Source organism: Heptranchias perlo, chromosome 21 (genome assembly GCF_035084215.1).
Source record: "Heptranchias perlo isolate sHepPer1 chromosome 21, sHepPer1.hap1, whole genome shotgun sequence".
Classification (NCBI taxonomy): domain Eukaryota; kingdom Metazoa; phylum Chordata; class Chondrichthyes; order Hexanchiformes; family Hexanchidae; genus Heptranchias; species Heptranchias perlo.
In genome coordinates, this window is record NC_090345.1 from 8,435,279 (window position 1) to 8,540,604 (window position 105,326).

At 43.2% G+C, this 105,326-nt stretch overlaps 1 protein-coding gene and 1 long non-coding RNA gene across 2 annotated transcripts; one reads left to right on the forward strand and one right to left on the reverse strand.

Annotated features, from left to right (window-relative positions):
- Positions 1-23,450: 23,450 nt before the first annotated feature.
- LOC137340277 (uncharacterized) lies at positions 23,451-55,047 on the reverse strand. Its single transcript, XR_010966748.1, has 3 exons — positions 54,940-55,047; positions 24,049-24,334; positions 23,451-23,617 (listed from the first exon to the last, which is right to left on the reverse strand). It is a non-coding gene; the product is annotated as an uncharacterized lncRNA (long non-coding RNA).
- Positions 55,048-55,232: 185 nt separating this feature from the next.
- On the forward strand, positions 55,233-99,132 carry got1 (glutamic-oxaloacetic transaminase 1, soluble). The gene is made up of 9 exons (XM_068002059.1): positions 55,233-55,608; positions 66,707-66,888; positions 67,556-67,679; positions 69,501-69,613; positions 73,385-73,489; positions 75,361-75,511; positions 83,174-83,339; positions 85,431-85,573; positions 96,222-99,132. The coding sequence occupies exons 1-9, from the start codon at positions 55,488-55,490 to the stop codon at positions 96,365-96,367; spliced, it is 1,251 nt and encodes a 416-aa protein (XP_067858160.1). The 5' UTR covers positions 55,233-55,487; the 3' UTR covers positions 96,368-99,132.
- The last annotated feature ends 6,194 nt before the right edge of the window (positions 99,133-105,326 follow it).

Genomic DNA, 105,326 nt, shown 5'->3' on the forward strand with positions numbered 1-105,326 from the left:
AATGTCCAGAGGTGATCTGGAATGGGCTGTCTGAAAGGGTGGTGGAAGCAGATTCAATAGTAACTTTCAAAAGGGAATTGGATATATAATTGAAAAGGAAACAATTGCAGGGCTGTGGGGAAAGAGCAGGGGAGTGGTACTAATCGGAAAGCTCTTTCAAAGAACCAGCACAGGCATGATGGGCCAAATGGCCTCCTTCTGCGCTGTATGATTCCATGATTCTAGGTGCTTTACAAAAGGGGAGAAAAAAAAGAGACAAAAGGGAAAGTGTGAGTTAGAAAAGATGGCTGAAAGTCTGGTCGAAAAGATGGGTTTTCAGAAGTTGTTTAAAATGGAGAGAGAAGTGGAAGAGTTTAAGAAGCCACCAAATGATGGGGCAAAGAGAGAGAGAACGATACAGTAAAGGCTAAATTCGGAAGACCAAAGTGGGGGAGGTTGCAGAGATAGGGTGGGTGAGTTGCAGCATTCGGTAGAAGATTGTGAGCAATGTAGTGAGTGAAATAAGCGGATAGTGGTGCTGTGTTTTTGATCAGCATCTAACAAAATTTGAGTCAATCGGGATAAATAGACAGTAAGAAAGAATGGACTTCCATTCATACAGCGCCTTTCACTTCTTCAAGCTAGTTTAGAGGTGTATCTCTTCTGGCAGTATCAACACTGGGTGGTTTCCTATCAGAGATGGAGGCAGCTAAGTGACGTCCAACCACCTCCACTCAGGCCATTGAAATGGTTTCCTATCACTGATCAGTAATGACCTTTTCCAACCTAATGGTTGAAAGCATTAGCACCCAACAAAAAGAGTGACAGCTTGGACCTTTAGAAAAATTGCACATGCATGTGACCCTGTCACTGCAGAAACCACTCTGCTGGAAAAAAAGGGACAGTTCCAGTATGACTGAAAGCTATTTTTAAAAATTCGTTCATGGGTTGTGGGCATCGCTGGCAAGGCCAGCATTTATTGCCCATCCCTAATTGCCCTTGAGAAGGTGGTAGTGAGCCGCCTTCTTGAACCGCTGCAGTCCATGTGATGAAGGTTCTCCCACAGTGCTGTTAGGTAGGGAGTTCCAGGATTTTGACCCAGCGACGATGAAGGAACGGCGATATATTTCCAAGTCGGGATGGTGTGTGACGTGGAGGGGAACGTGCAGATGGTGTTGTTCCCATGTGCCTGCTGCCCTTGTCCTTCTACGTGGTAGAGGTTGTGGGTTTGGGAGGTGCTGTCGAAGAAGCCTTGGCGATTTACTGCAGTGCATCCTGTGGATTGTACACACTGCAGCCACGGTGCGCCAATGGTGAAGGGAGAGAATGTTTAGGGTGGTGGATGGGATGCCAATCAAGCGGGCTGCTTGGTCCTGGATGGTGTCGAGCTTCTTGAGTGTTGTTGGAGCTGCACTCATCCAGGCAAGTGGAGAGTATTTCATCACATTCCTGTCTTGTGCCTTGTAGATGGTGGAAAGGCTTTGGGGAGTCAGGAGGTGAGTCGCTTGCTGTAGAATACCCAGCCTCTGACTTGCTCAAAAAAGCCAGAGGGGAGATGAGATTTTTTTTTAGAAAGTGAGTTACGATCTGGAATGCACTGCCTCAAAGCAGATTCAATGGTAACTTTCAAAACGGAATTGGGTATATCCTTAAAAAGGAAAAAAAACTACAGGGCTATGGGGAAAGAGCAGGGGAGTGGGACTAATTGGATAGCTCTTTCAGAGTGCTGGCATAGGCCAAATGACCTCCTTCTGTGCTGTATGATTCTATGAATTTCCAAACTGCCATAGTGGGATTTGACTTCTCCTTCTCTGGATTATTGGTCCAGTAACATAACCACTACACAACGGTACCCCATGTACTAAATAGGGAGAGTCTTTTCTGTGTACGGCTGTCTTTTACTTTTCAATCAGGTGTTGGCTGCTTTAGGCTCTGCTCCCCTCCCTCCTCTTGCTGGGGTCTTTAGAAATGCATATTGATGTTGATGGTCATCAAATTGCAAATGTGTGACATTTAAAGTGTTTATACTTCACAGAAACTGTTGGCCTTAACTTGACAGCTGATTTGAATGCGGTCAGTGCAGCCAATGGAGGGAGAACGGGGTACCTACTTTCAGCAGAACTTCTGCAATATAAAAGGAGCCAGTGATTGTGTACGTTGTCTGAGTGTATAGGTTTGCGTTCTGTTAGATCATTTGTAAGGTAAGAGGCTTCGGTGATATCAGATTACAAGGTGTAGCCACTAGCTTTGAGGTCGCATGGGTTCCTTCACCGTGTGAGTAATGGAAGTGTGTACGTATCTGTGTGCGTGTGAATCTGTGTTTTTTTTTATTCGTTCATGGGATGTGGGCGTCGCTGGCAAGGCCAGCATTTATTGCCCATCCCTAATTGCCCTTGAGAAGGTGGTGGTGAGCTGCCTTCTTGAACCGCTGCAGTCCGTGTGGTGAAGGTTCTCCCACAGTGCTGTTCATGATGTGGAGATGCCGGTGATGGACTGGGGTTGACAATTGTAAACAATTTTACAACACCAAGTTATAGTCCAGCAATTTTATTTTAAATTCACAAGCTTTCGGAGGCTTCCTCCTTTCACATCGTTCACCTGACGAAGGAGGAAGCCTCCGAAAGCTTGTGAATTTAAAATAAAATTGCTGGACTATAACTTGGTGTTGTAAAATTGTTTACAGTGCTATTAGGTAGGGATGTATCTGTGAGTGTGTGAATCTGTGTATCTGTCTGTGTGTGTGTATCTGTGTGTGTGAACCTGTGTATGTATCTGTGTGTGTGCATTTGTGGGTGTGTGTCTATGGGAGTGTGAATCTGTGTGTTTGTGAATCTGTGTGTGTATCTGTGTGTGTGAACCTGTGTATGTATCTGTGTGTATGTATCTGTGTGTGTGCGTCTGTGGGTGTGTGTCTGTGGGAGTGTGAATATGTGCTGAAGGAGACGTGCTGTTTTTCTGTCATACTGTCAGTTTCCAACGATGCTAAATTATATGAGGCAGAAGATAGGTTCGGATGAAGTAGACACTTCATCCTATTTTATACCCACCCCATAGTTTTAAACACCCATCTGAGAGGCAGGCAGACCTCAGTGTAATGCCTCTTTCAAGGGACAGCATACTTGACCATGCACAATCCCTCAGTATGCCACAGAACAGTAGGCCTTGTTAAAGTGCAGAACTCTAACTCACAGCCTTCGGACCCAAGTAGGCACTCAGTATACAGGAAAATTGTTACACCAAGAACTTATAATGTGGAGGAACTGAGAGTTGCAACTTAAGTTAGTGCTTGCATGGCAAGTTCACCATTAGTGAATACATTTGGCCCTTGCATCTGTATGCGATGCCTCACTGTGTCCAACCGGCCATGGGAATATGGCTTGATTACTGTTGTTTAGAGGTACTTTTAGAAATATTTTTCCATGACTGGAGTTTGTTTGACAGAGCCCTTAAACTTTGTTTTATTCCCCGTTAGACTCGTTGTGTATCTACAGTAAACATTGATAAATGCTTTATTTGGAAGCTCACTCTCCTAAAACAAAAATTTGGGATAGAACTAAATTCTGCAGCAGGGGTTGACATGCACACACCATCTGCAGCTGATGGGAGGGCTGGACAATAGAGCTGTGCTTTTCACCTTGGGACACAAGCTAAAAATTGGGCATGGAAATCAGGTGGATCTTTTACAACGAGAAGGGCAACTCGCCATATAGAATCATAGAATAATACAGCACAGAAGGAGGCCATTTGGCCCATCGTGCCTGTGGTGGCTCTCTTTGAAAGAGCTATCCAATGAGTCCCACTCCCCTGCTCTTTCCCATAGCCCTGCCAATTTTCCTCCTTCAAGTATTTATCCAATTCCCTTTTGAAAGTTATTATTGAATCTGCTTTCACTATCCTTTCAGGCAGTGTATTCCAGATCATAACAAACTTGCTGCATAAAAAAAATCTGCAGGATATTTGCCAGTGGTGGATTTTTCAGTGTAAGCCTTGTATTCTTCGTCATCAGGGAATCCATTAGCATGGATGATAAAAAATGGTTTCAAAGGTCAATTAGGAGTGTTTCTGGAGAGGAGAGATTGGAGAATATGGTCGGAAGGCAGCTAGGTGGAGTTGAGCAGGGGAGTTCTCCCCGTGGTCAGGGTCAACATTTATCCCTCAACCAACATCACTAAAACAGATGATCTGTTCGCTTATCTCAATGCAGTTTGTTGGACCTTGCTGTGCGCAAAATTGGCTGCTATGTTTCTTTACATTACAACAGAGACTACACTCCAAAAGTACTTAATTGGTTATAGAAGGCTTTGGGACGTCCTGCGGTCGTGAAAGGTGCGATATAAGTGCAAGTTCTTTATTTTTCTTTTGAAATCTTTTTTAAGGTAATGGCTTCATCTTCCTACCAATTCCGATGTCTGTATTTCTATCGCGATTAAATAACCTGTGCCCTTCCTTGTCCTTACATTGTTGAAATGAAGACTCATTGCACTGTCTCCGCTTTGATTTTTTTTCCTGACCCTACGCTATAGGACTCCTCATCTCCCTCTATATATTCTACAGACTTTAAAAAAAAAACAAGCTTAGTGTTATCCAAATTACTGCTTCTACATTTACCCCCTTTTTAACTTTTTCTTTCAACCTTGTTGGGAGTCCTGCGCTATGGAGCTTGACCTTTTCACCCATATTTTAAAAAATCATGATCCAGCAAGCTTTATAATAAAACCCTAAAATAAACATTTCAGGCATCAAGTCCTGAAAACCACGTATGCAATTTCACCAGTAATTTAGCAAAGTGCAATAAATTGGTTCATTTGCATAAATATGAATTACACGTGCTTAGCTATGCCTCCTCCCACCACCACGCCTCAGGGCCACAGATGGGAAAACAAACACCAAGGGCCCCTTAGAAAACAATCTATAGCCCAACTCAGTTAGACGTTCAGCTGCATAATACTACCGGCGTTCTAACAATTGGCTGTTTGATTAATCAGTTTAACCTGTGAATGTTTACAGAGACTATAACTGCAAGCGGAACAAAGTCACGTCATGAAATACATAAATCTAGTTTTGGGTTTACTCCAACAAATAAATGTTTTCATTTCTCTCTCTCTCCCCAACCTTCCCGGTTTTAAAATAGTTATGGGAATCTATTTGTTTTTGCGGGTCTAATCGCCGGCTGTTCTGGATTTCTAATAAATGTGCCCGAGTGCCGAGCTTCGGTGAGTGAAGTGGGGATTGCGAGGTATGTGTCGCCATTCCACGCCACCACGAACAGTGGCCCCTGCAATTGACGCGTAATAATTACAGGTAAACAAACAAACAGATTAACTACCTGAAACCTCACTCTGCATTATCTCCAGGCTTTCCTGTACTTTAAGGGAACAGTATCCGAAACGTCTGGATTGTGTCAAGATGCTTCAAGGTGGTGAGACTTTTAGTCCCCTAATTACTGTTTTGTAATTAAAAATTACATATTAAATAGAAAGATGTATAAAATATATAAATGCTCAATTTGTCAGGGGTCAATTTCCCGCACGCTGGGACTAGCAGCCGAAGCAAATGTTTCCTCAGGGTTTTAAAAGCCGGAATGATTAATGTAGCCCATTAGAACTGTATTATTGAATATTTTAATTAAGTTATGTATAACGTTGCACTCCAAACGGTGGTGGCAATACCCATTGACTACATCAAATTGTAAATTAAAATCAATGATCTCGGTTCTCAGATTTAAGTTATAAATTATATTCTGATGCATAAACCTTGTACACATTTTCTCATTATAAATATAATACATCGATTTGTATCTAGCCTTTATCATATGCCATTGGGTGGAGTCAATCTATAATTGAAAAAAACACACTGATTTAAAGATAGGGTGTTCAGGTGTTTTTCGATGCAAGGTGTAAATAATACAACAAGCTGGCTAGGTACAAGTTGCTTTTATATATTTGTACGGGCTTGTGAGTGTGAAGGCGCCAAAACGCGGAGGGCAACACCGAAGTAAACTTATCCGATTCTACTTATGGGGCCACCAGCCTTGGCAAAAAGGGAAGGCTAAGGGTTGATCTAATCGAGGTCTTTAAAATTATGAAGGCGTTTGCTAGGGTAGACGTAGAATTTTTTTTCCCACTTGTGGGGGCATCTAAAATTAGATGTCATAAATATAAGATAGTCACTAATAAATCCAATATGGAATCCAGGAGAATCATCTTTACCCAGTGTGGAACTCGTTACCACATGGAATAGTTGAGGTGAATAGCATAGATGCATTTAAGAGGAAGCTAGATAAGTACATGAGAGAGAAAGGGATAGAAGATCATGCTGATAGGGTTAGATGAAATAGGGTGGGAGGAGGCTCTGTGGAGCATAAACACCGGCATAGACCAGTTGAGCTGAATGGCCTGTTTCTGTGCTGTAAAAAAAAATTGGGCAAACCTACTTTGAGGGTTGGGAGCTGGACAAGAGCTGCACATGGGGAGACGGTGGCACTAATGTAGCAGGTCATTAATACAAAAGCAGCTATATGTAAGGGGTATGGTTGCATGGTGGTTATGATACTGTAGGAGTAATCTAGTGACTGTGGATTCAAATCTCACCATGAAGTTAGAGAATTTGAATTAAGTTTTTTAAAAAACTAGTATCACTTTTGTTGTGGAATTGTCCTAAAAATCCAACTGGTTCACTAATCCCACAGCGTCACAGTCACTTTTAAAAAAAAATTCAAATTCTCAAACTGTCATGCTCAGATTTGAACTCACCATCTCTTGATTACTAGTCTAGTAATTGTCTTTACCCAGTCTGGCCTATTGTGACTCCAGTCCCACACCAACATGGTTGACACTTATCTGTCTTTTGAAGTATCTGTGGTGTGGTTCTCTGTGAAGCCTCGCTCCGGATAGGTGCAATGATGTGTGAGATTTAATTTTCCTTTGATAGCTCAGAAGTACTGGATGCAAAATAAGGCAAGGTGTTTTAAGAAAATGTGCATAGGGAGTCGAAGCTGAACTGAGAGCTAGCAATCCACTTAGTTGTATTGGGGATAGGCAATAAATGCCAGCCATGCCAGTGACGCCGGCATCCCAAGACTTAAGCTTTTTTTAAAAAAAGGCCAGAGAAGAGAAGATAATGTGGCAGAGTGGAATCCCCAAAACAATTGCAAAATCCTATCTAATGAAAATGAAATCTGACTTAGTCACCTTAAAAGAGTGACCGTGACTATCATTTTAGAAGTGCTATGGGGTATCCCGTGGCAGTGAAAAAGTGTCCTATTGATGCAGGTTATTTTCTAAAAGGGCACTAGAAAATATCTGAAACAAAAAACAGAAAATATTGGAAACACTTAGCAGGTCAGGCAGCATTTGTGGAAACAGATAAGTTAATATTTTGGGTTGCATTTGGGTTTCAAATTTTGTTTAATAACACTCCTGTGAAGCGCCTTGGGATGTTTTTAGAATCATAGAAAGGTTACAGCACGGAAGGAGGCCATTCGGCCCATTGAGTCCACACCGGCTCTATGCAAGAGCAACCCAGCTAGTCCCACTCCCCTGCCCCCATAGCCCTGCAAATTCTTTTCTTTCAAGTACTTATCCAGTTCCCTTATAGATTATTAAATAAATATAGATTTCTGTTGGCACATTGCAACCTATAGATATTGAGATGACCACGATGTCTTACAAGGCTCCTAAACTCTTAATTAAACATTAAAGGCGCTATATAAATGCAAGTTGTTGTTGCATAATTTTAAGACTATTTTATGATATGTAATGTGTATCAATAGTGGCCACACTGACTCTAATAGATGTTGCACCGTTATTGCCATTACAACTCCTTGCATCTAACACACCTGTAGAAACAATCTTGAGCAGTACTTCATCCATCTGCTAGTAAAGGTACAACTGTCTTGTGTTGGCTTTTTTTGCGGTACTCAGATAGACGCCGCATTGGAATTTTGGCCAACTGGAAAACTCCAAAAGCTCTTGGTTCTTCTTCGACTTCCTACACACATTTTCTGCATCCTGTACTTCCGAGCTTTCGAAGGAAAATAAAATGTCACATATCGTTGCACCTACCTGGAGCCAGGCTTCACAGAGGGACATATCAGACCAGACGAGTAAATGGCTCCATGTGAAATGACTTTTCCAAGTGTTGGACGATAAGGGCGGTGAATGGCTGTCACAATCAACCCTTCTGTTTAAAAGGGACAGTGAAGTAACATCACCAAGACTTATGTACAAGCGAGTAGGAGCATGTTGCTTATTTTAAGTAGTGCCAATAATAATGCTGTCCGATGGGAGGGATAAATTATTGAATTGGATGTAATATACACATTATTGACCTTAGAATTGCTCTGTTGTGTAAATATGGTACATGCATTTGTAACATTTTCCTCTGATTCCTAAATAGAAAGAAAGAAAGACTCGCATTTATAGAACGTCTTTCATGACCTCAGGACATCCCAAAGCACTTTACAGCCAACAAAGTATTACTGAAGTGTAATCACTGCTGTAATGTAGGAAACGCGGCAGCCGATTTGCACACAGCAAGGTCCCACAAACAGCAATGAGGTAATGTCCAGATAATCTGTTTGTGATGTTGGTTGAGGTATAAATGTTCCCTCTTCTTTGTTCTTCTTTGAATTGAATCATGGGATCTTTTACATCCACCTGAGAGGCCTTGGTTTAGTGTCTCATCCGAAAGATGGCACTTCCGAAAGTGCAGCACTCCCTCAGTACAACATTGAAGTGTCAGCCGAGATTATGTGCTCAAGTCTCTGGAGTAGGACTTGAACCCACAACCTTCTAACTCAGAGACGAGAGTGTTATCCACTGAGAGGACTGATTACCAGAGCAATTCCTACAGCCTTGGTTTGATCCCATTTAATGAATAAACTGTTTTTTAGTGTCAGCTTGCCTCAGTACCACTTTCATCTCTGAGTCAGAAGGTTGTAGTTTAAACCCCCCTAACATGAGTCTACGGTCTTAATCTAAGATGACACTGCTGTACAGTGCTGAGGGAGTGCTGCATTGTCTGTAATGCCATCCTTCGCAGTAAAACATTTGTAGGGAGTTTCTGGTACACAATTTATTACTTTGAAGTCTAATAAAGGTGCAATTGTAATAAGAATGATCCAATCTCGATCCAATTTGCAACCCCTCAGATAATGAAGCAGTCCGTGCCTGCATGCAGCAAGACCTGGACAACATCCAGGCTTGGGCTGATAAGTGGCAAGTAACATTCGCGCCAGACAAGTGCCAGGCAATGACCATCTCCAACAAGAGAGTGTCTAACCACCTCCCCTAGACATTCAATGATGTGGAGATGCCGGTGATGGACTGGGGTTGACAATTGTAAACAATTTTACAACACCAAGTTATAGTCCAGCAATTTTATTTTAAATTCACAAGCTTTCGGAGGCTTCCTCCTTCGTCGGGTGAACGATATTTTTCACATCGTTCACCTGACGAAGGAGGAAGCCTCCGAAAGCTTGTGAATTTAAAATAAAATTGCTGGACTATAACTTGGTGTTGTAAAATTGTTTACAATTGACATTCAATGGCATTACCATCGCCGAATCCCCCACAATCAACATCCTGGGGGTCACCATTGACCAGAAATTTAACTGGACCAGCCATACACTGTGGCTACAGCAGCAGGTCAGAGGTTGGGTATTCTGCAGCTAGTGACTCACCTCCTGACTCCCCAAAACCTTTCCACCATCTACAAGGCACAAGTCAGGAGTGTGATGGAATACTCTCCACTTGCCTGGATGAGTGCAGCTCCAACAACACTCAAGAAGCTCGACACCATCCAGGACAAAGCAGCCCGCTTGTTTGGCACCCCATCCACCACCCTAAACATTCACTTCCTTCACCATCGGTGCACTGTGGCTGCAGTGTGTACCATCCACAGGATGCACTGCAGCAACTCGCCAAGGCTTCTTCGACAGCATCTCCCAAACCCGTGAACTCTACCACCTAGAAGGACAAGAGCAGCAGGTACATGGGAACAACACCACCTGCACATTCCCCTCCAAGTCACACACCATCCCGACTTGGAAATATATTGCCGTTCCTTCATCGTCGCTGGGTCAAAATCCTGGAACTCCCTACCTAACATCTCTGTGGGAGAACCTTCACCACATGGACTGCAGCGGTTCAAGAAGGCGGCTCACCACCACCTTCTCGGGCAATTAGGGATGCGCAATAAATGCTGGCCTTGCCAGCGACGTCCACATCCCATGAACGAATTTTAAAAAAGATCTGCTTATAAGTATTGATTTGCTGCAATTTGGTCAATTTTTTAAAAATGGGTGAAGTACAGGTCACTGTGTAAATATTGACTGTGTATTCTTGAAAATTTAGTTTGTATATAAATTTAGTGAGGGGGTATGCACAGAGAAGATAGGCACTTCTCAGATATTCACCTAGAGGCACCGACTGTATGATATATTGTAATCCACCAATATAATACCTCTGTTCGTAGTTTATTAAACCTATTAACTGCCTCTCTGTGACAGAAATCAGGATTCCTGACTCTTAGACTTTGACATTTTGTCATCTCCCACCCCTCACCACATCCTGTGTTCAGTCCGATAAAACAGCAATTTTCAATTTTTTCTGCTTTTGGGACTCCCTGCAAATATTGACTCACTCTCAAGGACTCCATGAAGATATTGACACTGTCTCAGGGACCCCGTGCAAATATTGACACGCTCTCAGGGACCCCCTGCAAATATTGACACACACTCAGTGAATCCCCTGCAAATATTGACACACTCTCAGCAAATCCCCTGCAAATATTGATGCACTCTCAAGGATACCCTGTAAATATTGACAGACTCCTGGGGACCCCCTGCAAATATTGACACATTCTGGAGACTTTCCTGCTGACTTCTAAAAGACAGCGTCAGCTACCCAAATGATTTTTTTTATTAGTATGTAGCAATATTAATAATATGCTGGTAAATCAAAAAATATAGAAGTCTGACGACAGACAAAAATCTGATGACCTCACGATCTCCTGGGAAGAACTCTCCGACCATCTCCCCCCCCCCCCCCTCCCCCCACCTTGAAGGTCCAGTGACTCCAGTATGAAAATCTACACTATAAAAGAGACTTATTTATCTTTTAATCTCCAGTTCTGATGAAGTGAGTATACGCTCTAACCTGCCTTTTCTCTTTACAGAAAACCTGCTGTGTTTTTCCAGCGTTTTCTGTTTTTATATCAGATTTCCAGCATTTGCAGTTTTTTGCTCTTATTCAGTTATTGTGTGTATTTATGCCTATGCTGTTAATCCCAGTCCTTCCCATTTTTGTATGAGAAAAGGATATTTCCTGAAACCAAAAAGTCCAAATTGTGTAAAAAATAATCATATTCAAAAATTTATCTTTTTAAACTATTCTGAAGGAGGTAATAAATCAATAATTGCTTCACTTAATGTCCAAAAACAGGTTGAACAGATTGCATGTGAAGCAACTTTATACAAAATGGGGTTGTAAAATTAAACGAGAGCGATAATGTCAAACCAGTTCACACCGGCTGACAGCTCTAGAAACTATTGTTATGGATGGTGAGGGATAAATTGGGGAAAAAATTATTTAATATAATTCTGGTTACTTATCCTAGTAAGTAGATTTATAAATATAGGTTGTGTGATGGTTCGGGAAAGAGGAACAGGGCCTGCTTGTCTTATAATGTATATCTTCTCCTGGCTGCAGACACTCTTATAGATGCTACAGAGTTGTTAGTCAGTAAAACAAATGACCCTAATATAAACACCATTATTCTGCAATTGCTATCCTGCCATCCATTAACAATGTGACATTTCCCTTCCTTCAAAAATAGTAATAAAAAAACTGCAAAAAAAAGATCACTTTACCCTTCCCTCACAACTAGAGATTTATTCTAATTATTTCTATATCATCCAATTTCATATTTTAAATATCACAGCCCAAAAATTACAGTTGGTGGTATTAGCGGTCAAAAGCTTAACCTTCATATAACATTCCTCTGTCCATTATTTAGATGGAGGCACTAACCTACTCTCTCCCCCAAAAGGCTGTGGATGCTGGCGGTCAATTGAAGCTTTCAAGACTGAGATCGATGGATTTTTATTGGGTAAGGGGGTAACAAGGGATATGGAGCACAGGGGGTAAATGGGGTTGAGGTACAGATCAGCCATGATCTAATTGAATGGCAGAACAGGCTCAAGAGGCTGAATGGCCTACTCCTGTTCGTGTGTTGCCATTTAAAATAGGTTTACTCATCCATTAAAATAACAGACAGAACAATATCATGAGCATTCATTAACTAATATCGCCGACGGTAATTTCTAGGCTCATATTTTATGTAACAAAATCAATTCTTGCTGTTTCCCCTCCCACCCTCAACCTTAAACCAATATTTGTGATGTAACCTTTTTAACAGTCAAAACTGACACTGTGGAAACAATAGGGTAGATTTTACAAATTAAAATTAATGGACAGAATATCATGCACCAACCATTGCACTTGAATTCCTGATATGCACTATGTTCTACACTGGGAGCACTAATTGGTTAAATCTATCCCACATTAAAACATATATTTATATAATTCAGTATCATTACTACATATGTACAAAATTAAATAACTATTAATGGCTTGGGCTTGCTTGTGGATAGTTCTGGATCAAGAGTACATTGTGACGTTTGGCTGCTAAACTAGCCTGTGCCTTTAAGACCACTGATCTAAAGAGGCAAATGTAGGTATTTGAAGCTACTTGTAAACTGCTGAGATCAATGACAGGGCAGTTGTAAATTTCAGGCTCAGGGTTAATGACTGGTTTTGTGGGTTTTTTTTTAAAGATTGTTTTGCATCTGTAATGAAGTGTAATGTCTTATGGATGGTATCAGGGGTGCAATGAATGGGTACCAGATGCTGTGGTGTTGCTAACAGTCAGTTGGATAATATGCTGTTTTTGAGGACTGAGTATTATACTACAGTGTATCATTCTGCTGCTAAGGCCATATAAACACCAGGTGAGATCAATCAGAGTTTAATTGCTATTCAGGTTGCAGGTCACAAAGCAGGATTGAATGGCTGGCTTTCTGTTTCTTTAAAGAATCAGCCAGAGATTACAGTCATTGTGACTCCCATGCCAATAGGTATTTTCAATTGCTGGGAGAGTACATTCGAAAATGGCTTTCTTTCTTCATGCTATTTAAGCGTGATACAGAAATCTGTATGTGTAATAGTGCAAGATCTGAAGTGTGACAGACACATGAGCCATTTTTATTGTGTTTCTAGCAGATGTCCTATATTGTTGCTTACAGTAAGTCAGATGATACCATTGTACTATGTAATGCTCTTTTAAGACACTCCTTAAAACTTACCTCTTTGACCAAGTTTTTGTTCACCTGTCCTAATATCTCCTTCTTTGGCTTGATATCAGATTTTGTCTGATTATGCTCCTGTGAAGTGCCTTGGGACATTTTACTATGTTAAAGGCACTTTATAAATGCAAATTGTTGTTGAATGTATTATTCTACTGCTAAGGAGAACCTGTGTCCCTTTAAGGTCACAAAGTCGTTTTCTTGTTATTGAGTAAACATTGAGTGAGTTCATATGAAGGCAATTTAAGAGACTTGAGATATTCTGGCTTTGATATTTTCTGTTGCTGGAGAGTTCTTCATACAGGCAAATTTACTTTATTTTTAAAATCCTTTTTATAAGTATGATTCAGAAATTTCACAGAGGCACTTGAAATTTGATGGACAATAGATGTACCTTTTTATTATGTTATAGAAAGATAAATGAGGAAGATTTTATCGTTCAGTATTTATAGAGGATTTGTAAATACAAACGTGCATTTGCAATTTTAACATAAATAGCAGCAAAAATTGGAACCCTTCACCCTAACGAGCAACATATTTTAAGCCGTACATCTCTCTGTGTTCATACAAAGACAGCAAATTATATAGTTATTAAATCTACAGTAATAAAAACAATTTTTTTAACCAAATGATTTTCTTTAGTGCAGCTTTGTAGTAATCCCACTCTCACGCTACGTTTTCCAAAAGGCAATCAGCCTGACAGCGCTGGTACAGTAAGAATTTATCAGCTTTTAATCACATAAACAAATGCTCTTTTCCTGTTGAATGGAGGGTACACTGTTCAATTTTTTTTCTTTTTGCTTAGAGTTAAAGACCATTAATAACCTTTCTGTCGCCCCCAAGTCCCGGCAGCACTGACAGGAGAGGAAGGCAATGAGAAATTTATTTTACACTCACGCATTCAGGCCTTTTACAATGCCCAGCAATGCCTCCACACAGCCCAGAGTGCACTAGAGACACAGAACGAGCCCAGCTCTGTGTAGATCACAACCCGTATCAAGATCTGCAGCTAATATTTTTCAAATCTTAAAAGGGCATTGAAAAACTTTTATAGTTTGCAAGTTCCACGTGTTGATGTATGTCACAAAGGAACACATGGGGGTAATAACCCACCTGGCAGGAAACCCACGGGATCAGGTGGAATGCTGATTTTAGACCCTGCCCAATATTGCACTTCATTGACTTCAGTTTCCCGATGGACGGGTTAGGTTAAATTTACCCTCATATAGTGTTTGACATAATCGTAATTAAATTAACATTCTGCTCCCTCAGTATTTCCACAGGATCACATTGATATGGTTTAATTTGAAGTAATGTTCTCATTTACCTTTTCTCTACTGCTTAGTGTCTTCAATACCTTTATGAAGTCTCCTCTCGGTCAGCTCACTTCAAGGTTGAAAAATCCAAGTTTCTCAGGTATTTCCTTACAACCTAATCTGATGCTAAGGATCAGTCTCATGCCTCTTGTCTGCACTGCTCCCAGGGCCTGAATGTCTTCCTAATGTCAGATTGACCAGAATCAACACAGTACTCAATGTGTGGTCTGACCAGAGCACTGTGTAGTTTAACCTTGACTTCCACTGATTTGGACTCTGTCCCAAAACGAAAATAAGAAAGTTTGCCAACTACTTTTTCCTGAAGGGAATGCACCTTTAAGATTCATTGTTTCTTTTTCTCCACAGTTATGCTGCCATTTTTCATCGCTCCAAAGTGCTTTCTACTTCACAATGACACAAAAGTGGCAGTATAATTCCAGAGACAGCAGTTCTGCCCTGTTGCATGTCACAGTGGGATAAGTGAAAGTCCTGGCAGTAGGGGGTTATATTACCTACTAGAGCTTGCCTGACACCTCTTGCTTTCAGTCTACTATGAGGTTATACCTGTATCTCACTCCTGAGTCACAGCATCATTTTCACGTCAAAAATTACTTTGCATCAATTCTAGAGTTATCAGGCCCGATGTTAGCAGGGCTGCAGGTCCTCGGCGGGGGGGGGGGGCGCGCCCGGTGAAATTAGTCAGCTTCCCGCGTGATTGCAGCAGACAATCCACTAATTAGATCCACTTATCTTGTCTTCCGGGTTCCCCACTGCTGATCTGCGCGTCGGGCGGGCTGCGCATGCGCAGTAAGATCTGTCAGCTGGAGGCGCTCTATTTAAAGGGGCAGTCCTCCACTGACAGATGCTGCAACAAATAGCAAAAATTACAGCATGGAGCAGCCCAGGGGGAAGGCTGCTCCCAGTTTAATGATGCCTCACTCCAGGTATCAATACATGGGGTGAGGAGGAGGGGGAGGACAGAGATCTTCCTCCCGGCGGGCGGGAGGAAGCGGCCTGCCTCTGCCACCAGGAAGGCCTGGCTCGAGGTGGCAGAGGAGGTCACCAGCACAACCAACATATCGCCCACCTGCATACAGTGCAGGAGGCGCTCCAATGACCTCAGTAGGTCAGCCAAAGTGAGTACACGTAGTCTTTCCCCTACATTCCGTCTGCCACATCACTGCCCCCACCCCACATCTCCTTCTGCACTGCCAACACTACTCTGTCACATCACCCCTCATACCCACTCAAACCTCATCCTCATCTTACCTGCACCTACTCACCTCGCCAGTACTCATCCCACCACTACCACTCAACCCAATCCTCATACAATCTCATGGCTCTATCTCATACTCACCCTCTCGTGCTTCTCTTTCACGGCCAGCCTCACTCAACCTGCCACTACCTGTGCTGCAGCCACAGGGCATGCATCACATATGTGCAGTAGGCAGCGTAAGGCAAACGTGTCGTGAGCATGAAGGGGATGCACAAGGGTGTTTGAGGGTTTGTCATGGGTGTTACTTTTATTGAATTTCTGAACAACTCACATTACATATTATATTGGCACCACTACTGCCATGTCTTCGTGAATCCTGTCTGGTTTGTGCAATAATGCCCGCTCCTGAGGATCACTATGAGGACCCACAACTGATGCCACCCATTGTGTCACTGCAGAGTGGGTGTAGGTGTATTTGCAGGGCTCTTCTGCGCAGACGACTGAGAGACATCGGCGATGTCCCCGGTTGCACCCTGGAAGGATGAGGAGGAGAAGTTGTTGAGGGCAGTGGTGACTTTGACAGCGACAGGTAAGAAGATGGTGCTCGGGCCAGCCAGGAGCAGCTCAGCATGAAAGAGGCTGCAGATGTCCACGACTACATGTCGAGTGACTCTGAGCCTCCGTGTGCACTGCTGCTCAGAGAGGTCCAGGAGGCTGAGCCTCGGTCTGTGGACCCTGTGGCGAGGGTAGTGCCCTCTGCGACGCATCTCTCTCTGCGGTAGCCCTCCCTCCTGCTGTACAGGTGGATGTGTCACAGCACTCTGTTGTGGAGCTCCACGTGTCAGAGGTGGACGGCGTGGATGGCGAGGCTGGTGATGCTGTTCGCCCTCCGAGGAGGTCATGACTGCAGCTACAGCGGCCCCCATCCGCAAGATGTACATCTGAGGGGGTCCGCAAGGTAGGTACATGTCTCCGGACCCTGGGGTAAGTGTGCAGGTTGGTGACTTTGACTGTCAGGAGGAGGGTGGTGGAGGCCAAACTTTGTCCCAAGTGACAGAGTGGCCTCCTGCAATGGGTGAGGGTCTCCCCGCCCCCCCCCCCCCCGCCACTGTCAAATGGACCTTTGCAACTGCCACAGGCTGACAGCTGCAGCACATCCATTTGACCTGGGAGTGTTTCCCCCAGTGTGGGAAACAGTCCCAGTTTGTTCTAAAATCCCACCCCTCCTCACATAATCCCTTAATCAGGTCAGTTAATGACCTGAAATACCTACATAAATACTTTCAAGTGGCATCCCGCTGGCTTTAATTGCCTGCGGGATTCCCACCAGCGGGGGCTGCGCGCGCACGCTGGTGCGTCAGCGGGGAACCCGGAAGTGCATGGGTTCGGGGCGGGCTCCGGTCCAGCTCCGGGATTCTCCGATTTTCGGAGCCCCCCGCCAGGAACGCACCCGATAGCGGGTGCTAAAATGACGCCCATCGTGTCACAGCTCTGTGAGCTTTAGGAAGAAGCATGAGGACACCAGGAAATCATCTCTCACCATTTGGGCTTCACACTCATTGTAATGAGAGAAGAAAGACTTGCATTTATATAGCGCCTTTCACAACCTCAGGACGTCCCAAAGTGCTTTACAGCCAATGAAGTACTTTTGAAGAGTAGTCGCACTTGTAATGTAGGAAATGCAGCAGCCAATTTGCTAGGTCCCACAAACAGCAATGTGATAATGACCAGATAATTTATGTTTGTTAGTGTTGGTTGATGGATAAATATTGGCCAGGACATCAGGGAGTAGTTCCCGGCCCTTCTTTGGATAGAACCATGGGATCTTTTACGTCCACCTGAAATGGCAGACGGGGCCTTGCTTTAACATCTCATGGCACCTCCGACAGTGCAACACTCCCTGAGGTGTTAGTCTATATTTTGTGCTTAAGTCTCAGGAGTGGGACTTGAACCCACAAACTTGTGACTTGGAGGCGAGAGTGCTACCACTGAGTCACTGCTAACACCTAGAATAACTGGTGCACTAGTATGACTGGTGCACATGGTATCTTTTTAAATTTAGGATTGTGCAATTTGGGCTGTGCAATACTAATAGCAAACGCATTCGTAGCAAATTCCTTTGCCTGCTGCTTTAATGAAATAGCTGAATGAGCAATTCCACCTGAATGCATTGACACATTCATTCACACAGCACAACTTCAACCTATGAAGGTTTGACTAGATGGCCTCTTAATATCAAATGTAAAGGCGGTCCAGTTCAGGGATTATTTTACATGCAAAGCTTTAAATTACTTCAGGCTGACTGCTTTTACATTTTAACCACTGGTAAAGAGCTGGCAGGACAGTCAACCTGAGTACAGAGTGGTGTAGACCGTCCGAGAACTCTTTGTTCCTCAAATTCTGGTCTCTCATGCATCTTTAATTTCCTTCATCCCACCATTGGCGGCCTTGCCTTTAGCTGCCTATGCCCTAAGCTCTGGAATTCCTTCCTTAAAATCTCTGTGCCTCTCCACCTCTCTCTCCTCCTTTAAGACACTCCTTAAAACCTACCTCTTTGTCACCTGTCCTAATATCTCCTTATGCGGCTCGGTGTTAAATTTTGTCTGATAACGCTCTTGTGAAAGGCCTTGGGATGTTTTACTACATTAAAAGCGCTGTATAAATGCAAGTTGTTGTTGCTACTGCAAAAGCTAGTGCTACCAACTTGCACCGTTCTGAAGAAAAAAACCAATATCTGGAGTATCACTTACTCGGATATGAATAACTCCAACCAGCAATGAGACCCACTGTACGCATGGCTTGATGAACGTGGAATGAAGAAAGGAGAAGATGCGATAAAGCTTTGATATTATTTGGTTTGATTGGTGTGAATATAAGGGTAAACATGTTGCATTTACACTTGCAGTGCATAGCGTCACGTGCCGGCAGCACATATGGGAATAACGACCACCAAGGATACCACACCCATTAAGCAGCTCACCTGATTGTCCATTCTTTTTAATCAATGGGCAGAGATCGAGTGGCCTGCAAAATGGACACAGTATCCTCTGGACCCAGTATCCTAATTTGCACTTCCAGCATGCAATGCTCTGCGTGTGAACACAAAAGCAGAGCATAACCACTTTAAACCCATTACATTTTAAAGCTGTATTTCAAAATCTATATTTTTCACACAAGTCATTCAGTAAGAATTCTTAGTGTATTTTCTGCTTCACGGTGATGCAAAAACTTCAGTTCAAGTCCAGAGTCAGTTCCCAAACTGACTCAGTAGGTGAGCAGTATGAGATCCTCTGGAGGAGAGCATCTCACACCACTTGGCTAAAGGTATGAGTAACACTTAATGCCCTCAGGGCAACTAAGGATGGGCACCACCTACATCCCAAGAACAAATAAAAAAAGGTTCTGCATGGGGCTGGTAAAGGGTGCAAAGATAATAGTTGAGGTGAATAGCATAGATACCTTCTAGAAGTCAAATTGTTTATTCTGGTCAAATAGAGTGAATTTCTTTGGTATAAAAATGTGTTGTCTGAACCAGGAAAGATTTAATAGGCTGGGGCTTTTTTCTCTAGAAAAGAGGAGGCTGAGGGTTGACCTGATAGAGGTCTTTAAGATTATGAAAGGGTTTGAAAGGGTAGATGTAGAGAAGATATTTCCACTTGTGGGGGAGACCAAACCTAGGGACCATAAATACAAGATAGTCACTAATAAATCCAATAGGGAATTCAGGAGAAACGTCTTTACCTAGAGAGTGGTTAGAATGTGAAACCCGCTACTACAAGGAGTAGTTGAGGCGAATAGCATAGATGCATTTAAGGGGAAGTTAGATAAATACTTGAGGGAGAAAGGAATAGAAGGTTATGCTGATAGGGTTAGATGAAGGGGGGTGTGAGGAGGCTCGTGTGCAGCCTAAACACCAGCAAAGACCAGTTGGCCTGTTTCTGTTCTGAACATTCTATGTAATGTAACCACAGAAGGGTTTAAGAGCACATTTTGCAAGGTTTCACTGCCAACACAGAACCTATTGTAACCAGAGTACAGGTTGGAGAATTGGGCACAGAGATTTGCGGCCATCCACAATTTTCCCATTTAGCTCTGCGCGTGTTTCTCTGATGCAAGCTCCAGTCAAACGAGCCTGCATGCTGGGAGCAGCATCTCGCAAAATTCACCCTGTAAATTAAACAAAGGTTGTAAAATTGCCCAAGCACAGGATGTTCACAAATGTATCAATGAACCAGTAAGGACGACAAAATTAAAAGTCAATGGCAATAAACAACTCTCCACCTCAAAACAAAGAAGCTGTGAAACAACAATAATATATCGCAGTTTGAAATCTTGCCATGCAATATTAATAATGAACATATTAATGCAATTGTATGAGTTTTCTCCATTTACTATTTTAACAAAACTATTAACCTGTTTAAAAATAAACAGGTTTAAAAGTAAAGTAGCCGACAACAGAAATACAGACAAGCATGTTAATGCGTTCGTTATTAATATAGGCGATTTTAGCTCTTTAGGTGGCCCAAACACATGACTTCAAGGAAGTCAAATGGGTAGATTTTACAAATTCACCTCCCCACCGTAGAGTTCTATGAAACGATATCAGAATCCGAGCTATTTGATTAGAGTCTCCTTAGCCTAGTGGTAGTACTCTTGCCTTTTCAGATTGTCGTGGGTTCAAGCTTCACTCCAGGGACATGAGCATATAATCCAGGCTGATACTTCAGTGCAGGAATGAGGAAGCACTGCATTGTCAGAAGTGCCATCCTTTGGATGTGATGTTAAACTGAGGTCCTGTTCAGATGGACATGAAATGAGCTGGGGAGGTGTCCTAGACAACACTTATCCTCAATTAACACCTCCAAATACAGATTAACTGGTTATATATCTCATTGCTGATGTGGGGTCTTGCTGTGCACAAATTGGCTGCTGTGTTTGCCTACGGAACAGTGACTACACTTGAAGAGTAATTAATTGGCTGTGAAGCACTTTGGGATGAGTGAAATACATTTTTAACGTAATTGCTCTTACAGTCAGTGGTGTAAAAACACTGTTCATCATATCCTTCTTAATCTGCTTGCTAGTATCAGGCAGATTCCACATGAAAAATGTCTTAATCCATATTTTTTTTGCTGCATTTTAACTGCATAAATTCATAGAATCATAGAATAACACGGCACAGGAGGCCATTCGGCCCATCATGTCCGTGCCAGCTCTTTGAAAGAGCTATCCAATTAGTCCCACACCCCCTTCTATCCCCAAAGCCCTGCAATATTTTCCTTTTCAAGTATTTATCCAATTCCCTTTTGAAAGTTACCATCATCCTTTCAGGCAGTGCATTCCAGATCATAACAACTCACTGCGTAAAAAAAATTCTCCTCATCTCCCCCTTTGGTTCTTTTGCCAAATATCTTAAATCTGTGTCCTCTGGCTTCTGCCAGTGGAAACAGCTTCTCCCTATTCTACTCTATCCTTTGCAAATTATTCGGTGCCTCTCTGGCAGCTGCAGCATTCTATCTGCTTGTGTAGTCCAAAGAAATTAAAGAAACAATATTCTTCTTGCCTACACAAATGAATCGTCCTCACCCAGGTCTGCCAAACACAATTCTGAAGCAATTACCATCTCAGAGAACATGAAGAAGGAAGTGAAATCATTAGGCAAGGGGTAAACAGCGACAGACATTGAAGCTGTACAATGCAAGCTGACACCAGGCAATAGATAGATTTTCATCTGTTGGTCAGATCTTCCACAGAGTAGTTTTGAAAATTACCACATAAGCAGAACAACAAACGAAGGGGGCACTTCAGTCACGAGACAGATGTTGCTTCTTCCACCACCCGCCCCCCCGAAAACTGCCATTATCCCAGAGCTTGCTACAAGGATCGGGTGCACCTGCTTCATCAGACCATTTTAAATGCCCATGACAGTGTGCAGTCCAGAAACACCTAGATGAACCCCAGAACTGTCACATTGCACAATAAGAAGCAATTGCACTTGACACAGATGGCAGAGCAGGTCGGGTCTTCAGTCAATATGCTGTACAATACTGGTATGCAATCAGTAACTCTCCTCCGCATTGCTCCCGGATGTTGCCATTCACATCTCTGTCAAGTTTCACTGAAGACCTTTTCATGGGGTTTTCATGGTGACTGAGTGAAGCAATTTTGTCTTTGTGCTGATGTTAAATTTGTTTAGTGTAAATCTGGTCTGACCTAACTCCAGAGCGAAGAACATTAAGACTTATTCCTTTGGGAGTCTTACTTTGCTTTCCTCTGGTATTAGGTCAGGGCCTGACTCTGCGTTCAGGCTTCATTTACAGTACAACTGTTGTGTTGGTGCAAAACAAAACCATGGTACAAATCTAGTGCAAATATACCCTTAGAGTATGAGGTTGTGATGAAGGATTTGAACGACATGCCCTCTGAAAGTTCAGCAGCTGGTATTTCTGGATCTGTGACTAGAACAATGTGACACATTTTTGGAACACAATCTTGACAATTTATCATGCACTGTAACCCAGTATTCTTGTTTTTTTAATTTGTTTACGGTGGCACATGTATTACCTCGAGTGTTCAAATCTACTGTGTCATTGCAAATATTGCACATAAAATATGTATTAACTATTACCTTTTAATTGTATTTTTCAGTTTATGTACAAATTATACTTACAGCTATAGTGAAGGTAATTATACTGATACATTGGTTCTGACCGTTGAAGTAAAAAGATTTATTTTTCTCACTTGTGTCTCCAGTGTCTTATTTTTGCATTTCATTGTTTTTAAAATCTAACTTTGAGCATCGATTTAAAGCTGGCAACATTTTGGCCGTTCTTTTCACTAGGTGCAGTTATGGAGGGTTAGGAAATCTTCCCTTTTATCAGTGGGTCCTGTTATCCTGAACACAATCATGTTAAGGTTGGCCTGATTGTGGCGGTACCATGGAAGTAACTATTTCCTCCATTTAAATATAGCACTTGCATCCATTTTCAATGTGCCCATTTAGAAAAAAAGAACCAGCATTTATATAGCGCCTTTCATGATCTCAGGACGTCCCAAAGCGCTTCACAGCTAATGAAGCTCTTTGGAAGTGTAGTCACTGTTATAATTTAGGGAAATGTATCACCCAATATGCGCACAGCAAGGTCCCACAAACAGCAATGAGATTTATGACGAGATAATCTGTTTTTACTGTTGTTGGTTGAGGGATAAACGTTGGCCCAGGACGTTCTTTGAATAATGCCTTGAGATCTTTTGCATCCACCTGAGAGAGCATTCAAGGCCTCAGTTTAACATCTCCTCTCATTCCATAAACCAGGCAAAACTGGGGCTACGAGAATGCCCTCGGTTTGCAGAAACTAGATTTAACAACACAGAGACTCCTGAAATCCCACTTAAAAGAAGACCAAGATTAAAAAGCACTGTAGGTACAAACACATACCCCACCACATCATGCTGGAACTTGCTGACCTTTTTTTACACAATGAATACTGATTTTCTTTTAAATATTAAAAAAAAACCACAGGGTTTTTCAGTTACAGTTATGTATTTATTTTTGTGAAGGGGAAAGTCTTGTTTGGCGACTTCTGCGTTCATCAACTGTTTGGGTTTTATCTGTTACTGTGCTGTTAAATGTAATGGTGATGCAACCTCCCTAAGAGGCCATTAAGTGCTCTGTGGTTTGTAGTCATTAAAAGCAATAACAATTCCATCTCCCAAGTGACAGAAACAAAACCATCCTACCTGTTTAAACAGATGAAAGAGAACAAAAATCACACATGCTGGAAATCTGAAATATAAATAAGATTTGCCTCTGTATAGTTCCTTATCACATCATCAAAACATCTCAAAACACTTCATGCAGGTTAATGACTCAGTGCCCTGGAAAAACACTATTATAAATATATTAATTAGGCTGATGCATGTAGAGATAGGGGCTGAAATTCTACATTGCCCTATTATAACTCCAGCAGGAGACTGGCAGAATCCCCAGGGAAATGGCAGAAATAACCATTTCACTGGGAGTTCTGCTGGATTCCTGCTGGAGTTATGGCAGGATATCAGTGGAACCTCTGTGGAATTTCAGCCCCACAGTTTAGCAACGTGGATTTAGTGTGTTTTATGTTGGTTAATGATAGCAGTTTATTTCCATTATATCTCAATCTGCTCCATACCCTTTGGCCTCCTTTCTTTCAATTCTTCAAAGAAGTAGTTCTTCATGTCTCTTGTCTAATGATCTACTGCCACTTTTTTGCTTTAATGGCTTCATCCTTGGTCCTTCTTCATCTGTTGACAAACTTGATCTATTTCCTCCCACAGCTCCTCCAAGAATTTTGGTTGCCTTGATTGTGTCCATTTCTTTTCACTTCAGCAACTCTTAAAGATTTGTAAAGCCCAAGGTTTGTCAAACACTTGAACACTGTTCCCACATCTGAGGTGGCTCTTCTAGAACTCCTGAACCTGATACAAGAAAAAACTTGTTGACTGATGGGTGATTGTTTTCGCTCTCACCTCTAACCTCCAGCCTCACTCTCTGTCACAATGTTTCTTGTTCTCTATTTCATCAATACAACTATGCTTCATGAACTTTCCTTCCTATTCCTCCAGTCCTTCTTCGACCTCCAACGTCACTATGTGAAATCAAGACTCATCATCCCATCTTCTACTCTAATTCATTCTTGCTCCGAAACTCAAAACTGTGGAACTCCTTATCTCCTTCAGTCTTCCCTAACTCCTACAATCTTCAGGGTTTTAGATTCCTAGCTTGGTGTCAACTAATCACTACTTCGTGACTTACCTCAACTTTTGTTTTATCCTTTATGATCTTGGTTGCATCTTGCACTATAAGCCTTGGGCTTCTATTTTGATTTCACAATTTAAAACCAGGTATTTGCTGTGGTGCATGGCATTTTAACTGCTACAGTTCCTTAACAGTGTTCTTAGATAGACAATATGGTTCAACAGTCTACTTATTGACTCCACTCTCTATTGGAAAAGAGCCCATTTGCAGTTCCATCTGTTTTAGGGGATCAATTGCACCCACCCTGGAGGGTGTCTTCATTAAGTCTGTGCTTGTGCCTGCATTATTAAATGGAGAATAGCCCAGAATCAACTCAAGGTTGAAGACATGTTTGCAATTGAGATGTGAACGTTCATCATATGGGTTATAGCCATGAACACACTGACGCTGTTTAGTCCATCTGTTCCTTGCTTGCATTTATTTTGGGTTTTAACTTTAATTATAGTCTCACTGTCAATATAAAATTATTAATTAATTCCATTTTATCCTTGGGATGACCTTCACAATCAGTGAATTTTCTTCCATTGTTTGCGTGGCCCTTGATACTGTGTGTGGGTTATCTTCTCAGGAAAGGCATGATTTGTGCTTTCTGTCGGGGTAAAACTAATTGCCCAATAGATAGAGATAAGTAAAAATGAAAGCAGAAAATCCTGGAAGCGCATCAGCATCGGAGAAAACATGGAAACACGCCATTCCACCCAACCAGTTCACGTCAGAATTTACCCTCCGTTAGCTGTGGCTCAGTGGTAGCACTCTTGCCTCTGAGTCAGAAGGATGTGGGCTCTAGTCCCACTCCAGAGTCTTGAGCACATAATCCAGGCTGACACTTCAGTGCAGTACTGAGGGAGTGCACTATCGAAGGTGCTATCTTTTGGATGAGACATTAAACCAAGGCCCTCTCAGGTGGATGTAAAAGATCCCACGGCACTATTTCAAAGTAGAGCTGGGGAGTTCTCCCCCAGTGTCCTAGTCAATATTTATCACTAAAACAGATTATATGTTCCTTATAACATTGCTGTTAGTGGGACCTTGCACTGTGCAAATTGGCTGCAGCGTTTCGTACATTACAACGGTGACTACACTTCAAAAATACCTCATTGGCTGTAAAGTGCTTTGGGACGTCATGAAAGGCGCTATATAAATGCAAGTTTTTCATTTTCCATGCGAGACTGCCAGGAAACAGGGATACAAACATTCATTTCTCCACCCATTCTCAATCACTAGAGTACCGAGGGCTGTTGCCCATGGGCAGTTGAGGAAACTCAATTCCCACCTCCAAAATAAAAATACAAAAAAAAAACAGGTATCTGCTTTGGCCACAGAAAAATTGGGAAATACACAAGAGCTCAGTCAGCATTTTAAACAGAAAGTCAAGTTAACCCTTCACCAGATCGTGATGAGGAAGAAAGACTTGCATTTCTATAGTACCTTTCACGACAACAGAGCATTCCAAAGTGCTTTTTTTTTATTCGTTCACGGGATGTGGGCGTCGCTGGCAAGGCCGGCATTTATTGCCCATCCCTAAGAGGGCAATTAAGAATCAACCACATTGCTGTGGGTCTGGAGTCACATATAGGCCAGACCGGGTAAGGACGGCAGGTTTCCTTCCCTAAAGGACATTAGTGAACCAGATGGGTTTTTATGACAATCCGGTTTTTACAATCAATGGAGTGCTTTTTGATGTGTAGTCACTGTTGTAGTGTAGGAAACGATGGCAGCCAATTTGCACACAGCAAGGCCCCACAAACAGCAATGAGATAATGACCAGATCATTATGTTTTTAGGTGCAGGTTAAATATTGGCCAGGATACCAGGAAGAACTCCCCTGCTCGTCTTCATGGATCTTTTACATCCACCCAAGAGGCCAGACAGGGCCTCATCTGAAAGATGGCACCTTGAACAGTGCAACACTCCTTCAGCACTGTGCTGGAGTGTTGGCCTGGATTATGTGCTCAAGTGGGAGCAGGACTTGAACCCACAACCTTCTGACTCAGAGGTGAGAGTGTTACCAACTGAGCCACAGCTGACACAACAGGGAGCCTATTGTGAAGCAATATTCACTTTCCAGCAGAGGCCAATAGATGGTAATCAAGAGCAGGAACCCCGGCTGATATTTTTCCCTTTCCTAAATCAAGGATGCTAATATTCTTTATTGCCCCCCCTCCCACCCCAGCAGAAATCAGCTACTTCGCTCAGCCTCGGGTTCAAGCCTCTGATCTTCCCGGTCTGTATGGCTTAGTTCCACACTGTGCATTGCACTTAACAACTGAGTGACTGGGGGAGTCTCAACGCTCATCTCTATCTTGTAATGATTTTACTTCCTTTTTGCCTTTCTATTGACTTTTCACTGCCTGACTGTGGTTACCAGTCAGATAGTGAAAAGGCTTTAGCAGGTATATCATGCAACAATATCCACCTCAGGGATGCTTCTGCGGTCCTGTGCTCCCGACAGAAAGTACCACCTACAGGGAGTGCACTACGGGAAGTCATGCATCCACATACTGTTATTTTATGTCCCATTAATTTTAATGTGCTGTTCCCTATGAAGAATGAGGGAGCGTGGAATCAGCCCTCTCTTTTCAACATCTTAAAACATCTTTTCACAGGCTGTTAAATCCATTAACTGTTTCTTTGTAGTGGTGGTTTGTATATCTGACTCTTGGAGGGTGAATTTCTGCGGGGGACTTTCTCCCTCTTGTCAGCTGTATCTTCAGTGGAAGAGCCGGGGCAACCCCTGGACAAATGGCATAAATGGTGCCACCAAAGTTACGGAGAATGTGCGGGAGAACCCTTTCTTGACTTCCTTTTATCAGTTCTAATGAGGGTTCTCACCCGAAGCATTAACCTGTCTTTCTCCATTGCTGATGGAGCCTCTGTGCAGTGCCAGCATTTTCAGCTTTTATTTTTACTTATCTCTATTGGGCAATTAGTTTTACTCCGACAGAAAGCAGAAGTCATGCCTTTCCTGAGATGATAACCCACACACGGTATAAAGGGCCATGTAAACAATGGAAGAAAATTCACTGATTGTAAAGCTCACCCCAGGACAAAACAGAATTTATTAATGTATGCACTTGTATGTACTTTTGAGGTCATATAAAATAAACAAAATAAAAGCTCACATTTTAAAAATGAAAATGAGCGATTACCATTCCTAATGATGGACCATATGTCAGGTGTATTATTGAAAAAATTAGGTGACTCTACCCAGATGGTTGGGGCAACTCACTCACTCACCCACCCACCCACCCTCACTCACTCACTCACTCACTCACTCACGCACCCACACACTCACTCACTCACTCACTCCATGGTGATGTAATGGGGGGAGTAAAAGCTCACTTTATAAATCTCTACAATCCTAGGCGCTAGACATCAGCAAGATTGAAAAAAGTAGGAGAGAAGATGAGGTAAATCAAGGAGTAATGGTTTGGTGACACCAAGCTTGGGTTTTAAGAGCCTGGAGACTGTAAGAGGAAGGGAAGACTGAGGGAGGGGAGGCATTCCACTGTGTTAAGATCCTGACGAAGAATGGGTTAGAGCAGGAAACAGTCTGATGGGTCTTGGTCTCCAGACAGCCAGGTTGCAGGGAGGAGAAAGAGTGTGTAGGGGGAACAAAAGAGGAAAAGTTGGAGTTTTGGATGGAACTATACAAGTGCAAGCTTAGTGAGAAAATATTCTCGGCCCTGGCGAAGGATCTCTTTTCAGGTGCTGACTGACCTGCTGGGTAATTTAGATTGAGATTTAATTTAGATTTTCAGCATTTGCACTTTTTTCCCCCAATCTTCATTGTACTACACACGCGAGCAGGCTACGAAACAGTTAAAAAGCTCGGGTGGAGTGGATGGGGCTCTAGAGGCAGTGGTTTAGCAAAACAAACCAGGCTCGGGAATGATGGTTTCCAGAAACCAACGAAACCACTTTCGAAAAATGCATTAACCCTTTGAGAACTGTTGTCAAATTTTGTACCCATGGAGGAATTGTCTCATTCAATAGTCAATTGATTCCCCCCCCCCAATTTCCCTACAGTGACCCAATGCTGCTTAATGATAGTGCAATAAACAATCCACTGTAACTGATGCCTAGTAACAGACATTTGTATGTTTAATAAAAATGCCAAATGGATTGCAAAGGAGTGTTGTCTATTGTTCGGGGCTGAGGCTAAGGCAGCAGGACTATAAACCGCAAAATTAATTCACTCCGATTCTTCCACATCATTTTAGGTCAATCCATACATCAATGCAAAACTCTCAAACCTCTTGAAACATATATTTGCATCAAATTCAGAATTGCGTATTAAAGGATTGAGACATGTGCTTTCAGTCTTGTTTTGCAAAAACAAAGTGAAGCTTTCTATTTTTTTTTCTCCCCACCCTCCTCCTCCAAGACTACCGCATCGGCAGTGGGACAGAAACACGAAATCAATCACCAGTATTTAAGGGCATCTTATAAATCCTCGTCAGGGAGGGAAGTGGAAAAGACAGCTGCTGTTTTTAAAAAAAAAGTAAACTCTGTTTTTAAATGACAAAGGAATCAGTGGCAATTTTACCCGAAGCCAAATATTCATTAAGCAAAGTGAGAGAGTTGGGAGAAAAGGAGTTAAAGGATGAAAAAAAAATTAAATCACCATTTTAACAAACTACCTATTTGTGAGCCGATGGTTTGATATTTATTCATTTTACAATTGTGCGCATTCTCTTACTGCCTGATGCTAATTAACCAACAGCCTTAATATTTGTAAGAGGGACATCCAGGAGCTGAAGTCAGAAAAAACAGGCAAGTCCTGGGCATTTTGTTTTGGGCTTGACATTGTCTCAGCCAAGGCTACACTGTGTAGAATGTGAGGCAGGCAGGATAAAGTGTCAGGGATTGATGAATGGAAGAGAAACTGGCCATAAACTGCAGGCCCTGTTGGTCATTGACCGCCTGTTCTGTTTATAAAAAGGAAGAAGCTGTTTCCGGGAGCTAACGAAACCCAGGCATGCAAGCAAGGGATATAGATCATATTTGTGGGAGTCTGAATGCAGATCTGCAGGTCAAGGTATCTCCCCAAAGTCCATTTGTATTGTTTATTCGCGTGAGAGTGGGGAGGTATCATGCTGTCATTCTAAACAGGAAAGTTTATATATTGCCCGTATCCTTTTTCCAGGAGCTAAGTCTACATTGAAATCTGCAGTGACATTTGTTGATCATCTTTCTTGTCAATTAATTTAACTGCTGTTCTATCAAACAACCTGTAAATGTGAGCTGACATGCATTTTTTTAATGTGCAGTGAGTCAGGGTATGTAGATAAAGCAACCAAGAAGATAGCCTAATGCACTTGTGAACTCTTCTAAGCTTTCATTTTGAAGTTGTTCATAAGAAAGAAAGACTTGCATTTATATAGCGCCTTTCACAACCTCAGGACATCTCAAATTGCTTTACAGCCAATGAAGTACTTTTGAAGTTAGTCACTGTTGTAATGTAGTAAACGCAGCAGCCAATTTGCACACAGCAAGGTCTCACAAACAGCAATGAGATAATGACCAGATAATCTGTTTTTGTTTAGTGATGCTGGTTCATAGTATCATAGTAGGTAGAACACAGGAGGCCATTCGGCCCATCGTGCCTGTGCCGGCTCTTTGAAGGAGCTATCCAATTAGTCCCGTTCCCCTGCTCTTTCCCCATAGCCCTGTACATTTTTTCCCTTTGAGTATTTATCTAATTCCCTTTTGAAAGTTACTATTGAATCTGCTTCTCCACTCTTTCAGGCAGTGCATTCCAAATCATTACAACTCGCTGCGTAAAAAAATGTTTCCACATGTCACTTCTGGCTCTTTTGCCGATCATCTTAAATCTGTGTCCTCTGTTTACTGACCCTTCCGCCACTGGAAACAGTTTCTTCTTATTTACTCTATCAAAACCCTTCATTATTTTGAACACCTCTATCAAACCTCCCCTCAACCATCTCTGTTCTAAGGAGAACAACCCCAACTTCTCCAATCTCTCCAATAACTGAAGTCTCTCATCCCTGGTACCATTCTAGTAAATGTCTTTTGCACCCTCTAAGGCCTTGACATCCTTCCTAAAGGGTGGTGCCCAGAATGGTTGAGGAATAAATATTGGCCTGGACACCAACTCTCTTCAAAATAGTGCCATGGAAATTTTTACGTCCACCTGAGGAAACAGACGGGGCCTTGGTTTAACAACTCATTCGTAAAATGGCAACTCCGACAGTGGAGCATTCTCTCAGTACCACACTGGACTGTCAGCATAGATTTTGTGCTCATGTTCCTGGAGTGGGACTTGAACCCATGACTTTCTAACTCAGCAAATGAGAGTGCTACCAACTGACCCACGGCTGACACCAGCAGGTTGGGGAGGGAAAACTCAGCCAGGATCCCTGCTCCTTGGCTGCTGACCAATGACCACTGCTAGACGAGTGTGTGAGTATGCACATGTGCGCATGTCCGTACAAGTTTGCGTGTGCGTGTGAACATGTGTGGATGTCAGGCGAGAATAATATGGAGTTAACTGTGATGCCCCTCCCCCAGCCATATACCCTGTTGGTGCTCGCTGTCAAGGCTCATACATGAACAATGGCCACTGGGGTGAGCTCCTGAAGGGCACCCATTGCCCATGAAGCCATATCGCAGCGTCCGGGGTGGAGTGGGGGGAGGGGGGAAAGAAAGTTGACAATTAATAAAATAGTATACTCTCTAACTTTGTGGACTTTCAGAGATATAGCAGGCACCAGTGTCCAGGCAGTGACACAGGGGACTGCATGAGAAGTGTCTTTGCAGGAAACCACACGTCAGTACCAGAAACCGCAAGAAGATACATGGAAACCCCATTGACTGGAGAAGCATCCTGTGGCTGGATGAACCCAACAAGAGCCTGTACTTCTCTGGTGTGCGTATGATCAGGACCATGCATAGGGACATAGGAATGTACAGGACTGGAATAGACAATCGCAGTTCATCTGACCAGCCCCGCACTTGACAAATAGAATACATACTTTGCTATCTCTTTCCCTTAATTGATTTTCTCACCAAATGCCTGATCAATTCCCTGTTAAAATTACTGATATAATCAGCGCCAATTCCACCCGCTCCCTGCCCCAATCCATCAAGGCAATCCTGATAAGTCCATCGATCTTCCCTATTCTGAGCTTCATTTAATGTCCCCTCATTGTCATTCTTGGGGTCATGGTAACCAATTTCTTAGGGTTCAACTTGTCGATACTTTTACGGATCCTGAATGTCTCAGTGTGATCCCCTCTCACCCTTCCCTTCTCCGGTGTTTACATGACGTCAGGGAATAAGCCCATCATCTGAGATTCTACGTGGCATTGGAGATCATCAATCTAATGCTGGTTATTGCGTAAAGACAACGAATAGGCCACAGTCAAGTTGGTGAATGTTACAATAGTGACTACGCTGCAAAAGTACCTCATTGGCTGTAAAGCGCTTAGGGACAACCTGAGGTCGTGAAAGGCATTATAGAAATGCAAGTTCTTTCTTTCCTTCTTTCTTTTACTGCCCAATGTGAAACCACGCCATACAGATCAGGAAAGTTTCAGGTACAATCCCCAATCTGTGTTAGGTTGGTATCAACTGGTCAGTAAGAGGGCTGGGAAGGGGGAAAAAGGATCAGCTTGGGATCCCACTGTTGATCAATATCCAGTGACTCCCGCTGCAAACTGCATTTATGTGGATGTCGGGTGGACAGAGGATCAGATGCAACCGTACTAAAAAGAAAGAAAGAACCTGCATTTATACAGCACCTTTCACAACCTCAGGACGTTCCAAAATGCTTTACAGTCAATGAAGTATTTTTGAAGCATAGTCACTGTTGTAATGTAGGAAACGCAGCTGCCAATGTTGTGCACAGCAAGGTCCCGCAAACAGCAATGCGATAATGACTATATAATCTGTTTTTAGTGACATTGGTTGAGAGATAAATATTGGTCAGGATGCCAGGGAGAATTCCCCTGCTCTTCTTCGAATAATGTCATGTGATCTTTTTTACGTCCACCTAAGAAAAAAGTGCAACAAATGTCGTTACATTTAATCTGTAATCTATACTGAAGCAGCCGTCCTAATATTTTCAGCAGTTGCAATTGTGTCTGCTGCTCGGTTTAATTTCTCATCCGAAAGACTGCACCTCTGAAAGTGCAGCGCTCCCTGAGTACTGGCAGTGGAATGTCAACCTGGATTATGGGCTCAAGTCTCTGGAGTGGGAGGCAAGAGCGTGATCAACTGAGCCACGACTAATGCCATTGCCCTCACAGTCAAGTAGTCTGCTGCTACTCACCTTTTAGACTCACGCATGAAGAATGGCCACTTCGGCAAGATGCAGGAGGGTGCCTTTTGTGTGTGAAACTATATCCTAGCATGAAGCAGCGCCTTCAGGTGGGGCAGGGAAAAATAAAGACATGAATATCTCAGCTTTGCAGCCATGCTGTTGGGAATGTGGTGCACAATCACACTTTGATAAATGACCCAAAGGGACATGTTGTTGCTGTGTGAAGGACTTCCTAAAGATGCAAGAGGTCAGTGTGATGGAATGGCACGTCCAGTTTCTAGATTCACACTTGATAAAAGTGGATGTGGCACTTCCTGAAGAACTGTGTGAAAGGCTGTGTGAATGGACGGAAGTCAACATCCCTCGTCCAGCGGCTCCCCCCCCCCCCCCCCCAATATCCACGGCAAGTGATTTGAAAATGAATGGAGGCATGCTAGGCCCTGGTTGATGTTGCTGATAGGTTGTCACCAAGGTCAAGGCTGTTACCATGACAATGGGACATTGGATGCTTGAGTAGCTCAGGACGTAATTGATAATATCTTGAATTTTTTTAAGCAAAATGGATCTCGTCGGAGACTTCCCATTTTAGATGAAGCATGCATCAAATGAAGCAGGGTGAAGCAGAATCGGCTTATACTAGGTTTATACTACAGGTGTGCACTGCAATATGAATGAGGTGGCAGTAGAGGCTTCAAAGTAAAGAAAGAATTTACATTTATATTGCGCCTTTCACAACCTCAGGATGTCTCAATGCGCTTTGCAACCAATGAAGTATTTTTTGAAGTGTAGTCACTGTTGTAATGTAGGAAATGTGGCAGCTGATTTGCGCACAGCAAGGTCTCACAAACAGCAATGTGATAATGACCAGATAATCTGTTTTAGTAATGTTAGTTAAGGGATAAATATTGGCCAGGACACTGGGGAGAACTCCCCTGCTCTTCTTCAAATAGTGCCATGGGATCTTTTATGCCCACCTGAGAGGGGAGAGGGGGCCTCGGTTTAATGTCTCATCTGAAAGACGGCACCTCCGACAGTGCAGCACTCCCTCAGTACCGCGCTGGAGTGTTAGCCTGGATTATGTGCTCAAATCTTTGGAGTGGGACTTGAACCCAGAACCTCCTGACTCAGAGGTGAGAGTGCTACCAAATGAACATTGCTATCGGCTTCACAAAGACTTGCAAGAGCCAACCCCGTTGCCAATTGTAAAACGGAATCCGCTGGGAACGGGATCAGGAAGCGTTCAGATTTCCAAACAGCTTGAACAAGACACTAGTAGCTTTGGCCACGTAATGGAACTAATCTCACGACATCATTTGTTTTTTTAACTGAATAAAATGGCCAAATACATCTGTGACTCCAGGACTGTATCAGTTAAAACCGTTGAAATGCTTCAGTTCTGTAATCTAATCGTTGCCCATCTCACATTTTAAGAACACCTACAAAGGAATGGTTAGAAGAGTTCAGTCGTAATAAAGAAATATTATTTTGTACGCCATGCAGCAACACACAGTATTTCACTGGTGAAGGCAGTCGATAGAATGAATGATCTGTTTATAACTTCTGTGAGTGTCATGTGCATTATTTTTGCTTCATAGTGATTACGGAGGGATTAAAATATGCATGCTTAAAGGTCAACTTCTCTGTAACAATGGCAGTTCAATTTTGTTTGTTCCAATTTTCTCCAGTCCTCTACTGCAGGGAGTGACTCATCCTTGGGTAATACACAGGCCCCAGCAGTCCTACTGTACCTCAGCCAAGTTGCCCTTCTTCATATGTGAGCTTAGACAGGGAATACTGGGAGAGTGTTTCACCATATAGAGGCTGGGTCATATAAAGCCATATAGGGCTGGGCGTCACTGCCAAGTCTGATCCCGTCCGTCACTTTCCAGAAAAGAAGGGGGAGGGGGCATAGGACTCACTGGAGACAATGTACAACAAAAATCCCATTCCTATCTGGAATGCCATCATCATGGTTTGTTTTGGAAGCAGCTTTCTAGAAGTCATGGTACTTTTAGATCTGTTCCATTGTAGGAATAACACAGATGTACCCAAAGCTTGGAGGATGGGTTAATTGATAACTGGACAGTCCCTGTAAAAGCATTGTGCCAATATTTATCTCTCGACCAACATCACTATAACAGATTATCTGGTCATTGTCACATTGCTGTTTGTGGGATCTTGCTGTGAGCAAATTGGCTGCTATGTTTCCCTACATTACAACAGTGATTACACTTCAAAAGTACTTCATTGGATGTAGAGCGCTTTGGGACATCGTGAGGTCATGAAAGGCGCTATATAAATGCGAGTCTTTCTTTCATTGCCACATTTTTATCAGAACAACTCATTGCCACACCGACACAAACTCAGCAGAAATACAACCAGCAGAAAAGGTGCCAAACAAGCTCTTCTCTTATCTCCTCTCTTCCCTTTCTCCACTTTTCAGGTTTCACAGTGCTGTTCCCTTCTGCAGGTCAACCAACTCAGATAGGAGATGTGCGACTGATTTCCAGATCCTCTCAAAGTTGCCATCTAGTGGAGACTAAAGGTACAAGCTATTAAAGCAATAGAGAGCGACAGAAGTATATAATGTTAATCCAAGGCATGTTTCATTGGGGTTAGCACTGTGATCAGAACGTGCTTCATGTTGGGCCTGCTCCGTGTCGGGTCTGCTCCATATGTGTCGGGCCTGCTCCATGTGTGTTGGGCCTGCTCCGTGTGTGTCGGGCCTACTCCAAGTCGGGCCTGTTCCATGTCGGGCCTGCTTCATATGTGTCAGGACTGCTCCATGTCGGACCTTCTACCTGTCAGGCCTGCTCCGTGTCAGGCCTGCTCCGTGTGCGTCGGGCCTGCTCCATGTCAGGCCTGCTCCACGTGTGTCGGGCTTGCTCCGTGTTGTGTCTGCTCGGTGTTGGGCCTGCTCCGCTGATGTTTTTCGAGCGTGGATGCGGCCGCCATCAAGAAGGTTCTTTTTTAAGCATTGATGTGGAGCCAGGAGGATCAGGACTGCATAGACAGGGGGCCTGAAAATTGTCCCCGGCCAATGTGGCGTTGGACATTTTTCAGGTGTCCTTGGGTCACAGGGCATAGCCCTATGAAATTGGTCACACTTGCCCCTGTTTTCTGCCTGGAAAATGGGCACAATGATGGCCAATTTCTACCCCATATGCTTGGTCTGGGAACTGTAGAAATATTTTTCATATTGATATCACAAAATAATTTGTTTAAAGAATTCATTGTTGGTGAATTGCCCTGTCACAGATACTTATCATATCCCCCTTGTATCAGTTTGGTTTGGTCAGTATTCTCACAACAGGTCAAAAGGATGCAAGTTTAAACCCCACACTAAGACTGGAGTGCATAAACTAGATCAACACTCCACTGCAGTGTCAGAGGTGCTGTCCTTGAGATGAGATGTTAAACTGAGCTCCAGTCTGATTGTTGAGGTGGATCCAATGGCACCACGCAAAGAGTGGGGAATTCTCTCAGTACCCTGGCCAGCATTGCTTCCTACATTAAATACCACCAATAAAAAACAAACAGATTAACGGTGCATTCATGTTTGTGGGAAGTTGCTGGTGCAGAAATGGCTGCCGTCGTTCCTACAAAGCAACAGTCATTGGACATCACATACTCTTTGAATCGCTTTGAGATGTTTTGATCATGTGATAAGGCACTATATAAATGCAAGTATTTCTTTGGCCTCTTTGACTTATATGTTATTGCTGCAGAAAATAATGCTGCAGATAATGTGCTTGAGCATGTCTCTTGCCAACTCTTACCTCATCCCAAGATCTTTCTGCAATTGTGAGGCACACCATCATAAGCCGAGATGAGAATTGGCAAAGTTCATTTAGACAGTCTGATCAGGTCTGAATATTGGTCAAGGCTAGTGTTTCAAGCCCTTAACAATGAACCTACCAGAACCTCTCGATGCCATAAACTCTTCGTAGACCATCTCTTTTATTAAAGACTGATATGTGACCTCTTCCTTCGATATGGTGATGTAGCTGTGTTGAGCCTTGACTGTCTCAGTCCCATACTCAATGGGCATGGAGCCCACTCTAGAAATCTGCTCCCTAATGTGACAATTGACAGTCTCATTGAGAGAGCCTACAGGATACAGGATAGAACGTATCACACTGGTGCAGTAGGAGGTGCTCTCCTGAGGATGGGGCAGAATTGGCGGAGCCTTACTCTGCATCTAACAACAACAACAACTTGCATTTATACAGTGTCTTTAACATAGTAAAATGACCCAAGGTGTTTCACAGGAGGGTTATCAAAGAAAATTTGACACCGAGCCACATGAGGAGATATTAGGACAGGTGACCAAAAGCTTGGTCAAAGAGGTAGGTTTTAAGGAGTGTCTTAGAGGAGGAGAGAGAGGTAACGAAGAGGAGCGGTTGATAGGATCTTGCATGCGTAGGGATGTTTCGGTGTAAAACCGGCTTAAATCAGATACCCATGACACTCCTAGCCTAAAATTCAAAACCTATCTCTTCAGCCATATACTTGGTCTATCTTCCCCCAATCCATCCTGTCTCCATGCCCCTTATAAACATTGGAACATAGGAATTGCTAGACGATAAAAGACCAAGTTCCATCTAGTTTGTCTTCTACCATCCTGGTAGTCGCCTGATACAATGATAATGGAGCTGTTGACTAATCATAGCAATCGATCTCTATCAATTATTCTACAACAAACCCAGTTGTAGACGAAAACCCCAGCGGTGGAGAGGTTTGGGAACCATAGGTCCAAAGTCACCTGCTCCTCCCAAGCATGTTACACTTACCACATGTTATGTCTCAAATTGCTCATGGACTGTATCCCAAAATATTATTTTCTGATAAAGTGTTTTAAGATATTCTTCCAAAGGAGGGGCATGGTATAAATGCAAATTGTTGACAAACACAAAATTAACCAGAGAGGGAATTAAAAAGAGCAACTTCCTGCCGTCAGGAATTTTCTATTGTAAACCCTTTCCTCCATAACGACAGCTGCCTCTCCCCACAAATACAGCAAGTAGCAGGGTCTTCCTTGCGAGTCTCACCATGTTTCACACACCTAGGCAGCAAAGGTATTGTAAGATAGAACAAGTTGTTGACTGGAACTGGAAGCTTGGCGGTGAATATCTAGAAGCTTGTGGCTGTTTTAGTATTTGAAGCTTTGAAAGGTCAGAGGCCCTCTGATTGCGACGATGTTATTGAAGGTTCTGTGCATTGTGTAAAGTGGCACTGGAGTTTTTCAAACGAGATTAAGTATATAATCCTTTACTGAAAACTTAACACCTTGCATCAGGCACCCAATTCAAGTCAAGGTGAGCGCTGAGGTCACATTTGCGGAATTCACATCTGTGCAGAATCCTTTGGCCCCGAGCGTTTGAGAACCTTTCAGTTGCCTGACAAGAAACTAGACGGGATTAAATGAGAAATCAAAAACTCGTTCAAACGTTGCCTTAAGTTTCACCCTATTAAAGAAGGACCATTTTCACTTTCAGAACACGAGAAAGCAGTTAACAGCAGAAAATTCCGGAAATACACAGTGGGTCTGTCAGTATCTGAAACGGGCAAAAGGTAAAAACCTGCTGCTTTCTGAAAATTCCATAAAACGCAAAGTGAGAGGAAGGCTTCCATTTGTACGATGCCTAGTCAATTCTCTCAGAACTGTCTTAAAACTTTTCAACATACAATGAATTACTTTGAAATGTAAGTGACTTTTGTTACCTACCTCCTCCAGTCCTACAACCCTCCGAGATCTCTGCACTCCTCCAATTCTGGCCTCCTGCGCATCCCTGATTTTCATCGCTCCACCATTGGAGGCTGTGCCTTCAGCTGCCTAGGCCCTAACCACTGGAATTCCCTACCTAAACCTCTCCGCCTCTCTCTCCTCCTTTAAGACGGTCCTTAAAACCTACCTCTTTGACCGAGCTTTTGGTCACCTGTCCTAATATCTCCTCATGTGGCTCGGTGTCAAATTTTGTTTGATAACCTTCCTGTGAAATGCCTTGGGATGTTTTCTATGTTAAAGGCACTATATAAATGCAAGTTGTTGTTGTGGTAGGCACATGTAGCAGCCAGTTTGTGCTGCCCAAGAACCCACAAACATCAATGAGATAAATTTGGTATTCATTTAAACTGAGTATCAGTCTTACCTTCGCTGATAAAAATCAATTACAAAGGATTATCATTAGTTTAAACATTCTTTAGTTTATTTCTGGGAGTTTTTCCTGCCCTAGAGTTAGATGTGTGTTGGAGCTTGTAACTTTTGTACACGTTAAGTGTATAATCCCAGTTTTGTTGTTGTGGGAGATGTTGGTTGCAGGTACTTCCCCACAGGATGAAAGAATGACCCAGTTAATCCAGGCCACTCTAACAGTCTGACTGATGGTTGGATGTGGATTGACACTGCTGGAGGCCTGAGAGCCAATATCTAGCTGTCCTCTTGTCTTGGGAAGGTGTGCGATACAAACAGATGGCAGGAGGGAGAAGGATGTTGATATGATTAGCTTGGAGGAGTTATTAATGCCCCTGTTTTATTAACCTGCTTGACACATTGAACAATGTTATGTCAGTCACACCAGCCAGGTTACATTAACCACACACAACTGGTCACTACAGTTCCTTTTGAACATGGAGCAATAGGTGTAGGCAACCAGCATAACCCTGTTTAACGCAAGTTGTACCTAAGAAAGAAAGACTTGCATTTATATAGTGCCTTTCACAATCTCAGGACGTCCTAAACCGCTTTGCAGCCAATGAAGTACTTTTGAAGTGCAGTCACTATTATAGTGTAGGAAACGCAGCAGCCAATTTGCACACAGCAAGGTCCCACAAACAGCAGCAATGTGATAATGACTAGATAATCTGTTTTAGTGATGTTGGTTGAAGGATAAATATTGGCCAGAACACCAGGCGAACTTCCCTGCTCTTCTTCAAAATAGTGCCATGGAGTCTTTTACAACCACCTGAGAGGGCAGACGGGGCCTCAGTTTAACGTCTCATCCGAAAGACAGCACCTCTGACAGTGCAGCACTCCCTCAATACTGCACTGGAGTGTCAGCCAAGGTTATGTGCTCAAAGCTCTGGAGTGGAACTTGAAACCACAACCTTCTGACTCAAGAGGTGAACTGCTTTCACTGAGCCACGGCTGACACTGACAACTACTTACCACCATATTGTCTGTTGACCCAAGGGCTCATAGTGGTAGCTGGATATAAGTGTTGGATCCAATATAATTACATACATTAGGTTATAGGTGCTGGGTGCAGTTCAGCAGTGCTTGAGACTGCCAGTGCTCTGCAATTCCCACCCTCCTTGCCCTCATTCCTCTTGTCATTTAATCACTCCTGCCCTCCATCCTATCACAGAGCTTCCCTTTTGTTTTTTCCTCCCCTCCCCTTCACTGCCCCGCTTTTCCCTGGCTCTGTACTTGCTTAAAAACTGTTTAATTTTCAACTTTTTCCAGTTCTGACTAAGGGTCATCGACCTGAAACGTTAACTCTGTTTCTTTCTCCACAGATGCTGCCTGACTTGCTGAGTATTTCCAGCATTTTCTGTTTTTATTTCAGATTTCCAGCATCCACAGTATTTTTGCTTTTGGTCCTGTGATACGAAAATCCTAGTATTGGCCTAAGAGTTTGATGAAGCTTAATTAAGACGTAGAGTTCAAGCTGAACCTCCCGAATCCAGTCAGTTACTGGGGTAAATTCTCGTCTTCACCCCATGGGTGGTGATCTGGCCAAACGGATCGCCCGTCCGGTTTCCATTCCTTGAAATGATAATTGGACGGGTTCTAGAGCAGAGGGTGATCCACTCCACCAGATTACTGCCCGTGAGGTGAAGACAAACATTTACCCCACTGAGTCTCTATAGATATTAAATTAGCTTCCTTTGCAAGCTTGTTGGCTCCTTTCACAAGATAAATATGAATTAAAAAAAATGTTCAGTCCTATCTTCGATCATCCTTCCAGTAAAAGTTACACTTCCCCCATCACACCATCTAACTGTCTCTTCATCCACTTATATACTGTCCCTTGTTTAGTTCAGATCCCATGAGCCATGAGCCAGCTCCCAACATTCACACTACTTGCTCCCTTATCTTGGTAACAGAACCGTAGAGAGTTTTTTTTTGCCCTCCTTCTTTTCTTCCTCTCTGCCAATTCCTGCAGCTGTTTTCTCATTATTATTTGTCCATTTAGACCTTACTATTACTAGTACCACCTCTACTATTGTTATTACTACTACTACTATTGTTATTGCTACTACTATCAATATTACTGCTACTATTATTATTACTAATACTATTACTACAACTATTACTATTACTACTACTACTGATAGGCCTTCCTGCACACAATTCCACCTTCTTAGCTTTGGCTTTCTATATGATCTTTTCTCAGCTAGGTCCCATTCCAACACCCTCCAATGGATGTCGTTCTTTGGCCATATGCCATGTGCGCTCTGCTTGTCACAATCCCTCCACTGTAGCATACTCATGTTACTGCACACAGATCACGCCTACATTACTTCAGGGTTGCTCACTGTGTCCTTCCTGCTGACTTTGAACATGTTCCTTTGATAACATGAAGCAGAGGCCAAGGGTCATACTACATGTTGAATACCTTCTTCACGGCTACATGCAGTTTGCCTTTTTCACGACATGCAATAAATATTTACATCTATTCCTCAGACAGTGCTTTATTTGAGTTGCTAAGTATACACAGTGCTAAATGCCATTTTGTGTTGACATACAGTTTGCAGTGTTGCAGTAGACCCAGATGTGAATGCTAGTATTTAATAAACAGGGTGACATTAGTATTAATTATCATATTATCATTTCTTTGACATTTAAAAAATTCTCATATATCTTTCAAATAAACTTAGTGTGTTTAACATTTTGTGCTCCATTTGTTTGCCTCAATGTATCAAAGAATGAGTTGCTTATCTTTGTTGTGATTTTGTGATGATTTATGTTGTGTTTACATGGCTGAAATGAGTGGAATGGGTTCTGTGATGTGCTGATGCTCCCAGTTCTATGGGATCCATCCTGATCGGAATGAGGGGTGCATTCCAGTGCCAGTGGCAACACGCATGTGTAGACATTGCTAAATTCATTCCCAGTTGTTGGGCCTTTCCTGATGATGAGGACTTGATGGACGAGTTGGTCTCATCCTGCCTGTTATTTTCGTACATGTTTGGATGTTGGATGGTTCTTACATCACTGTGAAAACCTGTCCCCAGGACACTATGACTGCATCATGTAGCTGACTGCCAGGAAGTAGCAGTCACAGATTGCCCAGGTACGGGTGAAGACCCGTTCACCCATCACCCCTGAGCTCGTTGACCTACATTGGCTCCCAGTCGGGCAGTGCCTCGATTTTAAAATTCTCATCCTTGTTTTCAAATCCCTCCATGGCTTCGCCCTCCCCCCATCTCTATAACCTCCTCTGGCCCTACAACCCTCCGAGATCTCTGCCCTCCTCCAATTCTGGCCTCTTGCGTATCCCCGATTTTCATTGTTCCACCATTGACGGCCATGCCTTCAGCTGTCTAGGCCCTAAGCTCTGGAATTCCCTCCCTAAACCTCTCTGCCTCTCTCTTCTCCTTTAAGATGCTCCTTAAAACCTACTTCTTTGACCCTGTCTTAATATCTCCTTTTGTGGTTTGGTGTTAAATTTTGTTTGATAATCGCTCCTGTGAAGCGCCTTGGGACGTTTTACTACGTTAAAGATGCTATAAAAATGCAAGTTGTTGTTATTGTTGTTGTATGCCTGTCCCTTCTGATTTTCCTACTCTTTTGTAAGGACACTGCATCCTTTTCTCAGCACAACATGGGATTGTCAACCTGCCAGGATTGTCCTGGAGTTTCCAAGAATTAAAGATTCATTTCCCGGACACTTGCTGCGAGCAACCAGGGAGAAAAATTATAGGGGAATTAAAATAAAATTGTGTTTATTTTCTCCATTTTCTTTGAACTCTTTTGTTTCTTAGATCTAAAAATATGGGAAGTGGGGGTGGATAAAGCTGTTTGACTGGACGGGGCAGTTAGAGGCAGGAGGTCATGCGATGTAACCTCCAGGAATACATCCCACCTGAGTTGGCAACACTAGCACAATGCCCAACCCCAGAATGGGGCTTGAAATTTAGGGCCATCACACCACCTAGATTCTCTTTTATTCTAACTTTACCAAGAAGCATCCTGCTTTATTGATGTCCCAGCATTAAGCAACACCATGAGAAAAGGATCAGGGAAGTGCAAGGTTCCAGCAAAACCCCTGCTTCCACCCCAAGCACTGACTGAGCTCCATCCTTTCAGCACTTTGCAGGCCGAGGGATGTCACGCAATGCTTCCTACCCGGAATTTGGCAAAAGAACCAGAAGCGGAGATGTGGAGAACTTTTCTTTACGTAGTGATTTATTAAGATCTGGAATGTACTGCCTGCAAGGGCGGTGGAAGCAGATTCAGTGCTAACTTTCAAAAGGGAATTGGATATATATTTGAGAGGGAAAATAACACAAGGCTATAGGGAAAGACCAGGAGGGGAGTGGGACTAATTAGATAGCTCTTTCAAGGAGCAGTCACAGGCACAATGGGCTGAATGGCCTCCTTCTTTGCTGTATGATTCTATGAATTTACTGGAAAGTTTTGGCGTAACAACATAATTTTTAATGCTACAGGCAGATCTCCAGTGGCATCGCTCACTGTAAGTTAGATGATACGCAGCTTTAAAATGGCGAGTATTGTACCATGTAACAGGCAAGGTATTATTTTTCTGCTAAGGTGCTGCTGTGTAAATCTGTTCTGCCCCTTTAAGGTCAGCAAGTACAATCACTGGAAATAGACACATCCAGGGGTCAGTTTGAGACTAACTACTGTTAGCCACATCCTGAGGCCAAGTAGCGGTTAATTGTTGCTACTGAGGAGGTTTGGCTCGATTATCCAATCAGAAGAAACAAGGAGAAAATGACTGGCCTTCTGTATCTTTCTAATGCCTTTATTAATTGGTGGATGATCCTATTTATCGATTGGTTGTTCTGAATACCAAATCTATCTGTTCACATGTGATCTGCCAATGATGACACTCTAATAGATGGATTAATGATTTTGTATCAACGAGAAGCTCTGAAGAAAGAAGACCCATGTTGCAGGAAAGCACCAATTTTGTGTAAGTGTAGAAGACAGCAAGAGGTAGTGGCTGGTTGACATCAAACTTGAGTTTGAATATTATGTGCACTTATGGGCACCGCATTATAGGAAGGACACCGTAGAAAAGGTACAGTGAGAATCAGTAGATTGATACCAAAAGAAAGAAAGACTTGTGTTTATATAGTGCCTTTCTCCATCTCAGGATGTCCCAAGCACTTTACAGCCAATGAAATACTTTTGAAGTGTAGTCACTGTTGTAATGTAGGAAACATAAACAGCAATGAGATAATGTGTTTAGTGATGTTGGTTGAGGAATAAATATTGGCCAGGACACCAGGGAGAACGCCCCTGTTCTTCTTCGAATAGTGCCATGAGATCTTTTACACCCATCTGAGAGGGCAGATGGGGTCTTGGTTTAACATCCGAGAGGGGGCACCTCTGACGGTGCAACACTGAAGTGCCAGCCTGGATTATGGGCTCAAGTCTCTGGAGTGGGACTTAAACCCACAACCTTCCGATTTAGAGGCGAGAGAGCTACCACTGAGCCAAGGCTGACTCCTTGAATACCAGGAATGAGAGATTATAGTTATGAAGAAAGGCTTGAAAAATTGGAATGGAGAAGGTTAAGTCTATTAGGGGCTTTCAAAATTAAGAAAGGTTTTCAGAGGGTAAATAATGAAAGATTGTTTCCACAGGTTGACAAATCAATAACAAGGGGGGATAGTCTCAGAGGAATGAAGGGGGAAGTTAAAAGAGCATTTTGTTTCACACAGAGGGTTATTAGAACATGGAATGCTTTCCTACAAGTGGCTACTGAGGAAGAAACTATCACTTAAATAGGAATTGGATAAGTATTGTGCTGCTAATGCTATGATTCAGTGAGTCATTCAGTGCCCTGTTATGTTTGGTAGTGGGTTGCGATGTTGGAATTTGGTTGCAAATTGGCATCAAAGTCCCTTCTCAGTGACCAAGAAAAGGTGATCCCAGGAACACAGTATCATCGAATTATTAAGTATTTCTATCAAGAGATAAGAGACTCGAGTGTCGAATCTGCTTTCGTAATCCAAGTTGGGACAGTGCTATTGACTTTTCCTGGCCCTGACGTTTTGCAGACCAGCCCCCTTTGCATGTGTCCAGACTGGCTTCCTTTTTACAGGGCCTATCAGTTAAACAGCGCTGACAAGTTGAGCAACTCAAGAGATGGGAGACCAATACTGGCATAGATGACATGCCATTTAGACAGCAGTGATAGCCTCGGGAGGGGGGGCATGGCTTTTTTGACCCTATTTATAGAACATTCTCAGCCAGCGCATGCAGGAAATATATAGAGGTCATATCAGTGCTGTTGTTCCTGGAGGCTTTGGTCTCTTGGGTTCAAAGCCATTTTATACTTTCAAATGAGACAGTTGGGGGTGTGGGGGAGGTAAGGGCTCAGATATTGTTAGCTGTAACATCTAACATAGTGAACTATAAAATAGATCGTATGTAAAATTATGTTTCATACTATCTGCTGTGTTCAGTAGGATTTTCTCACTGTTAGTTCAATCATTTGGGAAGTGCGATTATTTGGAGAGAAAAAAGCTGTTTTCATTTCTTGTGTGAATCCCACGTTTGTGATTTCTGACGCTTGCTGAGATATTTTTCTATTTTTTTTTGGAATAGCTCTGAAATTCCCTCCCTTTACTCCTCGCTATCCCTCTCTCCTCTTTGAGACACGCCTTAAAACCTACCTCTTTGACTGAGCTTTTGGTCCCCTGTCCTAATATCTCCTTATGTGGCTCGGTGTCAAGTTTTGTCTGATAATCGCTCCTGTGAAGCGCCTTGGGGACGGTTTTACCACGTTAAAGACGCTGTATAAATGCAAGTTGTTGTTGTTGAGTAACCCATCCTTTGAAGGCTGGATTGCCAGGGCTCCAGAGCAGCATGTGGCATTAGGGCAGCAGTTTGGTTTCCTGGTCTAAGTTCGCTTGTGGCAAGGTCCTCAGAACAAAGGTAACAGTGGGCGATCAGCGCCCTTGAACCAGTACAGCAGCACGAGTCAGCACCTTCAGTAAGGGAGAAGAGTAAACTGAGGGCAAAACAAAATCTTAAGAGCTTGCGCAGGTTGCCATTTCATGACATCGGCAGCTGTTCTGTTGACGTTGTTCAATATGTTCCTGGATTACATGAGGACTCTGTGGGGGTGTTGCATGAGACTCATCTTGGCTGATCCATTTTTGGCAAACGCGAGCAATGCTTAGTGTAAAATTGTGTCACATTCTGTATATAATATACTTTTACAAAGTTTGCGTGTTGTGGAAATTTGCTACGCACACAATGCACCGCCACCATCTGCGATGCTTCAGGATTTAACCTTTGACCTCAGTGCTTTGGCATTTTTGCCTCACGTCCAAGAATATTACAAGATTAGAATTTTCCATCTTTTTCTTTTCTTTACCGGAATGTTCCATGTATACAGAGACATTAAAAGTGGAGTGGGTGGTGCTGGAGCATGGAATCTTTTGTGTGTTTGTTTGTTTGTGTGTGTGGGTGTGGGTGGGCGGGGGGTTGGGAGAGGGGGAATGGAGCTTTTAAGATTTTGTTTTGCCCTCAGTTTACTCTTCTCCCTTACTGAAGGTGCTGACTCGTGCTGCTGTACTGGTTCAAGGGCGCTGATCGCCCACAAGTTACTTCTCCTCCTCCCCACAACTTATCTGGGAGTTTTTTGGGAAGTGGTTCAAAGTTCAGAAAAGGACATTTCGACGCCTTTTTTTGTTAAGGGGGTTGATGGGAAATATGCCGTCAAGCCATCCCAGAAAGGACTTTCTTTTCTCCGGAACATTGCCCTGCCTCAGCACATCTGCGGCTGAAACCCTCATCCATGCCTTTATCGCCTCCAGACTTGACTATCCAATGCTCTCCAGGCCAACCTCCCATCCTCCAGCCTCCATAAACTTCAGCTCTTCCAAAACTCAGCTGCCCGCATCCTAACTCGCACCAAGTTCCCGTTCACCCATCACCCCTGTGCTCGCTCACCTATATTTGGCTCCTGGTGCCCCAGTGCCTCAAATTTAAAATTCTCATCTTTGTGTTTAAATCCCTCCATGGTCTCGCCCCTCCCTATCTCTGTAACCTACTCCAGCCCTACAACCTGCTGAGATCTCTGCGTGCCTCCGTCTCTGGCCTCTTGTGCGCCACCCACTCCACCCCACCCCACCATTGGCGGCCGTGCCTTCAGCTGTCGAGACGCCACGCTCTGGAATTCCCTCCCAAAACCTCTCCACCTCCCTCTCCTCTTTTAAGACTCTCCTTAAAACCCACCCCTCCTAATATCTCCTTTGGCTCGATGTCCATTTTTGTCCGATTCACCACTGTGAAGCGCCTTGGGGCAGTTTTTTTCCACATTAAATGCGCTATATAAATGCAAGTTGTTGTTATACAGTCACAGCTCATGTCTTGTTCCTCTTCAGTTCCAAATACACCATCCTGCTTGCTCTTCCACCTCCTCGCATCCTCCCTGTATTGAAAACAAGACTTGTTATACTGTCCCCTCTTCTAACCCATTCTTTCCCAGGACCTCAAAGCTGTGAAACCCCTTACCACCCCCTCTTCGGTATTCACTTCCTTCTATAACCTGCGGCAGAAGAGTCCAAACTTTGGCCCACATCCCATTTCCGGCCCACAAAACCCAGAAAACTCAGTCCTATTTGCGCTGAAATTTCTCATTTGCTGCTTTGTCCCCGTTTGAATTTTGTGGTAGCTGGAGGTTTGGAAAGGGTTGTTCCTTGCTTCATTGCTGGATAAATCCTACCCAAGATTACCAAAGTCTGTTGCTAGTGACTGCTTGAGGTTAAATTAACGGGGGTATGGATTTAAACTTTGCATCTCGACCCCAAGGCTCCCTGCTACTCACCTAAGTTGCCCACAAAAACAAAAAAATTGGAGAATCCAGATTTACACATTTTTAAAACCCTTTCTTGATATGATCTAACCGCCATTCCTTGATTTATCTCATCTTCTCCCATCTTTTTGTAGCGTTGTTAGTATCCTTGATTCTTCTCCTGGATTTCGCAACAAAAGAAATACTTGCATTTAAACAGCGCCTTTCATGACCTCAGGATGTCCCAAAGTGCTTTACAGCCAATTAAGTACTTTTTGAAGCATAGTCACTGTTGTAATGTAGGAAATGTGGCAGCCAATTTGCGCACAGCAAGGTAAATAATGACCAGATCATCTGTTTCAATGATGTTGGTTATGGGATAAAAATTGAGAACTCCCCTGCTCTTCTTCGAAATAGTGTCATGGGATCTTTTACGTCCACCTGAGAAGGCAGAAGGGGCCTCGGTTTAACATTTCATCCGAAAGACAGCACCTCCAACAGTGCAGCACTCCACTAAGGTGTCAGCCTAGAGTTTTGTGCTCAAGTCTCTGGAGTGGGACGTGAGCCCATGACCTTCCAACTCAGAGGCGAGAATGCTACAACTGAGCCACGGCTGAGGTGCGCCCGCTGTACGTGCTGCTCCCCGTTGGAAGCACCTGATCGCAAAATCGCCCCTATCATCGGAAGAGTAAGGGAAGCAAACATCATGCACAAGTTATAAAGAATTATGCCAGTGTCGCGCAGGACGGGTTTTACCACATCAAACTGTGAGCAACATTGTTTTTTCAGATTACTGTAACGCAGTTATTTTCTGAGGAAGCCCCCATATTGTCTCAGAGGAGTTTTGATAGGCTCCAATTTTGGCCTCTTGCGCACCCCCCATTTTCATCGCTGCCCCATTGACTTCAACTGGCTAGGCCCTAAGCTCTGGAATTCCCTCCCTAATTCTTTACTCCTCTCTACCTCTCTCTCCTTCTTTAAGCCACGCCTTAAAACCTACCTCTTTGACCAAGCTTTTGGTCACCTGTCCTAATATCTCCTTATGTGGCTAGGTGTCAAATTTTGTTTGATAATTGCTCCAGTGAAGCACCTTGGGATGTTTTACTACATTAAAAGGTGCTATGTAAATGCACGTTGTTGTTGAATAGGGAAAGATTATTTCCTCTATTGGGGCGTCAGTATAATGAGGGGTCTTTAGTTTAAAATTGTCACTAAGAGACTTATGAGAAATTTTCTTTGCACTTTCCTTTTTACCTTCACCCATTGTCTGCAGATTTAAAATATACTTTCTTTCTTTATGGATTTGCATCTCACTTTGAAACTCCTAACATATGACTGTCCACATGGCAATTGCACACTGCAGTGGAGAGAGGCTCCTTTCCATTTGGTGGACTGCGCTGCCACCTTGTGGCCACCATGGATATTACTTTCAGGGTACATAGTCATCCTGTTAAAGTGGCTTGCTTGCCATTTTACCACCTTTATTCCCAGAAGAGCAAATTCATCAAGGATGTGGTCCTGAAGTGGAGCTTGAATAAACAGGAGCACAGGTCAGAGAATCAAACCTAGAATGTTGTAGCCCTATCCCTTATCTCTTTTCTCTGACTCATTCTTCCATTTAGCCACATCAGGGATCACAGCCTCACTAACTTTGCCCTAAAGTGACATGATTGGTAGGACAAGCGATTTGTTATCATATGGATCTGCTTGGAAACTGTGCATTTACTTTGCCGCCAGGACCTTTTTGGCAAAATGATGGGACTTAGGCAGGAAATTGTGCTGTTCATGGTAAGTGTAGAAATTTGCAGGATGTCACATCACAACAAATCAGTTACCCCGGTGATTTGTGGGGCAATTATTTAATTACATCACAGGCTCTGCCTTGCGCAAAAAAAAATCCCAATTATTAAGCATTTTGTACAATAAAACGGTTGCAATATTTCACAAAGATATGCCTTAAAAAGAGGGAGCCTCATTCTCAGCCAACTTGATTTTTCATTACATCCTTACAATCCAGGCTGGTGCTCCAATGCAGTGCTGAGGGATCGCTCCATTCACAGAGGTGTTGTCCTTCAGATGTGACTCAAACTAAGGCCCTGCCTATCTGTTCCAGTGGTTCTGGCGGATGTAGAAGATCCCTTTTACATCCGTTTTCTGAAGTAGGGCTTCTCGTCAACCTTCTTCCCTCAGCCAACACCACCGAGAACTGCCCATTCGCCTCATTTGTGGTATTTTGCTGTGTGCCAAATGTCACGTTTGCCTACATAGGAACATTAGGAACAGGAGTAGGCCATTCAACCCCTCGAGCCTGCTCCAGCATTCAATTAGATCACGGCTGATCTGCACCTCAATTCCATTCACCCGCCTTACCTCCATATCCCTCGATACCCTTACCTAACAAAAATTTATCGCTCTCAGTCTTGAAAGCTCTGATTGTCCCCCAGCAGCCACAGCCTTTTGGGGGAAGGGAATTCCAGTTTTTTATTACCTTTTGTGTGAAAAAGTGCTTCCTGATTTCCCTCCTAAACGGCCGAACTCTAATTTTAAGATCATGTCCTCTCTTTCTCGATTTCCCCCACCAGAGGAAATGGTTTCTCTGTATCTACCCTATTGAATTCTTTTAGCATTTTAAACACCTCAATCAGAATCGCCCCTCAATCTTCTATACTCAAAGGAATAGAAGTCAAGTTTATGCAATCTGTCCTCATAATTTAACCATTTTATGCCCCTGTATCATTCGGTGAATCTGCGACTTCAAAGTAATTTGTTGTACGTGAAGCCATGTGAGATGTTTCTGAGCGATGTGAGAAAGTGTAGATGCAAATATTACTTTCTTTTATTTTCTTTTCCTGCATCCCAGTCAAGATGATGCATGTGTGACTTGCTCTGAAGCTTCTGCCATTGCTGTTCTGAAGCCAGCCACTAAGGGGTACACTGCAGCATTCCAGAGAACTTGACTCCCCTCCTTATGGAGAAAGCTGGCGCCTCTGGTTCATCACCCCACAGCTAGGATTGGCGGTTGACTGTACGGAGGATCACAGCACGGCCCAGCGTCCTGCGACATTGTGGTGCTGCACCCTAAAGCTTCAAGGAGCCTCTGTGTACAATGTTATCATCAGAGTGGTGGGGCCAAGGTAAACCACTCTTAGTGTTGCCCTTTCCCCAGTTCCCCTGGCCCTCCTCCAGTCTCCTTGTGCAATGTGGCATCAGGCTATTTTCAGATGCATGGAATCCAGATAATGAATTTCTCAGCAGCTGCAAGTGAGGCTAGGAGTTTGAGTTCAGTTGGGTTCCGTTCAAATGAGAAGGATTTCCAACAGAGGTCTATAACCTAGCAATATTGCGAGTATGACAAATCCCACTCGAGAGACTTGAGCACATAATCCAGGCCAACACTCCAGTGCAGTACTGAGGCAGTGCTGCACTATCGGAGGTGTCGTCTTTCGAATGAGGTATTAAACCGAGGTCCCGTCTGCCCTCTCAGGTGGACGTAAAAGATCCCACTACATGATTTTGAAGAAAAGCAGGGGAGTTCTCCCGGTGTCCTGACCAATATTTATCCCTCAACCAACATCACTAAAATAGATTATTGGGTCATTATCACATTGCTGCTTGTGAGACCTTGCTGTGTGCAAACTGGCTGCCACATTTCCTACATTACAACAGTGACTACACTTCAAAAAGTAATTAATTGGCTGTAAAGCGCTTTGGGGTGTTTTGAGGTCCCAAAAGGCGTTATATAAATGCAAGTCTTTCTTTTCCTTTCTCATTTGAAATGAGAAGGATTTCCATAGGTAGCCTATAACCAAGCAGTATCGTGAGTAGGACAAGTGATCTGTTATCACTCAGAGCTGCTCAGAATCTGGCATTTTTCTCTGCCTGTGATACTGGGGCAGCGATCTGCACCACACACAGTAAGCGTAGGGATTTGTTGCAGGACTTAGCATGGCCCCCATTCACTTGCCCTAATGGTAAAGCTGTTTGTGGGACCTTGCTGTGTGGAAATTGGCTGCCACATTTCCTACATTACAATAGTGACTACACTTCAAAAGTACTTCGGGAAAGGCGTGCCCAACGTGGCCCTCATCCTGATGGCCAGCTTTGTGTGCGGCTGCATCAAGCTGTGCATAGACCCTCAGTACGCAAACACAAAGTGTCACTACTTGCTGAGGTTCTACCTGTCCCCGGTGTTGAGAAGGATGGGCCTGGCCACACTGCCACGGAACGCTCCGTCCAGTTGGACCGTTCCGCCCCACCTGTCCTTCGTGGAAAAGTTTGTGCAGAAAAACACCTTTGACCACAAGGCGATCAGCAAGTGGTCCGCACGTAACGTCCTCGAGACCCTGTGGGAAAAGGAGATGGTGGACTCTGTCGGTTGATTCCCCGAGCAAACTGTCAATGTCATTTGGCAGAATATTTCATCGCCAGAACTTTCAAACAAGCACCAAGACCTAGCTTGGCTGGTGGTGAGAAGGGCCCTTCCAGTCAGATCCTTCATGCACTCCCGGACTCTCAGCGCTACCGCGCGCTGTCCCCGAGGAGGCTGCGGTGGAGACGAGACCATCAGCCATCTCCTTCTGGAATGTGCCTTTGCAAAGAAGGTCTGGAGAGAGATGCAGTGGTATCTCTCCAGGTTCGTAACACAAGATTCTGTGCTGTACGGGCTGTTCCCGGGGACGCACACTGAGACAGACAACAACTGCTGCTGGAAGACCATAAACTTGGTGAAAGACGCCCTTTGGTGTGCCCGAAACTTGCTGGTCTTCCAGTGCAAGGAGCTGTCCTCGACCGAGTGTTGCAGACTGGCACATTCCAAGGTCCAGGACTACGTGCTCAGGGATGCACTGAGGATGGGTGCGGCCGCCGCAAAGGCTCTGTGGGGAAAGGCAACCGTTTAGAGCCTTCCTGCCATTGTATACCGAGAGGCTGCAATCAGGGAAAAACCGCCTCGGGCAGAATGTAAAATTCGAATTGATGTAATGTAACTGTAATGAATCTGTAATGCACCTGTAAAGAATCTGTAATGTACCTGTTATCGATAATCTGCATTGAGTGTAATGCAATGAGGCACCCCAGAGTGTCATGAACTGTGATTGTGTCCAGTGTGTTCATTGAACTGCACTTGATGTAACCTGCAAATTGTATGATCTGTGTTGTGTCCATTTGGAATGTGATAATGACAACTGTATTGTATGTACTGCTGCAAATTTTATGAATAAAGTATATTTTTTGGAAAAAAAAATCAGCAGTAAGGAGCTTTGGGATGTCCTGAGTTCGTGAAAGGTGTTATATAAAATGCAAGTCTTTCTTTCTACTGGAAGGGAAATCAATGGGCAGTCAATCTAGGCTGCTCTTGTGCATCACCTAGTGGTAGATTATAGACCAGCATTAGTACAAGCTGGACAGCAAGTTGCTTTCTCACCTAAAGCAATTGAAATAAGTTTCAACAAAATCCACATATATCTGGATTGGACTCCCTGCAAAGCAGATTCTAGTGTCTGGGATTTGGTTATTTAAGTCATTCCTCTAGGATTAAAAGTGGGAAAATTAATTAAAGTTTAGATTATGATCCATAATTTGGTTTAATTTCCCCCCAAAAAGTCTGGAAAATTGGGATGTGACCCTTCTATTTGTGGTTGAATATTAGAACGCGAAACTCTTAATAAAGGTGCAAAAGAAAATGAATTTGGATCTGAATGTTCTTCATTTGCTAAATACATCCAGTTAATGTGAACCTGTTTAATGAAGTACTATGGTGTAGTTTGAGGTATTTGATAATACAATCTAAATGAGCTATTTAGTTCTCTGTAGATCATTGGTGAGGCCACATTTGAAGCATTGTGTACAATGTTGGGTGGACAACCTTGCAAAGGAGGTTAATGGATTAGAGAGGGTTGAGAGAAAGGTAAAATTGATCCCGGGATTTCAGGCTCTCTGCTATGCAGAGAGACTCGCAGGTCAGAACTTGCACTGATTGAAAAAAAGCAGATTGAAAGGAGACATGTTTTATATTGTCAAGCTGCTAAAGAGGATGAGTTATGAAAAAGAAGTAGCCTTATCTAATTTGGGCTGATTTGCAAAATTTGGTGGTATGAACATAAAATTAACAAACTTCAAACGTGACTATAAGATGACCTTTGTCTATCCTTGAGGTGCAGAACAATGGCAATCCATCTATCTCCTAGCAACACCAGTTAATGCTGTGTTGATTTAACCCATCAAATTGGGATTGAAGAATTAGATTGTTCTCCTTAGAGCAGAGAAGGTTAAGGGGAGATTTAATAGAGGCATTCAAAACCATAAAGAGTTTTGGTGGAGTAAATAAGGAGAAACTGTTTCCAGTGGCAGAAGGGTTGGTAACTAGAGGACACAGATTTAAGGTGATTGGCAAAAGAACCAGAGGCAACATGAGGAAAAACATTTTATACAAGTTGTTATGATCTGGAATGCACTGCCTGAATCAGACTGTTCGCAACCCCTATGTCCTATCTGACCACATATGCTCTCCATTACAAAGACCGCCTATTCCACCACCACAATATCGCCCGTGTCTGCCCCTGCCTCAGCTCATCTGCTGCTGAAACCCTCATCAGTACTTATCTTACCTCCAGACTCGACTGTTCCAATGCTCTCCTGGCCGGCCTCCCATCTTCCTCCCTCCATAAACTTGAGCTCATCCAGATCTCTGCTGCCTGAATCCTAACTTGTACCAAGGCTTGTTCACCCCTCACCTCTGCGCTCGTTGACCTACACTGGCACCTGGTCCACCAGCATCTTAATTTTGAAATTCTTATCCTCATGTTCAAAATCCCCCCCCCCATGGCCTCACCACCTCCTCCAGACCTACAACCCTTCGAGATCTCTGCGTTTCACATCCTCCACCCCCACCACTGGCGGCCGTGCCTTCAGCCACCCAGGCTCTAATCTCTGCAATTCCCTCTCCGCCTCCATTAAGAAGCTCCTTACAACCTACCTTTTGCGCGGTGGCAGTTGTTCTTGTCTGATTACAGCTGCTGTGAAGCGCCTTGGAGCCTTTCCCTGCCTGAAAGGCGCTATATAAATACAAGTCCTTGTTGTTAGGAGCCCCTAGCAACACTGCAATACCCAGGGTACACCGCGGGCGGTTGGGTGACAACCGAACTCTGGCCGCGGGGAAACCCCGCCCCCCCTTACGAGGCTGCGAACCAATCGCGCGGGAGGTGAGGCCGGCTCCGCAGTGCAGATTGGCAGAAAGTCCTGTCGGTCAAGGGGCGACGTCACAATGACAGCGTCAGGTTAGGTTGAGCGGCTCTGAAGGTCACAGCGCGCGGTTACCGGTTGTCCGCTCCGTCCTCGAAGCTTCCAGTCTCCGGTCCGCCCTCCCCTCCCCTCACCCTCCAGTCTCCGGGCCGCCCTCCCCCTCCCCTCACCCTCCAGTCTCCGGGCCGCCCTCCCCTCACCCTCCAGTCTCCGGGCCGCCCTCCCCTCACCCTCCAGTCTCCGGGCCGCCCTCCCCTCACCCTCCTTCTCCTCACCCGGGCAATGGCGTGCGCCTCTTCGCTCTTCGCCGCTGTGCCGTTGGCGTCGCCCGTGGCCGTCTTCAAACTGACGGCCGACTTCAGGGAGGACACGCACCCCAAGAAGGTCAACCTGGGAGTCGGAGGTAAGGATCGATCCCCCCGGCGGCCCCCTCAGCTCAAGCCGGGGCCTGTCTCGTAACCGTGGGTAACGATTCACAGGCGCGGATTGAGGTGGTTGGGTGTCCGCTTCCTCCTTTTTGGATCCTCAAGGTGCATTGGAGCCGCTTCGCAGCCACTGTAGATCAGCGGGATAACTACGGATAGGACCCTTCCCACAAGGGAGTGGTGTCGGACCCCATCCCTGGGGGGGACCGGCGTCGGACCCCCCCCCCCCCCCGATCCCTTGGGGGAGGGACGACCGGTGTCGGACCCCCCCCCCCCCGATCCCTGGCGGGGGGACAGGTGTCGGACCCCCCCCCCCCCCCGATCCCTGGGAGGGAACCGGTGTCGGACTCCACCCCCCCCCCCCCCTCCGATCCCTTGGGGGAACCGGTGTCGGACTACCATCACCTGTCTTTCTGTCTGCGAAGAGCGAGAAGCTGTCTCTCACTGACATTGGATTTGACCCGGGGCCCGACTCGTAACCGTGGGTAACGGTTCACAGGCGCGGATTGAGGTGGTTGGGTGTCCGCTTCCTCCTTTTTGAATCCTCAAGGTGCATTGGAGCCGCTTCGCAGCCACTGTAGATCAGCGGAATAACTACGGATAGGACCCTTCCCCCGAGGGAGTGGTGTCGGACCCCCCACCCCGATCCCTAGGGGGAACCGGTGTCAGACTACCACCACCTGTCTTTCTGTCTGCGAAGAGCGAGAAGCTGTCTCTCACTGACATTGGATTTGACAGTTTATGGGGTGTGACTCTAGTGCGACTGTGCATCTGTTTTAAAAAGGAATCCTAAATCTCAGCAGGACAGGAGAGTCACTGTCAAATATCGCATTGATTTTCATGCACACATGTTGAGGAATGGCCAGTTGGGTACCAAAGGGTTGCTTGTGCCCATGTGAGTGGAGCCAAGCTATAAAGCAAGTACTGCCTGGCTGGCACCTATACTGCAGCTACCAACATGGTCTTTGAGAGGTTGCTCCCAGCTCTAGCTATGGCAACATTTCATCGTGTTGATGTGTAAGGCCAGTGATTTAACAGAGTGCAGGAATTTCTTTACTTGTCACATATAGTGTAATTTACTGGCCAGCTGCTGTAGTCTCAAGAAGGTGAAAACACCAGTATATAAGCAAAAGCAGAGCTGATTGTTGGCCACTTGCTGAATTTGTGATATGTGGTGTAATGTGGGCCAGTCAAGTGTTTGATAAATGGGCCAATAAATTGTCCAACCGTGTCAAACCATGATTAATGTTGAGCACCTAGTGGTGTGGGGCAATAGAGACCAAGAAAGTTTGAGGTTTGATCAATGGTCTCTGCTTAGTTGGTCTTGATTGGGTAGCTGTTCGTGGGTGGTGGGTAGATGCAGTTGATCTCTCTTGGCATGGGGTAGGAGGGGAAATATCCAAAGTTCTTGCTCTTAATCATCCCCCAGCAACTCCAGTTGGAAAGTCCATATGTATGGATGTTGGGAGGGCACAAGATTGAGCTTGGCCAGTTGGCTGTGGTACCAAAGGGTTGCTCGTGCCCATGTAATTGTACTCGAGCAAAAGTTGATGCCTTCAGAAGAGCATGGAAGAAGTTTGGGGGTGGAGAGATAAAGAAATGGCGGTTCTCCCTGCTTTGCTATTAAGACAGCTAATCCGTGTAAGGGGCACTAATAATTGCAGGCTTGTAGGCGTAGTTTAAATATGAGCAATGTTTGATCATGATGGTAGCTCTACTTGAACTCTTAACTAAATTTACAGTATCAGTGTAAGTACGATTTCAGTGAACTGTAATGGTGGGTGTGTGAAATGAGTCATAGCTCAGAGCACCCATTAAGCACTACACAGTAGATTTTGTCCTTCCAGTCTTTGGCTGTGTCTGGAGAGAGCCTTTTGAGTTGTACAAGGGCTTGTGTTATTCGTGATGAGAGCAATTTTAAGGAATGGATTAAAAGTTTCTTAAAAGTAGCCTATTGGGACAACATTGAAGAAAATTGTACTTAAGTTAATTCTGTCTCATCTGGAACACTGCTTATTCTGACTGACTCTTGATTCTTATGAAATATCTCTCCAGATGTGTAGTGATTTCGCTACAGTTGGTGTGATACATGTGATCACTGACTCCTAGTGCGCTGACCTTGGGCTTTTCGTGATAGCTGCTGATGGTAAAGATTATCCAAAATGGAATAACACCACAGGTTTTATCAGAACAAACAAAACGAATCAAAGGTATATATGGATACCTTGTGGCCACGGAGGGAATTTCTTGACAACAAAAGTAACTGCAAGCAGTTGCCACATAGACTTGTTTGCGACTTGGGTATCTTGAGGGATTCAGATATGCTTTTTAGTGTTAATCTGCCACATTCTGTGCTGCAGAATTTCTAGTGAGCTGTAAATTGTTTGATAAACTTGTAGTAATTATGGCTAACCTCTTTTATGAATATACCAATTTCATATCCTGTTTATTCCAATGAAGGCAATTTTGCAACATAGGCTGGCTCCCATGACACCCCTTTTGAACAGTGGGTGGCTGATATGTCGCCACGATTGCAGAAGTGTAGTTACTGTCAGCCTCAACTGCGGTTCTTGTTATTCGGGTCACAGAGCTTTCCCAATGTCAGGGGAAGGTCTGAGTAATCCAGCAGTGTAGAAATCACATTGTTGGGCTGTCACGTAGGCTGGGAGCTCAACATATCTACGGCCAGAATCAAAATGACGGATATGATGCCACCTGACTTTAGGTTGCAGTGGTAAATACAGATGGAACATAGGAACAGGAATAGGCCATTCAGCCTCTCGAGCCATTCCGTTAGATCATGGCTGATCTGTATCTTCACTCCATCTACCCACCTTGGTTCTGTAACCCTTAATACCGTTGCCTAACAAAAACCTCTATCAATCTCTGTTTTGAAATTTTCCATTGACCTAGCCTCAACAGCTTTTTGGGGGAAGAGTGTTCCAGATCTCCACTACCCTTTGTGTGAAAAAGTGCTTTCTAACTTCACCCCTGAATGGCCTAGTTCTAATTTTAAGGTTATGCCCTCTTGTTCTGGATTCCCCCACCAGAGAACATAGTTTCCCCTTCTCTATCCTGTCAACTCCATTGATCATCTTAAATACCTCAATTAGATCACCCCCATGGGGGATGCCATTCAGCCCATCTTTATCATCCTTCTATAGAAACTAAATGGATCCAGGCTGCCCATTGCAGCACTTAATTGCCCCTTGGATAATCCCAGAGTTTTTTTGCCTCTGAAGTTTCTTTTGTTTAATGCCTCCTAACATTGACCCTGAACTTGCCTTTCCACCCAAGCCCTCTTGTCCTTTAGTCATGGTTTAACTTGAAACAATGTCTGATCCACTTGGCCTTCCTCATAACTCAGTCCTCTGACACAAGGGATCAGTTTTGCGATGCTATGTTATTTATGCCACTGGGTTGGCTCTTAATGACCCACTTGCCATCACAGGCAACTCTGAAGGGTAAAAGGGGCATTATTCAATACCGATGGCCCCCTACTGGTGTGAGATGAATAAAACAAATGGTAAAATATTGCAAGTCTATAAAGGACTAATTTCCAAATGGTCATAATTCCTATCTCCATTGGCACTGGGGCTCCTGAGTTCAGCAGCAAATGCTGCATTGAAAGCTTGTTCTGCTTGCCTGCAGTACAGAAATTAGTGGCTTCTATTTTCCTGCAGTATTAACCAAATGAAGGTAGATGCAGAATTCCCCCTGCTATCCATCCATCTAACCAGGCCATTTGTCTCTACTGGTGATAACCTTCTGTTGGTACAGGATGACTGACATTTTTCAGTCACTTTTGTTTTTAGTTATCAGCATACTAAGCGATTTAGAAAATTATTTTTTTTCCTTCCATAGAATCCAGTGTCTGGTTAGATTTTCTCGATTAATCCAAGTCATGGTAGCAGAATGCAGCTGTCCTAATTCTGAGAGTGACAACTGTGCTCTTTGAGAAGCTGCCTTCAATTGCTAATTATAATTTGGGAGCTAACCTTGCTGAACTGACCTGATGAGGAAGAGGGGTGGTGGGTATCTAGTTTCCTGCCATTCTACATTGCACACAACAAAGTTATGAGGCATGACTACCAGAAGAATAACTGAATTTATTGTATCCGTAAAATGAGGGTCTGCATGCAGACATTAGGGGGTTGATTTTGCCTGGCAGTATCTGCCTCAAAATGGGATCAGTAGCTTTATTGCTCCCGTTAACACTGGCAATGCCGCTAAATCCATTTTGAAAGCGCCCTACCACCGGGTGTCCAAAGTGCCTGCTTGTTTCAGGTGTTGAGCCCCTTTTTAATATGGAAATCGAAGTCTTACGACATAAATAGGACCCCAATTGCCATTTTAGGCTGGAATTGATCGGAGCCTGCAAGGTGCAGGCTTTAACTAGTCCCACGGGCGATGGAACTGAAGAGGCCCGCCAAAGGTAAGTGTCGAATTATATTTGTGGGCCCCGGAGGAGCAGGGGTATGGGGGGTGAGGTGAAGATGAGCAAGTGTATGTCCTCTATTTAGGTAGCAACTATATTTAAATGGAGCATAGTACTTTGGAAACTGAAATAGAATTTTGTGTGACGAAAGGAAAGATCTTCATCAGTGAAATCATTGAATTTTACAGCAGAAAAGGAGGCCATTTGGCCCATCATACCTGTGGCAGCTCTCCAAAGGAGTTATCAACTTGGTCCCCTTTCCCTGTACTTTTTTTCCCTCTTGCAAATATTTGTCTGCTTCCCTTTTTAAAAGCTATTATAGATTCTGTTTCTGCTGAGGCATCCTATGTCCTAACAATCATTTAAAAATTTCTCCAAACCTTTTCCTTCATTCTTTTAGTGGTGATCTTAAACTAATAACCTCTAGTTACTGATGTACTGGCTGGTGAAAATATTCTTTTTCCTTATTTACCCTGTCAAAACTTTTCATAATTTTGAACACCTCTACTGGATCTTTAACTTCTGCTCTAACATGTGCCACCCTGACTCACTGGTAGAATTCTTTCTGAGTCAGAAGGTTGAGGGTTGAAGTCCGACTGTAGGATGTGAACACACAATCTAGGCTGATGCTTAGTGCTGTTTATCTGACACAGCATATTACGAGGTCTGGTGCATCTGTTCAGGCGGGTGGTAAAATATCCCATGACACCGTTCAAAGAAGAGCTTGAAGTTCCCGTGTTATGACCAACATTTGTTCCTCAACAAACACCATCAAAACCGATTAGCTGGTCATTCATCTCATTACTGTTTGTGGACTTTGCTATGTGCAAATTGGCTGCCACATTTGCTTACAAAAACAAGTGACTGCACTTTAGAAAATAATCAATTGGCTATGAAGTATTTTGGGTTGGCACGTCCTGTTGTTACATAAATGCACGTCTATCTTTCTATGTAAAGAGCCCCAGTTTCCCTAGTCTCTCCTCGTAAGTAAAGTTTAATTTTAGTAAATCTCTTCTGCACCCTCTCCTTGGCCATGACATTGTTCCTAAGATAGGGTGCCCAAAACTGGACACTGTATTCTAACTGGTTTAATAAATTATTTGTGTAGGTTAGCATTACTACTTTGTTTTTGTGCTGTGTTACCCTTATTTATAAAATCCCACTATTCTGAAGAGGAGACCTTATTCTTGCTTCTGTTACAAAGGGTTAAAACATTATCCTCCAAGATTGGAAAAGCAGAAATTTCTCTCTCCACTGAGGTGCTGTCCGTGTCCTTGAAGTAACCTCTTGTTAAAGAGTATTCATGGATGAAGTTTGTGGGAGTGACTTCATTCCATTTTAAGCAGCTTTTTGTTTGCCGATGTTGAATGTCGTGTTGGACAGCAGGGTCTTGTAACCGATAGGCATGATTTGAAATGGCAATATCCTGTTTAATTTCAGTGCATGCTACAAGAGAATAGCATACTCTGCAACACACCCATCACCATTTATACGCTAACATTCTGGAAGCTGGTTCATTGGCATGTGCTGAGGCAACTGATCTCAGTGTTGCAGCAGTTGAGATGCCTGTAGCCAGGGAGATTGCACACCTGCTACTGATTGCTATCCGTTGTCCTTGGCTGGAATGTGCATCTGCAATGTCGGGAGAAGGCAGGACTGGGCTTGACTGTAATGCCTTCCACAGTCAAATAGCCCACAGATACACTGTGTCAGCTTACACATTAAGAATGGCCAATGGAGTGAGGCAGTGGGGAGCTAGAAGCATCTTTAGGCAAGGTAGGGTTGGGTATCTCCTCCTTTCCTCGGATTTCAGCAATTTGGGGAGGGGAATTGTTCCATTTGTTTTTAGTTGATACTTTTTACGTTACATATGTGCAAAGACGTTCATCACTTTAACTGTATAGATGATTGACCAAGAGTGTCAAAGGAAGAACAAAACAACTGCCAGTTTGCGAAGTCAAAACCCCGCCGATAGATGGTTATGTGGCCAGGATTTAAAACAACGGGATACCGTACCAAGCAGTATGATAGCCGAGTAGAACAGAGAAGCACTTCTAGTTATGGCCAAGTTGTAATGGCTGGTTTCCATGTTCCTCCTTGTGACCCAAGTTATTTCTTGCTCATTCACTTTTCTCTACTTTTTTTTTAATAAAAAAAACTATTATTCTACCAGCTTTCTAGGAACATAGGAATATGGGAACAGGCGTAGGCCATTCAGCCGCTCGTGCCTGCTCCGCCATTCGATAAGATCATGGCTGATCTGTGATCTAACTCCATATCCTTTGGCCCATATCCCTTAATACCTTTGGTTGCCAAAAAGCTATCTATCTCACATTTAAATTTAGCAATTGAGCTAGTATCAATTGCCGTTTGCGGAAGAGAGTTCCAAGCTTCTCTACCACCCTTAGTGTGTAGAAATGTTTTCTAATCTCACTCCTGAAAGGTCTGGCTCTAATGTGCCCCCTACTCCTAGAATCCCCAACCAGCAGAAATAGTTTGTCTCTATCCACCCTATCTGTTCCCCTTAATATCTTATAAACTTCGATCAGATCACCCCTTAACCTTCGAAACTCCAGAGAATACAACCCCGATTTGTGTAAAATCTCCTCGTAACTTAACCCTTGAAGTCCGGGTATCATTCTACTAAACCTACGCTGCACTCCCTCCAAGGCCAATATGTCCTTCTGAAGGTGTGGTGTCCCGAACTGCTCACCGTACTCAAGGTGCGGTCTAACCAGGGTTTTGTATAGCTGCAGCATAATTTCTGCCCCCTTGTACTCTAGTCCTCTAGAAATAAAGACCAGCATTCCATTAGCCTTATTGATTATTTTCTGCACCTGTTCATGACACTTCAATGATCTATGTACCTGAACCCCTAAGTCCCTTTGGACATCCACTGTTTTTAACTTTTTACCATTTAGAAAGTACCCTGTTCTATCCTTTTTTGATCCAAAGTGGATGAACTCACATTTGTCTACATTGAATTCCATTTGCCACAGTTTTGCCCATTCACCTAATCCATCAATATCCCTTTGTAATTTTATGTTTTCATCTACACTGCTTACAATGCCACCAATTTTTGTGTCATCGGCAAACTTAGATATGAGACTTTCTATGCCTTCATCTAAGTCGTTAATAAATATTGTGAATAATTGAGGCCTCAAGACAGATCCCTGTGGGACTCCACTAGCCACATCCTGCCAATGTGAGTACCTACCCATTATCCCTACTCTCTGTCGCCTCCGATGCCCTCGTAGATAAAGGCACAGGTTGCTGTAGTACTAAACTAGTTGAGATCAGATGGTTCAACATTTTGATTTTCGGTCATTTTAATGACCAAACAATGTTTGAAATTAAAGGAAGTCTCAGCCATGGCTCAGTGGGCAGCACTTGTGCCTCTGAGTCAGAAGGTTGTGGGTTCAAATCCCACTCCAGTGACTTAAGCACAAAATCTAGGCTAACACATCAGTGCAGTACTGAGGGAGAGCTGCACTGTTGGAGATGCCGTCTTTCAAATGAGACATTAGACCGAGGTCCCATTTGCCTGTTCAAGTGGACTTGAAAGATCTCATGGCACTATTTGAAGAAGAGCAGCAGAGTTCTCCCCCAATATTTTCTGGCCAGTATTTATCCCTCAACCAACTGGGGGGAAAAAAAATTATCTGCTCATTTACCTCATTGCTGTTTGTAGGAACTTGTTGTGCGAGAATTGGCTGTTCCAAAAGTAAAGCACTTTGGGGCATCCCGAGGTCGTGAAAGGCGATACGTAAATGCGCGTCTTTCTTTTCTTTGGTCTTCTGGGAAGCAGTAGTGCATTCACATTGGTGTTAACATCAACACCTGCTCATTGCCCTATCCTTCCACATGCAAGAAGTATGATTTAAGCCACCCGCAGTTAACAACTGTATATAAAGTGCACTGAGCAACAGCTTTGTGTATTATTTTTTACTGTGAATTACTGGCGTCTATCAGTTGTTTGTCCTTTGGCCTCAGCATTTAAGGCTTGATATTTCAATGTCAAAACCCAGGGCCAATAAGGCAAAAAATACTCTGGAAAATTCCTCTCTGACCCCCTCAGGCGATCGAAACCAGTCCAAAGTGCAAGTGCAGAGGAGAGGACCCGTTGATCTGGTGATCTAGCACTGTGGAATCTGATCCGCAACACAAAAAGCAGCAGATTCCACAACCCCACCAGCCTACAATAATTCTCCAACTCCTGCGCTCGAAGCAGCTCTATCCTATAAAGAGGATATAAGCTTCTGATATAATGACAGCACTCTTTTTGTTATCATTAGCGTTACAATGAATCATGCTATTCCACAAAGTTTGTGTTGCTGGATTAGGTATGACTAACTTAATCCCAACATAATAATATATATTCCTTGCACTGCTTTCTTAAAATTCTGTCTTAAAAATGCTGAGTTGATTGCAACATTCTGTCTGAGTGCCTTGAAAAAATCGTATATCCGGCTTTGTTAATGGGAAAATCCATTTTAAAAGTTGTCAATATTTACCTGCAATACTTGTTATATCTGTAGGTGGTACAGTGATTGGCACTTAGTGTTAATCTCTGTTGTGTAAGTGTAAAATTCATCACTATTGTATTCTGACCTTGAGAGTCAGCTTGTAGTTCCTGCACAAGGCCACTGGGTGGCAGTGCAGGAATATGGTGGCCTTTAATCGGAGCATCGTAATGTGGGGGTTTTTCATGTGAATTTTAAATAAGCTCAAAGTAAATCCTCAATCCACGGTGGGCAGGCCCAATGCCAATCCTGTGCCTGGCCCCAATCCCACAGCGTGCTCCGACACCTGTGCAGTCACCTGTGGAGTGTAAACGGTGTCCCTTGGATCCTTGCTTACCCGACTCTCCCCTCCTGCTGGGAAATTTTTTCCACTTGTTCTCCCAATCCTGTTGTGATGTCTACTGTGATGCTGGTAACATGTGCTCTAAACCTGATAAGATTCCTTAGCCGTCTAGTTCCTGTTGGAAGATCGACCTGCCCACAACAGGCTGAATTCTGTGGGCAGTGGAAACCCCCTCCCCCGACAGATACAGTTCTTTGAACACCTATCTCCTTCCCCTCTCCTATTATCCCTTCCTAGCCTCTTTTTTTTTCTTCCCCCTCTGCTGCTTCTCTCTCCTTCCCCTTTCCTCTCTTGATTTCTCTTCCTCCTTTTTCCTTTCCCTCCCTTCACCTCCTTCCTTTCCCCCTCCCCGGTCCAGTCTTCAACCCTTCAGGACATGACTCCTCGATGTGCAACGTCATCATTGATTGACTAGTATATATTTTTTTAAAATTGTGTAGGATGTGAAGTTCCTGTCCACAAACCTTATTTTTGGTCATGCTTTTCTGTCAGCATTTAGCACTGTAATTTGCTACATCAGCATTTCCCATTCAATTTTGCTATGTCAGCTGTCATAATGTAATTTGAAGGCTCTGCCACTGGGCGACTCTGCGGACGGAGTTTCTGAAATCTCTGAATTCCATCCCCTTTTTAAAAAAAAACTTATTTATCAACTGACTGGGCAATGCCTTGGGCAATTTACTAATTGCTTATAAATATTAAAATTAATTTCCTTTGAGTACAGCTAATCCATCTGCAGTCAGTTTCCTATTGCAGCCAAAAAGCCCTAATGCTTACTTAATCCCAGACTCCCATTATAGGGAATCATTATTTTGTTTTTATTCTCTCCTCTTGGAGATGCAGACCTACACTGGGGTATGTGTCCATGCATGTTGGCTGCTTCACCTGAGTGACCATTCTTAAATTTTGACCCTACAGAATGACTGAGAATTGCAGCCAAGGCCAATTCTGTCAGGTGTGACGGACCTATGTCAGCTAGCTCAGAACAAAAGGAGATCGAACCTCTGATCCTCCTGTTCTATTGGACTAAATCGCACAGCAGGCAGTGAATTTACCCATTAGGATTTTATAGGTGTTTTATTAGCTACTGAGATATTGATCTCCATAAATTATCTAAGTGTCCAAACTTTAAATTTCAGTACAGTTCCAATTTACGATGCACATACATCAATATACATTCTGTGGAAAATCACTATTCAACTAACACTGTACCACTATCCCAACCCATACATGAAGATGTAGTGACCAATCTTTTAGTGAGAACTGCTAATCCTTGATAAATTCCCAATGCTTGTACTGTATAAACTGCACGCTCCTGCACAAAAGTTATATGCAGCTTTAGTTGGCTGTGAAAAGTTTGTGAAATGCCAAGTTCTATCTTTATAATTTTTTTGAATGGAGTTCCACGATTTTATTGTTTCCTTTCTCTTGACTTGCAGTTTACAGCCTCGCAGCTCAGTGTCTCTTCACACGTTACATTATGCTCAGCTAGCAACAGATGTGAATTTAACGTTAACCCTGTTCACAAGATGTGTGATTAAGTTGCATCTTTAAGCATTCCGTTTCATATCATAGTAGGTACAGCACAGGAGGAGGCCATTTGGCCCATCGTGCCTGCGCCTTTTAACCCAGATCCATTTAAAATATGTCTTGAATTGACGGGCATGTACAACAGGCAGTTGCAGTGCATTAGTACTGCAATGTCCTTTAGCTGTATTCAATAATAGGATTGTTAATTTAGTCTCTCCTTTCCTCCCGCTTGCCCTTTGCAGCTTATCGTACCAATGAAAGTCAACCATGGGTCTTGCCTGTAGTGAAGAAGGTGGAACAACAGATTGCTAGTAACGACAGCCTTAATCATGAATACATGCCCATTTTGGGTCTTCCAGAATTCACCAAAAGTGCTTGTGAAATAGCTCTCGGAAAGGACAATCCTGCCATTGCAGACAACAGGGTAAGTCTCCCAATTTGTGTAGGTTTGAACTTTTAAACATATTGAATTGGGAAGTGGTGTAAGTAATGGAATATTTGAGATGTTTTTGGTGGTGCAAGGGATTCTATCAAACTATCAGTGCAGTTACAGCAGTGATTAACTTAATAGGCCTGTTTGGAGGTGCAGACGTAATTTATTTTCATCCCTATTCATTTAAACAAGACCCAGTTTCAAATGTGTCTTGAATTAATGGACATGCACAGGGTTATATCTGTCCTGCAGAACTCGGGCATTGTTCAGGTGGAATTGATGCTCTTTGCATTGATGCTGTCTTTCTGTTCCTCTGCTAACAGATTTTACACCGATAGCTCTAGCACTGTTATCCTAAGTGGACAAGGCAGTGTTAAATAGAACCTCATTATGTTATAAACCTGAAACAGTTCCTATCAAAATTTAGAGTGTCAGTCTGCAGACAGCCAAGCTCACACCTGCACATTGATTGATGCTTTAAATTTTGGACAAAAGCAGCAAAACTGCTTTATAGTTACATCCAAAATTTGGCTAAAATTAACAAATGGAGGAAAATATGCACCATTACAAATTTGACATGACTTTAATCTGTATTGGAAGAGCATACCCAGTTGTCTATTTTTGTATCTGAGATTAACCTGTGACCTTCCTGTGACAGGTGGGTGGCGTGCAGTGTTTAGGAGGAACTGGTGCTCTTCGCATTGGTGCTGATTTTCTGCATCTTTGGTACAATGGAACTAACAACCCATCCACACCGATATATGTTTCTGCACCTACTTGGGGTACGTACTTGTCTTTTTAAATTTTGAGGGGGTTTTTAAGGAATATAATGTAACCGTTCTACAAGCTGCTTTTTGCTGATGACCATAAATTGTCTTGGAGGTTTGAGCTAAAAGGCATATGGGCTGATGTGACATTTGCTGTCTAATGGCATTCTGTAAATGGAATATAGCAATTCGTGATTCAAAAACACTTTGCAGGGTTTGGTTGCAATATAACTTGCAAAGTGAAAGGAAAAATAAAAATGTGGAACGAGAGCTTTAATTGAAGGAAACAAAAGTTCTAATTACTTGTTTAGTTACTTTTTTTGTGATTGTTTATGCGCATCAAGGTGAATGATGCCAATGCTTCCACTCTTGTCAGCATCAGGCACTCCTAGGTCAGGTATAGCACAACTAGCTGCAGAGTAAAACTACTTTAACTCTGGCCCAGCAATGTGCCAGCAATCCTGGGAAATTCTCCAGCCAGACATTATTCAGTGAGTGCCATTCACATTATTATATCACTTGAGATATGATAAATTAATGGATTATAACAATTCTAAACTCCTACAATCCTTTATTGTTACATACTCCTAAGCCATAATTAGCCTAATTGAAAGATCTTTGTCAGTGAGGGTGAAGTGTAATCTCCAGAATTGCCTTTTAATCCTAAATATTGTAAAGGAAGATTTCTATCACTAGGGGGAATTCTAAGCAAAATATCTGCTTCTGCCTTGTTTCTAACTCTTTCAAAGCATAAAATATGGCAGCAAGGACTAACTAAGAGTAAGTATAGCTTCCTTTTATAATTAGGATTATATGGGCAATTCAGTAGATTACACTTCATCCTTCTACTTTTTGCCCAGTTAAGATTTGGATTACATTTTTATTAACTTACTCTAGGATACCCCAGTAATCCTTTTAAAACTGCATCCTTGAATTAAATGCAAATAATGCTGGAATGCCTCTTACCTATCAGGCAATTCCTCTTGCTAACATGCCTTTTTTTTAACCCATTTGCATTGTTTTTAATTCTTGAGGTGTGGGAGACACTGGCAAGACCGTATTTGCTCATTTGGAGCTTGCCCGCGAAGCTGGTGAGCAGTGAGTTTTTTTCCCAATTTCAGATGGAATTAAGAGGCGTGTGGGATTGCAGCCACCAGTAGGCCAGATCAGGTCAGGGTGGGAGGTTCCACATTGGTGAACCAGTTCAGTTTTTGCAACAATCTGGCAACTTTCGTGGTCATTTTGTTTTCTGGTGTTAGCCCATAAATGACCAGATTATGGTGGAATTTGAACCGACAACCTTTGGGTAACTAGTCTGGTACCATAACCGTTACTGTATCCTATTCAATTGAAGAACAGGCGAATGATGATCAGTTTAAAATTGGCACTCGGCATGTTAAACACATCCAGCCCAACGTACTGTCTCGATACTATAGTGCAGAACTCCCAGTATTGTTACTGGTTGAGAAGAGTTTTTTTTGTATTGATGGAGACTGAGCTTACCTAGCCCGCTCAGTGAAAGTGAAACCCCTTTGTAACTGTGCTAATGGAGCAATTTCACTTTTACTAAGTAGCGTGGGTAAACTCTGCCTCATTAGCCAGAAGGTGTCTCTCCCTCTGTAGAGGAGAGAGGCCAATAAAGTAAAGAAAACCAAGCAAGAAAAATTAGAGATGGGGCGGGGAAACCAAGGCAAGTATCTCACATTCCAGATGACAACATCCACTATTCTTCTTCGTTCACCATTCTGCAGGCATTGTCTTGCAACATCTTCACCTGCAGAAGGTTTAAGGTTTGAATACTTGTGCTGAATTACAATGGTAGCATTTTGTTCACAGAAAACCACAATGGAGTGTTTGGTGCTGCAGGGTTCACCAACCTTCGCAACTATCGTTACTGGGACCCAGCTAAACGTGGCCTAGATCTACAAGGATTTTTGGAGGATTTGGAGGTATGCTTCATTAGTGCATTTTTTAATTTCAGGCATGTATCCAAGATTTGCTCAGCAAAAATTTATTTTACTCTTTCAAGTGCCGGGTTTATGGCAAAACCTCTAGTGTGGTTTACCAGCAGGTCCCTTGTTGGTACATCTTCCTGTGAGAAAACAGCTGTTCTTGAATTTCTTGCCCTTTCCTTGTTCTGTAGAAAAATAGAGAGATTAAAACGAACGAAACTTAAATGGGGATGCACGTGATAGAACTAAGCTCAATAATAATAAAGAAAACCATGAGGAATATAGAAAGTTCAGTAGGGAGTTGAAAAGGGAGTTTTCGAAGGGCTAAAGGGGAAAATGAAAAAAGCTAGCAGATAGTATAAAAGGAAATGGGGCTTTTATAGGAATGTCAAAGAGTATAGTTAAGGAACGGTTAGGACCATTCGGGGATGAAAGGGAAAATCTGGTTGTGGAGGATGAAGTTATGGCAGAGATGTGTGTCAAATAAATATTTTCAGTTTTTACGAATCATGCTGTAAGTGAGAATGTATGTATGCTAGAGGAGAATGTGGACAACTGATAGAGATAACGAGAGAAGGAATTTAGTTCTGAAAAAGTTAGCAGAACTCAAGGTGGAGAAGTCACCCAGCCCTGATGGGATGCACTGTAAGCTGTTGAAGAAGATAGCAGAGGTTCTGCCCACATTTAAATATACAGATTGTGCCAAAGGATAGCCAATGTAACACCTCTTCAAGAAAGGAGAGAAGGATTAAACCAGGTAACAATAGAGCAGCTAGTCTAAAATTGTAGGCCAACTCTTGTAAATCCAAAACTCGATCAGGTTAGTGAGCATTTAAAAGTGCAGGAGATAATCAAGGGCAGCCATCATAGATTTCTGATCGGCAAAATGTGCTTGACAAATTTAGGTGTTTTAAAGAAGCACCAATTGAATAGATAAAGGGAATGCAATAGATGTGATTGTAGATTTTCTGTGAGTGTTTGATAAGGTGTCTCAGAAAAGGCTTGTTGCAAACACTCAGGTGTATGGTATAAGTGGGTATTTAGCAGCATGAATAGAAAATTGGTTGATGAACAGGAAACAAAGGGTTAGTGTTAATGGGTGGTATTTTGGATTAGAGAAAGTTTGGAAATGGCCCAGGGCACAGTGCTGGGGCACTTGGTACTTGCTTATGGATGATTTTAGACTTGGACATAGAGATCACAATATTGAAATCTCCTGATGGCACAAAAGAAGGTTTGGCAAACAGTGAGGCAGGCTATAAAAGACATCAGGAGGATATAGACAACTTGGTGGAATGGGCAGACTGGTGTACGGTGCAATTTAATGTGGAAAAGTGTGAGGTCAAACGTTTTGGGAGGAAAAATAAGGAATGATAGTTTAAACTTAATGGAAAGATACTGAGGGGTGGGGATGAACAGAGATCTACAGTTTGAAGTTCTTAACTTCTAGAAAATGTGAGCACAGATAGAGTACTGGTAGCTAAAGCCACAAACATGCCTGTAGCATTCTAGGTTTTATAAGTAGGGCCATGGAGTACAAGAGCAAAGTGATAAATTTGCACAAGGCAATGGTGAGGTTACAGTTGGAGTAATGTTTGTAGTTTTGGGAGTTCCATTATAGAAAGGACATTAAAAGCATAATGGTCACTCTTCATGTAAGAGTGGGTATTAAGTGAGGAGAGGATTAGCCTCAGCTGCAATGTCATCCTATAGTCAGATTGCTGATCAATAGCCAGGCTTTTTGTTTATATTTCAAAAAATACTTTATTTCATAAAATTTAAAGATACCATAAATTCAAGGCAATACAATTCAAAATAATACAACATGGATCGTACACAATACAATTCCAATATTACAATTTAAAACACAGTACATGTATTGTACAGCATGTATTATAAGATAAGATGTGGTGGCGTTACACAGTGGCCTTTCCCCATAGAGCCTTTGCGTAGGTTGCACCTTGCTTCAGTGCGTCCCATAGCACATACTCCTGGCACTTGGCGTATGCCAGTCGGCAACACTCAGTTGTGGTCGGCTCCTTCAGCTGGAAGACCAACAGGTTTTGGGTGGACCAAAGGACCTCCTCCACTGAGGTGGTGGTCTTCCAGCAGCAGTTGATATCTGTCTTGGTGTGCGTCCTGAGAAACAGCCCGTAGAGCACGGCGTCCTGTGTTATCGACCTGTTGCGGATGAACCGGAACAGATACCATTGCATCTCTCTCCACACCTTCTGTGAGTAGGGGCAGTCCAAGAGGAGGTGGACAACGGTCTTCTCCCGTTGCAGCCTCGAAGGCAGCTCGCGGTGGTGCTGATTCCGTGCGTGTTGAAAGGACCACACTGGGAGGGCCCTTCTCGCCACCATCCAGGCTACATCCTGGTGCCTGTTGGTCAGTTCTGGCGACGAGACGTTCTGCCAAATGGCGTTGACCGTTTGGTCAGGGAACTGCCGATCGGATCCACCCTCTCCTTTCCCTGCAGGACACTCAGAACGTTCTGTGTCACCCACTGTCTGACGGCCTTGTGGTCGAAGGGGTTCCTCTTCAAAATCTAGGCTCTTATGTGTAGAGTGGCCACTTGAGAGAAGTACTGCAGGGTGCCTGACACCTGTGGAGCTGTATCCTAGTATGAGTCATCACCTTAAGGAGAGGGTGGAAGTAAATTGGAAAAATGACTTCAACTCCTATACAGCAGGCGATGAGAAACTGTCTGGATTTGAATCTGTGAATGGCACTCTCCAGATCTGCTTGGATTGGCGAAATTTCTACCATCCATTTTGTTGACAACCTGGGAAAGCTCAGAATTGACAATATATCACCAGGACAAACTGCAGCATACGTTAGTTTGCATGAACAGTAACATTGTTATGGCATTTCACTCAAAAGTATTGTGTATTATACAGTGAGGAGCTCAGTAGGCAGGATTTTCCCACAATCATCAACTGGCAACAGCTGTACCACTGGTGACAGCTGTAGCTATATCAGGACCTTGGAGATGGTCTAGAGCAGGGGTGTTCAAGCTTTTGTCTTTGTGGGACACATAGTTGCGCACTTCGAGAGTAACATATAAAGTTTAAATCCACTAACCGATCTTGGTGTTCGAATTAATTTATCCATCAGTGAGGCAACTGTGCTAAAACAAGCCTTGTCCAATCCTCCAGGCCCACGAAATTCAAACCGGCTATACCAGAAATAAGAAAAGAAAGACATACTTGCATTTATACAGCGCCTTTCATGACCTCTGAACGTCCCAAAGCACTTTACAGCCAATGAAGTGCTTTTGAAGCATTGTTGTAATGTAGGAAAACACGGCAGCCAATGTGCGCACAGCAAGGTCCCACAAACAGCAATGAAATAAATGAGTAGATAATCTGTTTTAGGTGTTGGTTGAGCAATAAATATTGGCCAGGAGAATTCCCCTGCTCTTTGAATAGTGCCGTGGGATCTTTTGCGTCCACGTGAGAGATAGGTTTCAAATATTTGCGCAAAGCGGAACGAGTTGCTGGAGTTTTAATTGCCGGCATTGTCTGCAGATTGGACGCCTTTGGTCTGGAGCATTGACTGAGGAAAGTTTAGAACTTTAATGATTGCATTGATGGGGAGTAGGAGGGAAGAGGTGTGATGAATTGAGTATTGTAGCTGGCACAGTAATTAGTAGAATGGCTAACTGCCTGTTTTTCCTGAATTGACTGCCCATCCTCCTGCTTGTATGTTGTTGTTGTATGTACATAACATTGATTTTTAAGGGTTTCTTTTTCTATTTACCACTAGAAAGCACCAGAATTTTCCATTTTTGTGCTGCATGCATGCGCACACAATCCAACTGGTACAGACCCACGTCCAGAGGAATGGCAGAAGATTGCTGAGGTCATGAAGGTGCAGTAAGAGCCGTTTTTAAAGTCTGTTTAGTGTCGGGCAAAATAAACTGGATGCTTTTGCCATTCACTTAATGGATACCTTTTGTGTCCTGTGTATTTGAAGTTAACTAGGGAATTTTGAGTACAGTGGCATAAACTGTTTAAATTTAATATCATTTAAGCTAGCTTGAATAGAGTTTTATCTTTAATATGTCTTACCCAGATTAGCCTGTAGGTTTGTAAAATCAGCTGTTTGTGACATGAAAATGTTGGGAAATGCAAAATTGACAAAGCAGTCCCATACTTTCTGGAATTTACAATGGCCTAACTGTGAACTTTGTAATGTGATATCCTTGATTTGCATTTCTAAAGAGTTTGGCAAATATTTCACAATTACGCTTGTGTAAGATTACACTTGAAATGTTTGATTTACTACTGCTTAAACATTGTCGGTAGTTTCAAATTTACTTTGCCAACCCAGTCTGACATTGAATTGAATTCAGTTCAATTGAATGATGATGCAAGAAATCACGATTGCAAGTCATCATGCAATCTGCCAAATCTCAATAGAATTATGTTAGTTACTGGTATCAACGTTGTAGACAGAAGCTTTCTGTCACAATTCGTGATGCGCTGGACTTGCCTCCTTGACTGTCGAGCAAGGAAGTGAAACCCACATGTCTGCATGGTACACTTTTTGCAGAGACTAATGTTAAATTGTTAGTTTTATGCTTAGCTTAAGATAGGCAAATGGCGCAATGATAGAGGTTCTGGGGCTTAATATGAAACAGCAGTAGGAGATCACATGCAATACTGCTTGCCTGTACTGCCATGGTGACATCTTTGAGTGATCAGTACATGGTTTCCCTCCCTACAGCTATTGAAGGCAGGTTATACTCCTACAGTGTGGAGGATTTGTTCAATTTGAAGAATGATAGACAATACAAGTTAGGTAGTTTTATCTTTATTTCACACTAGTAACTCTGCTTCTAAATCAGCTAGAGTCCTGAGATCACTGATTGATTTTCGAATACCAAGAAACTGACCTGAAAATGACAGATGTGCACACATAAAGCCTAGTGGGCATTGAAGGAATATTGACACTGAACTTCCCCTCCAAGTCACACATCATCCTGACTTGGAAATATATCGCCGTTCCTTCATTGTCGCTGGGTCAAAATCCTGGAACTCCCTTCCTAACAGCACTGTGGGAGAACCTTCACCACATGGACTGCAGCAGTTCAAGAAGGCGGCTTACCACCACCTTCTCAAGGACAATTAGGGATGGGCAATAAATGCCGGCCTCGCCAGCGACGCCCACATCCCATGAACGAATAAAAAAAACTGGACTTGACAATAATGGCAGTAGCCTGAATTTCTCTAAATTTAGTTTTTTTGTCTGTGCAGGAAACCTTATAAGGCACAGCACGTGTAGATTGTTCATACAGTGGGTACTATTGAGAATGCTGTACCTCCAGTATCAGATTCAAAATAATGGTATAATCATCTGCGCTGTTCCAAGTTCAGTAACTCCAATTGATAGAAAAATGGAAAGCGTCTCTGACTGGCAGCTGTAACCTCCCTGGTAACCTCCCCCGCCACTGCCTTTAGGAAACTCGTGTGCTTTGACTACTTTCACCAGTGCATCATCCAACCACCATTTTTGAGTGTGATACTTTGAATGAGCTGCCCGTGGTAGACTTGATCTACATTTGTTGCCCCTTTAGAATTGTAGGAATAAAGAACAAACTAAGTGCATTGGTGAACTTGCTGATGGTACAGGGAAGTCTGGAGCAGTGAACTTCAACCGTGGGCCAGAAGTAATCCTTTGAATCTTTTGCTTTTTTTCTGTGTTCTATCCTTACGTCTGTATCTTCTGTCCATTTGCAGAGAAGGTCCCTTTTCCCTTTCTTTGATTCAGCCTATCAGGGCTTTGCGTCCGGAGACTTGGATAAAGATGCCTGGGCTGTCCGTTACTTTGTGTCTCAGGGTTTCGAGCTCTTCTGTGCACAGTCCTTCTCAAAGAATTTTGGGCTATACAGTAAGTAACAGCTTCTTTCTAATAACTTTTAGAATGTTTAAGGAGCCAAACACTTAACTGTGAAGGAGGAAAAGTGACAAAGTAGCAACAATATCTCCTGATAACCTGTATAATCCTAAGAGTGGTGGTGAGAAGTCTGCAACCCATTCTACTGCCCTTGAGTAGATAAACTTGCCCAAGAATAAATGGGGTCTAAACATAAATGCATACATTCTGACATAGAAAACTAGTAAAATCTGACGTAGTTCCAAATAAGCTGATATCTCAAGGACGGTCCTGAATAAAAGCTTATTACATGTGAAAGCAAGTAATTACGCACAGTGCAGCAGGGCGCAGAGTTGTTACTTAAGCTGTGTATGTACCCAGTTGTTGCAAATTTAGGTCTGCCTTGGATACATTCTTGGGTACATTGGCTTCACTTGCTTCCTTAAGCGGACTGAGTCTCTTACTTTTATGGGCGTTGGTTCCCACTGCCCTATACTCATATGATGGTATATCACAAAGATGTAGCAGTAGCACTCTGTTGTGATCCGAACCAGATTTTCACATCTTGTGCATGTGTCTCTCTGGCGGACCAAACTGACACTAGAGGCGGCGAATAATCAAACTGCTTTATTCTGTAGTAAGGTTCAGGGTCTCTTAGTGTAATTGGTACAACTTATATTCACAGAGTGATACAAAATTATACAAAACCCTGCTATGATTGATCAACAAACAGCGACGTGTTCCCTGAACACTGTGTCAAGTGTGCATAGTTCTCAAGAATGTAATTTCTTTTGCTCTTAAAATTTCTGTTTGTTTTCTCCTCTCTGTGCTCTTCTCCCTGCCCCTCCCTCCCTCTCATGCCAAAATAGCTTCCAAAACCATTCCATTGGTAAATGGGTGAGCAGTTCCCTCTGCTGTTCTGGAGCTGGCTCCTCCTGAGTCGATTGAGAAAGGGCTATGATGACTAATTTCCTCCTCTCCCTCTCTTCCTTTGCGCGCTCTCTCCCTTTAAGAAAACATGTAACTCAGCACAGCCCCCAAACGGCACAATCAAACTCGAGACTAAATAATGCGGTACAAATGCCACTTTGACGTCTGCACTCCACTTCAGGGCCTGTGATTGTTAAGTAGAAAACTGCCACTTAAGCTGCTGTTAGGGGAGGGGCGAATGGAGAAGAAACGTCTTGGTTGGTAGGCCTTTTAAGCATTTAGGAATGCTTTCATAATGACTCGGGCAAAGTATCACTGGCCCTTTAAAAATTATGGTAGGTTATGAAGCCTTCAAATCAGTTCAAATTATTTCATAATTCAAGCTATTTGTATCATATACACATGCAGAAGAATTCTATAGTAGAGATAAAGGCCTCGATTTTAACTGGGGGGGTGGGGATGTGGATGGGAGGGAAATCCCCATGAGGAGCTCAGCATGAGGCCTGGGCCATTTTTAAATAATGGAGGACAGTCACCTGCTCGAAACAGGCAGGACTGACATTACGGCTGGTGGACAGGAGCCTTAGGACACCGGAGACTGAAGGGAATGGTCCTCGGCCTGAAGTTAGAGCTGGGCAAGGGCTTTGGCAGCTGATGCCAGCGACGAGGGGGAATGGTGAGGCCGGGGCTAGGGAAGCTCCTGCTCCTCCTGACTCACAAGGATTTCACAGAAAAGTCATTTTTTAATAAAACTTACCATGACCTCTGCTGACCAGCCGGTGCCTCCCGCCATGTTTCTCTGGCAGATTTGACACCGGGCCTCCCCCGAGCCATTGTGAAAATCACATCTGGGCACTGATCCTGTCATCGACTTTTGAATTTAAATTAAGCCCCCGCTCGCCTGCAGCGGGAGCGTCAGTCGACTTGAAAGTCGGTGAAGATAAGATGGCGCCGGGCAGGAGCGGAGCAACCTCAGTGGACCTGGCTTAATCTTAACCCTCTCCCACACATCATTCTCACTGAGTGAGAGGGGTTAAAATCGAGGCCAAAGTGTGTACAAAGACTTAGTGAAATTCTGCTCCTCAAAAGTGATCAGAATTCTCTGGTGTTTTTCCCTAAAATCTCTCTTCTTTCCCTGGTGATTGGTGTCCTTGTATCAATCGGAGATTTACTAGAATGGTATCATAGATAAGGGACTTCAGTTTTGTGGAGAGACTAGAAAAGCTGGGATTGTTCTCCTTAGGGCAGAGAAGGTTACGTGGAGATTTAATAGAGGTGTTCAAAATTGCGGGGTTTTTGATAGAGTAAATAATGAGAAATTGTTTCCACTGACTGAAGGGTCGGTAACCAGAGGACACAGATTTAAGGTAATTGACAAAAGAACCAGAGGGGAGATGAGGAGAAATTTTTTTTACACAGCAAGTTATGATCTGGAATGCACTGCCTGAAAGGGTGGTGGAAGCAGATTCAGTAGTAACTTTCACAAGAGATTTGGATAAATACTTGAAGGGGAAAAAATTGCATTGCTATGGGGAACAAGCGGGGGAGTGGGACTAATTACATAGCTCATTCAAAAAGCCGGAATAGGCACGATGGGCCTAATGGCCTCCTTCTGTGCTGTATGATTCTATGAATAGTCTCCTTTAACAGCCTGTTAGTGCAATGCTGCTAAAAATCCAGAAGATGGCAGGCACTGAGCGAGAGTGTAACAGGGTGTGTAACACTATAGATATGTAATAATTTGCACCTGTTTCGGCTTCCTAAAATAGATCAAAGTGTTTGCTCAAAGGCATGTGATGCTTAGAAAAACTTGTGTTTTGATTTTGCTCTGTTGGGCCCTGAATTAGCAACTGGTACGTGTGTGTGTCTTTTTTAAAAAAAAATTCTGGATCCTTTTTCCCCATGGAGATTCTTTAATTGTGCATCAGGCTGCACACCATTAGGAACTTATTTTAAGAAGCATTTTACTTTGCTGTGATTACGTACTGAGATTTGTGCACTATATTGTTATGAGAAAAGATCGTAAAGATAAGTACAAATTTGGGGGGGCATGGGGGGAAAAGGACATCATCTAGCTGATCCTTCCATAAATGGGCAGTTTCCTCCATGGAAATCTGGGCACCCCCTTTCCCGTAGTAACTGATTATATGCCAATTACTCAGCCGGAGCGCTCCAATTTAAAAACTTTGGTTAAACTGAGTTCCAAAAATTGAAATTCACCATTTCAAAAAATTTAATATTTTGAAATTCATTTTAAAATTGATAATTTCACAGTCTAAGTTCATTAGAAATGAATGGGCGCAGTGTTGAAAATGGATTCTTCTGTGCATAAACTCTAAATTTTGTACATTTTAAAGACGGTCAGCTATTTAGGACCGAGATGAGGAGAAATTTCTTCGCTCAGAGGGTTGTGAATCTTTTGGAATTCTCTACCCCAGAGGGCTGTGGGTGCTGAGTCATTGAATATATTCAAGGCTGAGATGGATAGATTTTTGGACTCTAGGGGAATCAAGGGATATGGGGATCGGGCGGGAAAGTGGAGTTGAGGTCGAAGATCAGCTATGATATTATTGAATGGCGGAGCAGCTTTGAGGGGCAGTATGGCCTACTCCTTCTCCTATTTCTTATGTTCTCATGTCTGATATCGATGACCTGTTGGACTACGGATCCCTTCACAAAAAAGATTTAACCTTTCTGCATAATCTATATAGAATTAAAACTATACTTCTATTAGCCTTTTTATTTATCCTTGAAGGGCAGGCCTCCCCAGAGTTTGTCTAACTGAAGAGCAGCATCTCTCCTCGGGTGATGGGATATGGTCCCATGGGTGCTGAGAACCCCACTCCAATACCTCACCCTGAGTAAGTTGACAGACTATTTGACTTTAGCCTAGAGGCACAAAAGCCAGGTGGAGTGCTTGTACAGGTACCATAGCTTAGATCAGGTAGCTCAACACAGGCCAGGGATCAAATCTGTTCCCAGTTTGCCTAGCCCATTGCTGCGTGAGCGGTTGGCACATGCCATAGTCTTTTTTTAATGAAAACTGGATGCTTTTAGAATATAGGGGTTACTTGTTCGAGTTTTTCAAACTTGCATGCCAAAAGAGAAAGGAAGAATTGTATTTTATATAGCACCTTATTGCATTTTGGTTGGCTGTTGAGAGAGAAAGTGTGGCAGCCATTTTGTGAACAGCACGATCCCACAAACAGCAATGAGATGAATGACCAATTGGTTTGTTTTTGGTATATTGGTTAAGAGTGAGACATTGGTCAGGACAAGCGGCACACCTTTTAATGAGAAGTGGCATTTGATACCACCATTAGGACAATCAAAATGCCCAGCTGGATGTTGTTGCCCTCTACTGACTACAGTTGGATGGCACTGTACACTTAAGAAAATGCAAGTGTGCTCTCAATAGAGACAGCTGTTCTTGTTCTTCTATTCTTTTCTTTTGAACAATCAGTGCGATTTTACATCTGCTTGTCATTCCAAGGCTGCACTACATACTTGATCAGATGTAGTTCAGTAGGAATTTTGGCTGCAGCTTAAAAATCATGAAATCTGTAAAATAAAACGCATTGCATTCAGTGTCAACCCAACAAAAGAACTTGAGGTATGAGATTTATTTAAGTTTTTTAAACACTAACAGTGGTGTTGCTCTCAGTAAGTTGGGTAGCATGCTATTTTATAATAGGAGTGTCGTACCATGTAACAATATTCTTATTTTTAAGCTAGAAGGACACAGTCTAATTGCCATAAACAAGCACAAGCCTGAGATCAATTGGAGTTTAGTTGCTAATGGTAAGGAAAGTTTGTAGATTGCTGGATTCTTGTAAATCTCCAGCCCAGGTCAATGTGGAGATTTCCGTCACCAATGGGAAATATCTGTAATTGACCTCAGCATGAAATAACTGCGAATCCCACTTTATTAAAATACTTCTGACAATTTGAAGTGTGACAGGTACTCTCACAACTTTTATAGACTGTCACGTTTTGGGATGTTTGATTTTTTTTTCCTTCACAGAAAGGACTGTGGGATTAAGTTATATTTAAGGGTTCTGCTTTAAAACAAAACCAGTTTGTACAGGTTTAAAATGAGAGGCTGTAGGCATTGAATATGGGCGTTGAAGTCAGATGAGCTGGTTTGTGGCGTTCACAACTGATGCAATTGGGGTGCATTGTCTCATCCCAGACCCACTTGCCAGGATGGCCCACAATAGCAGGAGATGTCCTCTTTAAACTCACACCCCGCGGAGTGGATGAGAGGTAGCCAGTTCTAATGACTGGCCTACCGGTGAATCACTACAGGGAATAATTCAGTGCCACAGCCCACGAAAGAGACATAGGTTTATAAAAAAAGAGACTGTGACACACAGCCTTTGGCCTGGAACTAGAAGCTACAAAATGCAGGTGGTCAGTCTTTGCATTTAGAAGTACTCTGAAAGGAAGGTAATGCCAAAACCAGGCATGTTGGCCCACGAAAGACAGTTGTCATACTATGATCACAAAATAAGAATGAAATTTGAGAACAAGGTGGCTGCCAAAAAGATTCAATTGTATATAAACAGAAGGTACTGGAAATGTACAATAAATAGGTCAGCCAGCGTCTGAAAGAAAAGGGAGTGTATTTGGGGTCAAGTGACATCTTTTTTAAACAAAAAAGGAGCTGGATTGATCTCCATTGTGAAGGCAGTTGAGGGTTATTAGAAATATTTAACAATGCTAAATTATTTATTTTTCTGTGGAGGTTGAGAAGAGAAATATATAGGCATCAACAGGTGCTGTAGGAGGGGTAGTCCATGATAGAATAATCATGCATGGTATCTCAATAGAGTGGGATTGATGGACTGAATGGCTTTGTCTGGACGGGGTGAATGACGTTTTCTTGCTCTGGATTTTTTTTAATGTCCTTGGAAAGATTAGCATTTCTGGTGAGTTTCATTCGCCTCAAGACCCAGAATTTCAGCATTCACAATTTGTTTCTCTTTTTCATCTGACTGGAATAGTTCTCTTCCACATCCTTTTCTCACTTCCAGACTCGGTCACTCTAATAGTCTCCTTGTCAGTTTCCCATGTTCCATCTTCCATAAAGTTCAACCCTTCCAAATTCTGCAGCCCATATCCTATTCCACACCAAGTCTTACTCGCCCATCACCCCGCCCCCTTGTCTTCAGCTTCTCATGTTGGCTCCCGGTCCATCAATACCTCGGATTTAAAATTCTTATCTTTTGTGTTTAAATTCCTTTGTGGCCTCACCCCTCCGTATCTCTGTAACCTCCTCCAGTCATACGTAAGTTCTCCCCACCCTCAAACACTCCGTTCTTCTGACTCCAGCATCCTTAGCCCAGCACCAGTGGCTGTGCCTTCTGCCACTTGAGTCCCATTTTCTGGAATCCCTTTCTTAAACCCTTCCACCTCTCTGCCTCGCTCTCTTTCAAGACCCTCTTTAAAGCCCACCCTTTCGTTTACCCCATCTAATCTCTCCTTTGGCTTGGGGTCTGTTTTTCCTCACGCCTCTGAGGTGCCTTGGGACTTTTTCTACCTTTTTAAAGGTGCGGTTTAAATGATTGTTGTTGCAGTCAACAACAACAATTTGCATTTATATAACTCCTTTTAATGTACTAAAATGTCCCAAGGCGCTTCACAAGAGTGTTAGCGAACAAAATTTGACACCAAACCACATCATGAGGTAAAGAGGTGGGTTTAAGGAGCGTCTTAAAGGGAGAGAGAGATAGAGGTGGAGAGGTTTAGGGAGGGAATTCCAGAGCTTAGGGCCTAGGCAGTTGAAGGCACAGCAGCCAATGGTGGGGTGATTAAAATTGGGGATGCGCAAGAGGCAAGAATTGGAGGAGCGCAGAGATCTTGGAGGGTTGTAGGGCTGGAGGAGGTTAGAGATAGGGAGGGGTGAGGCCATGGAGGGATTTGAAAACAAGGATGAGAATTTTAAAATCGAGATGTTCCCAGACCAGGAGCCAATGTAGGGCAGCGAGCACAGGAATGATGGGTGAAGGGGACTTGGTGCGATTTAGGATATGGGTAGCTGAGTTTTGGATGAGCTCAAGTTTATGGAGGGTGGAAGATGGGAGGCCAGCCAGGAGAGCGTTGGAATAGTCCAGTCTGGAGGTAACAAAGGCACGGATGAGGGTTTCAGCAGCAGATGAACTGAGGCAGGGGCAGAGATGGGCGATGTTACGGAGGTGGAGGTAGGCGGTCTTGATGATGGAGCGGATATGTGGTCGGAAGCTTGTATTAGTAGCACGAATAATTCTAATCACAAAAACACCTGGCACTAGTGCATTGAAGAAAATGTACAGTGGATGTCCTGAGTTAACATTTATAGGATCTGAATCTTTGGATAAGCTTTAGAAAGCAAAACAAGCCTTGGACTTAAATATCTGCTCCATGGGAAACTTTATTTCATTCTGCAACCTCATAGACCTATTGAGATCGCTGAAAGCCAACTCACCAAATCAGACATTTGGTGCTGGCATTTCACCATGCCAGAATCTAAAACATCATCGTCTGTGCTTGGTGTTTTGCTGTGGTTGTGTGTATTTCACATTGGCCTGGAGAAATTATGTGTTGCAGTCATGGAAAAGCTCCTGGAGCCATAATCATCTTAACTCCTGGTAGATTTGCCTTGGACACTGGAAACTTGTAGTTAAGTGGTAACAGAATGATCCATTTCTTCTTTTTCTCTCTTTCCTCTTCCCCCCCACCCCCCCACCCCCCCACCCTTGTTTTTAGATGAACGAGTTGGAAATCTGTGTATTGTGGCCAAGGACAATGACAACCTGACCAGGATTCGATCTCAAATGGAGAAAGTAGCCCGTACTATATGGTCAAACCCTCCAGCTCAAGGGGCTCGTATTGTAGCCACGACGCTTAATAACCCACAACTCTTTGCTGAATGGTGAGAGATTGTTGATACGTGAGAAACGTTTTAAAGATTCACTCCGTAATAGTGAACCTTAATCGTTTTCAAACAAAAAATTCACCTGCAAAGTTTTTTTTTAAAATTAACATTTTAAGCCTAAAGTCATTTTCAAGACTTTCAACTGTTGCTGACTGGCAGGATTAATGGAGTGGTCACCACACCATGATTCAAGAGTTAGGAGTGGTGACCGCAAGCTTAGTTTGAAAGATGGGTTTTGCAAAAGGTTCTAAAGGTGCAGAGAGAAATGGAGTGTCAGAGGAGTGGGAATTCCAGAGAGAGGGGATGATGAGGAGGGTTATATAAAAGGCCAGAGTAGGAAGACTCAAAGGTGACTGTCAGACAGAGACCTGGTAAGGTAAACGTATATTGGAAGCATTTTTTTTTTCAGTGTACTTTAGAAGAAATATTCAAACGTAAATGGGATCTTCACACTCTTATCCTGAAATGTCCTTCGAGCCCGAACCATCTTTTTAGGTTGTGATGTTTAAGTTTCAGCATTTGAAACTCTGGGTACTGATGTAGAATGCCTATAGTTTTCTTGTGAACTTTGTATGCCCAAGTCATATATTCCTTTTAATACTGTGTGTTAGAGGTATATTGAGAACCAATTCATCACTCATGTGGATTGGCAATTTGGCACATATTTACAACAACTTGCATATATTTGGCGCCTTTGTAGTAAAACATCCCAGGGTGTTTCACAGGAGTGTAATCAGACAAAATTTGACATCGAACCGCATAAGGAGGTATTAGGTCAGGGGGATAGGTTTTAAGGAGTGTTTTAAAGGAGGAGAGTGAAGTGGAGAGGTTTAGGGAGGGAATTCCAGAGCTTAGGGCCTAGGTAGCTGAAGGCACAGCCGCCAATGTTGGCGCGATGAAAATCGGGGATGCGCCAGAGGCCAGAATTGGAGTGTACAGTGTTTATAGTGCAAACCATGAGCACTGCGCTCAACCTGGGAAGAACGTGCCCCTTCCAAACTGTCCCTGTCGATGAACTCCACGATCAATTCCTTTGCATGATATCCGATCTTTTATCTGTGGGAATCTTCCAGCTGTGCCACTTTGTGCTCTCCGATTGAAAGCAAATTTAGCCTTTTTTTAAAAAAAAAGTGTGTGAGAATCAAGACAGAAGGGTGGTTTGACCCAGGTACGCTGGTTCCAATTCTTTTCCTTCTCCTATTACGATGTGTGCTGTACTGTGCGTAACCCTGTTGATTTTAATTGTAATGCCTTACATACTGCATTCTGATTAACATTTATCACTGCCAGTGCAGCAGCTTTGCTTCATTTTTTTTATATAACAATGTAGATTTCTACCAGGTGTTTTTTAATACGATTCTCTACTCATTTACAGTCGTACATTTGTGTCCTACTCTTTTTTTGCCATACCTTGTTTTTTTTTTGCTATTTTCTCTGACTTCCTGCCAGGTCCTTTTGTGTCCTTAATATGAAATTGACCCTCTGAGGCTCATCCTCCAACAAATTCTTGACATCACCTTGCCCACCGTCATTATCATCCTCACCGTGCTCTAGCACTGCACACGCAGGAGCTTGCAGGCTTCAACTCCAAAACTGGTTGTCCTCCTCGTTGAGCCGTTATTGCAGCTGATTGTGCACTCCACAGATGCGTTAACAACCTGGGGGAGATTTGTAGTGGGTTACAAAGCTTGTTACCAGTCTGAAAATTGTGACATGATCTTTCTTACAGGTACGTACTGACTGGTGCAGAGTTCATGTTATTGCTAACTGAAAGTACACCAGCTGAGCATGTTTGTTCCAGCTTGGTCGTTAACAGTTTGAGATTTCCAAAAAAAAGGGAAGGCTCTAACAGTTGCATCAAGAAAAGAGCAATTATTATCCGAGAGAGCAAGGGATTCCTGTTTGCTGATGTCTCGTTCTCGCCCAGGAACACTGAAGCCAGTTTTAGCACCTCAATTGAAATCAGCTCACTCAGCACCGATCAGAAATCAAATTTGGGACTTTTTGAGCTGATTATCACACCAGGCAGCACAGTTGCCCACTGATCCACTGGAGAAAATTATTTTAAAATATTTTTCCTCCTCCTAGGAAGGATAATGTGAAGACCATGGCTGACCGTGTGTTACTGATGAGAGCACAGCTGAAGGAGAAGCTGCAGAAACTGGGGGTGCCCGGCACATGGGACCACATCACCCAGCAGATCGGAATGTTCAGCTTTACAGGACTTAACCGTATGTATATAGAGTACAGGGCGCTTGCCTGTCCTGTTGTATGATCGGGGAACGTCCCGAGGTCACAGGCGCTGAAACTCATTTAAAATGTGTCTGCATTTGATTTTTTTTTGTAAAGTTGTGGAGATTGACTGACAGCACTTGTCAAGGATTCAGCTCCTCAGAGCTGAGCTGCTCTGGTAATTGTACTACAGCTTAAGTGAGAACTAAGGAGGAAGTTTAAAATGGGAGGTTAAAACAACCGGCAGAGTAATGACCTTGCTTTGCACCTACCAACACACTCGGGTCAAGAATGGCATGGACGTTAAAAGAAGCCTAAAGCAGAACTTCATTGCCCATTCCCCACATAATGTCCTTCTGTGTCCTCAGACCTAGACAGTTTAATGCATAGATCTATCCATCAGGAATGCATTGAGAGGAGACCAAACTAATTTCACAGCTGTAAATAGGCATTAAATACTTGAAGGAGGAAAGTTTGCAGGGCTATGGGGAAAGAGCAGGGGTGTGGGACTTATTGGATAGCTCTTTCAAAGAGCTGGCACTGGCACGATGGGCCGAATGGCCACCTTCTGTGTTTTATGATTCTATGGTTAGAGGATGCTGTTATGCCAGCTATTTGGATTATCCCAACTACCAGGGCTAGAAATCAAAGGCCAATGTTGTAACACACCATGCTACTTAATTGATTTTCAATAGCAAGGAATACTTATTTCTTGTGATGTAGATTTCTGATTTTCGGAGAAATCTACAACCTTCTCTCCACTATTTTTACTTTTACAACATGATGTGTATAAAACTCCCATTTTCTAAAGTACCTCCTTGAAGAACAGGTGGTTTGAAACCTTTAGTCCTACCTGAAACAGTCACCAGAGTCACAAGGCAAGCACCAATCCAGAGCAATACTGATCTGGCGCTCTTCTCTTTGCAAGGACTATTGCCCCAAGAAACCAAAGTGTGGTATTCTCAGTCAAATGAGCTGCAGCTTGGCAAATGGCATAATGATGAAGGGTGGGTGAAAAGGGGCTCAGTCAGAAGGAAATTTAACACTGTTAGCCGTGGCTCGTTGGTAGCACTCTCGCTCTGAGTCAGAGGTTGTGGGTTCAAGTCGCACAACAACAACTTGCATTTATATAGTGCCTTTAATGTAGTAAAACGTCCCAAGGCACTTCACAGAAGCGTATTCAGATAGAAATTGACACTGAGCCAAAGAAGGAGACATTAGGAGAAGTGACCAAATGCTTGGTCAAAGAGACAGGTTTAAACGAGCTTCTTAAAGGCGCTAAAAGAGCACAAAATCTAGGCTGACACTCCAGTGCAGTATTGAGGGAGTGTTGCACTGTCGGAGGTGCCGTCTTTTGGGTGAGGCATTAAACCGAGGCCTCATCTGCCCTCTCGGGTGGACCTAAAAGATCCCATGGCACTATTTTGAAGAAGAATGTTGGAGTTCTCCCTGGTGTCCTGGTCAATATTTATCCCTCAAACCAACATCATAAAAACAGATAATCTGGTCATTATCACGTTGCTGTTTGTGGGACCTTGTTATGTGCAAATTGGCTGCTGCAATTCCTACATTACAACAGTGACTACACTTCAAAAGTATTTCATTGGCTGTAAAGTGTTTTGGGATGCTCTGAGGTGAAAGGCGCTGTATAAATGCGAGATCGGTCTTTTTCCTTTCAAATTGGCAACTTATAATTTAGATTTTATTTTGGACACACAACGAATACCTTCTAGACTTTTTATAGTGCCATACATTGAAAATATAACTTTGGGAGCTAATGAGGAGCAACGATTCGAAGTCTGCTACGGGAGTCTGCTGCAGGCGGGTTGTAAAGGAAGCAGTGCAGGCCTCCTCCAGCATGTGGGACTTGAGGTCTTAGTGAGTGCCAAGTGCCTGCTATAGTTTAGACTCCGGGATCTTCAGCTGTTCCCAATTCATGTGACAGATACCGAGAGAAGTCCATTCCTCCTTAGTGCACCTGGCAAATAGCTTGGAAATTTTTGCAGATTTTCATTGCAGCATTTATTGCCGGCAGCTGCAGTGTTTGCACAAACCATTACAGAATGTGCCTGGGGTCGTCTCTGTTTATTGTCAGTCTAATTGTGTTGAAAGCTCTGGGCAGCCAAAAGAGTTCCTACAAAGACCTTCCGTAATGTTGTTGCCAAAGCATCTGTCTTGCAGGAGTCTCTGAGCAACTGAGCTCTCTCGATATTTCTCCCAAAGGATGCAGGATTTTTCCAACAAAAATCTTTCTGCTAGAATTGCTCTTACGGGCCATTTGCGATATTCACTCTGGTTCAAGAGTTGGCACATTGGGGTGCGGGGGAAATTCCTTGGCCGTGATTTTCCTGCAGGTTTTTCAGTGGATGTTAGTGGGGGGGATGCGGTCGCTTGTTTGTGGACGCCCTCCATCGTGTCTGCCTCTTGTATGCAAGTGGAGGGGGATATGCAAGTTACATTGAAAGTACAGAAGTACGGTTGCTACCTTGGTGCAACACTGGACGCCATAGCCACCTATTAAACCTTGGCGCCTAGCGTTTAAAGATTGGTGGAGGGAAGGAGAAAGATGGTGCCAGTGGTGAGACTATGTGCTGTGACTCTCACAAGAATTGCCATGCACGGGCCCAAAAGAAAGAAGTACATTTTTTTTGTAACAGCTGCTCTGAAACCGCTAACAGTGCCGCACTACAGCAGGCCTCTGTGGCCTTCTGACTTCCAATGTGGTTCTGGCAGGACTCAGCAGCATAGGCTGCGAAATCCACCTGAACTATACTTAATGACCTGTCGACTGGAAATTCCTCAGGGTCAGGGCGGGCGGAAGTCCCACCCTAGTGGAGATGCCCTCCCCACCCCACTTATGAGAATAATTCAGGCTTTTTTGTGTTGCTATTGGACAGACTTGCCCATATGACTCCCATGGCCCAATGGAAATGTAGTGGCTGGTCTGTTTTTCAATTGTTAAAATGTGAAGGACAAATCATTTTTGGAAGGAGGCAAAAATATCTTTAGGCGAGAGAAGAGCAAGGGCCTGTGCTCTGCCGTCGCTGGGGCCTGTCCTGCACCATTTAAGTGTAGCGTTGTGTGTCTGGAAGTGTCAGCAGATTGAGCACTGGGGTGGTGGGTCCAGGAGAATGTAAAAAAAAACACATTGAGAGAGCGCCTTATTCATTTCTGATTTAGTCCCGGGGGAAGGACAGCGTAGATTGTATGGACTGGGCTTTTCCAGTGCTGTCAACATGCACCACTTTGGAGACAGATTGTCCCCTCTTCTCCCCACTCCCCCACTCAAAAGGCCTGAATATTTGTGGTGTTCTATGTAGTAGTTCAGACATTACTGTAGACGGCAGAGTTTAAGTGCAGTCATGGCTGGTGTTTTCCATCTTTCCCGACATTCGAGCAGCTGACCCACAACAGCAAAAATAAATCACCGTCCACAATTCAATCCTGTTACCTCGACAGGCTCTGTTTGTAATTCTTCGTACTGATAACCTGGCCCCCGCCGGCCAGACGCCATGTGATTGAGATGAATCCCTGGACATCCCACCATCCAGGAGTACGCTGTCTGTTTTATTGTTTTCGTTTTTCTCAGGATGTGGGTGAGGCTGCATTTATTGGCCGTCTTTAGTTGCCTTAAGAAGATGGTGGTGGGCCTCTTCTTGAACTTCTACAGTCCTTTTGGTGATTGCGCCCCCTCAGTGATGTTAGGTAGGGAATTCCAGGATTCTGACGCAGGATCGGTTATATATGCTCACCAGGGTGGCGTGTGGGTTGGAGGGAACTTGGAGTTGATGGTGTTCCCGTGAACTCTTGTTCTTCTTGACAGTAAAAATTGTGGGGATGGGAGATGCTGTCGGAGGCAGTTTGGTGAGTTGTTGCAGTGCATCCTGTAGATAGTACATGCTGCCGCCATAGTACACCAGTCCAATGGACTCACCAATCAAGTGAAATGTTCTGTCCTGGATGGTCTTGAATGTTATTGCCGCTGCACCCATCCCACCACTGGCTAGTATTCCATCCCAATCTTGACTTGAGCCTTGTAGATGGTGGCGAGGCTTTGAGAGGTCAGGAGGTGAGCCACTTGTTGCAGATTTTCCAACTTCTGTCCTGCTCTTGCAGCTTGTCCAGTTCAGCTTCCCCTCCACCCCCCCCAGGAGGTTGATGGTGCGATATTCACCGATGGTGGTGCCTTTGGAGGTCAAGGGGAGGTAGCTGGGCTTTCTGTTGTTGGAGATGGTCATTGCCTGTCACTAGTCAGGCCAAGCTTGGATGTTCAATATCTGTCCAACTACTGTAGACTGGCATGGGCTTCTTCATTATCAGAGGAGTTGTGAAAGGAACTGGTGCAGAGGATGAACTTGTACTCTTGCAGACTGCTTTTAGAGGTTCTAGTGTTGTGAATTCTTGAGTTTAAACCAAAGAATCTTGGTTGCAGTACTAAGTTTCATTCCCAGTTCTTTGAGGATGTATCAAGCAATGTGAATAAAGGGAATCCTGTGGATGTGATCTACTTGGATTTCCAGAAGGCATTTGACAAGGTGCCACATCAAAGGCTACTGCACAAAATAAGAGCTCATGGTGTAAGGGGTAACATATTAGCATGGCTAAAGGATTGGTTAGCTAACAGGAAATAGAGAGTAGACATAGATGGGTCATGTTCAAGTTGGCAAGATGTAACGAGTGGAGTGCCACAGGGATCAGTGCTGGGGCCTCAACTATTTACAATCTATCAATGACTTGGATGAAGGGACCGAATGTATGGTTGCTAAATTTGATGATGACACAAAGGTAGGTAGGAAAGTAAGTTATGAAGAGGACATAAGGAGTCTGCAAAGGGATATAGATAGGTTAAGTGAGTGGGCAAAAATTTGGCAGATGGAGTATAATGTGGGAAAATGTGAACTTGTCCACTTTGGCAGGAGGAATAGAAAAGCAGTATAGTATTTAAATGGAGAGAGATTGCAGAACTCTGATGTACAGAGGGATCTGGGCATCCTAGTACATGAATCACAAAAAGTTAGTATGCAGGTACAGCAAGTAGATTAGGAAGGCAAATGGAATGTTACATAAGAATATAAGAAATAGGAGCAGGAGTAGGCCCGTCGAGCCTGCTCCGCCATTCAACAAGATCATGGCCGATCTTCTACTTCAATGCCATTTTCCTGCATCGGGCATGTTTGGAAAATAGTTTCCGATTTTCATTCACTCTGAGAGTAAATTCACTGATCCTCCTCTACTACAGGGAGCTGTGCTCAAAGGGAGTACGGGTGGGAGAACTGGGGCTAGTATTATGGGGCTATCTCCAACCCATGCGCTGGATTGGTGCATCTACCCAGATTTTTTGGGTGAGGCCTGAGCTTTCAATTTGAAAGTGATTCATCACTTAAGTGGTTTTTTTTTAAAGTTAATCTATATTTTTTTCCCCCCTGCTTATGCAGAGAAACTTTAAGTGGCATCACTCGCCAGCAACTTGCTGGTGACATGCTGTATCAGAGCTCGTGGCATACTACTGCATGCTGTCAGGTCAGTAGTGAGCAGTTCCTCTCATGAGTGCTTGGGCATCTGTTTTTCAGATGAGACATTGAATTGAGTCTCTGTCTGCCTTTTCCTTTTGGCTCAGGAGGTTGTTACAGATTTTGTGGCCCTATTCAAAGCAGAGCAGCAAGTTCTGGTATTTTGGCCAACATTCTTCCCTCAAATAACAGTGCCAAAAACAGATTCATCTCATTTGCTGTATGTGGAATCTTGCTGTGGGTAAATTGGCTGCTGCATTTGGCTACATAAGTGACTAGAGTTCAGAACTAACTCATTGAATGTGAAATGCTTTGAGACTTCCTGAAGATGTGATGGGTACCATCTAAATGCACGGTTTTCTCCTAAGTTTACATGTCACCTCCATTGTCTCACCAGCAAGCAGCCATTAATCATCATTTATATCAGCAAGATACAAAATTGTTTCATCTCTTAGGAAGCTTTCGATTTCAGTTTTAAAAAAAAAATACGCAGCAGATAGTTCTTACTAATCGGGCCCTCCCGCAGTTTGATGCAAGTGTCCTCAGTGAAATCTGTAGTGAGTCCGAGGTGTTGGTGGATCGGTGCAGCCTTTTGTCAACACACACGTTCACAGCTACATTGGGTTTACTATAGTCCTTGTTAGATTGGTTTCGCTCTAGCAGGCCTTTTAATACGAAACAACTGCACTATTGATCCGCATCCCTTTGTCCAGTAGGTCTTTGTACCATACATCTTAAAGCAGTAATGCCATCCAGCTGTACTGCCTGTGTATTTTGTTTTGGATAGTTGCAGATTCACAAAGGGCTCGAGAACATTATATTTTTTTAAAAAAAACAAGGAAGGAAAAAAAACCCTTTGCATCATACTTTTATTAATGGGAAGCAGACTGTTTGGCTTAGCGAAGGATCTTGTGCAATTTGAGAGCCTGTTAAGAGCGTCTGTTTTGGTGCCCTGAAGGAGTCAATTAGATGTACACATAACATACCACCATAGTCTTTTGACGGCTGCCACAGTCCCCTATGTCTAGAAAAAGACCCCAGGTCTCTGATAAAGAGTCGTGTTAAAGAATCAGTTCAAGGACCCTCATCTGTTTTGCGAAGGAGAACCTCTGAGAATTGAGCTGCTTCTATATCGGGCTGAATGGTGTGCCAGGGTCCCTGGCTCCCCACGTGCAGTTTTCATGCAACTTTTGGCAACCCCAAAATAAACTTCTTGTATCCGTTAAAGCAGTTCACTGGGGAGACCCTCTCTCTCTCTCTCTCTCTCTCTCTCTTTTTTGTAATCGGGGCATTCCAGAGGCTGCTTTTAGCAAGTTTCATTGTTTACTATGGGGTTGCTGTGGGCTGACTGCCTCTCTCTTTCTTTTCCTACCTCTCTTTCCAGTGCCAACTCCAGGTTTTAATGTTTTTCTTTCCATCTCTTCCATGTCCTCCGCCCCTCCTTCCAAGACCAGGGTCGATGGTTTGTTGCACCTGAATAAGTCACATTCTGTTTTTTTTCCAGGATTTTGACAGTGTTTGGGGGTGGGGGGGGTGGGGGGATTCGATTACATGATTCTGATGTTTTTTTCTTGGAGATGGGAAACCAGAGGCTGCTATTTACTATAATCGGGGCCACTGCTTCACATTGGTGGAATAAGTCGGGATTCCAGGATTTTTATTTTTTACTAATGTTTTGTGAATCATGTTCCACCTGTTTTCTAGAAAACCAACCAGTGGCTTTTACCATTCATTGCCATTCCCCAGTGCAGACATTGCCCAAGTGGCTGTTTATCTCCAATTAGACCAGATGGTGAGGCAATTTGAACACGGGGGGAGTTTCAAAGCTGAGCCCTACATTGTCCCAGTCAGTTATCCATACACAATATGCAGTAAGGGTTACCTGGATCACAGTCAGAAATGGAAAGCTTTGCTGATTCGGGAAGCAAGAAAAAAATATAATCTTTGTGTTCTCTCTCTCTCTTGCTTCCACTCTCTTTCACTCTCTTTCTCCCTCGCTCACACAGTCATTCTTTGACTCTCTTTCCCCTTGTTCCTTTCCTCACTCTATCACCCTTGCTCTCCCTCTAGTTCCTGCTTTCTTTCGTTGTGTATACTCTCTCTTGCGTTCTTCTAAACTTGCAAACAGTGTGTGTGTGTGTGTGTGTGTGTGTTTGCAAGTTCTTGCCCAATGGAATTTTTGTACTGAACAGTTGAACCTCACCCTCACCACATACCTGAAAAATAGATTCTCAGGACTCTCTAAAGCAGGCGTATATTCCCACTACATTCAGTACCTTTTCTATGTAGTAGTGTTGACTTTTTGTTTTTAAGTTTCCCACCCCAGAAACATGTAGTGTTTTGGGACTGCACTGAGTTTGCTCTATATTCTTGTATACAGAAAAACTATCTGGGAAGGAATCCAGTGTGGGGAAGTGAGAAATCCCTTTGATCCTTTTTTAAGTCATCTTTTCTCTCACACTTGGGAATGCTGAGGTTAATCAACTCAACCTAGACCAGGGCTGAACTCTGTGCTCTTCCTAGTCTGTAAGGCTCAAGGCCACTCTACCCAGTGCAATTGCTAACTGGATGATTTAGGGGAAAGAGGATTTTTAATTATTGTTTTAAAGTTAAACTATTGGGACATCTTGAAGAAAATAATTGTACTTTTATATAGCACCTTTCACATCCCAAAATCTTCAGTCATTGAATTATTTTTGAAGTATAACTACTGTTATTATATAGGCAAACATAGTGACCAGTTTGCACATAGCAATGTCCCATAAACACCAAGGACATAAATGAGTGGTGCTGTTGGTTGAGGGATAAATGCTGGACAGGAACTCCCCTGCTCTTCTTTGAATTATAGCATGGGATTTTGCGTTCCACCTGAACAGGCACACTGGGTTTAACAGCACCTCTGAGTGCAACATGCCCTCAGTATTCCCTGAAGTGTCAGCCTAGATTATGTGCTCCAGTCCTACAGTGGAGCTTGAATTAATGACTTTCTAACTCAGAGGTGAGTGTGCAACCACTGAGCCAAGGCTGACATGATCTTGTATTCTGACAGTGTTTGGTCTAATTTATTAAACTGTGTACCAAAAACCCGAGTATTTTTGTCTGGTTTGAGTTTGGTAATGGTCCCTTTAATTCAGTTACAATAGTAACGGAGTTTTAAAAACCAGCTGCAATCAAAAGTCACATTGCCTGCCAAACCCGATACAGACTTTGCAACGATTTGTTTCTGTTGTCTCCAAGACTGGATAACAAGAGAAAGCAAAGGCACATTCAAACTATCACTGTTATTTGCTCAATTGTATCTATGACCAATTACTTTAGAATTTAGCTGTTGGCTATTCAAATCCATATCTCCTGGTTAAGTATTTTAGAGTGCCGACTGTTCAAATCATTGAGCCAATGTATAAGTTTCAAAGAGATGGATCAGGCCATTTAGCTCCCACAATTGTACGGCTAAGAAAAAAAGAATAACTACATAAGTAAAGGTTAACTGTAAAAGAATTTAGCATTGAGATTGTGAGAAGTTATTATTTTCCTTTCCAGAAACTCGTTTATTATAATATCTACTGGAAATCTAATCACTGTTTATTGGCTTGTTCATTTATTTAATAAATTCCCTTGATAAAATCTGCAGCGAGGTCCGATGTTGTGATGCTCTGCTGCTTTTTGAAGACGTGAGAAAGATCCTATGGAGCTACAGGATAGATCCAGTAACCAAAGGAAATTTTAGAGAGCTTTTCTGTTGGTTATCCTGCACCCGCTAACAAAACCTATGTAGATAGTGAAAGTACGTGTGAGGTTCTGAGAATCTAAAAATTCACTTATGAGTGGCATAAAATATAGAAGCTGAAGTGTCAAGGATATGAAAAGATCCAACGTCTTAACGGGCTGTGCTGGACTGACATTCCCACTAACCAGATTTTGTGCAGTGTTGAAAGAACCTTTACATCAAGATTTTTTCACCTTTTGAAACAAAGTGTAAACTTGCAGCAGTACTTAGTTGCTTCCCTCAGTACTGGAAGTTTCAAAGCCAGTTAACCAGGCCCCTTTAAAATGAATTAATCTCTGGAAAAACATACCTGTACCAGTACTGAAAATCAATGCCCTACATGAACAGACTGAGCGGGAGCTTTCCATATCATATCAATCCTTGTGGCAAGTCGTTGAAGTGTAAGCCCCATCTAGTGGTGTGTGTATGTTCTTAATCTCTCTATCAGAGGAATTTTCAAATGTCTTTGACCTTCATTACGTTGCATCTCCAGCATCTATGAACCCTTTGAGATCTCACTATCACTTCAGTTTCCAAACACAATGTACCTGTAGAATTCTGGATGGTGGGAAGGGAGTGTGGTAAAGTTGTAACTTTAAAGCAGGAGAATTGATGCTCAAGTGGTTTACAAAACTTAACTCCTGAGATTTTATTCTCTCTATCCTGTTTTTTAACATTCTGTCCTGGCTACCTAGAAATGCTCCATCCTGTGGCATGAGACTGCGTTATTCCCCTGGTTTGGGGAGTTACCCGCTCTCTGCTATGCAACTGCAGGCCTTCACCTGCACCTTGACACCCTTATGAAGGGTAAGGTTCAGCCACCCGCAAAGCCCACAGGTGCTGGGCTCCAGGGTGAGCCTGAGTGCTGTGCCACGTAAAATCAACATGTGACCGTGTACACCCTCTGAGGTTGGAGGTTCTCCTAAAGCCTGTGGGGCGGAGCAGAGCTTTGCCCACCCCGGAGGTTCTCTGCTGAAAAGATGGCACCTCCCGTGCTGCCACACTGAAGCGTTGGCCTTCACTCTCTGCTCAAGTCATGAACTGGGCCGTAACCCCATAACCTTCTGACTCAAGGATGTATCTAACTGAGAAAAGCTGACACCAAAGAATGGGAAAAAGTTCCACTGCTAGCACCAACAGTTTAAACTGAAGCCGACTTAAGATTCTTTTTAAATGGCTTTCTAAAAGATTAATAGGAAGATTATGCATCTCCAAGTTAATTGATGGTGTCTAATTTCTGTGCTCATAAATATGTTAATAAGATCTATGTCCATTTTAAGAACCAGCTTCAGAAAGGAGCGAGCCAGTGGCGAACTCCCACAGAAACAGATGCTGACCCTTCCTCTTTCCTCTCTTGTTTTTGTTTTACAGCTACCCAGGTTGATTTTATGATTAAGAAGAAACACATCTATCTCTTGGCCAACGGCCGTATCAACATGTGCGGTCTAACCACGAGCAACTTGGATTACGTGGCTGAATCCATCCATGAAGCAGTGACAAGCAGCCAGTGCCAGTAAACTCACTCACTTGCTCGATGACATTGTGACCACTAAAGCAAACAATTTATAGACGGTTTTTTTTTGGGGGTGGTTTTTTATGGATTTCCCCCCCTTCCCCCCAACCCTGAAACTTTATATAACGAGTTCAATTGGCAAAGAGACCCCCTGAAATTGCTGTATCATGAAGTAAAGAAACCACAAGAACTCTTGTTAATTGAGCTTTGCTCCTTGATTTGCAATATTCTACCACCTTTTTTGATTTTACCTTCACAATTACAGAGCACTTTTAAAAAAAAAAATGAGCATGGATGTGAAATGATGCCTGTGAATTTTAATAGAAGCCACAGTTAATGGCTGGTCCCATCCCCAAACACTGAGAAGCTGACATTGGAGGCCAGCTCCTGTGACCAGGTTATCTTCATGTTCCTCATCTCCATTATGTCCTTGTACTTCTGTAAGTGTGTAATACGACACTTAGACGGGGATGGGATGGGAGATGGGGAGTTCTTCGGAAGTTGTAAAGCTACAAGAGCGCCACTGGGCTGATCAACCCTGTGATCGATTGGTGTCTTGAAACACGCTGTTAAATGTTCTCCGTTAAAACAGAAATGGCCTGGGGCAGTGAGCGTCCTGTTGTCTCGGTTCTAACCGATGTGGCCCACTTGTGAGATTTAACACATGATTCAGACCAAGACCCTGTAACCATGTGAATGTATCTGCAGTGATATAAACTTCCGTTCGATACAGGACAACAACTAGTCTTGTACGTGTATGTAGAGTAAATATAGGAATTAATTACTGCAGGGGACTCCCCACTTCACTTTGCCTGAGCAGTGGGTCTTTTCTCTGCAACCTCTGAATTTTTAGTACTTCCAGTTTGCAATCGAATAACTGCAAATGTAGAAAGCAGCTGGTCACTTCATGTGCTTTGTGCATGTGATTTTTGTTTTCCTTAAATTGGCCAGCTTCACAATCAAAAACGTCTCCCTTTCTAAGTAAACAAAACCCTAGTAAAAGACCCTAATAAAATGCGACGTGTTTTAATTCCCATTTCCCAGGCAAAACCTTGGAAAAATTAGGTATGAGAAAATAGGATGTAAACTGAGAGGGGATTTTATTTTTTTAAATTTAAACTGGAGTGATGTTCTAATAAACTTTTTACTACAGGAGGAGTGATAGCAAGGTAGGGGGTGGGGCTTGACTGGAACAAACATGGATGAGAGATGTTAAGTAATGTCTAGTCCACAAGATGCTATTTGCATACTGTAATCCCAGTTCAAGGTAATGGCGTCCATCAATGTGGGTTATGTCTGGAAGACATCAATTATTGCAAGAATTGATGAGAGCATCAGCTTAAGCCATAGAACCTTCCAGTTCCTGAAATTATTCTAGTTTCGTTTGTGTAGGACATCCTACAGCACATAATAATTTTCAAGATGCATTTGCAGAACGAATTCTAAAGGTGCTAAAATTGTTCAGTTGTGTCAAGACCTTTTTATCGTGATCAGATCTTGTAGTGTTGTGGTTGCATAGAACGAGCCTGTTCTCTGTAACCGGTCCAATCTCGGGAGAGTGCAGCAAGGGAACCGGAGGCTGGTCAATGCAAGGCGAGACAGAGCTGCTCCACACAGCCATGCTGTTGTAAATCAGCTAACTGGCAATTAGATATTTCTTACAAATGTTTCTGTAAGTATTCCAATGGAAACAAAGCTTAATTGGAAAGGGGATCAACACTACAGGGAGAGAAATAATTCCAGGTTTATTTGCTGGTCATGTTTGGATATGAGGTGGCACAACCATACAGCCCTAATGAAGCCACACAGAGTGACAGTGGGATACCAACCGCAACCTTTTAACTAGTGGGACTGAAGGATTGGTAGAGAATGGTTAATTCTGTTTCAGACACTGCATTCGGTTCTAATTTATATTGAAGCTTAGTAAAATAATGAGGGCATTGAACTGCTTGATTCAGAAAAGCCTTGAAGATACCATTCCCATCCACAGGTCTTTGTAACTGTTGAATTGTATCAGATATCCCTGTAGTTTTGTGTGTTAATCATTGGGACTGTGCAGCTTGTAGTGGGGCAAAGGCTGGCAGCTCTTGTCTGGAAATACATTATTTTGTGATGCACACTGCATTGACTGTATGGTCTTTGCTCCCTCCCCTAAAGCATTTTCAAACCCACAACTGTTAGTAATCTTACTATGAATCATTTAACAGAAAATAAAAGGCTATGGTAATACCAAATAATCAACTTTAAGATTATAAACACTTAACAGCAAATGAATGTAACCAGGTTGCGGTTGACTCCACGCCATCCTGCCACCCAGGTTGGCAGTTTCTATAGGGAAGATTCTTTATCAGCTGGGCTGCACTTTACATACAGTAACGCCCATGTTACTATGGGAATTAAATTAGAAATATCAAGCAGATTTTTGTTTGGGGGGGGGGGGTGGGGGGGAATTGCACCTCCTTATTTGCCTGTGGCTGTCTGGTTACATCCCAAATCCCCTGTCATTTCATTGATTTGTAGTATTTGGTGACTTTATTAGCTGACTGGCAGGTATCTGTAGGTCACATGAGCAAGCACATTTGTGATTCAGTTCCAGTACATGATGTACTTGCTATAAGCTTATAGTATAATTGGAAAGATGTCTAGAAAATAACATAATATATGGGATGTATAAGTGTGGGTGACTGGCTAATTCATCCAATTAATATATAAATGTAGTAGGTCACATTAAAAACCAGCACAATATAAAGAAATAAAATTTTTAAAACGGATGGTTCTATTCTTTTTATTTATTCCCGGGTTGCAGGTGACACTGGCAAGGCCGCATTTGTTGTCCATTTATTGAGACGGTTGTGGCGGACCTTCTATTGATGTACTGTTTGTGATGGTGCTCCCGTAATGGTGCTGAGGAAGGAAGATACTGACCCAGTGACTATGAATGAGCTGCGATATCTGGCCAAGTCAGGACGGTGTGTGACTTTAGGGAAATCGGAGGTGATGGCGTTCCCACAAAATTGCCGCTCTTGCCCTGCTCGGTGGTAGAAGTCACAAGGGAATGGGATGCTGCTGAAGTAACCTTGTTGAGTTCCTGCAGTACATCACATACTGCAGTCACCGTGTGGAAATTTAATTCAATGGCATGGTTTCATTTTATAATTTTAAAGAGTTTTTTTTTAACCTTTTTTTTCAGCCTTATCTACTTGCCGAGCTAACTTTTAATGACCTGGAGTAAATGGAGGTTAGGAGACACAGACTATTTGACCTCACCAGATATTACCAAGGACACTCCTTTTCTTCCTTGCTCATACTGGGCACCAGCATACTCATCTCCCTCTAAAAACAGCACTTGCCCATCTAACCCTTCACAATGCACTCTGCTTAAATGGGACTCTAACTTGACCTCTTGCACAATGGCTATGCAGCTCTCCCAGTAGCAATTACTTACAGCACAACCCTAAAACCTCTTCCTCTTTGGTGAAGTGCAGTGTCCTCACATGACCTGTGCTGCCTGTATATTCTACAGGGAGAGAGCAGTATCTGCTGGGCTGCATCCTTAAGTGCTGCATGAGTGTCCTTTGCCCCAACCTGAGCTGCTCTTCCTCCATGATAATGGAATGCAAAGGGTATGCCCATAGGAAATGCCATACCTACTCCTGAGAAGGGGGTCAAAACTCTGTTGGTGATCTGACCCTGTCAGAAGCGGAGAGAACCAAGTCCAGGTGTGCGTAGGCAGACTAGCAACAACATCAAAAAATCGTTGCACAAAGTGTTTCCCAGCTGCAGAAATCGCCATTTAAATGCCTGTCTTTCCTGTCTCAAAATGACCACACTTTCACCTGTATCAGCTGATCCTGGCAGCTGCTGCGCCTTATAGATCTCAGTCTATAAGTTACATAGCGTGCATTAGGGATATAAAGGCAGGAAACCTGAAGCTGCAGCACCATCGCCCCTTCGTTATAATATATTAATCAGGTCTGTCAGGACTCAGCGGGCGGATCAAGGGAAGCGTTTTAATGGCGGGAATGGCTTCTACCCAATTTTCCTGCCCCCAAAAAATTTCCTGCGCCATTTCCATAATGCTAATGTGCCAAAACCAGCAGGGAAATTTAGTAACTTCCCCAATTTGTCCACGAAACAAGATAGGACATAGGCCAAATAATAAAGCGTGATGTAAGTGGGTTCAGAAGGATTTAGATCTTTTAGGTAACTGCACCAATAGGTAGCAATAGAGTTTAATGTAGATAAATACAAAATAATTAATATAGGCAGCAAGCAATTAAAAGCGTGAGCATTCATTGGAACAGTGAGGTCACCATGAAAGATTTGTGAGTTATTGTGGATAGGTCTATGAAATTATTAGCAGTGGAGTTACTAATTACATTTATGAAATTGCTTGTATTTTCACCCCTGCCTTCTGCTTATTCCTGGTTAATTCACTTTACCCGGTACAGTGAAATTGTCCCACAATATTCACATGATTCTCTACAGGCCCTCTACCTTACCTAAATAGCCTTCTATGTCATCGCCTTCAGCAGATCGTCAACAGCAGTTTTCATTTATTGTTTGGTTGCCACTGCTGATTTCTACAAACTATTTCTGCCATTTTCCCTTCTGCTGTTAGTCTATTTAATATTAGCAAGGGACGATATAAATCTGGCAGATCAGTCAGTAAAGCGCAAGACTGAGGGGCAGAAGCTCCTGAGTTTTGAATCCTGACTGTTCACTCAAGCCTTCCATCCTTCCAAGGTGAGTAAATGAGTACCACATCTTAGGATGGGCGGGGGAATAAAGCAGTAGACTGCATGCAGTGCTTGACACACAGTATTTTTCCTTGGGCTCGCTCAGCTGTTTGGCCAGTGGAAATGGAGTCAGTCCTGCACCCAACAGACATTTGTGTGTTAATGGCTTCTGTGGGTAGTGTCTCATCAATAATGCCACTGCTTCGCCTCAGTCAACTCTTCTGTAACGTTCAATATCATCTTAGGTCCGGCTTTTGTCCCTCAGCTTACGTCCATGTTTGTGTTGCTAATAATGCCAGCTTTCTCTTAAATGCACCTATGCTATTTGCCTCAACTACTCCATGTGGTAGCGAGTTCCACATTCTAACCACTGTCTGGGTAAAGAAGTTTCTCCTCAATTTCCTATTGGATTTATTAATGACTATCTTATATTTGAACTTATATTCTAGTTTTGAACTCCCCCACAAGTGGAAATATTTTCTCTACGTTTATCCTATCAAACCCTTTCATAACCCTAAAGACCTCGATCAGGTCACCCATCAGTATTTTTTCTAGAAAAAAAGAGCCCCAGCCTGCTCAGTCTTTCCAGATAGGTATAATCTCTCAGTTCTGGTATCATTCTTGTAAATCTTTTTTGCACCTTCTCCAGGGCCTCTCTTTTTTTTCTATTTTTCATTGCTCACAGCATGCCCTTACCCTCACTTTCGTTTCAGTAAATCCCAGTTTCTGACTTTATGCCAATGCCTTAAATCCCCATTTGGTTATGTGCAGGCCATCCTTCCTGTACCTGTTCCTGATTGAGTAGAGAAATTCAACCCTTGATAAAATGAATAGTCAATTAAAACATTCTTGCTATTTATGCTTCCAACTAAGTCTTTGTTCTTGACCTGGAATGGAGCCGAGTGCTCTAAGAGCTTGTGCATATTTCTTTGATCGTGGGCCTACTATCGAATTTAAAGCTGCTGTTGCAAAAATCAAGTCATTTTTAGCTCAAGAAGATTCAGCAAAAAATTCTTGCAATTGTAGCTGTATCCCTTTTCCTCGGCTACCAGGATATGGGAATTATTCAACCAAATTTCTGCATAAAGTGCATAGTATCTTATTAAGAAGCCAGACCCGAGAGCAGCCACACGTTCTGTGCTCTGAATACAGAGAGCTGTACCAATCAGGGACCTCAGAAAATCAAGCTTGTGAAGTTGGGAGTTGGAACATCCATTTCGAAACTCTTATGGGAGGTAATTTTGGCCGATATCGGTTCAGCCTCCTGTTAAACATTCCTCCTTTGAAGCCAATAAAAACAAAAATCGGCAGAGGTGTTTAATGGGTGGCCAAGCCATTATCACCTGTTTTACGCTATCACCAAAAAGTCAAAATCACCCCCTATGTTTCCACAAATGTTGTCACTGCTTCTCCGTTCCTCTTAAACTCCAAGTATACCCCCTTCCCACCGCCCCCCCCCCCCCCTCAACACACACTTGCCTCCCTGCACCCTCACTTTGACAAAATCAAGACGTATTGCACCGTCTCCTTCTCATGAATCCCCCCCACGTCTTCTCAAGCTTTACTGTGCAGGACATCACCAAGGTTGAAAGGCGAGGAGATACATTTCAAGTAGTGCTCAGGCAATGTCAAGCTTGGATTGAGTAAGAGGAAGAGAAGACAGAGGAAGGTAAAGAGTTCCACAGTTTCAAATTCCCCCAATTCTGGCCTCTTGCGCATCCCTGATTTTCTTCCCCCCACCATTGGCAGCTATGCCTTAAGTTGTCTTTGCCCTAAGCTCTGGAATTACCTCTCTCTAAAGCTCTCCGCCTCTCCTCCATTAAGAAGCTCCGTAAAATCTACTTCTGACCAAACTTTCTGGTCACCTGTCTGATATCTCCTTATGTGGCACGGTGTCAAATTTTGTTTGATAATCGCTCCTATGAAGCGCCTTGGGACGTTTTTACTACGTTAAAGGTAATATATGAATGCAAGTTCTTGTTGTCTTGGGAAAGAATGAGTTAGAGGAATTGGCTGAATCCAATCTAGACTGTGTTACGCAGTTTTATAGTACCAACCTGTAGGTGCTTAATGTTGTCATCTGTGTACAGTTATATCAAAAAGAGATGAACAGTGACACCTATCAGTGGAATCTGTGGATTGTTCCTTTTGATCTGATGAGGTGAATTAAAGCTTTCAAGATTATGAAGGGAAATTGACCAAATTAATCCAAGCAAGTTGTTCACTGTAGTGAAAGATTCAAATACCAGGGGACACCAGTTAAAAAGAGCAAATTAGGAGCAAGAAAAGTCAGGGGAATTCCTCTTCACCCAATGGGTAATTCATGGGATAAGATAGCAGCGAAGGCCATTGAAGAAGAAAGTAGAAGTGGGTTTGAAGCAATATGTTGCATTGCTGGTAAAAGGAATTGAAAGAAATAATGAGAATGTGGATTAGTGGGGTTGATCTCTCAAAATGAGAAATGTTTGTTGGATGATACATGAAACAATCATCACTGCGACTAGAATAATATTGTTCTTGAAAGTTGCATACAGTAGTGGAATATTTTCATTAAATCTTTCGAATTCGACCAAATATTGCCTAATTGTGTTTGTGGTTTGGCGCCACGGTGGACTTCAAGTACTTTGATTAGGTTCTGCTGTAACATAGTAAAGATTGAATGTAATTGTGTTTAGTGATGTGATGTTTTTGTGGCATAGGATCACTGAAAGCACAGCTGAAGAAATGCTATTTGGTTTGTTAACTCAATTTGGCTGGATACAGTTCATTATTAGATTTTCTTTTGTTTAGCATTGAGAAAATTATAAAATGTCAGTATAAAGGTCAATCTTAATAGTGTACAACTTGAGCTATGCATGCACCTTGGGCTGGAAAGGTGCCTGGAACTCTGAAGTGGCCGTAATTCTGAGGTGTCATCCACAGACATCGTGAAATTAAAAAATTCCTAAAAAGCATTTTGCACACACAATAAATGTTGAGTCTCGGAAATGAAAACATGGTTCTTGAGATACAAATGGTAACTGTTCCAACAAAGTATACATAATTATTGTACTGCATATCCAGTCCTCTCATCCTTCTGATGAGACACTAAACAGAGATCACGAGCTCGATTTTACAATGGTGGCGGGTTGGCAGCGGGGAGGTGAAGGTCCGTGTGGCAAACCCGCATGAACAAAACTTAACGTTTCTGACGCGATCACATGTTGACTGCTGATGATTAACGTCCTCTCCGGGTATCCTGCGTTTCTGTCCTGATTGACAGGCTGGCTGCCATCAGGAGCTGCAACGTGAGGTGGGGGGGTGGGGAGAGAGAGAGCGAGACGTCATCCAGCGCTGGATTAGAAGAGCGGGGGGGGGGGGGGGGGGGAGAGGGGGTGGGGAGGGAGAGAGGAAGATCAGGAGGTCATCAGAGGGGTTAAGAGGGGTACATGGGAGCGGTAGACCGGACGTCGAAGCAGGGTGCAAAGATAGGTTCATTTTATGTCTTCACTTCCGTCTATGGTTTTTTATTTAGTTTATTTAATTTCTTGTTCCTTGATCCAGCCCTTCAATCAGAAGCAGTGGGCAAGCCGTCCAGGTAAGTTAAAAATTGTTCTAATTACTTCATCTGTCACCGGTAAAGTGCCTTAAGTACCTCAGAGATATATTTGGCTCTTTAACTGTCATCCCGCCGGCTTTAATCGCCGGTAGGACTTCCGTTTTCGGGTCACCCACGTGCGCAGGTGGGTCCCTGGGAAACTCGGAAGTCAGTGGGTTGGAGCCGGATTCCGAACCCGAACGGGATTTCTGTGATTTTTGAAGCCCTCCCGCCCCCAACATTGCCTCCTAAAATCACTCCCCGCATCTCCCTTTTCCAGTAGTTCAGGGGGATGTCAACAAACCTGTAACATGAGTTCTTCCCTGTGCTGGCTGTAATTCCTCTCTCAACCAGCATGACCAAATAACAGATCGACTGTCCATTCAACTCATGTTTGTGGGACCTGGCTGTGTGCAAAATGTCTGGCATATATGCATACGTAGATGCATATATGCCACCTATGTATGCATATAGCAATCACTGCATTTCCTCTCCGTAGTTTAGATTCCTCCTGCACCATTCTTTGGTTGAGGGGCAGTGGCAGATCGGAGCCCAAATCTTTGCCAGTTCATCTAACTGCTAGGAGGCATGAGCACAACTTGGCTTCACTCGTCTTCCAGTTTTCCTCCTTTCTGCCCTGTCTGTTA

Excerpts from the sequence above, each read along its gene's own strand:
- got1 (XM_068002059.1), top strand. The coding sequence starts at position 55,488 with ATGGCGTGCGCCTCTTCGCTCTTCGCCGCTGTGCCGTTGGCGTCGCCC. Across the intron at positions 55,609-66,706 it reads GGTCAACCTGGGAGTCGGAG|CTTATCGTACCAATGAAAGT; the intron begins GTAAGGATCGAT and ends TGCCCTTTGCAG. Across the intron at positions 75,512-83,173 it reads AAAGAATTTTGGGCTATACA|ATGAACGAGTTGGAAATCTG; the intron begins GTAAGTAACAGC and ends CCTTGTTTTTAG.